Raw genomic sequence first — 144,179 nt, 5'->3', positions numbered from 1 at the left:
GTTTGGGGTTTATACACCATGGTGTTATAATAGTAGGGAAAGGGTAACATAGGGGAATTATATAATAGAAGTTAGTGATTAATGTGGATGAAAGGGTGGATGAGGGGTGATATTACTAAGTTTATTTGAAAATCACTTAGCTTAGGGAGTAGACCAAAATAAAAAGATTTTTAGACAAGAAATGTGGCTTTTGAAGGAATAAGAACCACCATAAAACCACAAATTCTTCCATGAATCTCAACTGATGAGGGGATGTTAGTAATGAATGGGAAAAGGGGAAAATTGGGAAGTTAGACATGCTTCTTTGCTTTGCTACAAGCTGATGGAGAAGAAGACCTTCTCAATCCAATGATTTTCCTTTGTAAATAGGTTATCACACATTCAATTGTAAGGAATGACATTTCTGCAACCCCTATCTGCCTACCCATCTACTTGCCTAGCATTTTTTATTTCTTCATGGAGGGTGCACTTAGACTTGCAGACCCTTATTTGCCTTTTCTTTTCTTTGGCTTTTTCCTTTTGATTTTCTATCTAATGCTACCCTTATTGCCTCCAAGGTCCCAGATTAAGCAGTTGGGAACCTTACTTCTCTACCTAAGCTACTGGTCTGCCAAGATTAAACAGTTTGGACAGACTTCTTTCTCTATTCTACAACAGAAAATTGAAACATGGCATGACCCAGATTAGACTGTTGGACCATCCATCAAAATTGAGTCAACATAAAGCTATATACACACATTGTTTTCCCATGGAAATATGGGATCTTTGTATCACCAAAGCAAAGCATATTTGGAACTTTCTTTGCCAATCATGAAATATGAAACCTATTGATATAGGTAGCTAACATGACACATATATGTAGGTTGAGGAAAGCTCTCTATGGGTTGAAGCAAGCCCCTAGAGCTTGGTATGAGAGGATTGAAAATTATCTCGTGAAGATGGAATTTACAAGGAGCTATGCTGATCCAAACCTATACTTCAAGGTTGAAAAGAACATGCCTCTCATTTTGGTCCTTTATGTTGATGCTCTCTTTTTGACTGGTGCAGATCCTCTCATTTATCAATGCAAGAGGGAGTTGATTTCTGAGTTCGATATGAAGGACCTAGGACAGATGCACTACTTCCTAGCACTGGAGGTCTGGAAAAATCCGGGTGAGATTTTCCTTCCTCAAGGAAAATACATTGTGAAAATGCTAGAGAGATGTGGGATGGTGGATTGCAAGTCTATGTCTACCTCGATGGAACTCAACTTCAAGAAGCTATGTGGAAGTGCTGCTGGAACCAAATTGGCAAACCCTTCCAAGTATCGACAACTAATGGGGGCCACAATGTTCTTGGTAAACTCCTGACCGGACATATGCTTCACTCTGAATACTTTGAGTCAATTTATGTTTGAGCCTCATCACATACATTGGATTGCTGCTAAGAATCTCTTGAGATATCTCTGTGGCACAATCAACTATGGTCTGAGATACACTAACGAGAATTTGAGGCTACATGGATATATTTGGATGAGTGGTCTCAGGAATTGAATTAGCAAGAGTTTCCTGTCCCTGCTGCTTCCTAATGATCTTAGGGATTATATTAGGATTTTCAAAAACAGCTGGTGGATTTGGGTCAGGGTTTGACCTAGTGTGCCTGGTTTCCCTTTTAGGAGCCAGCTTCTGAACTTCTTTTGGTATTTTTAAGATATTTTTTAGGACTGTTTTTAAGGGACTGCTCAAGCTTTTAAAACCACTGCCTTGGCAGACAATAGTTGAAAAACAATATGCTCAGCTCCCCAGTGGAGTCGCCAATAATGTTATCACCCAGGTTGTTCCCTATGACTCCCAAGGGAATACGGCCGGGGTAACCACTAACCAACCTTTGGATTACAGTTTCTAGCCAAACTGTAATCAGAGAGGGCTCTCTCTTTAAGATTTATCTCTGTTTTGTGAGGATTTTAGGCTAGTTATGAAGTGAGGGTTTGGTTTGAATTTTGGTTGAATGATGTCTTTCAAAACCTAAGATGTAGTGTTCAGACAGTTATAATTCATTGGGTGATGGAGTCTAGAGCTGTGAACTGTTTGAAATGCTTAAGTGTGAATGTTCAGAGTGCAGGGCCTATTGGGTATTCCAACAATTAAACTTAAAACTGTGGTGATGATGTATGATTAGCCAATGGAAAGAAATTAAGAATTTTCCACTAAGCTAGTGGTAAGAAAGTGAAGTATATTGCACAGGAGCAAACTTGAATTCCTGAAACAAGGGTCACTATGAAAGATATCTTCTGAAAGTGCAGCAATTAAGAATTACACTTATCAAGATTATAACTGAAGAAAACATTCATTAACAACATAGATTGAACTCAGGGTATTTCATGAATAAATCCTGAAGCTATTCTTTTTCTTTGCTGCTAAATACTAGGACATAGAAACATGTATGGATTGTAAAAGACTGAAACACATAACGAAGAGAGTTACAGAATACTTATTGTATTGTGAAATGCACAGGGATCCTGCAACTTTTGACAAACACCATGAGCGCATTCAAACAGCTCAGAACTTGAGAAATTCCATCACTTTTTCATTAAACTTTGAATAAATTACAGCATAGGATCTTTTCAAGAGGAAATCAACAACCCCTGCAAGCTTATGCGAGGGGGAATTTATACAATCGGTTCCAAATATCTGAACCGCTGAGTTATCTGATAATTAAATACGCTACCAACTTTTACAAAATATCAGAAAAGCAGTTACTGCTGCTATTAATAAAAAATGAATGCCCTTTATATCTGTCACGAGCTACTTTGACCCTTGGAGGCCACTTAGTCAGTCTGAAGGATCTGCTTTAATGCTGGAAAATGCGCCTTTGTGGCTGCTCTGCTGTAACCTCTCGGCTTTGTCACCTGTAGCTGTCCATCTTGACTTGTTGGCCGAATATGATCTGTTGAGTTGGCTCAGCCCATCCCTCTCTCATCCACTGTGTATGCATCACTTTTTCTGAAGGTGATGACTTATGTTCTTTGCTGAGAACTGCGCTGGAAGCCTTTAGATTTACAGTATCTTCTGTATCATGCTAGTCCACCATTCCTGTGTGGGCAGTTGATGTCTAAGAATTGCATCCAAAGTCTCATCTGCCTCTGTGTATTTATAGAAATTGGGAGGCACTTCAAACAGGTGTTTAATTTCATTCATTATAAAGAATAGATTCTCTACCCTGTTGCAGAGACATTGCCCTGTAGCTGGCCCTGTTTCTTCTGAGGTGCTGGGCCTCTCAGTGATCTGATTTGTGGTGAATGTGTTGACCCTTTTGGCATACTGCTCATGTGTAAGTAGTCTTCCTGCGCTGTTCAGTAAGCCAGGGAGACCTCTGTTTTGTAATACCACAAATTTGTCCATGAATCTGTTGACCTCTGTCTGCATGTCCTGGGTCCTTCTCTCTAATGTCTGCACCAGGTTTCTTAGTGTCAGGACCCTCTTTACTAACAAAATAGTCTCAGTCCTGTTGGGAATTCCCATAGTTGCTAACTGAGCACTTGTTCTATTATTGAGCACATTGATCATCCTGTTGGCAACTTCAGGCATATTGCCTAGAGAGGCCCTTGATCTCTGAATTTCCTTCTGTGCTTTTGCAATGAGCTCCAACTGCTCATGAATTGTCTCAATATACTGCCATTGGTCAGTGATGGATTGGCCAATATTGGCCCATAGCACTGTCTTGAGCTCAGCCACTACTTTATCCAGTTTGAGCTCCTTCTCCAGCTCCTTTATCCTGTCTTTGAGGGCTTTTATTTCCCTGCCCTTTTCTGCCACAGTCTGTTTTGATTTATCATATCTTTCATTGAGTTTAGCCAAATTCTCTTTGGCTTGATTCAGCTCTGCCATTTGGGCTTCCAAGGCCTGAATTTCATTCTTGAGTTTCTGCATATCAAGACTTTGAGCCTGCTCTATTGTTGGTGTTGGTGCTGATGTAGATGGTGCTGTTTGTTCAGCGGGAGGAGCAGTAGTCTGAGGAGGCTCTTCTAGATTGATTATTTCTGGAGGAGGCTGAGAAGTTTGACCTCCCTCCTTTTGCTGCAATGATGCTTGCAATGCTGCCTGTGCAGCCTCTGATTCACCCATCTTTTCTTGAGTCTGGATTAGCTGCTTATATAGAGACACCAACAAAGCTGTGGCATCTTGATCATGTCTTGGCTGGGCAACTTCATCTGTTTGAGGGTGAATTGTTGCTGGGATTTTGATTTTTCTCCTCAAAGCTGCCATGTCTGCATCCTCAACTTCAATATTTCTTGTATGCCCCTGATATCCTTGGGATCATGCCCAATCTCTATGATTATATCTTCTAAGGACCTGATTCTGTTGTCCTTTGCTTGAGAGGATGCTCTCTCCAACTCAAGTTGGGCAGCTGTATTATTAAGGCTATTCTCTAGCCTATAATTATCCAATGTCTTGTCTGCCAAGGAGGCATACACCATCTCACCCGTTTGCTTATGTAATTCGATTTTGTCCATTGGGTGGATGTCCTTGGCAAGGACCTCCAGATTGGTCCTCAAGTAGTCTGAAGGTGACTGTGGTTGCAATGTAGTTGGCATGAAGTGACTCATGATCATTTTGCCTTCACTAACATCATACGCAGACATTAGTCTTTGTTGGTTAGTGGGAGCCATTTTCAACAAATGATTGTATAGTTGTATCTTTATTGGCTCATTCCTCCTCTTTATGTCAATGAACTGCTGTTTGATGCTCAGTTCACCTTCTTTCTGCTGGCTTGAGGAGCTGACTTCTCCTCCCACTGTTCTGTCCTGTTCCTGTTGAAAGGAACTTGCAGATGCTTCCCTGCTATGTGGGCCCATGCCCAAAGACTGTCCCATTGGCCTTTCCTCCTCTGAGAAAGGATTCATTCTCTGTCTTTTCTCCCCATAAGTTGTCGATGTTGTAAGGGGAGTCTCTCTGTCCCTTTTCCTGCTTGTATCCTCCTTTTGTGGATTTTGGAGGATTGATGCTTCAGCTGATGTTTCTTGCCTTGGAGGCACAGTTTGTTGTGGCTGCTGCTCAGTGGATTTTGGGGCTTCCATTGTTTGCTCTTGCTGCACAGGCTGCTCCTGTCTTTGTTCTTCTTGCTGTTGGTGTTGTGGTTGTTGATGTACTTACTGCTGCAACACTTCTTGCTGTTCCACCTCCTTTTCTGTTTGCTCTTCAGTCATGGGAGGTGGCTGCTCCTGCTCCACCTGCTTTTCTTTGCCTTTGCTGGATGTCTGTTGAGTGTCCATGGCAGCTTGCTGATGTGTTGTTGAAGATGAGGCAGCTACTCCAAGTTGCCTTTGATATGAGAAGGAAACCTGTCCACAAGTTTCCAAGTCAGCCTCTTTTTGAATATTCCTAGCCTCTCTTTCTAGCATCTGCTCTCTAGTAATTGGCTCTTCTAGAGTGCCCTCTTTCCAGCTCAAAGAATTGGCATACTTTTCAACATGAGGCAGCCTTACATGTGCATAGTTACCCAATTTGTATTTTATCCTTCCAGGGAGATAAAATGATTAGGGTCATAAGGTGTCCATTTGAAACTGGTTTGCAATTTGAAGCCCTCTAGGATCATATCTGCCTCCTTCCATCCCTCCTCTCTTTTGTTGTATAGAAAAGGGCCTAGCTGGTTCCTTACCTTCAGCTGCACCTTCTTATTCCTACTTTGGAAATGGAAGCAGTCTGCATTTCCAAACTGCCTGCAGTATTCTAAGGCAAAAAGTCTCATAGGGACATATCTTGGCAGCCTATAAGGGTTCAACTCACAGCCATATATGGTAGAAGTACCAATCACCAATGCTGTAGGCCTTGGAGAGATGGAGAACTCTTTGCATGTCATCAGTCAACCTTGGAGGAGGAACACCATACAGCAATGTCATAGCTGGGTGAATGAACAGGTCTATGAATTCACAGTATGTGTATGGTGATTCAGAAGTATAATGAAAAACTGAAGTCCAAAACACAACTGACCTTGGATTTCCTTGGGCATTAAGTTTCTTGAGGGGAATGGAGAAACTGTCTGGTTGATAAAATAAGAACAGATGGTAGATGTATGAGGTGTATCTGAACACCCTTTCCCTTTGTAGATTCAGTAGCTGTTCATGGATCTTTTCTGCAATATATGTGGCATAGTCATAGTGTACAACTGGAGGCTTTCCAGGAGAAAATATGGACAGTATTGCCATTATAGTGTCATCAACATCCTCAACTCCCCTGTACCCCAGGACGTAGCTGATCAAATCCACCAGCATTTTGCCCAAGTCATTCAGGTACTGATATCCAATAGGAGGAGTTCTGGTAGTTTCAGAGCTTGGCTGTATGAATAACTGATTGATTTTGATGATCTGGGCACTTGACAAATTACTCCCCTTCTTTACTAAGTCCAACATGGAGAGAGGGGTCAATGGTCTTGCAGTGTGAAAATGCAGCATCTCATTTATGGTTTCTGGGGTGATATGGAACAAGACTGAGCCTGTAGGACTGAGAATAGCTCTCTGGCATGGATCATAGCATTCCTGGCATTTATGGATCAAGTCTGGAAGGGCATTAACTTGAGGGAGGTTATAAATGGGAAAATTTGAGTCCCAAATCCCTAAAATATCAGCTCCACTAAGGTGTTGGGCTTTCAATTCATTTAGCATATGAATATTAAATTTAGAATTCATTTGGAACCAGTCTATCATCTGATAATCTAAATCTCCCAGGGCTTTCCATTCTAACTCCCTTTGAGGGGCATTCAGAGGCTGAATATTCAGGGCTATTGGTGTTTCCATGGTTAATAAGGCTTCTGACTTGTATATAAACTGGTTTGAATGAGCAAAGCAGCACAAAGGGGTCTCTTTGCAATGGAAATGTGAATTGTAAGGAACGGAGGGCGAATTGTGCAAACAGCAATTGAAATACCGTTTGGAGGACTGATGAAGCCAGTACCAGGACTGACAAGAGTGTTTCTATGGTGAGTTTATGTAGTTGAGGTTCTAGTTCACGACTACGCGAACTACCTGTGAATTCAGGTCAATTTCGTCAAATGCAGGCTCTGCAGAAAGTTTATTGCCTCGCCAGTTGGAAATGGGTACAGGTCACTGGATGCTTAATGGTCAATTCAGTGCTTTACACTCTCTTTGACCAATTTGCTTGTAGAAATATGGATAAAACCAGGTGCAGGGAATGATTTTGAGAAATACCTCGTGAATTGCCGATAACAGTTGCCAATGCAGGTGCGACGGATGCGCCCACGGTTTCTGAGTCGAATTCTGCGGGTTGGCGCTGGTTTGGTTGTGAAATGCATGCAGGAATAACAATAGTTGCTTTGGCAAAAGTGGGAAAAACATGAATTTTTTGCTATAATATGGATTTTTGGCATATTGGCGCGTTTTTTGGATGACGTCAGCATGACGTCATCAGGTGGGGTCAAGGTCGGATGACGTCAGCATGACGTCACCGGGTGATGTGGCAAGCTGTGATGGGTCCACGGGGATAATGAGGTGGCAGGCATATCAGCGCAGGGGCGGACAAGGGTGTTGACGCGGCGGCGAGGCAGTACTGACGTGGGCCTGACGCGGTGATGACGTAGGCGCAATAGGACCGGCAGTAAACCAGAAGCGGTAATGGTTTTTCTCGGACCGCCTCAGATACGGTCGCGGTTTTGTCAGAGGGTGACCCGAGAAATTGTGAGGGCGACGCGTGGCAGAGGCCTGACGTCACCCTCTGACAGTTTCTCGGGTGCTAAACTTCGGACGTCGGGCCCAACCCGATATGCATATTGGCCGTCCGATCAAAGGCGCCCGATCGGACGGTTGACGGGTCGCTGAATAGTGCGGATGATACGGCAGCGGGGAAGTAATAAAATATTATTTTCTTTTGAAAGGCGTGCCCAGCGGGACTTTGGGTTTCGGCGGAATTATATGGTTTTCTTTGTATTTTCAAATGAAAATAATATCGCGCCCATACTTTGGATAAGTTGGAAAAAGTGGGTATTTGTGTGCTTTTTGCAAATGAAGCGGGTTATGGGTAAAAGGGGTTATTCATAAGGTTTTCTTAGAAAATAAAGGCTTTAATGGGTCAAATGGATTCAGAAGGGGGAAGGGGGTAAGGCTTAGGTTTCTCAAACTGACCAGATGTCAATTTGATCCCTGGCAGAGGACATATGGCTATAATGCCAAGGGGAGGGATATTTATACAATGTTTGGGGTTTATACACCATGGTGTTATAATAGTAGGGAAATGGTAACATAGGGGATTCATATAATAGAAGTTAGGGATTAATGTGGATGAAAGGGTGGATGAGGGGTGATATTACTAAGTTTATTTGAAAATCACTTAGCTTAGGGAGTAGACCAAAATAAAAAGATTTTTAGACAAGAAATGTGGCTTTTGAAGGAATAAGAACCACCATAAAACCACAAATTCTTCCATGAATCTCAACTGATGAGGGGATGTTAGTAATGAATGGGAAAAGGGGAAAATTGGGAAGTTAGACATGCTTCTTTGCTTTGCTGCAAGCTGATGGAGAAGAAGACCTTCTCAATCCATTGATTTTCCTTTGTAAATAGGTTATCACACATTCAATTGTAAGGAATGACATTTCTGCAACCCCTATCTGCCTACCCATCTACTTGCCTAGCATTTTTTATTTCTTCATGGAGGGTGCACTTAGACTTGCAGACCCTTATTTGCCTTTTCTTTTCTTTGGCTTTTTCCTTTTGATTTTCTATCTAATGCTACCCTTATTACCTCCAAGGTCCCAGATTAAGCAGTTGGGAACCTTACTTCTCTACCTAAGCTACTGGTCTGCCAAGATTAAACAGTTTGGACAGACTTCTTTCTCTATTCTACAACAGAAAATTGAAACATGGGATGACCCAGATTAGACTGTTGGACCATCCATCAAAATTGAGTCAACATAAAGCTATATTCACACATTGTTTTCCCATGGAAATATGGGATCTTTGTATCACCAAAGCAAAGAATATTTAGAACTTTCTTTGCCAATCATGAAATATGAAACCTATTGATATAGGTAGCTAACAGTGGCTCCACATGGAGATGGCTTTTCCATTTGAAAGGCCAAGAACAGCAGGTCAGAATGCCTTGGGCCCTTGAATGCTTTTACCAAAGTTTGAAGTATGCTGCTTTGAAATGCCAAACTTGTGCTCTTCCCATCTTGGTGAATCTCTGAACTTATTTGCCTTATGCTGATACCTTATAAACTTGAGAAACTGCATTTTTACATCCTACAGAGAGTAATATATACACTTGAATATGTACAATGGAAACTCAGGTTGCACTTATGGGTAGTAGTCAAAATAGTGCTTCAACATCCTGCCATTTACAGGACCTTCATTTAAATCAGTTTCATCAAGACTTTTGAGGAAATAAGTATTGTTTCCTTGCACTGCTTGAACAGCAAATGGTCCTCTCCAAAGGAAATCAAATTTTCCATGTTTTCCTTTATCTTCCCTTCTTGAATCCCACTTGAGGACCTTGTCACCAACGTTGAAATCTTCTGCCTTGGTCCTTCTGTCAAAGGCCTTCTTTAATTTTTCTTGTAAAACTTGAACTCTGCTGTAGACTTGATCTCTAGTTTGCTGCAAACATATTATTTGATTGATCCTTCTTTGCATATCATTTGGTTCAGCTTGACTTTCTTGTAGTAGTTTCATAACAGGAACCCCTAGTGATAAAGGGAATTTGGCCTCTAGTCCATAGACTAACTCATATGGGCTGACCCCAATTGATCTCTTGGTTGTTAGTCTATCTGCCCATAAGGCATTCACAAGCTTTTTGTGCCAGTTCTTTTTATTTTCTTTCAGCACCTTTTTTATGATGTTCACCAGGCTTTTATTTGATGATTCAGCAAGGCCATTTCCTTGGGGATAGTATGCAGTAGAATGGCCCAAGGTAATGTGAAACTTGTGGCAGAAATTCACCATCTTCTTAGATCTGAAAGCAGCAGCATTGTCTGTTATTATTTTATCAGGACAGCCAAATCTAGAAAGGATATTGGTCTCAAAGAACTGAATAATAGTGGAATCATTTGCTTGTCTGCATGGAACAGCTTCAATCCATTTAGTAAAGTAGTCTGTAGCTGTCAGAATCCATCTATGTTGTCCTGAAGATGAGGGATGAATTTCCCCAATGAAATCCAAGCCCCATTGTTGAAAAGGTCTCTCTGTTGCAATAGGTCTCAAGGGAAGTGGCAGTAACTGTCTCTTTCCCTCAAACACTTGACATTTATGACATGAGGTAGTAAATTTCTTGACATCAGAGGAAACAGTGGGCCAATAGTAACCAGCCCTCAAAATCTTATCCACAGTGGACTTCCAATACAAGTGTCCACCGCAGTCACCTGCATGAAATTCTTTGGTGATATTGTTAGCTTCATTTTCAATTAGGCAGTTTAACAGTATACCTTCATGGTTTTTCCAAAGCAAATTTCCTTCCATGACACAAAATCTTGAAGCTTTCATTTTTAGGAACCTACACTTAGTTCTGGACAATCCTGGTGGAGCACACAGGTTTTGTAACACATAGCATATATCAGAGTACCAAGGGGATTGTTCAAAGGCTACATTGATCTTTGGAGTCGCCAGCTCCGGTTCATTGTCCAGCTGGTTTATGTCTAGGGCTTGGAAGTTTGTTTCTGTCATTAGTTTGGCCAAGCCTTTCCCTTTTATTAGTTTTGTTGGTTTTATGTCAATATCAAATTCCAAGATGTTGGCAATCCATTTTCCTCTTCTACCTTCCAAGTTCTCTTGAGTGAGAATGTCTTTAAAAATGGGACTTGGCACATAAGCTATAACATGGGAATAAAGGATGTATATCCTAAAGTCTTTAATTGCCTTGACCAAAGCATAAGCTTGTTTCTCCATGATTTGATATTTCAGAGGTGCATCTCTAAGAGCTCTGCTAAAGAAAGCAATGGGTTTCTCATTTCCTTGGTCATCTTTTTGTAATAAAATAGCAGCAATTGTGTGTTGGGAAGCAAAGGAAAATATGATAAATTCCCTGTCAAATTGAGGATTTGTTAGGACTGGGGTTTGGGTAAGGGCCAATTTTATACCTTCAAAAGCTTGATTTGCTTCTACTGTCCATTTTACTTTTGAATCCTTTTTTAGCATGTTATTGAGTAATCTGCTTAATTCAGCCAAATTTGGGATAAATCTCCTTAGGAAGTTGATTTTACCCAGAAAGGTTTGTAATTCCTTTACATTTCTTGGATGAGGCATTTGTAAGATGGCTTGGATTCTGTCTGGGTCGATCCTAATGCCATCCTTTGAAATGATGTGACCCAACAGTTTACCTTCTTCCAATCCAAACAGGGATTTCTTGGGATTTAAGGAAATTCCATATTTCCTACAAGTTATGAATATTTGCCTTAGATGTTTCAAATGTTCAGGGTCAGATTTTGAAAATGGTGTAAGGTCATCTAAGTAGACCACAAGGAAATCATGGATCTCTTTGGCAAAAGCAATATCCATTGCTCTTTGAAAAGTTGCCCCTGCATTCTTCAATCCAAAAGGCATTTTTACATATTTGAAAGTTCCCCATGGGGTTGTGAATGCAGTTTTGTCCTGATCATCAGGGTGTACTAGGATCTGATTAAAGCCTGAGAATCCATCAAGTAATGAAATCCTTGAGGCCCCTACCACTCTTTGGAGAATGTGATCCATCTTGGGCAAGGGATAATTGTCCTTGAGGGATACTTGATTTAAGTTTCTAAGATCAACACAGAGCCTTATTTCATCGGTTTTCTTTCTTGTAGGGACTAAGTTTGAAATTCAATCAGAGAATCTGATTGGTGCTATGATGCCTGCCTTAAACATTTTCTGTACCTCTTGTTCCATTGCTGGGAGAAGCATATGATTGATTCTCCTCAATTTTTGTTTAAAGGGTTTTTGATCTGGCTTGAGAGGGATAGTGTGTTGAATTACAGAGGTGTCATAGGATTTTAAATCCTCATAACTCCATGCAAAGACATCCTGGAACTCTTTGAAAAGGTCAATGTATTTAGGCTTTTGGTCAGGAGGTAAGGAAGCAGATAATTTTATTATTTTGGGTTGTTCAGCAGTCCCAATGTTGCATTCTTCTATGGCAGAGTTAAGGGGCTGCATTTTTGGTTTTCTAGGGACATCATTTGAATCAAAAATATCCTCTAGTGGAGTTAGGCCTGTTGGAAGAAAATTATCTTTCAATTGTATCACTTCAGCTTCATCATCAGCCACTTCTTCACAACCGATTTGTTGAATTTCTAGTATGTTTTCTTTGTTGAAAATTGTTGGATGTAGGATTTGGTGAGCTGTCTTAGGTGACACTGGCTTGTTATTCTGTTTACTCTGTATTTGTGATTGACTTGCTCTTTCAATGTCAATATTTAGTCCTGCGAATTCTTGCTCTAAAGTCAAGAAATTGTTTATTTGTGTATCATCATCAAATACTTGCCAATCCTTGACATTATTTGGGACAGATGGTCTGTGTTTTATCTCGGCTGTAAAACAGTGGTTGGGTTCACATGGAAGTTTACAGGTGCTTGCAAATGTGGCCAAACTATGAGCATGAAGATTATGTGTTCTCGGAATTTTGGTTATTTGAAATTCAGTGAAGGAGTTTAGTAGTTCAGCAGCAACAGACCTATAAGCCCTTAGTCTTTTGTCATTAGTGACAAAATTTCCTTTTACTTGTTGGATAATTAGGTCTGAATCTCCTAGGACTGAGACTTTTATGGCTTCTAAGGATTTTACTAGCTTTAGGCCTAGTAAGAGGGCTTCATATTCAGCCATATTGTTGGTGCACCTGAAGTTTAACCTATAGGCTCGGCCCTCTGCATGACTGTTTTGTTTGTTATGTATCCAAACCCCTGCTCCTGCCCCTAACTTGTTGACTGACCCATCAAATTCAAGAAACCAGAGGACTTCCTGGTTAAGGGAAGGTTTGTCAACTGTTATGGGAGTTGGCATCAATAACTTGAGATCTTGGTTTACCCTTGATTTTTCTTTTGGAAAATTTTTGTTAATTGATTTCTCAACCTTCATTTCTTGAACAACAGTCTCTTCATTTGTCTGCTGGTCCTTTTTGAGTGTGTGGAATTCCTCATCACCTGTGAGGTTTGTTTTGTCATTGAAGAGGATGTAGGAATCAATGTCAGAATGGACAGCATATATGGGGAAGTTTTGAGGTTTTTCTTCACTGCTGACCATGTATTTTATAAGTGACTCTCTATATAGTCTCTTGGGTTGACCAAAGACTGTGATTGTGGCATACGACATGTCTAATTGTAAGGACCCTTGAAGTTTAGCCCCCCATGATCTTGATAACAACATTCCATATTTGGGTGGGATATCAGCAACTACAACATCCATCAAGATTGTTTTATTTGGATATTGGACAAGGGATACACATAAGTCTTTTATCAAGCCTAAACACTTAACTTGGCTGGAGTCAAATGAGAATAGGTCCTTATATGGTCTTGTAATATCTAAATTCAACCTTTCCATGACTGATTTCGACATCAGGTTATGAGAGGCACCTGAGTCAAACATTGCATTGTGTAGTATCTTATCATGAACATGTAAACTGACATAAAAAGGTAAGATCCCTGTGACTGCTGTCTTTCCATCAACCTCTGGACCGAACAACAATTCTGGGGTATCATCCAACACATTGACATTGTCTTTATTACGAGTTAGTTGGAGGGACTTCTTGATTTGTTGTTTGAAGATGTCATGCTTGGCTAGTTCTGAGAGAGGGATGGCTACCTTTAGTTTGCCAATTTCAGCTTCCAAGTCAAAGGGTCTTTCAGATTGAACCTTAGTGTTGTGGGAGACAACCTTTTCTTTGTTTAGTAAGTTTTCTTCTTGATCCTTGTCTTGATCTTGGGGCTTGTGCCTTTCATTCATTTTTTGAGGAAGGTCACTTGGATTAGGCTGCAAAGATGATGCAGCCAGTGGCTGTTCTGTTGAGGGAAGCTGTTCAGTAACTTCTTCAACGGTTACCTCCTTTGTAAGTGAATCAGTTGTGTTAATTGGTTCTGTGACTATGGCTCTTTTAGGCTGCAGCCTGTCCTTTGTTTTTTTAGGCTGTGTTATATTTACAGTTCTACTTCTTAGCTTATACTGTTTATGAACTTCATAAACAGCTGTGTCATAGCCTTGTTTGAAGTCAAATGACTCACCTGAATTGATTTGGAATTGTTTAATGTCATCATCTTTGTGATCTTCTTGACTCAGAAAAACTTGATGCTCATCATTGAGGCCCATTAGGTTGATGTGGGTGTCATCTACTTGCTCGTTTGAAGTGGATGTTTCAGCATAGTTTTCCTGGAACGGAGGTCTTATCTCTGGGTCAGAATTGGCCTTGCCAACGTTTGGGTTTTGATTTCTCCTAAAATTGGGATTCCTTATAGGGTTGTTTTGCAGTGGTTCCCATGATGCCTTTCTCTCAACCGATTCCACTCTATCACCCAATATTTTCATGCCATTGAGTATTGCATCCAGTTTCTGATCAAAGGCAGAAGGTTCTTCTTTGAAGGTGGTTCTCTTTTCCAATCTTGCCCTATTTCTTTTGGCAATCAGGTTAGCCTCTACTGTGACAGCAACCTTCTGGGCTTCTTCAAGGGTTTCAGGTGCCCTTTCTTTTAATTGATATGCCATATCAGGGTCAAAACCATCAGGAAATTTGTACAAGGCTAAATCAGGGGGAGGTCTTAAATTTTGTGGTATTGCATTATACACATTATTAAATCTTGCACAATACTCCAACACGGTCTCTTGAGGACCTCTTTTTATTGTGTCATATTCACCAAGTATGTGCAGGGGATCCTTCTTCTTCTCCCATCTATTAGTAAAGGCTTGATAAAGGTCATCAGGAGTTGTGATGGTATTTGCAGCTAGTGATCTAAACCAAGTTCTCACATCTCCCGTGAGGCTCTGCACAAAGATTCTCATTCTCACACTGTCATCATCAATTTCATAGTTCTCAAAGTGGTCTTGCATCCTTCTGGCATGCTGAATTGCTGTGAAAGGGCCAGTGGAGTCAAAATATGAGATCTTGGATTGATAGTCCTGAGGTAAAGCTGGAGCATTGGCAGGTAACTGCAGGGGTGCATACCTATTGGCCATATTTGCAGGATTTATAGGGTTAACAGGTATAACTGGGATAGCATGAATAACTGGTACAACAAGGGTTGTGGGAAAGGTGGAAACTAGAGTGTTGGTCAAGGGAATATGTGCAGTGGATGAAGGTGTGAAAGGAGGGCTTTGAGATGTGGATGGTGAACTGGGGGAATCAAGGCTAGACCGAAATAGAACCTTGATTGGAGTTGGAACAGGGTTTGGATGAGTGGTCTCAGGACTTGAATTAGCAAGAGTTTCCTGTCCCTGCTGCTTCCTAATGATCTTAGGGATTGTATTAGGATTTTCAAAAACAGCTGGTGGATTTGGGTCAGGGTTTGACCTAGTGTGCCTGGTTTCCCTTTTAGGAGCCAGCTTCTGAAATTCTTTTGGTATTTTTAAGATTGTTAAACTCACATGGACAGCACAAAATATATGAAAGATAAATCAATGAGTTCACTTTTTATTAACAATAGATATACATTTATAGTACACATATGTGACTCTTGGGATTCAGATCCCAAGGTCTCTTGGACTGCTTTGTCCATTCAACTTCCACGCTAACCCATTAGGATTAGGTGTCCAACATTCCCCCCCTTAATCCGAAGGGTTATGTATGAGTCCAAGAAAAGAGCTGTAATACAAAATGTGCAAAAAATGCATGGCAGCACTAGGCTGAATGTGCTCTATGAAATGTTGGTATAAAAAGGGCGGTGGTTTAAGGATGACCACCAACACTGGAACGCTTAGTGCAGTTCCCGGAACTCTTCCAAAACTGGCAAGAAACTGAAGTTTTCTGCTAGAGGAAGTGTTCTCAATCTGTGATGGTTTAAGGATGACCAACAACTCTGGAATGCTTAATGCAATTCCTGGAACTCTTCCAAAACTGGCAAGAAGCTGGAGTCTTCTGCTAGAGGAAGTGTTCTTAATCTGTGATGGTTTAAGGATGACCAACAACTCTGGAATTCCTGGAATTCTTCCAAAACTGGCAAGAAGCTGGAGTCTTCTGCTAGAGGAAGTGTCCCAGATTGCCAACTGATGGCATGTTCATGCATCTTGTCTCTGGCTACAACTCTGAAACTGGTGTGGCAGGTTGTGGCTCAGGCTCGCTTGATTCAGGCATCTTGTCTCTGGCTACAACTCTGAAACTGGTGTGGCAGGTTGTGGCTCAGGCTCGCTTGATGTGGCTCAGGCTCGCTTGATGTAGCTTGTAGATGACCATCATTTCCCCCCCTGTCAGGTACAAGGTGAGAAGATGGAGAAAACTCAACTGCAAGACTGTTCAATATTCTGGAACAAGTTCTGACATGTGTTTGGAATATCTTCTTGGCTGTTGATGCCCATTGCCAAGAAGCGATCCATCCAAGATGAATCTTTGTTCTTGCAGGACGTTTGTTTCTGAAGCATCTGTGTGAAGAATGGCTGGTTTTATGACAGTGCTCACATGGATGAAGATCAAAACAGTGATCTTTCAGATGGCCAACTCGGTCACAGTGTTGGCATTTCACGATCTGTTGTTTTTGTTGTTGTTGTTGCTGTGGAAGAGGGACAGAATCTGGAACAGCTGAAGCTGAACTGTCATGAAGAGCAGGTGAACTGTCAAGAATGAATCCAGCACTCTGAAACTGGATGGGCTTGGCATAGTCTGGAATTTGAAAGGACAAGTCCTTGTCATATCCAAGACCAGTTTTGTGCTTGTTGTGGACAAGTTGTTCCCAAGGTCTGATGATGGGCTTGGGAAGTGCAGACTGAGTTTCTGCATCTGCATGTACAACTGCTGCTTTATTGGGATGAACAATAACATTAATGACTTGTTGTTTATGGGAGTCTGTTTCAATCCTCTGAACAGAAACAGGTTCAGAATGATGACTCCACTGCTGTAATTCTTCCTGCTGTAGCTTTGTCTCAAGCTGCAAAAACTCAATATTCTCTTGTATATTATACAAACAGGTTCTAATATCAACCAAAGAAGCTTTGCTTATTCTCACTGTATCATGATCTGAGGAATGTATGAGAGTTTTTAAGAACTCTAATATTTCACTGATTCTGGCCATCTGTCTTAATGCAGAAAAATAATATCTACTCACAGCAATATCCTTATAAGTGTGCAGCAAATGATCAGTGTGCGACCAACAAGCACCAATTACAATCCATATAAAAAATAAGATGATGAAGCTACGTTACTGTTGAAGACCTTAAATTTGATGCTATGATGATATCACTTCTGCTCCAACATATTGTTGCGGTACTAATGATAGACCTTCAAAAAAAACTTTTGTAATGAATGATTTGAAAGCACAGTCAACAGGTTTGTTTTTAGAATTGCAGGTCTTTATGTAATTAGAGTAATCTGGTGCAGCCAAACAGGTCTTTGAACCTCTGAATACACTGCATTCTGTTGCATTATGTTTTACATATATTTCACCAACTTCTTTCAGCACAACCTTCTGTGACCATAGTGAAAAAAGGGCAATGCCTTTCACTGATTTCTGAAAACTTTCTAATTGAATGAAACCAAAGTTACCAGACTTGGCTTTAAAGCAATCAACTGAGCGTGGCAAGACAGTCAACAGTTGACTCCGTACTTAGCAAGCCTATGCAGTCAGAAGGTTGAGAGCAAGGGCCGGACCACATATAATGAGGTTGCAGATGAACTTGTAGCTAAATATGCAAATCTGGACAGCACTCTTGTTTCACCAGACCGGCAACAATATGATGAAAAGAACATTCGGCGAAGGGTTTATGATGCACTGAATGTACTTATGGCAATGGAGATAATTTCAAAGGAGAAAAAAGAAATCCATTGGAAGGGGTTGCCTAAGACAAGTATAAATGATGTCGAACAGCTTAAGGCTGAGAAATTGCTCTTTGAAAAGTAGGATTGAGAAGAAAGCATCTTATTTTCACGAACTCGAAGAACGGATTATAGGCCTTCAAAATCTGGTGAAATGAAATGAGCATAGATATAGTTCAGGGAATACTCCATTTGGGGGTGTATGTCGTTGGCAAGGACCTCCAGATTGCCAATTTTAAGGGACTGCTCAAGCTTTTAAAACCACTGCCTTGGCAGACAATAGTTGAAAAACAATATGCTCAGCTCCCCAGTGGAGTTGCCAATAATGTTATCACCCAGGTTGTTCCCTATGACTCCCAAGGGAATACAGCCGGGGTAACCACTAACCAACCTTTGGATTACAGTTTCTAGCCAAACTGTAATCAGAGAGGGTTCTCTCTTTAAGATTTATCTCTGTTTTGTGAGGATTTTAGGCTAGTTATGAAGTGAGGGTTTGGTTTGAATTTTGGTTGAATGATGTCTTTCAATACCTAAGATGTAGTGTTCAGACAGTTATAATTCATTGTGCTGGAGTCTAGAGCTGTGAACTGTTTGAAATGCTTAAGTGTGAATGTTCAGAGTGCAGGGCCTATTGGGTATTCCAACAATCAAACTTAAAACTGTGGTGATGATGTATGATTAGCCAATGGAAAGCAATTAAGAATTTTCCACTAAGCTAGTGGTAAGAAAGTGAAGTATATTGCACAGGAGCAAACTTGAATTCCTGAAACAAGGGTCACTATGAAAGATATCTTCTGAAAGTGCAGCAATTAAGAATTACACTTATCAAGATTATAACTGAAGAAAACATTCATTAACAACATAGATTGAACTCAGGGTATTTCATGAATAAATCTTGAAGCTATTCTTTTTCTTTGCTGCTAAATACTAGGACTTAGAAACATGTATGGATTGTAAAAGACTGAAAAACATAACGAAGAGAGTTACAGAAGACTTATTGTATTGTGAAATGCACAGGGATCCTGCAACTTTTGACAAACACCATGAACGCATTCAAACAGCTCAGAACTTGAGAAATTCCATCACTTTTTCATTAAACTCTGAATAAATTACAGCATAGGATCTCTTCAAGAGGAAATCAACAACCCCTGCAAGCTTATGCGAGGGGGAATTTATACAATTGGTTCCAAATATCTGAACCGCTGAGTTATCTGATAATTAAATACGCTACCAACTTTTACAAAATATCAGAAAAGTAGTTACTGCTGCTATTAATACAAAATGAATGCCCTTTATATCTGTCAGGAGCTACTTTGACCCTTGGAGGCCACTTAGTCGGTCTGAAGGTTCTGCTTTAATGCTGGAAAATGCGCCTTTGTGGCTGCTCTGCTGTAACTTCTCGGCTTTGTCACCTGTAGCTGTCCATCTTGACTTGCTGGCCGAATATGATCTGCTGAGTTGGCTCAGCCCATTCCTCTCTCATCCACTGTGTATGCATCACTTTTTCTGAAGGTGATGACTTATGTTCTTTGCTGAGAACTGCGCTGGAAGCCTTTAGATTTACAGTATCTTCTGTATCATGCTAGTCCACCATTCCTGTGTGGGCAGTTGATGTCTAAGAATTGCATCCAAAGTCTCATCTGCCTCTGTGTATTTATAGAAATTGGGAGGCACTTCAAACATGTGTTTAATTTCATTCATTATAAAGAATAGATTCTCTACCTTGTTGTAGAGACTTTGTCCTGTAGCTGGCCCTGTTTCTTCTGAGGTGCTGGGCCTCTCAGTGATCTGATTTGTGGCGAATGTGTTGACCCTTTTGGCATACTGCTCATGTGTAAGTAGTCTTCCTGCGCTGTTCAGTAAGCCAGGGAGACCTTTGTTTTGTAATACCACAAATTTGTCCATGAATCTGTTGACCTCTGTCTGCATGTCCTGGGTCCTTCTCTCTAATGTCTGCACCAGGTTTCTTAGTGTCAGGACCCTCTTTACTAACAAAATAGTCTCAGTCCTGTGGGGAATTCCCATAGTTGCTAACTGAGCACTTGTTCTATTATTGAGCACATTGATCATTCTGTTGGCAACTTCAGGCATATTGCCTAGAGAGGCCCTTGTTCTCTGAATTTCCTTCTGTGCTTTTGCAATGAGCTCCAACTGCTCATGAATTGTCTCAATATACTGCCATTGGTCAGTGATGGATTGGCCAATATTGGCCCATAGCACTGTCTTGAGCTCAGCCACTACTTTATCTAGTTTGAGCTCCTTCTCCAGCTCCTTTATCCTGTCTTTGAGGGCTTTTATTTCCCTGCCCTTTTCTGCCACAGTCTGTTTTGATTTATCATATATTTCCTTGAGTTTAGCCAAATTCTCTTTGGCTTGATTCAGCTCTGTCATTTGGGCTTCCAAGGCCTGAATTTCATTCTTGAGTTTCTGCATATCAAGACTTTGAGCCTGCTCTGTTGTTGGTGCTGGTGCTGATGTAGATGGTGCTGTTTGTTCAGCAGGAGGAGCAGTAGTCTGAGGAGGCTCTTCTATATTGATTATTTCTGGAGGAGGCTGAGAAGTTTGACCTCCCTCCTTTTGCTGCAATGATGCTTGCAATGCTGCCTGTGCAGCCTCTGATTCACCCAGCTTTTCTTGAGTCTGGATTAGCTGCTTATATAGAGACACCAACAAAGCTATGGCATCTTGATCATGTCTTAGCTGGGCAACTTCATCTGTTTGAGGGTGAATTGTTGCTGGGATTTTGATTTTTCTCCTCAAAACTGCCATGTATGCATCCCTCAACTTCAATATTTCTTGTATGCCCCTGATATCCTTGGGATCATGCCCAATCTCTATGATTATATCTTCTAAGGACCTGATTCTGTTGTTCTTTGCTTGAGAGGATGCTCTCTCCAACTCAAGTTGGGCAGCTGTATTATTAAGGCTATTCTCTAGCCTATAATTATCCAATGTCTTGTCTGCCAAGGAGGCATACACCATCTCACCCGTTTGCTTATGTAATTCGATTTTGTCCATTGGGTGGATGTCCTTGGCAAGGACCTCCAGATTGGTCCTCAAGTAGTCTGAAGGTGACTGTGGTTGCAATGTAGTTGGCATGAAGTGACTCATGATCATTTTGCCTTCACTAACATCATACGCAGACATCAGTCTTTGTTGGTTAGTGGGAGCCATTTTCAACAAATGATTGTATAGTTGTATCTTTATTGGCTCATTCCTCCTCTTTATGTCAATGAACTGCTGTTTGATGCTCAGTTCACCTTCTTTCTGCTGGCTTGAGGAGCTGACTTCTCCTCCCACTGTTCTGTCCTGTTCCTGTTGAAAGGAACTTGCGGATGCTTCCCTGCTATGTGGGCCCATGCCCAAAGACTATCCCATTGGCCTTTCCTCCTCTGAGAAAGGATTCATTCTCTGTCTTTTCTCCCCATAAGTTGTCGATGTTGTAAGGGGAGTCTCTCTGTCCCTTTTCCTGCTTGTATCCTCCTTTTGTGGAGTTTGGAGGATTGATGCTTCAGCTGATGTTTCTTGCCTTGGAGGCACAGTTTGTTGTGGCTGCTGCTCAGTGGATTTTGGGTCTTCCATTGTTTGCTCTTGCTGCACAGGCTGCTCCTGTCTTTGTTCTTCTTGTTGTTGGTGTTGTGGTTGTTGATGTACTTCCTGCTGCAACACTTCTTGCTGTTCCACCTCCTTTTCTGTTTGCTCTTCAGTCATGGGAGGTGGCTGCTCCTACTCCACCTGCTTTTCTTTGCCTTTGCTGGATGTCTGTTGAGTGTCCATGGCAGCTTGCTGATGTGTTGTTGAAGATGAGGTAGCTACTCCAAGTTGCCTTTGATATGAGAAGGAAACCTGTCCACAAGTTTCCAAGTCAGCCTCTTTTTGAATATTCCTAGCCTCTCTTTCTAGCATCTGCTCTCTAGTAATTGGCTCTTCTAGAGTGCCCTCTTTCCAGCTCAAAGAATTGGCATACTTTTCAACATGAGGCAGCCTTACATGTGCATAGTTACCCAATTTGTATTTTATCCTTCTGAGGGAGATAAAATGATTAGGGTCATAAGGTGTCCATTTGAAACTGGTTTGCAATTTGAAGCCCTCTAGGATCATATCTGCCTCCTTCCATCCCTCCTCTCTTTTGTTGTATAGAAAAGGGCCTAGCTGGTTCCTTACCTTCAGCTGCACCTTCTTATTCCTACTTTGGAAATGGAAGCAGTCTGCATTTCCAAACTGCCTGAAGTATTCTAAGGCAAAAAGTCTCATAGGGACATATCTTGGCAGCCTATAAGGGTTCAACTCACAACCATATATGGTAGAAGTACCAATCACCAATGCTGTAGGCCTTGGAGAGATGGAGAACTCTTTGCATGTCATCGGTCAACCTTGGAGGAGGAACACCATACAGCAATGTCATAGCTGGGTGAATGAACAGGTCTATGAATTCACAGTATGTGTATGGTGATTCAGAAGTATAATGAAAAACTGAAGTCCAAAACACAACTGACCTTGGATTTCCCTGGGCATTAAGTTTCTTGAGGGGAATGGAGAAACTGTCTGGTTGATAAAATAAGAACAGATGGTAGATGTATGAGGTGTATCTGAACACCCTTTCCCTTTGTAGATTCAGTAGCTGTTCATGGATCTTTTCTGCAATATATGTGGCATAGTCATAGTGTACAACTGGAGGCTTTCCAGGAGAAAATATGGACAGTATTGCCATTATAGTGTCATCAATATCCTCAACTCCCCTGTACCCCAGGACGTAGCTGATCAAATCCACCAGCATTTTGCCCAAGTCATTCAGGTACTGATATCCAATAGGAGGAGTTCTGGTAGTTTCAGAGCTTGGCTGTATGAATAACTGATTGATTTTGATGATCTGGGCACTTGACAAATTACTCCCCTTCTTTACTAAGTCCAACATGGAGAGAGGGGTCAATGGTCTTGCAGTGTGAAAATGCAGCATCTCATTTATGGTTTCTGGGGTGATATGGAACAAGACTGAGCCTGTAGGACTGAGAATAGCTCTCTGGCATGGATCATAGCATTCCTGGAATTTATGGATCAAGTCTGGAAGGGCATTAACTTGAGGGAGGTTATAAATGGGCAAATTTGAGTCCCAAATCCCTAAAATATCAGCTCCACTAAGGTGTTGGGCTTTCAATTCATTTAGCATATGAATATTAAATTTAGAATTCATTGGGAACTAGTCTATCATCTGATAATCTAAATCTCCCAGGGCTTTCCATTCTAACTCCCTTTGAGGGGCATTCAGAGGCTGAATATTCAGGGCTATTGGTGTTTCCATGGTTAATAAGGCTTCTGACTTGTATATAAACTGGTTTGAATGAGCAAAGCAGCACAGAGGGGTCTCTTTGCAATGGAAATGTGAATTGTAAGGAACAGAGGGCGAATTGTGCAAACAGCAATTGAAATACCGTTTGGAGGACTGATGAAGCCAGTACCAGGACTGACAAGAGTGTTTCTATGGTGAGTTTATGTAGTTGAGGTTCTAGTTCACGACTACGCGAACTACCTGTGAATTCAGGTCAATTTCGTCAAATGCAGGCTCTGCAGAAAGTTTATTGCCTCGCCAGTTGGAAATGGGTACTGGTCACTGGATGCTTAATGGTCAATTCAGTGCTTTACACTCTCTTTGACCAGTTTGCTTGTAGAAATATGGATAAAACCAGGTGCAGGGAATGATTTTGAGAAATACCTTGTGAATTGCCGATAACAGTTGCCAATGCAGGTGCGACGGATGCGCCCACGGTTTCTGAGTCGAATTCTGCGGGTTGGCGCTGGTTTGGTCGTGAAATGCATGCAGGAATAACAATAGTTGCTTTGGAAAAAGTGGGAAAAACATGAATTTTTTGCTATAATATGGATTTTTGGCATATTGGCGCGTTTTTTGGATGACGTCAGCATGACGTCATCAGGTGGGGTCAAGGTCAGATGACGTCAGCATGACGTCACCAGGTGATGTGGCAAGCTGTAATGGGTCGACGGGGATAATGAGGTGGCAGGCATATCAGCGCAGGGGCGGACAAGGGTGTTGACGCGGCGGCGAGGCAGTACTGACGTGGGCCTGACGCGGTGATGACGTAGGCGCAATAGGACCGGCAGTAAACCAGAAGCGGTAATGGTTTTTCTCGGACTGCCTCAGATACGGTCGCGGTTTTGTCAGAGGGTGACCCGAGAAATTGTGAGGGCGACGCGTGGCAGAGGCCTGACGTCACCCTCTGACAGTTTTTCGGGCGCTAAACTTCGGACGTCGGGCCCAACCCGATATGCATATTGGCTGTCCGATCAAAGGCGCCCGATTGGACGGTTGACGGGTCGCTGAATAGTGCGGATGATACGACAGCGGGGAAGTAATAAAATATTATTTTCTTTTGAAAGGCGTGCCCAGCGGGACTTTGGGTTTCAGCGGAATTATATGGTTTTCTTTGTGTTTTCAAATGAAAATAATATCGCGCCCATACTTTGGATAAGTTGGAAAAAGTGGGTATTTGTGTGCTTTTTGCAAATGAAGCGGGTTATGGGTAAAAGGGGTTATTCATAAGGTTTTCTTAGAAAATAAAGGCTTTAATGGGTCAAATGGATTCAGAAGGGGGAAGGGGGTAAGGCTTAGGTTTCTCAAACTGACCAGATGTCAATTTGATCACTGGCAGAGGACATATGGCTATAATGCCAAGGGGAGGGATATTTATACAATGTTTGGGGTTTATACACCATGGTGTTATAATAGTAGGGAAATGGTAACATAGGGGAATTATATAATAGAAGTTAGGGATTAATGTGGATGAACGGGTGGATGAGGGGTGATATTACTAAGTTTATTTGAAAATCACTTAGCTTAGGGAGTAGACCAAAATAAAAAGATTTTTAGACAAGAAATGTGGCCTTTGAAGGAATAAGAACCACCATAAAACCAAAAATTCTTCCATGAATCTCAACTGATGAGGGGATGTTAGTAATGAATGGGAAAAGGGGAAAATTGGGAATTTAGACATGCTTCTTTGCTTTGCTACAAGCTGATGGAGAAGAAGACCTTCTCAATCCATTGATTTTCCTTTGTAAATAGGTTATCACACATTCAATTGTAAGGAATGACATTTCTGCAACCCCTATCTGCCTACCCATCTACTTGCCTAGCATTTTTTATTTCTTCATGGAGGGTGCACTTAGACTTGCAGACCCTTATTTGCCTTTTCTTTTCTTTGGCTTTTTCCTTTTGATTTTCTATCTAATGATACCCTTATTGCCTCCAAGGTCCCAGATTAAGCAGTTGGGAACCTTACTTCTCTACCTAAGCTACTGGTCTGCCAAGATTAAACAGTTTGGACAGACTTCTTTCTCTATTCTACAACAGAAAATTGAAACATGGCATGACCCAGATTAGACTATTGGACCATCCATCAAAATTGAGTCAACATAAAGCTATATACACACATTGTTTTCCCATGGAAATATGGGATCTTTGTATCACCAAAGCAAAGCATATTTGGAACTTTCTTTGCCAATCATGAAATATGAAACCTATTGATATAGGTAGCTAACAGGACACATATATGTAGGTTGAGGAAAGCTCTCTATGGGTTGAAGCAAGCCCCTAGAGCTTGGTATGAGAGGATTGAAAATTATCTCGTGAAGATGGGATTTACAAGGAGCTATGCTGATCCAAACCTATACTTCAAGGTTGAAAAGAACATGCCTCTCATTTTGGTCCTTTATGTTGATGCTCTCTTTTTGACTGGTGCAGATCCTCTCATTTATCAATGCAAGAGGGAGTTGATTTCTGAGTTCGATATGAAGGACCTAGGACAGATGCACTACTTCCTAGCACTGGAGGTCTGGAAAAATCCGGGTGAGGTTTTCCTTCCTCAAGGAAAATACATTGTGAAAATGCTAGAGAGATGTGGGATGGTGGATTGCAAGTCTATGTCTACCTCGATGGAACTCAACTTCAAGAAGCTATGTGGAAGTGCTGCTGGAACCAAATTGGCAAACCCTTCCAAGTATCGACAACTAATGGGGGCCACAATGTTCTTGGTAAACTCCTGACCGGACATATGCTTCACTCTGAATACTTTGAGTCAATTTATGTTTGAGCCTCATCACATACATTGGATTGCTGCTAAGAATCTCTTGAGATATCTCTGTGGCACAATCAACTATGGTCTGAGATACACTAACGAGAATTTGAGGCTACATGGATATATTGATGCTAATTGGGCTGGTAGTGTGGTGGATCGAAAGAGCATGTCTGGATGTTGCTTCTCATTAGGGTATGCTTCAATTTATTGGATGAGAAGGAAGCAGAAATTAGTTTCTCTAACCACCACCGAGCCTAATATATTGTAGCTAGTATGGCCTATTGTGAAGCTATATGGTTGAGGAAGCTCTTCAGTGACCTGTCTGAGCACGTGTTGGATACCACCATGAACTATTGCGACAACTAGAGTGGGATTTCCCTTTCAGATAATCCCATGTTCCATGACCGCTCCAAGCACATTGATATCAAGTACCACTTTATATGGGATATGGTACAACGAGGGGTAATATGGCTCGAACACATCAGGACTAATGAGCAAGTTGATGAAATTATCACTAAGCCCTTGGGAGGGTCAAATTCTTAGCCTTCCGAGAGAGACTTGGAGTCGTGGAAGGACCCTCTCATGAGGGCCCCGCTTGAGTTGGACACTGAGCACTGGGAGCTCTTGGGGCTTGGGGTACTTCTTGGAGCTATGAGCGACCATAGGGTGAGTGGTTCACCTTCCCCTATAGGTGCGTTGTGTACAGGGTGAGTGGTTCACCTTCCCCTGTGATACCCGATGATGGTTGACATGTGTGTAGGGTGAGTGGTTCACCTTCCCCTACGATTGATGACACAGGTGTAGGCTGAGTGGTTCACCTTCCCTTACGATTGATGGCACATGTGTAGGGTGAGTGGTTCACCTTCTTCTATGGCATATGAGCAGGATGAGTGGTTCACCTTTTCCTATGGATGCCCCAACATACATCCTACCTATGTAGTCCGGGACTCATGGGAAGTACCTCTCACCTAGCTAATGAGTTGGGAAAAGTGGATAGGGAACATAACACTACAAATGGACGCATCGTGTACTGCCATACTCCCTATGTCTAGGATGCATGGTGTTCAACAACTTGATCTGGGATCAAGTCGAATTAGGGTTCTACCCCTGGAATGACTTCGGTCAGTGGAGAGTGGCAAGGTCTTATGCCTCACCCTTGATTGATTCTTCTTCATTATTACATAAATGTTCAACAAAGTTGAGATGAGATGCAAAGACGATACATGATGACATGATGACATGATGATGGATGTATTGGCAGGTGGAATTCTCCCTAGTTGAGAGGGAGTGTTAAAATTGGCAACTAGCGCCAAATTCCACTTTGGAAAACTCATTTGATGGAGATGATTATTGCATTGATTTCCTCTTTTGAGAGGACCAAAATTGACCTAAATATCATCGAATTTGGACAAGGAAAAATATATTTTTGATGTCAAGCCCACACATGTGCAAATTGTCAAGGTCGACCACATCATCATGTAGGCTCATGAAGCCCAATGGAGATGTCACTTGAGCCCCAACGACTTGTATAAATATGATAGACCTCAAACCTCATTTGGCATCATCTCATCACACACATTCTTCTCTCTCCTCTTCTATTTGGTTTGTACAACTTATTGAGAAACTATTTTCTCTCACACTTGTGGCAAGAAGAAAGATTAATTTCAGGACAGATTACAAGGCTGAATTTTGGGAACTATTGCAGGTTTGACCAGCGTTGACCACTGCCATATTGACCTCCTTTGAGTGTGATTTTTGGTCAAAATTTCATTTTTGGAAGGCCACATTGATTTGCATAGGAATTGAGGTATTCTGGGCACATTGACCGAGGATGACCGCATACTTAAAGTGTAGAGTTTGATCGCTATTTTCAGGACTGTTTTAGGTTGAATTTGACCACCTTATCAGGCCAAGATTGAATGGGTATGACTGAGCTGCATAGAGTATGATTTGTTGCTACGTTGAGCTACATTGACTTTCTGGTTAGGGCAAAATTTGAGTGTTGTTGACTGCATATTTGACAGGGCTATTTTGACTGTGACTTGGCATGAAAATTTTGTCTTTTGTACTCTCTCTCTCTCTGTTGAACATTTGATATCATAATAAAAAGAATTGATCAAAGGGTTTTCCCCATCTTGGGGTTTTTCTTGGCATTCGCCAAATCTGGTGTCCTCTTGTCTTGGTTTGTCTTCTGCATTTTATTGTTTCTGTTCTCTCTACAGTTACTGTCAATGTGATTTATGGTTAATGTGATTTCTATTGGAAAACTAAATTGGAAATTGTCATTGGGTTGCTAAAAGAACATTGAAGTAATTTTGCTAAGAATATAACATACCATTGTTAACTAAAATTAACATCTCCAACCTCAAAAATCAATGATCTTGCTACTATTGAGGAGTATATTTCCAAGATCATGAATATGAAAGCAAACATTCTTACAAGCATTGGTAAAGGTAAAACAAACCTTGAATAAATCAATACTGTTCTCAATAATCTCTTCCTGCATTCAAAAATTTTGATATCATTTTCTATAGCATTCTTGTTTTTATTCAAAACCCGATTTTCCCTACTTTGGAAGACGTATTTTGTAATTTATCTAGTGTCAAGTCACCTTGAGAAACTTGGTTGAACAGTTTTCTTGGGAGCATGCCCACACTAAATCTACTCTTTCCTCATGTGGACTTATTATTGACCCTTGTCCAGGCATTCCTTTGCACATTTCTTTATGATTGTCATACAGACATTTTTTTGTAGGTGATTGGTAACAAGGATATCATAATTTGGTCTGTTGGGATCTTCGTTGTTTTACTTTGCTTGATATTCTCAGTTTTTTAGTTTATTCATCATGACTCTAAATGTTGTTTCAGTTCCTAAATTGATTTACACTGACTATTATATTCCATCGAAGAGAAAGCTGATAAATATTCTTACGAGAAAGAACATCTAACGCATAGTCAATGGTGCTAGCAAGAAACCAACATATGTCAAGGATTTAGCAATATGGGAAGAACAATGTAAACATGCACAAAGTCTCATTGGGAAAACTATCTCAGACAATCTACAAGAACATATAGCAACTGAAGATAACTCGATTGTGGTATGGAAAACTTTAGCTTCTCTGTATAAGACTGATATTGTTACTACCTATTCCCTAGAGATGAAGGTTGTTGATCTTCTTCATCTAGAATTCCTTACGTTGTAGTCTGTTGTTGCTCATTTGCAAACATAACAAGCAGGATTGTAAAATTAGTATCAAATTTTGAAGGAAGATCGTGTCTCCTTGTTGATGCAGCCGACTGAAAAGCATAAACTATTCAAAACCTATAGGATTACAAACATAACCTCAAGTTGGAAGTTAGTCATCTACAAAATTCTAAGAAGAAGACTAATGATGTTGAGTAGTTAGACTCATCTATTGATGACATTGCTTGTATTCCAGTTGATTATAAGACCGCTAATGTTAATGCTTTTGTTTCATCCCATGGTTTATTGGCCACTCATCATGTTGTTTCTTCCAGCTCTAAAAAGCACACTACATGTATTGGGTCCCAATTGTTGAACAATATGGGCTATATTGGAGGTGGACTTGTGTTAAAATTGGAAACTAGTGCCAAATTCCACTTTGAGCAAGTCTTTTGAAGAAGATACTTATGGCATTGAATTCCTCTTTTCGAGAGGACCAAAATTGACTTAAAGATCACTAAATTTGGACAACGAAAAATATTTATTTATTCAAAAGAAATTTTATAAGGCATGACCTTATCAAAGCGAGAAAATTGAAAATTTGAAATTTAAATTTGCCTCCACAAAGTGTCAAGGTCGGCTTGACCTCGATAAGGACAAATCATCATGTCTATTTGTTATATGTGTGTCCTCCAACCTAATTTGGGGACATCCTATGAACATCAAATATATGAAATAGGGCAGCGGATATGAGGCTAGGTCAAGGAGGCAGTTAGCACGAGTTTATGGTAAAGGTGGTCTCCCTCTTAGGTGAAAATGTCTTGCAGAGAGAGGCCACAGATGTCTAGGCTTGGAACAATTGGCAAGGATGTGTGTTGACAAGGTTAATCATCTCTGCAGATAGAGACGATCCCTCTAGCCCAATGAGTGCGTCTAGCAACTGAAGGGACAATCAACTAGACATCTTCCTAGATTATAATTGAAAAATAGAACAAGTGAGAAGGCATACCTTGCTCTGATGCTAATTCGATTTCCTTTGTTGTGATCCTTGAACCACTTGCGTCACGAACTTGTTCCTGCTTCTTCCAGCTCTTATGTACCTGCACAAGTGACCAAGAGAGAACAAAGCATACCCAAACCAATAGCAAATCCAATAATAACCTATTTAGCTGATCAAGGAATTCCAAACCAATACATACATGAACATATATATTTTGGGAAGATGAACCAGCAGTTGTATTATTATTTAAAGAATAAAGGGGAAGCTTACAACCATAACCTTGATGTTGAAAGGCTCTCCTTGAGTGGTAATCCAAGTCCAAGCCAAAAAACTCTCCAACATTCCTTCTCGAAGTCTAATGAATAACCTCTAAGCACAAGCTCAACATAGGGGTGCAAATGGACATAGATCAACCATTTGGGAATGGGAGAGGAGGAATTTATAGGCTGGGAGAGGGAGTTAGGACTCCTCCAAAGATAGGATTAGGCCCACATCTCAAGGAGGTAGCTCATAGGGATAAGACAAAGATGTCAAGTTAGGAGGATTTGACCTCATCTATACGAAACCACCTCCAGCTCACCGCTCTGAAAGCTTCTAGATCACGAAGCTTCTCATCTTCTTTGGGAAAATTACCCTTTTGGGATCATCGTGGGTATGGAAGGGAACAAAGTGATGCCATCGTGGGTCAAACATGGTGCAACAGGAGACCATCACGGTTTTGAGCTTCATAAGGGCGATGACCTTGATTTTAGGGTTTTAGGAGCTATTTCTTTAGGGAAAACTCTAGACATTTTCCAAGCAAAGTTAAAGGAGGGATCTGAGATGTATACATGGATGAGTATGCTATATAATGGTCATGTTTCGAGCACTTCAGGGTATGTCACAGGGAAGTGCAGGAGGTGTGAAAAAATACTGTGTAATAGATGCCCCCTAAAACATGAAGTCAGAACAATGAGTGATGGATGAGATGCTTTACGATTTTTTGGCAAGGACGAGGACATGCACTGTCAGGAGACCTGAAAATCAAGGATGCATATACACATACATATTTGAGATTAAGACATGAATCCACAACATGGACGCAACCATCCGGATGATAAAGACTATATGAAAGGATCCATGGCATGGCCGTAGCCATCCAATACAAAATGATCATCTATAATCTAGGATCCAAGGCATGGATGCAGCCATTCGATATAAAAGGATCACCATAAATGTAAAGCCCCACCGTATGGTCATAGCCATCCATATAGAAGAAACATGTGTACAATCATGAATAACATATAGCTCCACGTAGCCTGAGTCATATCAGACAAGACTTAGGGTCTTGCGCTCCATCCTGACCCGATCAATGTACGAATTCTAACATGCGAATAAACGTGTTGAAGTCGAACATGATAGAAAACCACCTGATTACCAAGCAATGATGTGGACAGTTAACAAGTACGAGAGAAACCACCAATAATGACAATGGCTCTCAAGGTACAACAATACAATCTGTGAATGTGATAATGAAGTTGAGGTCGAAAACTTGTGGAATCACCCAATTGAAAGCCAATAATGAAGACTTGTCATCGGATGTGAGGAACTGACCATTAGGGCATGCCAGCTCTAAGGTACTGAAAGGGAGTTTCCAAGTCCTCTTCCTGGATAATGAGCTGAAGTCGACAGGAAGTGACTCGTTGAAGGAGAGCCATAATGAATCCCACATCATCGACGCGAAACAAGGAATAAAGTGGAATAAGTTTCAAGATTGTAACAATGACTCAAATGGTGTATAGGTAAATAACTGCAGATTGGACTTCTCTTGAACATATTGGCGACAAGACTCCGGAGTGTGGCAACATTAGACTCAACATAGGACCAAGGGTCATAATGACTATGTGGAATAGTCAAATGAGAGGCAAAATGGATCACCCAAACTTGGAAGGACAAGTGAGTAGGTGAGGATATCCCAAACCCGACACGAGAAACATATGGGTGTCATGTTCAAGAGCGACATGTTGCCTATACAAAGGATGTTTCATCTTCACTATTCCCCGCTATTTCTAGCGAGTACCTCTTTATTTTTACTCAAGATTGAAGAGGATACCATATGATTTTCGTATAAGTTCACCATTCGAATGAATCCATCCTAGTAAGTTTTATGGGCCCTAGGAAGAAGAAGCTCGGTCTCATCATGGTGAAGAGTCTTTTGTCGTAAAAATTTAATGAGTCCGACGTAAGAATAAATCGGTATCTTTTTCATATTTAGAGAGTTTGAAAAAGAGACAAAAAAGAAAACTCCACTAGGTCCCTTTTTGTAATTTGTCTCTTGAATCCGAATAGGTAGAAAACAATATTCGAGAGAACCTCCTAACCATGTGTTGATTAAGGTGTACCTTTTTCGTAAATAGTCAATCTTAGCCCAAAAAAGGGGTAAACATATACCAAGGTGATGCCGATTCATTTACTTTAACGAGTTAGAAAAGACAAGTACTTGACAATCTTTTCATATTTTTGGAGTCTGAAAAGCACTGAAAGGAGACTCCACCTGGAGGAACGAGTGGTATAAAAGGATAGCAACTAGTTCTGGTAACAATGGAACTGCTCAAAACATGTAATGGTCAAGAGTCTAGCTAATAAGACCACTCATTGCAGATGTTCCTTAGGCAAGGTAAAGCCACCAAGTGAAAGCGTACGATCGGCTAAAGAGATGGTGACAATGGAATGAAAGAACCAAGGTTCATCTTAACAAAAAGGGCTGATAAAAACGACAATCACGAGATGTAAAAAGGAAATGGTTTCATTTTTACATAAGCTTGAAACATCAGAAACTTTGCTTGAGTATACTTGAAGATGGTTTCATTTTTACACAAGATTGAAACAGAAAAAAACTATGCTTGGATTTGGTTTCATTTTTACACAAGCTTGAAACATCAGAAACTATGCTTGAGTATACTTGAAGATGGTTTCATTTTTACACAAGCTTGAAACGGAAACAAACTATGCTTGGATTTGGTTTCATTTTTACACAAGCTTGAAACAAAGATAAACTATGCTTGAGATAAGTTTGTATGCCCCCAGCATAATGACGCAATTCGAGGTACATGCCCCCCCAAGCTTCATTTCATTCACCTAAGTGAATGGAAAGAAGGTTCACTTACGAGACCAAGTGAAAGACTCGACTGGGATTTTACGAGATCTAATCGAAGACTCGAAATGGAAGGGAGTTTGTTTCATTTTTTAATGAGGTTGACACAGAAAAGGAACCATGCTCATGACACTTATTTCATTTTTTAACGAGGTTGACATAGCAAAAAAGCTATCCTCATGAGGACCTATTTCATTTTTTAACAAAGTTGACATAGTAAAAGAACTATCCTCGTATCCCTTGTTTCATTTTTTTAAGGAGCTTGACACAAGACAAGGAACTCTGCTCCATATCCTTTGTTTCATTTTTTAAGGAGCTTGGCACAAGACAAGGAACTCTGCTCCATAGCCCTTGTTTCATTTTTTAAGGAGCTTGACACAAAACAAGGAACTCTGCTCCATATCCCTTTGATCATAAACCAAAAGAGGCCATGGCTTCCAAGAGGTTTTGATCAGATGGGAGAACAACACTCTAGAAGGGAGTAATGTCTAGGGAACCAAATGAAAAATCGGCTCCAATGCCCCTAGTACGTGGTGTACTACATCACCTACTAGATCATCAGTAGATGTTGGCATGGAACAGGTGGCCATGTAATTAACCTATGGTGGGGCGATACTGCTTGCACATAAGAACCATTTACGAATGATGGTTGAGTGGGAGCTGATTCACGACCAATGAATGTAAGTTGATCAATGATCATAATGTTTCCTTCATGCGGGAAACACATCACTCGAAAGAGGAAAGAAACAAGAGCTCCCATGACATAAACATAGTCATGGCCAAGGAGTATATTAAATTCAAAAGGGCCTTGGACAACCATCACATCTATATAGACATTCTTTCCTCCCAAAGTAGTATGCAACATAGGAAGGATCCCTAACGGTTGACTAGTTCCTTTGTTAAAAGCTAATAGATTCTGGGTGATGGGGACAAGCTGAGGAGAACCTAAAGCTTGCAAAGAAGTTGAGGACAAGATACTAACAGATGCACCCTCATCTATGACTACTAGGTACGACCATATGGTAAGCCTGGACTGTAATATGGAAAGGCACATAAGACAGAAGGCGATATCCTGCCAGTTGACTCCAATCAAAAGAAGTGACTCAACTACTTGGAGGGGGTATCGTAGGAACGTGAAAGCTTCTCTCTTGCTCGATGGGAACAAAAGAAATTCTCTCATGCACCTCAGGATCAAGAGGATTTCCCTCTAGTTCATTCGAAATTGAAGAAACCAGAAGAACCTGAGCAGTATGAGGTTCACTCTCTACTAGAAAGGTACGGTTAACCTCACTTTCAGAGAGAGTGGGGTTGACCAAAGATGACTTTTGATCAATCACTAGATCAACTAGTGAAGGATCAGGGGAAAGCTTTCGATAACCAACCAGAAGACGAGGTTGAGAAGCTGTAAGGTTTTCCAACTCTTTGGAAGCTTCATCCATAAGAGGACAAAGGTGAATGTGATGATTACCTTCACACAACTTACAAGGAAATTTAATTATTCCCTTTTTCCCATGAGCTTTACTGTTACTAGCTGAGGGTTTGTCACTAGCATGATCACCAGAGGCTGAAGAAAAAGGTCGATGTGAACATGTGGACCACACTTCTAAGACCTTGGGAATACCAGGAAAATTCTGAAGAAGGTGGTCACCCTTACATAACATGCAAGGGAATTTTACTTTCCACGGCTAATTGGAAGATTTTTCTACATCAGTTGCATTCGTAGCAATGGCTGCTTGGTTGCCCCCTTTTTTATTTTGCTTCTTCTTCTTCTTAGCTTCCTGGTTATTAGAATCCATACTTTCACCATGCGAAGAGGAAGAACGGGGTGAAGAAACAGGCAAAGAAGGCGAGGGTTCAACTTTAGGATCAATATGAGGTTGATGTTGTTCAGGTGGAGGAGAACTCAGTTGAAAAGAAGTTTGGACACTCGAAACCACTGAGGTCGAAAAAAACCAAATTGGCAGACCAATGGTCAACCCAGGAAGGGACAACGCCGCCATATAGGGAGCACCAATATTTCCAAAAGAAGGAAAATGACTAGGATTCCCATCAAAGGGGTTTCCTTGACTGATAGACTCAGGAAATGTTACCATTGGTATCAACCTAAGATCTACTGAGGAGTACTTCCACAGGAAGGATGTTGTTCCGCGGTCAATTAATTTTAGAATTTCAAACAAAAATTTGGCCTTTTCATGTTTCAAGAGTCGAGAAAAGGTCAAAAAGGTGACTCTAGTTGCTTTCGTTGGTTTAGCGAGCTTGAAAGGACAAGTTTCTCGATGATATTTTCAAATTTAAAGAGTCAAAAAAGGTCGAAATGACCACTCAGGAAACTCTAGGCAAAAGGAGTACCAAGTTACCATGAACTGCAATATACACCTCAACAAATAAATTTACCAAGGACTTGACTACGTGCAGGCAATCTCCCTGAATGCTATGTTCGGTGTATCACGTTTATAGGGCGGCAGACTCGACTTCCCATAGATAAAGGTTTGCAACCTATGGGGGTCTCCCTTTATATACGCGACGGTACGAAGAGCACAAGTTCGTACTAGCACTGTCTAATGTCGAAGCGAATGACAACTGCAAAGTTTTAAAGACACCAGAACATGTCTCTAGCCTAGACCACTAAGTATTAACATTAATGTTTCAAATACTAAGATTAATTGATAGATTTTAGAGTTTATCTTCAATTATGTTTCAGTTTTAAGGCTCAAAACGATGTCACCTGAACACCTATGATGCAACTATATGAGAAAAGAAAACTTTTCATTTCTATGAAAGCTAGATTAATAAAGGGAAGAAAATTCAATCAATAATGCATCAAACAAAATGCATCATGCAAAATTCCTTCCACTAACTTTCACTTTCGTCTTCCAAATGCAAAATGTGAAAACGAAATCTAATCTTTCATTTCACTAAATGCAATGCCAAAAGTAAAAAATATTTTCACTTTTCACTATCCTAAATGCAACTTTTCGAAAGCAAAATGATTTTGACTTTACAAAGATTCACTTGTATGAATTATGCTTTCTTTTCGTTTTGAACAATTTGATGCACCTAATACAATTTTTAGCTTTCAGTCATCGAAAAATGTGATCTATTATCAATGATGAATCTCAAAAAATAATTTCTCAATGCAACTAATCTAATGTATTTTCACAAAAAGTAAATTTCGAAATACAAGCTAAAACAAATGCAAAATGATGTTTTCAATGATTTCCACAGAAAACAAGACTCAACCAATCAGCAAAACAAGCATCTCAATGACACCAGCAAGAAACAAGTGATGATCGATTGACTAAAAACCCTAGAATTCAGTCAGATTTCACTTTGAAGCCAACAAGACAAACTTTGCAAATTAATCCAGGCAATCAATCAAAACATTGACAAATCCAAGCATACAGGATGGGAAAATAACTTAGGGGCCAAGACACACTGGATTCTAAGGAAGAAATCATAAAAATTCTCATATTCAAGGATCATCGCTACTTTACATACCCAAACTCGCGATTATCGCCACTTTGCATAGGCAAACCTATGATGGCATCACTACTTTGTATAGAAAAAGTAGTGATGATTTCAGCACGACCAAAAAATGAAGAATTTTTTTTTCATCGCGACTTTAATGGTAAAATCGCGATCATCGCGACTGTAAAGGTAAAAACCGTGATGCCATCACGACTGTAAAGGGTAAACCTGTGATGGGCGAGGAATATGGGAAAAAGCTAAAAAGATTCCAAGAAACAATCCAGACTTAGCACTCTAAGGCAGTAATCAATGATGGTATAAACCCAGACTGATGCAGACAAGCCGAAAAATCGACAGTTGGTCAAACTAGACAAAAGATCAGGGTGAAAGATTGGATGGAAAGGGTCATAGGCTCCCTAGCGGAGTCGCCATTTTGTTGACAAGGTTAATCCTCTCTGCAAACAGAGACGATCCCTCTAGCCCAATGAGTGGGTCCAGAAACTGAAGGGACAATCAACTAGACATCTTCCTAGATTATAATTGAAAAATAGAACAAGAGAGAAGGCTTACCTTGCTTTGATGCTAATCCGCTTTTCTTTGTTGTGATCCTCGAACCACTTGTGTCACGGACTTGTTCCTACTTCTTCTAGCTCTTATGTACCTGCAGAAGTGACCAAGAGACAACAAAGCATACCAAAACCAATAGCGAATCCAATAATAACCTATTTAGCTAATCAAGGAATGCCAAACCAATACATACATGAACATATATATATTTTGGGAAGATGAACCAACAATTGTATTATTATTTAAAGAATAAAGGGGAAGCTTACAACCATAGCCTTGATGTTGAAAGGCTCTCCTTGAGTGGTAATCCAAGTCCAAGCCAATCAACTCTCCAACACTCCTTCTCCAAGTCTAATGAATAACCTCTAAGCACAAGCTTAGCATAGGGGTGAAATAGATCAACCATTTGGGAATGGGAGAGGAGGAATTTATAGGCTAGGAGAGGGAGTTAGGACTCCTCCAAAGATAGGATTAGGCCCACATCTCAAGGAGGTAGCTCATAGAGATAAGACAGAGGTCAAGTTAGGAGGATTCAACCTCATCTATACGAAACCATCTCCAGCTCGCCGCTCTAGAAGCTTCTAGATCACAAAGCTTCTCATCTTCTTTGGGAAAATTACCCTTTTGGGATCATCATGGGTATGGAAGGGAACAGAGCGATGCCATCGCGGGTCAAACATGGTGCAATAGGCGACCATTGCAGTTTTGAGCTTCATAAGGGCGATGACCTTCATTTTAGGGTTTTAAGAGCTATTTCTTTAGGGAAAGCTCCAAACATTTTCCAAGCAAATTTAGAGGAGGGATTTGAGTTGTATACATGGATGATTATACTGTAATGGTCATGTTTCAGGCACTTCAGGGTATGTCACAGAGAAGTGCAGTAGGCGTGACAAAACACTGTCTAACAATTTATCTTAGGGCTGATTCAAGATGGTATAAGGCAACAAACTTCTGATCAGATCAAGACGCAAGATTAGAGGTGAGTTAAGTGTATTTGTGGGCTTGTTTTTGTTGAATAATGTGTAACTAGGTTCGATCTTCATAAATATGAAATGTACTTTTGATTCTTGTAAAGTGTAAAATGAAAGAAAATTATTATTATTATTATTATTATTATTGGAGCATGGGTTTCATGCTCAAGGTATTTTATTTTATAGGACAAGCACCCATTGAGTGCTTCTAGGGTTTGTCCTAGGTCAAGAAGTCAAAAGAGTCATTGTCATAAGTTGAAGACCCCATCAGGCACGTTGTAACTTGTAAAGAAAATTATTTGTCTTAGAAAGTGTCCATATACCCTCCAAGATCAAGTTGGCATGGAAGTTGGCAAGTTGGCTTTAAAGGAAGAGCCACGCCCACCTCGAGGAGCCTATATACGGGAGGGAACTTGTCCTCCTTGAGACACATTCACTCATCTCTCATTATAGCGAAGATGAAGGAAGAGGAAGGCAGCCAAGAAGGAATAGGACGAAGAATATTTTTGTTTGGGCTATTTCTCTCACACACGTGCTAAGGATAACTAGGGTTTATGTAGTAGATCTAGGCTTTCTATCTACAAGTTCGATCTTGGAGAAAAGAAGGCAAGTAGGTCAAGCAAAGGTCACCAAGGGTAATTCTCAAGCTCCAGAAGTGAGGGAAAGGCAAGCGACGGTCAAAGTAAGGTTCAGGAGGCAGATCGAAGCTCACACGTCTAGCAACAACAACTGCTAGGGGGGCTGAAATTTCAGATCTGTAGTGGAGGTCGAAATTCTGCAGCTAGAGGTCGAAGAAATGCTACTGGAAGAGATTTGACTAGGTTTTACTAGATCAAGGATAACACATCATTTAGAGAGATTGGTCTTGATATTGAAGGGTTTTCAAGTCAATCTTAAGGTCTTGGAATTCGTCAATTCAAGAATCTATAAGGAAGAGAAGAGATTTGCGAGTTTTCCTCTCAAGTGGAGAGGTTTTGGCCCTGGATTGCAACTTATATTCTGTGTTGTTGTTCTTCTTGTTTTGGTAATTGTTTGATGATACACACATATAATAATAAGTAACAAAGTTAATAAGTAAAAAGACATCACAAGCAGTTATCAAGTAGAGAGAAATCACTATAATCATTGCCCTATAGATTTCTCAACATGGAATCAAAGCTAAGGTTGGATAAGGGCATTATGAAGATCTCTACTAGATTGAGGAAGCTCTTCAAGAAGTGTTCAAAGGTAGCAAGCCATCTTAAGAAAGGCATCAAAGAATCATGGAATCTTCTATTCACTACAAAGGACAAAACCAAGCTAAAGGATGAAGGACTCTTCTCAACACTTATTGACACATTCCAAGATGAGCATGTTTGGGTAATCGATAGTGGTGCATCTAGACACATGCCTGGTCATCACAAACAACTGAAGACAGTATCAAAAGAAAATAATTTTGCTCAGTGGAACTTGGAGATAATAAGAGCTATCCTGTAAGACGAACTGGATCTTCCTCCATAGAGCTAGAAAATGGAAGCAACATTCATCTCAACAACATCCTATTTGTTCCAGGTTTGCATAAGAACTTACTTCCTATTTCAAGTTTAGAATATAAGGGTGATAGAGTAGCTTTCATTGATGGAAGAGTTGTAGTATGGACTAAGAACTCAAGCATAGAAAATGTTAGAGTAATTGGTATTTGTGAAGGAAGGCTTTATAGGTTGATATATCCTCTTGCACAAGATTTTGTTCACATTGAAATCGACCCATGTGAAATATGGCATAGAAGATTTGGCCACCTTCATTTCAAAATCCTTCCAAATCTAAGTTCTATAGTAGAAGGAATCCCTGAATTGAACGAAGATCACAAAGGAGTATGCAAAGGATGTGCATTGGGTAAGAATACCAAGAGACCATTTGGAAGTAGTGATTCACGGTCAAAAGAAATCTTGGATCTTATTCATTCCGATGTCTGTGGTCCTATGACCCCTAAATCACTTGGAGGTCATCTATGTTATGTCACATCTATAGATGACCATTCAAGGAAAACTTGGGTTTACTTGATGAAATCCAAGGACGAAGTATTTACAAAATCTCACAAATTAAAAGCTGAAGTGGAAAACCTTATAGAAAGGAAAATCAAGATAGTAATGGAGGAGAGTATACATCCAAGGAAATTATAGCTTTCTGTAAGGAGTTTAGGATTAAGAGGGAGCTAATAGTCCCATATAATCCGGAACACAATGGAGTTGCAGAGCGAAAGAACCGATCCATTGAAGAAAGTGTAAAAGTAATGTTGCATGACCAAGATCTATTGAAATTTTTGTGGGGAGAAGCCACAAAGACAACTCTATATATTCAAAATCGAAGTCCCCATAGGTCATTGGATAACCGAACTCTCGAAGAAGTATTCACCGGGAAGAAACAAACTGTAGATCATCTTTGATTCTTTCGTTGTCCTTTATATATTCATATACTGAAGGACAAAAGAAGGAAGCTAGATCCATCAGGCACGAGAGGAACATTTGTTGGCTACAACAACTCCTCTAAGGCTTATAGAATATACATAAAAGGACATCGAGTTGAGATATCATATTTGATGAAAGTATTGCATTCAATAAATCAAAGGAACTTTCCATGGACTCTGATGATGAAGAACTTCCAGTATTTGAAGAAGAAGTTGAGAGGGAAGAAGAAGAATCTCACCATGAAGATGAAGGTCCTAGTGAAACTATTCAACATGTAGTCATCCCTGAATCAAGAAAGAGACCTAATTGGTTGAAGTCAACACTACTTGATGCAAAATGTGATGGAGCAACTCAAGGCACATTAAGGGAAATCAAGAAGCCCAAACAATATTATGGGTATGCAACCTACATGAAAAAAATAATAGAAGTAGAGCCACCCACTTATGAAGAAGATGTCAATCATCAAGAATGGAAGGATAGCATGAATGAAGAATATCAATCTATAATGAAGAATGGAGTTCGGGAGATCGCGCCTAGGCTCGATGACAAATCTATGGTAACTTCCAAATGGATATATAAGATCAAACATGCAGCAGATGGAAGTATTGACAAGTATAAGGCAAGATTTGTGGCTAGGGTTTTCTCTCAACTTGAAGGCATCAACTATGAAGAGACATTTTCTTTGACAATAAGGTATACAACTATACGTTCGTTGGTCTCTTTGGCAGCACCGATGGGATGGAACATCCACCAAATGGATGTCAAGACTGCATTTCTGAATGACACAATTAATGAGGAAGTCTATATAGAACAATCATTGGGATTTGAAGTTAAATACAAAAAGGCATATGTTTGAAGATTGAAGAAGGCATTATATGGCCTTAAACAAGCACCAAGGGCATGGTATGCTAGGATGGATGCATACCTTCAGAGATTAGGTTTCACAAAGAGTTTTTCTTATCCGAACGTTTATATTAAGGTTGTAAAGGGTGAACCAGTAATCATTCTTCTGTATGTAGATTATCATCTCTTGACAAGTGTAGATGGTCGAATTGAAGAATGTAAGAAGCAATTAGCATCATAATTTGACATGAAGGATCTAGGGCTGATGTATTACTATTTAGGACTAGAAGTCCGGCAAGGAACTAATGAGATTTATCTAGGTCAAGGGAAGTATGTGATCAAGATGTTGAAGAGGTTTGACATGATGGATTACAAATCAATGACAACTCCGATGATCACAAACTTGAAAAGTCTAAGGAGTTCTGAATTGAGCCTGGTAGATCCTTCCAAGTATAGACAACTGATTGGCTCACTAATGTACTTGGTGAATACTCGACCAAAAATATTCTTTGCAGTAAATGTTCTCAATCAATTCCAAGTGGAGCCAAAGCATGATCATTGGATAGTAGCAAAACATATTCTGAAATATATGTGAGGAACCATCCACTATGGCCTAAAGTACAATAGAAGGAATGATGTCCACCTAATTGGATATACAAATTCCGACTTGGGAGGCAGTGAGCAAGATGGAAGGAGCACTACAGGAGGATGTTTCAGTTTGGGATCTTCCATAGTCTCATGGATGAGCAAAAAGAAAGATAAAATTTCTTTGAGTAGTGTTGAGGATGAGTATATTGTAGTATGTGAAGTAAGCAAAGAAGTAGTCTGGTTAAGGAAACTACTATCCGACCTATCTGTAGGACCTATGGACCCTACATTGATACATTGTGATAACACCAGTTGTATACGTTTGTCTGAAGACCCAATATTATGGAAAGACAAAGCATATCAACAAGTATCACTATATTCAAAAGTTAGTATGAGATGGTGTATTACAGCTATAGTATATCTCCATTGATAAGAAGGTAGCTGACATATTGACAAAATATCTTCCTTATAAGAAGCTTGTGTATTTGAGAGACAAGCTTGGTTTGGTTGATATATCCTCCCTAGTTGAGAGGGAGAGATAGGAACATCATTCATGTCTTCACTTGGGAAGACATAATGGAGGATTGGGTAAGCATCTGACATCCGCTACTCTCTGAGGATCTGGTAGGGCATCCAAGATGAGAGTAGTTGTGGACCGATATTCTTTGAGGATTGGTTATCCAAGATAAGAATAGTCCAAAGAAGGTCATAATCCGTGAACACCCGGGTGGAGTATATACCTTGAGAGACAATGATGATGGTGTCTATAAATTATTGGTCTCACCAGCATTGTGCTCTGAACTTGTGGAGAGATAGAGTTATTAGTCAAGGCCTTGCTATGTGACAATGTTGTTTGGTATGATGTTAAAATATATGGGTTACCAATCCGACTCTTCTTATGAGATCTCTGCATATGGAGAATGTCCATGTGCCATACATGAATACCTCCCTAATTAAGAGGGAGTGTTGAAAAATGTGTAACTAGGTTCGGTCTTCATAAAGATGAAATGTACATTTGATTACTGTAAAGTGTAAAATGAAAGAAAATTATTATTATTATTTTGGAGCATGGGTTCCATGCTCAAGGTATTTTATTTTATAGCTCAAGCACCCATTGAGTGCTTCTAGGGTTTGTCCTAGGTCAAGAAGTCAAAAGAGTCATTGTCATAAGTTGAAGACCCCATCAGGCACATTGTAACTTGTAAAGAAAATTATTTTTGTCTTAAAAAGTGTCCAGATACCCTCCAAGACCAAGTCGGCTTAGCATTTGGCAAGTCAGCCTAAAAGGAGGAGCCACGTCCACCTTGAAGAGCTTATATATAGGAGGGAACTCGTCCTCCTTGAGACACATTCACGCATCTCTCATTCTAGTGAAGAAGAAGGAAGAGGAAGAAGATCTTTGTTTGGGTTATTTATCTCTCACAATTGCTATGGAGAACTAGGATTTCCGCAACAAATCTAGGGTTTCTATCTACAAGTTTGATCTTGGAGAAAAGAAGGCAAGTAGGTCAAGAAAAGGTCACCAAGGGTAATCCTCAAGCTCCAGATGTGAGGGAAAGGAAAGTTGAGGTCAAAGGAAGGCTCAAGAGGCAGATCGAAGCTCACACATGTGAAAACGACAACTGTTGGGGGGGCCAAAATTTCAGATCTATAGTGGACACCAAAATTTTGTAGCTGGAGGTCGAAGAAGTGCTACTGGAAGAGATTTGATTGGGTTTGACTGGATCAAGGATAACACATCATCCAAAGAGTTTGGTCTTGGTATTGGAGGGTTTTGAAGCCAATCTTAAGGTCTTGCAATCTGTCAATTGAAGAATCTATAAGGAAGAGAAGAGCTTTGTGGGTTTTCCTCTCAAGTCGAGAGGTTTTGGCCCTGACTTGCAACCTATATTATGTGTTCTTGTCCTTCTTGTTTTGGTAGTTGTTTGATGATACACTCATATAATAATGAGTAACAAAGTTAATAAGTGAAAATACGTCACAAGTAGTTATCAAGTAGAGAGAAATCACTATAATCATTTCCCTATAGATTTCTCAACAATTTTATGGATCATTATCTCTGTTCAGTGGGCCGCAAGATAGTAGCACGTTTAAGGACTGTTGTGAGAGTCGATAGATCTAGTCTAGGGGTGTTTTCCCTGGCCGTAGTAAACATACAACAAGGAACAAATATACAGAGGTAGTAGAGGCTTAACCAAGGTGTTTTTCATGTCCTAGGAAGGTCACATATAGTGTTGTATCCAATCTGTCTATTGTTGGGTGCCCTGTGAAGGTTCCAAAGCCTACAATAGTGAAAGAAGGTAGTGTTGAATGGAAGTAAGTATACCTGTGTCTTGAAGAAGGATTAGGGTCATTGTGATACCCTAATGGAAGATCAATACTTTTCTCAAAACCTTTGAGCAACCACATTGTATGTCACCAGCTTTAGAAGACATCATTTGACTACTTCAGAGTTGCAACTCTAATAGGGTCATTTATTTATCTAAAGACAAAGATTGGAAAGTCAATTTTTACCTTGAATTAATGTATTCTCTCTCTCTCTCTCTCTCTCTCTCTCTCTCTCTCTCTCTCTCTGTGTGCTGAACATTTGATTCTAATAATAAGTAGAATTGATCAAGGGTTTTCCCCATCTTGGGCTTTTTTCCCTAGCTTGAGCCATATTCTTGTGTCCTCTTGTCTTGGATTGTCTTCTGCATTTATTATTGATGTTATTTCTTCATTTATTGTCAATGATTTATGTGATTACTAATGGAAGTGAAATAGATTGATAAATGGGCTAATATGGATAATTTAAGTAACCATCCTAAGTAAAGAACATGTTTACTTAAAATTAACAACTTCAGAAAAATGGACAAGGCATTTCTAATCATATTTCCTTTGAGATACACACATTTAGAGTAGATCTAGGTTATAATACTACTACTCCTACTACTCCTTCCTCAGTGCTTATATCCAGTCATGATGAATCCTGACAGGTGTTATTTGGTGCAGGAGGAGTTCAAACTTGGTTGTTGGAAAAGTTGCCCTCTACTCACTGTGTTGAGTAGACAGTTGAAAATTGACAATCGAGGGAGAAATTCCCTCCTTGGAGAAGCCCAACGCACCTTAAGGAGACCCCACTGGTCCTTGGAAAAATTAAATTTGCACATGGGAAAATATTATTTTTGTTGCTAGACCAAGTCAACACAAAATGTTCAAGTCAGCCTAAAGGAGAAATTCGACCTCCTCAGCCACATATAAATACACCACAGTTGGCATCACTCGGAGACATCACATTGCACATCATTCCTTGTTTGATTGTTTTGATTTAGTCTGAAATTGCAAGGTTTGAGTTCACATGTGCAAAGGAGGGAGAGGCAATCTGATTTGACTACGTTGACCTTTTGTTTTGGATATCTTTGACCAACGTTGACTTGGGGAGACTTTTTCTTGGTTTGAATGATTTTGGATGTGTTCTTGGAGGCCAAATTCAAGGAGAAGAAGGACAAAACTTTTTGGGTATCTTGACCACCATTGACCACAGGTCTGAGGCAGCTTTGATCACATATTGACTTTGTCTTTGACCAACTTTTGAAGACAAATTGAAGGGTTTTTTTGACTGAGTTTGACTAAAGGAAGGAGGCCACATTCTTTCACTGGTGGACCAAACTTTTTGGAGCTGATTTGACCATTGAGAAAGGACTAGTTATGGCTACATTGATTGCTGCTGACTTTGATTGAAATTGTAGAATTGAAGTTTGACTAGATTTGACCTTTATGCTCAAGATTGATTGTATATTCTATCATTGATTGGGATAGTCAAGGCTTTGACCTTTGACTAATTGTGAATGTAGTTGGACTATGTATCTCTTTGCTAAACATTTGATGACATTCTAATAGAAGAAGAAATTGGTTAGGGTTTTCCCCTGGTCTTTGACCAAAATCTTTGTGTCTCTATTGTTCTTGGCTATCTTCTATTGTGCATATGGTTTACTGTTCTATCTACAATTTCTTACTATTATTGGGTGATAGAAAATAATTGGATAAAGTGATTGCTATCGAAAGAAGAAATTGTCTAAGTGATTGTTACAACATAGAACATTGAAAAATTAACATGGTATCAGAGTTGAGGTGATGCCAAGCCCAGGGAGACAAGAACAATTACCCTTTGAAGATACCTTATTTGTTGTTGAAGTTCATTTGACTTGGTCAAGATGAATACCTCATACTTCAAGAATAAAGTGAAGCTGAATGACTCATCTAACTATGTTTTTTAGAGAGCCAAGGTTTATTTGACTTTGGAGGAGAATGATGTTATGGAATATGTTGAAGGCAATGTACCCAAGCCTCTGGAGAATGCAACTATTGCTGCGAAGTCCAAGTACAAGAAAGGTGAGGTCAAAGTGAAGAAAACATTATTGATTATTTGAGAGATCATTTAATCACTTATGTTTCAAATTTGAAGAAGTCTAAGGAAATGTATGATAAATTGGTTGGGATGTATGAAGTCAACAACTTGAGCCATATTCTTTCTTTGAAGAATCAACTCAAGGACATCAAGATGAACAAGGGGGAGACTGTTCAATCATACTTCATGAGGATATCTCAACTCAAGGATCAACTTTTGTCTGCTAGAGAGATTACATCTGATAGAGAGCTAGTGATGATCTCACTTGGTGGTCTTCCTCCAATATGGGAGACATTCATTACAACTATTAACAACGATAACAAGTTTCCCACATTTGATGAAATCTTTGGAAAGTGTACTCAAGAGGAGACCAAGATGATCTTTAGAGGGAGAATTCAAAATCATGAAGAAGGGGAACCCACTACATTTTATGCTCAAGCCAAGAAGAGGAAATAAAGAGGAGGACCATCTAACTCGAGAAATTCTGCTCTAGCATCCAAGGATTCCCATAGAAGATTTAAAAGGGATAAAGTTAAATGCTACAATTGCCACAAATATGGTCATTATGCTCGAGATTGCCGAGAGAACAATAATGCTCCTAGTTCCAGTAACACCAATCATGGCTACGACAAAAACATGTCTGACTATAGAAGAAGAAGAGAAGCTCCCGCTGCTCATGAAGAGGGTCATCGTCCTCCCAAGAGATCAAGGAACTCAAGGTATGTAAATAATGTATCTGAAAATCAATCTGAATACTTTCTTATTTCTACTCTTTCTAGTTCCTCTCCTCCGGATTCATTTGATAGTTGGTTGGAAAATAGTTGGGCTTCTAGACACTTCACTGGTTATTTTAAAGTCCTCTCAAACCTGGTTGAGAGGGAGACTAATTTGAAGATTATTCTTGGGGAAAATTCTACTTATCCTATAAAGGGGTTTGGTTCTGTTTCATTTCATTTGGATTATGGTCAAACTATACAGCTACAAGATGCTCTGTATGTGCCGGGATTGGAAAAGAATCTTGTATCTATATATGCCTTGGAGGACAAGGGATTTAAATTTTCTTTTATAAATGGAGAGGTTCTTATTTGGCCAAGGAGGGCTAGATTGAGGGATGCCTTCACTTTGGGATATCGAATTGATGGTCTTTACAAAGTTAATGGAAGACTGATCTGAGCATTGGTTCATGATAACAATCATCAATGTGAACCATGGCACCGAAGGTTTGCACACCTTCAATACAAAGCCTTGCCTCATGTAATAAAGATGATTTTTGGAATGCCTGGGATTCGAGTTGATCATGATGGAGTTTTTCAAGGTTGTGCTTGTGGCAAGCATGTGAGGGTAGCATTCCCTTCAAGAAAAAGTAGGACCAATGTAATACTTCAACTCATTCATTCTGTGTGGACCTATGCCGATGACCTCTCTCGGTGGCTACTTGTACTACATAATCTTTGGGGATGACTTCTCCTGCAAGACATGGATTTTCTTCTTGAAGAACAAGCACCAAGCATTTGACATGTTCAAGGACTTCAATTCCATGGTGGAAAATCAAACAGGAAAGAAGATCAAAGTTTTTAGGTTTGACAATGGAGGAGAATTCATTTCAAATGAGTTCATTGAATTTTGTAAGAAAGCAAGAATCAAGAAGAAGACCATCGTACCTTATAACCCCGACCAAAATGGTGTAGCTGAAAGGAAGAACATGACTATTATGGAAGCATCCAAAGCTATGTCGCATGATCAAAAGTTGTCGAGGTTTCTATGGGGAGAAGATGCTAACATTGTTGTCTACGTTCAAAATAGAACTCCTCATCAAGCTTTGGGTGACAAGACTCTCGATAAATTCTTCACAGGTGTAAAGCCCGATGTTGGACATTTGAGGATCTTTGGCTGCCCCGTCTATTTTCATGTGCCAAAGGACAAGAGGATCAACTTGTAAGCTTCGGGAAAGAAAGCTACGTTTGTTTCTTATTGTGAAAACTCTAAAGCTTATAGAATATATCTACCTTGTCAAAGGAGTATAGAGTTTAGCATGGATGTGACATTTGATGAAGATGCTCCCCTTAGGAAAGCAAGGGACACTCCTCCTCTTGCCAATGTTGAGAGGAAGGATGATGCCATGGATATTCAAGAAGAACCTCCCTTGCCTGAGCTAGAGCCTGATCTAATGGATGATCCTTTGGAACCCATGGATCCCTTGGATCCTTCTCCGTGTGATCCTCCTACTAGGAAGATACCACTATGGTTCTGTGACACTTCACAAGATGATGAGAGAAATGCTACTGCAAAAGGAACCTTCAGGTAAAGCAAGAAGCCATGCCAGTGTCAGGGATATGTTGTAGCAATGAGTAACATTATATAAGATGAACCACACTCTTTGGAAGAGGCAATGAAAGAATAAGTATGTAAGGATGCTATGACTGATGAATATGAATCCATCATGAATAATGGTGTGTGGGAAGTGGTTTCGAGAGCTGAAGGGAAATCTGTTGTGACTTTTAAATGACTGTACAAGATTAGGCATGGTGTAGATGGAAGTATCGAGAAATATAAGGTGATATTTGTGGCTAGAGTTTTGTCCCAGAAAGAGGGAGAGGACTATGATGACATTTTTGCATCGGTTGCCCGTTACACTACCATTCGATCTATCATTTCTCTTACTACTATCCAAGATTGGACACTTCCTGAGAAGGTTGTGAAGACCACATTTCTACATGACTTTCTCCAAGAAGAAGTATATGTGGAACAACCACTAGGCTTTGAGGAGAATGATAGGAAGGCTCATGTGTGCAAGCTGAAGAAAGCACTTTATGGATTGAAGAAACCCCCTAGGGCTTGGTATGCCTGCATTGATAGCTACCTGGTGAAGCTTGGATTTACAAGAAGCAATGCTAACTTGAATCTCTACTTCAAAGTTGTCCAAGGTATGCCACTTGATTTTGGTATTATATGTTGATGATTTATTCTTGATAGGTGGAAAGCCTCTTATTCTCCAGTGTAAGAGGGAGTTGGACTCCGATTTTGAGATGAAAGACCTTGGTTTGATGCATTAATTCCTGGGCTTAGAGGTGTGGTAGACCTGGTGAATTTTTCCTTTCTCAAGGGAAATATGTTGTCAAGCTGCTGGAAAGATTTGGAATGATAGAATATAAGTCCATGACCATGCCAATGGAGATGAATTTCAAGAAGTTATGTGGTGAAGCCATAGGACCTGATTTAGAAAATCCCTTTGAGTGCCAACCAAGGTTGTTTGGTAGAAAGAACGAAAGTGGGGAGCGACATTTTGAAAAGCTCTCAATTTGGGAGTGAATTGAGAGTGAATTTTTAAATAATATATATTTTTATATATTTTGATGCATTTATGTCAACAAAAGCATGTAGAATGATGAATTAGATATAAAAATCATACAAACATGGATTTAACCATATAACATAAATCATATAGAAGTTATAATCTTCATGAACCAAGTCCACAAGTTAGTAACATACAACATATCGAGTCTCATGATTCATCGATCTTAAAGTTTCAAGCTTTCAATATTCGATATATAACATTTATCATCATTAATAACTAAAGTTGTAACTTGTACTTGTAACCATTACCATTACCAAGTAACCAAACAATAACAAAGAATATCGAACATGAAATGAAATGTTTCAACTTTCACGAAGCATCATATTCATAATTCATTACCAATGAGTTATAATTGCCAACTTCAAACTTAAAACTTAAATTGTCATATATTGTTTAAAAAAATATCATAATAAATATGAAAGAGTAAACAATTATAAAAAATACTAGAAAATAGAAAAGACAAGTAAATATATTATCTATTGCTAATGCTTGGGCTTCTTGCTGCCATGAGAAATGTCAAATTTCTGAGAAAGCATGTAGAATGATGAATTAGTTATAAAAAGCATAAAAGCATGTATTAAACTATATAACATCAATCATTTAGTGGTTACAATCTTTATCAGCCACAAGTCCACAAGTTACAAGTGTTGATTTATATAACATGTAAGGGTGCAAACCAAAATAACATCGACTGCGATCCATCTATGAACCAAAAATACATCAACAAACATACTCTAGATGACCTTTAACATCCAATAAAATCATGCTACAATAAATACCTATATATCATCAAAAATATTGTATCTCTTGCGATCTTTGTCATTAATATAACCCTCTAAGCATTAACATAAGATAGAAAAAACGTAGCATGTCAAGTCAAGATTTTGTTTGAGGGATGGGTACATTTTTAGTAGAGTCTTGATAGAGGAGTTCGACAACCAATGTCACTAACATCAAGGTATGTATAGGTATTAGTGCTACTGATTAAATACAAGTTGCATACCCTAGTACATGGCAAAATCTAATGGAAACATTCCAATCCCACCAATTTTGAAATTCTGAAAAACTGATAAGTCTGTTGGATTTTGAGTGAGATATAAATTCTACTTTCTCCATATGAAATCCAATGAGGCCAGAACCACTCTCAAACATCCTGATTCATTTCATGGTAATACTAAAAATTTAAGTAAAATGATGAAAATGAAAGATAAAGGAGAATGCCACTTTTACTTTAAGAATTTTACATTACCATGAATTGCATATCAATACTAGGGCCATAGGCTTGATCATTAGGCTGCCTGACTAAAAAATTCTTGTTTCTTTGAAAAACTTTTGTGTTTGGAATGTGTTTGCAATAAAAAACTTGTGAAAAAACCTAGGGAGTGGTTTTTTTTGGGGAGGACGCTTCAGGAGAGGAATTTTTTTTTTTTTTGGGGGGGGGGGGGGGGGGGGGGGTGGGGGGTGCTCCCCGACAACTGTGGTACCAACAACTGATTGGGGAACATATACTCTTAGTGAACACGAGACTGTACACATGTTTTTATGTCAATATCTGAGTCAGTGTATGACTGAGACACTACATCCACATTGGGTTGTTGCTAAGCATGTGTTGAGATACCTGCATGCCATTATCAATCTTGGATTGAGATATACTGTCAGAGACATGAGACTACATGGATACACTGAGCTGGCTAGGCCATAAATGTTATTGACGTGAAGAGCACATCACGGTGCTATTTTAGCCAGGGGTGTGCAATGATATCTTGGATGAGCAAGAAGAAAAAATCTTTTGCCCTTAGTGAGACCGAAATTGAGTACATTGCTACTAGCATGGCTAGCTGTGAGGATATATGGTTGAGGAAACTCTTTGGAGAACTGCTTGAGTAGGTACTTGATACACTTGTGATATACTGCGACAATAATAGTAGGATCGAAATTTCAGAAAACCCTGTGTACCACAACATGTTGGTCAAAGTTGTTATTGATGTCAATATGGCATTGCTGGAGATGGAAAATATTATTGTGATACATGAATAACCCTTTTGTAATGCTTCCCTAACCTCATGCAAAACCTAGGTGGGAAACCCTAATAAGGTGTGAAACCCTAACTATATGATACCCTAAAGATATCCTAAGAATACCTATATGTTGTCCTTGCTCCTAATGAAAAAGTCTTAAAAACCCTAACCCTAATCTATGAAACCCTAACCCTAAAATGCATATATATATATATATATATATATATATATATATATATATATATATATATATGCACCTTGCTCTAAAATCCTATCCTAGACAATAAAACCCCAAGTATAATGGATGAAATTCTATATGCATTACTAAATCCCTTGATGCAACACTATACCGTAATGCCATATATGTCCTAAAAATCCAAAAGAATAATAAATTATTATTAAGAAGGATCCTCAAAACACTTTTTCCATTTCATAAATACATTGATAAAATATTTATAAAATTACCTCCATGACATGAAAATATATCATATTCAAAAGAAACACTATATAAAATAATATTCTCATCTCCACGCACTATATGACTCCACCGGTTCGTGGTCGGATTGCCTCAACCTTTTGTTGGCTTCTCCTTCATTGGTGACAGTTCCACTCAACAAAGTCATATTAATAAAAAAAGTCTCGAGCTCGTTTGGAAAGAGCTCTTGGTCAACAATTAAAAAAGGAGAAGTCTACAACTTGCAAACTTAGAACAGAGATACAGAGGAAAAAGAAAGAATGCAGAGCCAAGAACATTCGGTTGTGGGTAGGGTGATATGCATTGGAAAAGAGATGAAGTAACCATTAGGTGAGGAAGTAACAGTTCGATGAAGAAGTAACAGTTTCGGTGAAGAAATAAAAGACCCCGACCCTATTGCAGAGAAAGAACACTTGTAGATTGCACTGTGACCACATTCGATCTGAAGATTGTGTGGGAGAAGGTTACCTGGACAATGTTTGTGGATTGAAGCAAGTGTGGCAGTAACATTCATGCCAAGAGCTCTTGCTACAATTTCTTAAGGCCTCATTGAGATCTCCCTGCCACAAATTACAAGAGATATTTACGGATGAGAAAGGGCATACCCATGTAGTACCCTAATCAGTACTCACAAAAATAAAAAGAGAACATTCGTCACAAGAAGGAAATTTGGTCAAATAGAACTAGCGCAAGAGGCTACTCCATCGTAGACCAAAAGTAAAGTGGAGACAAGCATTGTTTATGGGTTGCATATAACAAAGAAGCTCAAGGTTTGGATCTGTGTGAAACTTAAACCAATGTGTGGACAACAACTCATATATGCCTAGTCTGGGAGGAAATCTTGTAAAAGACTAAGAGTATACTTTGAAGAATAAATAAGGCTAGCAGATCATGAACTGGTGTAGACATCTTTTGGAGCAGGAAAACTTGAAGAACCTTGTGACATTTTGACACCCAAGCTCTTGAGTATTTCTGGAGCACAATTGATCATCCTTGAAGCATACTTGAAATAGATAGATCTTGTTGTTGGAGAAAAACCTTGAAGACTATTTTGGAGCCTTGGAACCTTGTAGATCTTGAAGAGTTCCTTGGGGCTGTATTTGAAGAATCGTGGAGATCTTTGGAGACCATGATGTATTATTCATCATGATATGACCTTAGAGATTGAGCTGTAGTGACACCTTCATGAGAAGACAAAGTTGTCATTGATGAGCTAAGTGCCTTGGAGATCGGTTGAGGGAATTGTTGAAGGTGAATATATTGTTAGGGCTTGTTGTAGAAGATATTGGGAGCCATGAAGAATCATCAAACTTATTTTGACGATTTGATGCTATGGGTTGAAGCCCTAGAGGATAGGAGTCCTCAAGAAGACTAGTTTGGAGTCTATACCGGAGATAGGGTTGGAGCCCTAGAGGTTGGTGCCTCATAGAGACAAGGTTGGAGCCTTGGGAAGATAAGGTTGGAGCCTCGTGAAGTCCGATTCGGTGCTTAGAAAAGTACAGGTTGGAGCCTGGGTGATTGAATATTGGTGTCTTCATCTAAGGTTGGATCCCTAATTATTATTGTAATTTATTGATTGTAAAGAGGATTGGAGTCCTTGTCATTGATTAATAAAATTACTATTCTATCATTGTTCATTTAGTGTTCTAATTATAAGTGATCTTAATCGGTAAAAATAACAATTGAAAAGAAATATTGATTCACCCCCCCTCTTAGTATTTCCAACAGGTTTTGAGGGGGTGCTCCCCAACAACCCTGGTACTAACAACTGATTGGGGCACATATGTTCTTAGTGAACACGAGACCATACATAAGTTTTTTTGTGAACACTCTGAGTAAATTTATGACTGAGACACTACATCCACACTGGGTTGATGCTAAGCATGTTCTGAGATACCTGCATGCGACTATCAATATTGGATTGAGATATACTTCCAGAAACATGAGACTACATGGATACACTGAGTTGATTGGGCCATAAGTTTTATTGACAGGAAGAGCACATCAGGGTGATTTTTTAGCCTTGGGTGTGCAATGATATCTTGGATGAGCAGGAAGCAAAAGTCCGTTTCCCTTAGTGCGACTAAAACTGAGTACATTGCTACTAGCATGGCTAGCTGTGATGCTGTATGGTTGAGGAAGCTCTTTGGAGAGTTGTTTGAGTAGGTATAGGATACAATTCTGATATACTGCGACAACAATAGTGGGATCCGACTTTTAGAAAAGCACATGTACTACGACATGTCCAAGCATATTGAGATTAGATATCACTATATCCGGGATATGGTGTAGAGAGGAGTCGTGAGACTCCATCACATTTCGATTGATGAGAAAATAACTAACATTCTTACCAAGCCTTTTTTCGAAAGGGAAGTTCTTGGTCTTAAGAGAGTAGCTTGGACTGATGGAGGTGACCATTTTGGGAAGTGATCACAATTTATCGAGGACACTGAGCTATGCTCTTTTCTCCTATTTGAGCTCCGAGGGTGGGAATGGAGTCAGAGAGCTCCTGGGGTTGATGGAATTCATTGATAATAGGACAAACTGTGATCCTTACCTCCCATGGTAAGTAATATCTCTCTTATTGTCACTATAGGGTGTGTGTGATCCTTGTCCCTTGTGGCAAGTTGGGTATCCTCCCCTACCATCAAGTCTAGGACTTTACTGAGTATACCCCAGTATGCATCCTACCCACAAGCTAGAATTGTTGGGATTGCCACCCATCTGGCCAATGGGTGAGGAGATACTTGGGTGTGTGTGATCCTTACCTCTGGTAAGCTGGGTAGCCACCCCAAGTTAGTGGATGAAGGTTTTCTACCACTTGACTCTTGAGGGTCAAGGTGGGAAGATCATCGGACAATAGGACAAACTGTGATCCTAACCTCTCATGGTAAGTGGAATTATGCCTATTGTAATTGGATATAGATTGGTAGATTAATCTCCCCTATGATCATTCTTCTTCTTTAGATTGAGAGTGTGCAACAAATGAGTAGAGACAAGATGTCATATGATACAACAATGATGATGTCGAGACATCCAAGATGAGACCTGTTGTCACCTCGCTTGTACACCTAGTTATTGTGGGAAAAATCCTCAACTCCACAAGGTGTGACTTGGTGGAAAACTAATAGATGGGGCTTTCACCTATTCCCAACTCTCTCTGTTATAGCAATCTCCTAGTTAAAGCTAAGGGGGGTGGTCCCTAATGGAAAACTAATAGATGGGGCTTTCACCTATTCCCAACTCTCTCTGTTATAGCTCTCTCCTAGTTAAAACTAAGGGGGGTGGTCCCTAATGAAGGTTAGTGAATGAAATGTGAGTTTCTAGGAGATTAATTTAAATGGAAATCTTATCAACAATAGTAAATTGATCCCACAATATGAACAAGTTAAGGATATATATGAGCAACTTTCAATAATTCATTCAAGAACAATATGCCATCATAGACCAGTGCTTAAACAATTAATTGCTCAAAGTAAATAACATGTACTTGCTCAAATGAAAATGATGACAAGCAATCCTGCAAAGAGACAATGTTAGATCAAAAATGAAATATCACTTGCAAGATGGAAATATTGGAATGTTGTACTTGTAAAGAAATGCTCAAATGACAAGATATTATCATCCAATAATTATGATCTAAACAAGTATAGCGATTTGACAGGTGAAGTAAAGCTTGCAAATGAAAGATCCACACTACTTGCAAAATGCTACTTTGAAAGAAAGATAACTTGCAAATGAGATTCAATAGATCCAAAAAGTATTACTTGCAAAATGTAAATAGATATTGCACTTTCTAACAAGAGATGATTACATCAAGAAAAATGAATCCATCCATGATGACAAATACATAAAACAAATAAATTTGTAAGTAAATTTAAAAGTTCTCTAAAGTGAGTAAATTAACATGAAATTCAATCTATTTAATGTGGAGTGCAATTATCTTGGTAAATTTTAAGTTAAATGCCTATCTAGATGTAGCATTTCTCTCAACTATTTTGAAACAAGTCTCTAGTGTGAGTTGTGGAGGGATACCCAGGAAAAGACAGTTGAGGCTATATTAATGATACCTCCCTTGGAATATCTAGCCACCCGATGCCTCTAGCACTGTAGAGACTATGACTCTGACAACTGCAAGGTCATCATGTTAACCAAAAAAGAGGGTCTATGTTCCTCAAGTTGGGCGAGAGAGAGGGGATCCTAAAAAGTCTTTCAACCAAGCTTATGCTTGGAGGTAAATTAATTAGAAATGCAAATTAACACTAAGGATGCCTAAATGAGATGCATGTGAACATTAGTGTTTCCAAAGAAAGTGTAATGAGAGAAAATACTCAAGTAAATGTCACCAATGTATTTCAATGGAAATAAAATGTGGAACACTTAGCTTGGTGTAAAGATGTAAAATCACAAGTCCAAGATGGAATAACACAAGAAAATGTTTCAAGAAATCACCATCAACGACTAAAATTCCATATGAACATGAAATGATAAAGATATTAAAGCAATATTTATGAGCTTGTAAAACAAAGTGAAATAGTTTAAATCTGTCAAAGTAAAATACTTGTTTACTCAAATAATGTTAAAATTGGAAACTAGGGCCAAACTCCATGTGGGTCATCTTATTTATGGCAGCTGATATTTTTATTGGATCTCTCTCATTGAGAGTTGTAGGATTGATCTAAAGATCATCTGATTCCAATAAGTATTTATGGAGGTATGAATTTATTTTGATTATGGAATTATTATCAAACCGACCAGCAACTTGAGTGGGCTCAGAAGCCCAATAGACGTGTCTATTCATCATCCACGTTGTAGTATAAATAGAAGAGGATTTGAAGTCATTTTCACACACTCTTCATGTGATCTCCTCCTCTCCACGTCTTGGGTTTTTGGTGAAGGAGAGACACTAATGAAGATGCATTGGGCAAGTATAATGCCCTAGCTACAAATGAAGCCCTAGTCACAGTCAACGTGGTGCCCTAATTCGTGTCTATGGATACATCTATACGCAGACATAAAACGTTGAAATGGAGATACATACATGCAACAATGGAAATATATATTCACAGCAATAGAGATATATACATGCTGTAATGGAGTCACCTTATCCGCAGTAAATGGAACATTCTTACGCTAATCATAAAGACCTATATACAGGTCATGAAGAGAAAATACACGTTGTTCATCATGAGGATATTCCGCTGTAAATGGAGACATATACACAGGTATATGTAGACACCTATTCCGTTGTAAATGGAGACATATATGCAGGTATATGTAGACACCTATTCCACTGTAAATGGAGACATATGCGCAGGTAAATGTAGACACCTTATTCACAGTAAATGGAGACATATACGCTGGTAAATGAAGATACCTTATACACAGGAAAAGAAGACGTATTAGGTACAGTCATATTCAATAGGATAAGGACACAGTTGTGATCTATGAATTAGGTCAATACGTGAAGCTGCATTCAATGCATAGAGCCGCAGTAAAGGCATGAAACCGCAGTCAAGCAAAGTCACAGTCAAATGGATTACTGACTTGCTATAACTTGATGATGAGATAAGGATTCGATGAGGAGATCCTTGGCTTATGTATCATCAACGTATTCCTGTGGCAAAGAAGATCTATGAAATCCTTCAGCAACATTATCATGATCTGGGCAACATGATGCATAGGTAGCATGATGTATGAGATCATGGGCAGCATGATGTATGAGATCATGGGCAACATGATGAATGGGAAGCATGATAGATGAGATCATGGGCAGCATGATGCATGGGTAGCATGAAGCATAATGATCATGAGCAGCATGATAGATGAGATCATGGGCTACATGATGCATGGGTAGCATGAAGCATAATGATCATGGGCAGCATGATAGATGAGATCATGGGCAACATGATGTATGAGATCATGGACAACATGATGTATGGGCAGCATAATGATCATGAGCAGCATGATGATGCATGATGTAGCATGATGGTGCTACATGGTAAGGTGCAGCAAATGGACGAGATGTAGCACTATGATAGGTGAAGAAGTCACATGTCTTCAATTGATCTCATGCAGATATCAAAAGTCAAAGTGTTGACTTCTATTGTAAATGTACTATCTCTCTCTCTCTCTTTCTCTGTTGAACTTTGAAGAACATAAATGAAGAATTGATCAAGGGTTTCCTCACATTGTGGGGTTTTTCCCTGGCTAGCACCACATCTTGTGTCCTCTTGTCTTGGCTTGTCTTCTGCGATTTATGTTTATGTTCTATCTGCAGTTTACTTTAATGCTGATGTGCTTTCTAATCTGGAAAAGGTATTGAGCTAAATGTGAAAATTGAAATAAATTGCTCTGAGCATAGAACATACCTAAAATTAACAAATTTGTATGCGTTGTAAGTGAATTGCACGCAAAATGTAAACTAACATCAAACATGTGCTAGAAATGGAAGAATGTAAATGTTATGTTAATGATGCATGAAATGAAATTAGTAAGTGCAAAAATTTAGAGTAACTATCTAAAAGATTAGTCATTCCACAAACCAAGTTTCTCCCTCTAAATGGAGAGAAGGGATACCATGGAAAGTATTCCCAAGCTCACACACAAGAAATCAACCTTTTTATTAGATTCGTTACAAGGAGATGAGAACCCCCTAAAGGCCTCAAATAAGATCAAGGAAGTCTTTACAATGAAAACTTTTGACCATAGACTTTCCTTGATGAAAAATTGATACAAATGAGGCCAAAGGGAGGCCTTTGAAATCTGAAAATTAAGAGGCTTGCTTTGCATACAAAAATCATATTTTGGAAAGAAGAGAAATGTGCATAAGGTAAGAGAGGCTAAGCCTCCCTAAAGCCCAAGGCCTAGAGGGAAAAAATGTAGCCCTCAAAAAGAACTCTGCCTAGCCAATAATGAGGTCTCAAAGGGCTCACAACCTTGTTGGAAATCTACCCAAAGAGTGCGAGAGGTCCTGCACAAGATGTGTTAGTAGTTTTAGAGGGATCCTCCCTCAAACTTGCTGCAAAAGTGGATTTATATTTATGCTCAATAGATTGTAAAAAACAAACTTGAAAATAAGTGGAGAGAAAGATGCAAGAATAAAAACAATGTTTCACAACTAATGTACAAGAGCTAGATCAAGTTATGGGAGTAGAACTCCATACTTGTCTAGTTTAAAATCATGCTCTAAGTAGCTCATAAAATCATTGAAAACTCTAAATTTTGATCAAGAGAAATATGAAATTTAAATTTTATATGATTCTAGTAGAGTAAAGGAAAATGAAACTCCCCTCTTTGATTTTTTGTTGGATGAGATCCTTGGAGCCAAAATTGATGGGTCTTTCAATTCTTGAATTTGAGAGTGAGTTGATCTATTGAATATTTCTCCCACGCCCAAATAATCCTTCACAAAAACTTGAAAAAAAATTCTACATACTTGGAAATAGATATTAACATTCATAAAGGAATTAAATAAATACAAAGGGTGAGAGAACTAGAGATCCCTACTAAAATTGCCTAGTACTTTTCATTTCTAGAATATTTCTCTAAATAAAAAATACACACAAGATAACTTGCACATATTAATCCACAATGAATGGCAAAATCATGCTAATATAATGCAAATTGCATAAAAATTGAAGCACATAAATTAGAAATATATCACATTTAGAAAGAAGGAGAACACTATCCATGATACCCCAAATTCTTTTGTATTATTATCAAAGCAAGTATACAATCCAAGAGAGTCTCCTCAAACCCACTAGCTCATTACAAGAATATAAAGTGAGAGCACAAAGTTCATATAAATATGAGTGCGGGAGAAAATATCAAGGCAAAGTGGCGAGAATCCCAAGGAAAATGGGCAACAATCCCAATGCATATCCATGCAATTCAATTCTTCCAATAGAGCTCCACACAATCCCCTGAGGCTTCGCACAATCCAAGATGAGGGAGTTTGAATTAAGGGAGGAGGAACAAGTGTGGAGGACTAAAGTGGTAGGAGCCCACATCTCCACTCCATCTCAATGAAATCAAACCCAATCTCAAGTCAACTCATGGTATCTCCTTGAAGCTCGAGTTAACTTCCTCAAATCGTGGGTCTTGCCACTTGAAACTTGTTGTCTTCTCCACAAGAAATTCCATTTGCTTGATTTGTGGCTTATGTGGAGTCCACATCACTTGGTAACTTAACTTTGACCTTTAGATGAATTTCACCTCATTTCCACATCATTTTAGCATGTGTGGATATTTATTTTTCTCAATTTATTTAATTGTTGGGCTAATTTATTTCCAAATTTTCCACCGAACTTAGAAAAAAGTGGGTTTTGAGGGTCTAGAACTTATTTTTTTCCCCTCATAGTGTAAATTAGTAGAAATTTGAGGGTGAGAGGTGTAATTTTGAGCACACATACCCCATACAACTTCTCTAGACCTAAATTATTACATTTTACATTCATAATTCATTAAAATTTTCGTCCAAGTTTTATAATTTAAAAAACTGACCCCTAGACTTAATTAAATTATGTGAAATTTTGCAGGTGATCTAGTATGGTAATATACAATGACTCTAGACACTAGGACTCACACAAAACCTTTCCATCAAGTCGCACTTCGGCTTTGGGGTTATGCTTGGAGGTAAAAACTCATTTAATTATTAATTTCCTGAAAGTGCCTAGTAATTAACCAAGTGAAAAAGAACCTCCCAGAGTAAACTCAATTGATGAAAATGTCCCAAGTTACCTATAAATATTACATGATTCAATTCATAACACTAGCATCACTTTACATCATCCATGTAGGGCTTGCGGAATCTGAGTACTATATAGAAGAAGATGAGAAGAAGAAGTTAGATTTAAAAAAATCTAATGATATATGAACTTTGACGACACATGAAGCCTTTGACATGTCCTCGTGCATAGAGTCTTCAAAAAATTTTATGTGCAACTTTAGTGGTCAAGATTCAACTCCGCATGGGGATGTGTGCTAGATAGTAAGTGATAGCATGCAAAGACCTAGAATCTGCATCCAAAAAAATGCATATATTAGTAGCGTCCATTCAAAATTTCATCATATAAAATCAAATACTTAAATTAAACTAACATGATGAAATAAAGAACTACTCTAATAACATAAAATTGAAATTTATTCTAATCGCATAAAATGAAACCACTCTAACAACAGAAATGACAAAGAGTTTGGTTAGAAATACAATATGGAGATGCCCCATGGCATCAGATTTCTTCAGTGAAATCCATATTGACAACCTGTCTACTCACAGAGATATCCATAGGTTCTTTCTCTGATGTGCCATGTCCAATTATGACTATCTTGGGACTTTGACTTGCCATCATATTAACTTGTTTGTGGCCATCAGATATACCAAGCATCTTCCTTTTCCTTTTTCGAATATTGATTTGTTGAGGCTTGATCTTGCTCAAAACTAGTGATCCATTTTTCATGTATTTTTTTTTTTTCATGGTTAGTTGTGATGGTGATGATGATACAACTACTATCAATCCTATTACCTTATCTTGAGAATGTTCTGATGAAAGATTGGAAGTACCCAATATTTTTATGTTATGCCTAAACTTTTCATTATGAATCTACTCTATCAAGGGTGGTAGAAAATTCGTCAATACTTCATCACTTTCCGACTTGTATGATCTATAGATAATTTCATTTTTGAGTTTCCTTGGATCCTCAACATGATATCTTTGCTCTAACTCTCGATCAATCCTGGCAAAGGTATTATTGGGCATGGGGATGGTGGCATATGATAAGTCCATATGAAGGCTATTACCTAAATCTTATGCCCATTTCCTTGATAGGATCATTCCGCATGAATTAGGCACATCTATCACTACAATATCCATAGTCATTATTTTGTATGTGTATGCTACTAGGAAAATATGAAAATCTTTAATTATCCCACACACTTCAATTCTTTTTGAATCCATTGAATATATGTTTTGATAGAGCCTAGATACCCTTAATTTCAGTTGCTCCATGGTTTTTTTGGTCATGGCATTTGATGAAGCTCCTGAATATAGCATGCAGTTGTGTAAAAGACGATTATTCACTATCAATGAAACAAAAAATGGTTGATGATCTTCATTCCGCACATAACAATTCATACTTTTCAATACAATTTCTTCATCTCCTGGTTCATCACTAGGATTTTCTTCCCTTTGAGTAATTTCAATAGCACTTAGTAACGTTTCCTTTTGAGATGGTACCTGTTGAAAATAGCAACAAGAAATGCTAAATATAGAAGTGCTAAAAATAGCACTGCCATAAATAGCATTTCGGGATACCTTCCTATTTTAGTTAGTCCCTGAACTAAAATTGAGAAGTAAAATTCGAATTTGTTCTTAGCAGTTGTTTGATTAATAATTAATTAATTCATCTTGAGTTAATTAGTTGGAGAAAATCAAACATGAAGTCTATGTGAGAACATGCAACAGTTATCCCATTGATTGAGGAATTTAACCCTTATTTAAAGAGATAAGGATGAGTTGTAATTAGTTAGCTCAGTTAACTGAGTTAATTCTAGTTAGATTAGTTCAAATAGTTTTTTGAACTAATTGTGAGTTCAGTTAGTTAATGCATGCATGCATGCAACTACTGCACTTCAGATAACTGAATATTCTCTCATAAATAACTCATGCAGGTCAGTTCAGACAGAGACCCAGTTGAGATCATATGATGGGACAGTGTACTATCAGTTGCAGGAATATTCCATGGAGGATATCTCTTACATGCAGAAGGAATTCATTCCTTGGAGATTGCACAGTTACTTTTGGTTTTGGTGAGTGTGTAATGAGGCCAATTCACACAGGTGGCACCGTTGGACCCCAAGGAAAACTGTACAAGGAAATAGGAGGCTTGGAGGGCTGAGGGAAGGCATATCTTGTGTCTATTCAGTCTGTGCGTTGTATTGTTCGATTGTATTGAGAGCAGGATAGCTTGTGAGCTGATTCTTTGTGTAATCTGAACATATTTCCACTTGTATGATAATACAGAGATCGAGGTTTTTAGCTGAGGCTTTCGCCAGAGTATTCTTTTGTTTTCATGTGTGATTGATTTTTCATTCTCAGTTATATGTGTTCTGTTTGATCTTGCTCATATTCGATTAAGCTTCCGCAAGTTTGTTGTAGAAGTAGATCTTGTATTTTGCTTTAGTATATTGCATAATCTGTTGATCTACAGTGGGAATTTCTACATGGTATCGGAGCAGAAGAACAATATACAAGAAGGGAGAAGTTCGAAGTTTGAGGTTCCTGAATATAGAAATCGATTTCTTATCACATCTCAATTTCACCAATGGCGTTTAACGGTTTAATACTCGAGTATGCCCTTGATGGCAACTCAAATTATATAACCTGGAAGGATCGCATGGAAGCAATATTAGAGGATAACGGTCTAAAGGACTTCATTGATCAAGAAGTCCCCAAGCTGGCAGTGGCTAATGCTACAGATTTGGCGGAATGGAAGAAATGTGTGGCTAGAGCAAGGAGAATCCTTTTGGAGGGAGTTCGAGACCACATAGTCTCGAGTCTCCATGGGAAGGAGACACCGTTTTTGATGTGGAAAACATTGAAATATCTATATCAGAACAACAATGATCAGAGGAAGCTGGCACTGAAAGACAAGCTTCGGAAAATCAAGTGTGAAAAGGGCGACACGATCTCTATATATCTGAACAAGCTCACCACCTGGAGGGATGAGCTTGGAAGTGTAGGGATCACAATAGTCGATGATGACATGGTGAGTCTTGCGCTCCTCGGTCTTCCTAAGAGCTGGCATAGCTACCAAGACTCGGTCAATGGAAGAGAAAAACTACCAGATTGGGAACAACTTTGGTTGAATCTGATGCAGGAGGAGATAAGAAGAAGCACCAGAGATGGATCCTCATCAAAGCAAGATGATGAGGAAAATCTAGCCTTAGCGAGTAAGGTGAGGAAGGGGAAAGGGAAGGTGTCCCATTCCAAATCCAGTTCTTCCCATGGTGGGAAGAAGTTTGACAAATTGAAAGTGCGATGCTTTCATTGTCATGAAGTGGGCCATTATGCTACGAATTGTCCATAGAAGAAATCCAAGAAGGGATCCTCGAAGGGATCTGATGGTGAGGCACTGGCCTCACAGTTTGAGTTGGATTTCTCTATTATCGCATGCATGGTTTCATCCATGGTGGGATGTGTTTGGTACCTGGACAGTGGAGCCTCTTTTCACATGTCTGGCGACAAGAATATTTTTAGTACCTTGGAGGAGAAGGATCTCCAGATGCGGATCGAGATGGGCGATGATGGAAAGTACCGTGTTTCAGGTGAAGGTACGGTTGTGTTTCATAGGGAGCATGGAGCTCCTCTCACCTTGACTGATGTAGCCTTTAGTAAAGGAAAGGTATTCCTGAGGCATATCGGCAATGGACAGACCAAGCAAATCGAGATTCGAGTAAAGAATCTCTATAAGCTAGAGGTAGACGACTGTGATGCATTGAGTTCCAAAGCTGAGATGGTGTAGACACAAGATGTTGGTGAGCTATGGCATAGAAGATTGGGCCACTTGCACCATGGAGCCCTGAAGATCATGCAACAGATTTCTATCAGACTTCCCAAGGGAAAACTGGAGCATACGAATACATGCAAAGGTTGTACCTTAGGTAAGTATGCAAAATATTCCTTTCTGGATTGAGACAGTAGAGCTGGAGCAATCCTAGAGAGAGTTCACACAGATGTTTGTGGACCATTCTCTATAGCCTCCACCGCTAAACAAAGGTACTATGTTATTTTTATTGATGATTTTTCTTGTAGATGTTGGACCTACTTTATGCAAAAGAAGGATCAGACCTTCTTGAGGTTTTGTGAGTTTAAAGCCTTGGCAGAGAAAGAATCTGGAAAGAAAATAAAAGCCTTGCGTAGCGACAATGGTGGAGAGTATGTCTCCCAACAGTTTAAGGACTTCTGCGCTGCAGAATGAATTAAACGAGAGTTGACAACACCCCATAACCCACAACAAAATGGGGTGGCCAAAAGGAAGAACAGATCAATTGTGGGAGCAGCTCGACCAATGTTGCATGACCAAATCCTACCACTGCATTTGTGGGATGAGGCATGTAATACAGTAGTATACTTGCAGAACAGAAGCCCACACCGTATACTGGGAATGAAGACACCTATGGAGGCTTTTTCCGGGAAGCGACCAGATGTGAGTCACTTCTGAATCTTTGGATCATTGGTTTATTGCAATGTGACTAAGGATACCCAGAAGAAGCTAGATCTAACAGCTGAGTTAGGGATACTTGTGGGGTACACTGATACACCCCACAACTATCTGGTGTTCCTGCCTACCAGTTAGAGGACAGTGGTATGCAGAGATATGAAGTTCGACGAGCAGAAAGCCACACGAGTATCACTTGAGAGGGAGCTCAAGTTGCATGCAAAGGAGGAAATTTCAGTTCCTAAGGAGGAGGAGCCTCAGATTGATGCGGAGCAGAGGATCTAGGAGTGGATACATCCACTCATGCTGAGTCTTCCAGAGATGGGCGAAAACGATCAAGGGATCAAGGCTGGCCGAAGGTTCAAGGATCAAGGCTGGCCGAAGGTTCAAGGCTGGCCGAAGGATCACTCACTTAGCCGAGGGCTCAATCACTTGGCCAGTTGATGTTGGATGCATGGGAGAATGTGGGACAACCATCTTCTATAGCGCAGACAGAGGAGGTTGCCCGAGCGGTACACTGGTTACATGGCCCTAGTTGGGGAGTGTGTAGAGTTTGAGCCTTCTTCATTCGAGGAGGCAGTGCAACAACCAGTCTATGTTGATGCAATGGTGGAGGAGTATGACTCCATCATTCGGAACTATGTTTGGGATGTTGTCCCAAGACCTCAGGAAAAGTTAGTGGTGAGTTCTAGATGGCTTTACAAGGTAAAGCAAGCAGCTGATGGCAGTGTTGAGAAAAATAAGGCAAGGTTTGTTGCCCGTGCTTTCTCACAAGTCGAGGGGATCGACTACGATGAGACATTTGCTCCTGTATCAAAGTACTCATCTATCAGATCGATGTTGGAACTATCAACTTAGATGGGTTGGAATATCCATCAGATGGATGTGAAGACAACATTCCTCAATGGGAAGATTTAGGAGGAGGTGTACATTGAGTAGCTAGAAGGTTTCGAGACCTTCGATTGTGAGTTGCATGTGTGCTAACTCATGAGGGCTTTGTATGGGTTGAAGCAAGCATCCCGTGGTTGGTACACCACGATCAACAACTATTTCATCGGGTTGGGCTTCACCAAGAGTGAAGCAGATGTGAGCCTTTACCACATCATGGTAGAAGGTAAGCCATTGATCATTGTTCTTTATGTCGATGATCTAATTTTGACAGGTGATGATCAGCTGATCCAGTCTTGCAAGGAGGACCTTGCAAGAGAGTTCAAAATGAAAGACATGGGTCTTATGCACTACTTTCTAGGCATGGAGGTGTGGCAGAAATATGGGGAAGTTTTTGTGTCTCAAGGCAAGTATGCCAATGAGATACTCAGGTGGTTCCACATGGAGAAGTGCAAGCCCATGCAGACTCCTCTAGCTGGGAACTGGAGGAAGGAGGATGCTACTTCAGGTGAGGTAGTAGTTGCTACTGTTTATCGGCAGCTTGTGGGTTCACTTATGTATCTGATGAACACATGACCAGACTTATGCTTTGCGGTGAACTAGTTGAGTCAAGCTATGGTTCAACCTACCAAGATGTTTTGGAAGGCAGCGAAGCATGTGCTGAGATACCTTAGAGGCACATCTCAGTGTGGATTGTGGTACAGACGGACAAAGGGAGTGAATCTTCAGGGCTTCACAGATGCAGATTGGGCAAGGAGTCCATCAGACCGGAAGAGCACTTCTGGAGGAATCTTCAACCTTGGTTCAGCTGCAGTTTCCTAGTACAGTAGGAAACAGAAGTCAGTTGCACTTCGATCAGCAGAGGCTGAATACATGGCTGCCAATCAGGTAGCATGCGAGGCCATTTGGATGCGTAAGATATTAGTGGGATTGTTTGGTCAGAGGATGGATCCAACTGTGATCTACTGCGATAATCAGAGTTGTATCAAACTCTCTGAGAATCCAGTTTTTCATGACAGGTCCAAGCACATCGATATCCGGTATCACCATCTTCGAGACTGTGTGGTCAAGAGGATCATGTTGTTGCTATATGTTTCGATCGAGGAACAGGATGTAGATATTTTGAAAAAGGCATTGTCAAAATGCAAGTTTGAGTTCCATAGAGACAGGATTGGGGTTATTGATAATCCCTTTCTTTTTGAGAGGGAGTGTTAAAAATAGCAACAAGAAATGCTAAATATAGAAGTGCTAAAAATAACACTGCCATAAATATCATTTCGGGATACCTCCCTATTTTAGTTAGTCCCTGAACTAAAATTGAGAAGTAAAATTCGAATTTGTTCTTAGCAGCTGTTTGATTAACAAGTAATTAATTCATCTTGAGTTAATTAGTTGGAGAAAATCAAACATGAAGTCTATGTGAGGACATGCAACAGTTATCCCATTGATTGAGGAATTTATCCCTTAGTTAAAGAGATAAGGATGAGTTGTAATTAGTTAGCCCAATTAACTGAGTTAAGTCCAATTAGATTAGTTCAAATAGTTTGTTGAACTAATTGTGAGTTCAATTAGTTAATGCATACATGCATGTAACTGCTGCACTTCAGATAATTGAATATTCTCTCATAAACAACTCATGCATGTCAGTTCAGACAGAGACCCAGTTGAGATCAGATGATGGGAAAATATACCATCAGTTGTAGGAATATTCCATGGAGGATATCTCTTGGATGCAGAAGGAATTCATTCCTTGGAGATTGCACAGTTACTTTTGGGTTTGGTGAGTGTGTGATGATGCCAATTCACACAGGTGGCAACATTGGACCCCAAGGAAAATTGCGTAAGGAAATAGGAGGCTTGGAGTGCTGAGGGAAGGCATATCTTGTGTCTATTAATTCTGTGAGCTGTATTGTTCGATTGTACTGAGAGTAGGATAGCTTGTGAGCTGATTCTTTGTGTAATCTGAACATATTTCCACTTGTATGATAATACAGAGATCAGGGTTTTTAGCTGAGGCTTTCCCCAAAGTATTCTTCTGTGTTCATGTGTGATTGATTTCTCATTCTCAATTATATGTGCTATATTTGATCTTGCTCATGTTCGATTAAGCTTCCGCAAGTTTGTTGTAGAAGTAGATCTTGTATTTTGCTTTATTATATTGCATAATATGTTGATCTACAGTGGGAATTTCTACAATACCTTCGCCAGGATAGAAACCTTTTTGTTATTCACCCAATTTCCCAAGTCAAAATTTACTTCTGAAGTAGGAGGAGAATTTTTTTTGTAATTACTCTGATTTTGAATATCCCTTCTCTAAAAAGTCATAGCAAGAATATGTCTAGATGTAGGTTTTTCCCCATAAATCTTATTGACATTATAAAAAATTTCTCCCATATACACTACCCACAGGTGGTGGGTAATGTTACCAATTTGCAAAGATTGGATTGGATGTTTCCTCAGGTGTGGAAGGTTCACAATCCCTATATTTTCCTCTCATCACTTTTTCACATGATATGGATATTCATGTTCTTAAGGACATTGCTTTCACATTTGCCACATCTTTATATTCTTGTTGTTGGAAAGATGCTTGAATGCTCACTCTGCCAGGACTTTTAGCTCATGAATGAACAAACTACATTTTAAATTTGAAACTTGCAGGGATAATTTTGTCCCCAAAGGTGGACAAATTACATTGGAATGGAGGTTTTCATAAAGGTTAGGTCATAGTTAGTGAGGTATATTCCATCATTAAACAACTTATGGCATCAGGTCCATAATTCATATGGCTCAACAGGTCGTGGAGATGGCAAGTGCCCCAGAAACTCAAATGCTTCATTTGGTTGGTGGCTCACAACCAAATTTTAACACAGGACAATCTTATCAAGAGAGGCTTTTAGGGTTTGGTTCGATGCGGTCTTTGCAAGGATCATGGAGAAGACATTTCTCACCTTTTTCTACATCGGACTTTCTCGATATTGGTTTAGACTTGTGTGCAAAACTTGCTTGTTTTCAATGTCAATTTGGTAAGGTCTGACATAGATGTATGTGCCTCCAGTAGTTGATTATGGAATACAAGCATCACATATCACTTCCTTTCTTTTTCCTATGGGGTTTTTGGAGGGCTCGAAATGCACTCATATTCGATTCGGCTTAGCTAGATATCTTCGAGTCTAGCACAATGATCATGGCTTACTACAAGGAATTTGCAACAACGGTCTTCAAGGCCTCTAGATCTACTTGATATTCTAAGGACCCATAGACTAACTTTCCCTTGGGTTTTTTCGATGGAGCCAATTCATTTGGTTTCTGTTGTAGTGGTATGGTGTTTCATCTAGATCCTGTTCATTATTTCCAGTTTCACTGGCATAGTGGTAAACGATCAAACACTAGGGCATAACTTCTAGCTTTATGGGGCATCCTTTTTTGCACTAAATGGCTTAATTTGGAGGAAATAGTTGTTCATGGTGACTCCAAGACTGTTGTTGAGTGGACAAATGATAGATTCAAATTAGAGACTTCCGCTCTTTCCAATTGGCAACACAGGATTAGGGTGTTAATTTTGAACTTCAAGTGGATTTCAATTTCACATGTCTTCTATGAACAAAATAGTGAGGTTGACAGATTGGCTAAAGAGGGTTGCAATTCGGTTCTAGGTTCGATTAGCTTCGAGTAATATGGCAACTTTGGATTGCTAATATTTGGCCATATCATTATATGATGGACATAATATGGTTCAATTCTAATTGCAATAGTTTTGCTCTTTTGAATGGTTATCTTTTATTGAATAAACGTATAATAACTAATATAAACATGAACCTGTAAAAAGTCTACATAATTATCTTTTGTATATAACACTTTTGGATATAATAAATAAAATATACCTATGTATTTTTTTATTTTTAATAAAAAACTTTCAAAAAACACACATACAAAAGAACAAAGAAGACCATTTTGACTCACCTCAATGCTGCTCTGGGTGAGGGAGAAAAAATCAAGAGAGAACTTTACCTAAGCAGAGCCAAAAAGAAAATCCAATCCTTTCTTTTAGGTTTCTCCCCTCAATATAGCTGTGGGGCTCTTTGGGCAGGCATTTTTTTAATTGAGAATGGTCACTTACGCCTGATCGTAATTTACCAAAATTAATAAAGGCTAAACAAAATAACCCCGTGACGCCGGGGAGACCAGTCATCGTAGAGACTAACTAGGAGTATTATTTTTCTCCCAAATCTCAATGTCATATTAAAACCACATTATGGTATTTTCACAAACACCCGTATTTTTTTTCCTCTTAACTTGAAGTCGCGTTAGGTTTGCCATCATTTACAAACAACGTGTTTGTAGTGATTTTATAGATTTCATGGTGACGGAATTTGGCTTCTCATCCATTACAAACAATGTGTTTGTAGTGATTTTATAGGTTTCGGGGTAACGGAATTTGACAATGTGTTTGTAATGATTTTATAGGTTTTATGGTGATGGAATTTGTTGGAAAAATTTAAAGTGAAATTTTAATGTGTTATTTATTTAAAATAGTTTTTTATCATATATAAATTTAATATTTTAAAAAATCAATTAAATTTATGATTTTAATAAATTCTTACGAGATTAAAAAAAAAAAAAACTCAAAATTTCGGAAAAATCTCACCGAAAATAACTCGATATTGATTTTTTTTTACAGACTTGCTTTATGATGTATCAACTTCCAACGGCCATTTTTGATTTAATTTCCATGCTCTTATGTATATATTCTTTTTCAGATTTTGGAAGGCCTGATGACATTGTGGAATCGTTCTTCAATCCCTGAATGGTGTATGGGTTGGATATACCGAATGAAAGTAAACTCTGGGGAGCGCAGGGCACGGCCGGGCCAGGTGCAGTTTAGATTATAATTAAAGAGTTACTAATTTAGGAAGGGAATTTTGATGGCATAAAAATAGTATTGAAAAAGTTGTCTTTCAGAGATATTTAAGGAACATGGATATATACATGTATAATTTGAGTAATTTAAATAAATTTTATGTTTAAAAATATTTATTTTATGTAAAAATTATAAATTTAAATTTAGATTAAAATAAAATATTTATATTTTAATAAATTTTAATAATGAAATCATTATATATAATTTTTTTATAAAATAAATAATATAAACCAATTGAATTTTAAAAGGTGTTATTTATTAATATTACATATTAGTTAGAATGGCAGAGTTTTTGTTAAAATCTGATAATAAAAAAATTAAAAATCAAAATGTTGAAATGTTTATATGGTTTTTGTTTTTATGGTGGAAATGGATTGGCCAGAATCTTGACAAAAATATTTCAAGACATCTTGCACTAATAGTTTTTGAATCATGTTTTTGACGGTGAAATGGATTCAACACCATCAAAATCTTCTGGGCACCCAAAATCTTGAAGTTTGACAAAAATCCCTGCCGGATTTTATCAAAATATTGCCGGAATTTCTGTAATTTTCAAGAAAAAATCTGGTTAGACTATGACATCAAGAACCTTTAAGACACCTAAAATCCTAAAATTTCACAGCTGTAACTTAAAATTTAAAAAATTTATACTGGATTTTATCATAATCTTTTGAAAACTTTCTACTTTAATTTATATTTTATTTTAATTTATATTTTATCATAACCTTACTTAAATTTCTATTGGATTCTTTAGAATACGCTATTTTGAAAATGACAACGTTTGAATTGGCCTTGATTCTCTTTGTTTTTTAATATATAGTTGACTTCCTTTCTGCAGCTTCTTCACGAGTTTTTAAGTTCCTTGTTACTTTATGTTGAGATATGAACAGCCTGTATAGGTTGTTGAACACGTTTCCACGATGGCTGTTTGGGAACCAAAATTTTGGTCCCGATCGATCATCTGTGTGACGCAGGAGCTTTGGAGGCATCGAGTGGGCAGCAGATTAGAGATCACATGTTTCCCAAAATGGGTTGTTTAGAAAGTTTTGAAAATTCCGATTATATTTATAAAAATTTGGTAAGAATTTTTGTAAATTCAAGTTATAATTGTTAATAAAATGTTTTTGATGGTGCTATCAAAAACACGATTCAAACATTGCTTCTACAAAATTTTTTGAATTTTTTTGAATAGATTCCGATCACTTTTAACCATTCGGACAATTCCTCCGCTTAAACGACTCTTTTCATAAAAAAAAGAGTAATTGGCAGAGTTACATCACCCATTCTGACATCTGAATCCCCGTCCCCCAATCCAACTGCCCTGCTCGAATTCGGAGGCCGGTAGGGCCTGGATGATGTCACTCTCCCTTACCTTCTTGGGAATATCACGAGCTCTCGATGATGTGGATGTGTTGCAAAAGCTGACATGATATTATTTTAAAATTAGGTGAAGCTCACTTAATGTGTGACACACAACCTGATATGATATGAGGTTATTTAAAAAATTCCAAAAAGTCCTACCAAAGATAATTTCATTAAAATACTATTTTAAATGATTGGAAAAATAGGTGCGGAAACTCAAAGCTACATTCACAAATAACTTTTTAAATAGAGTTTTGTAAGATTAAGTACCTTATTTTTAAAATAGAATTATGCAAGATTAAAATGTAAATTTAAGAAAAGCATATTAAAATGAGCAAAAACTTTTAAGATTTAAGAAGATAAATAAATTTTACAAATTAAAACAATAAGATTACTCATTCAAAAAGATTACTCATTTTGGAGAGGGATTTTGACGTAAGAGATTTATCTATGAAATATAGAAATTTCAAAATATATTTATTTTAATTTAAGAATTTTATTGGAAAAATATGAAAGATAATGTAATTGTTTTTAATTAAATAATAATTAAAAATTAACTTTTTTATTAAAATTTATTTATTTATTTTTTCTTCAATACGAAAAGAACAAAATTTGTATATTAATATCAAATATTGAAAATAACAAATGCCTTCAAATGTTTCACAATGTAAAAGAAACCTCTTGTGATATAAATCCTATGTCGGCAAAGAGTTGGCACTTACAAAAATACGTAAAAAGAAATAAATTGTCCATAGCCCATATGCATAACCAGAAAATGTAAAGTAAATGTTATAAAATAGATGTCATTAGAAGCTAATCTATACCATCAAGCTGTCTGTACAATGTAGATTAGGAGCATTCATCTCCCTAGATGGTTAAAAGAAAAAAAAAAGAAAATTGTTTACTTAAACAGTGAACATAACCAAATAACAAGGCACAAAAAGTCCACCAAAAAATATCATAGGGAGGACAAGATACAACCCAAGCAATGGGAAGCCAAACAATACCCCAACAAAAATCTAAAAGAAAAAGAAGGGTGCAAGGCCCATACATAGACCTAAATGGGTCGCAGACATTACAGGGCACAAATCCAAAGGGCCTAGACAATGTCTGAAAATGCTTTGTCCGGAAAGAAGAAATGCATCGAAGGATATTCTTACTATGACCGATAAGTAAGTGCCTAGAGATGCTTCAACAGGTCTCATTGAAAACCTAAGACGCCTTAGCAGCACCCAAAGACACTGTGATCGATCACTCAAGGGATGTCACAAACTAGGGGCAGGTGCGACTAGGGTTCCAACTGATCCCACTTCATCTTTGTGTATGTTTCATATGCATAGCCATGATCCAACCCTTAGGGGCCTCTTCAACACCGAACCACATACTAGCTTTGGTCTAGTGTTTCTTGGAACACTGCGAGTAGAACGCCATGACCCACCTCAAATTTGCACTGCTGCGTACAACAAAACACACTTCCCAACATGGATTTGCTTACGGCAAGTGCAAAATAGACCAACAACACAAGGTTGTGACTCCACAAGAAGAATCTAGCCAGATCACAAACAAGCCTAACCACACCCCAGGAAAATGCTAACAAGCTCAGAGGCACATGACCTCCCTCATCCAACCTTGTCACACACTTGAGGCACACGGTCCCCCCTGTGACCCTTTTTAGGGACACGGCGCATTGTAACTCCTACAACATCCCAAGAAGACCTAAAAGAAATGCAACAACAGGCACCTCTAGATATGTAGTGATGTAACGCGCCAAAGACATGGAGGGTTGAGATGAACCCTATGAAGCAGAGGCACATGACCAAAATGGTCATCGACAAAACCAAGCACATTGTCTTAGAAACCAGAGCATGTAGCATCCACCACTATTGCCGCTAAACCCTCCTCCCCCATAACCTTTGCCATCGTCTGTCGATATTCTATGACACAAACCCACCGAGGCAACAAAGTTGCCGCAAAGCTACATGCTCTCCACCACTGCTACCGTTGAACCCTCCTCCCCCACAACCTTTGCCATCGCCTGTGGATCTTCTATGACACAAACCCACTGAGGCAACAAAGTTGCCGCAAAGCCTCAACCAAAAACCCTATTCCCTCAGTGTTGCTTTTAATTAGTAGTAGAATTAATTGATCTTAGATTTTAGATTATATCAATTTTTTGTAAACAAAGTTATTTATTATTATTATTATTTTAGTAATTAAAAAATATATAAATTAATTGGTTTTAAAATTTCTGTCCATTTTCTTATTTTGGTTTAATATTTGCAAATAATATGTTAAACTCGTATAATCTCAACCAACTTCTAGCCTTGTTGTTAAAAGACTTTTAATCCTAAACAATATCTTACAGTAGCCTTAAACCTTACAGACTATCTTACCTTTACCTATTGTTTAATTGCCTAAAAAACAAGTTACTTAAAAAATATTATAACTTTATAATAATATTTATATAATTAATTTTTTTTTAATTTTCAAAAATTATAATTTTTATATTTAAAACTAGTTACAAATAAATAGATAAACATATGTATATATGTAAAATTAAACTTATATTACTAATATGTATTTTATTTTTGATACTTTGTAAAATAATTCTTTATTTTTTTCTTTTTTCATTTTAAATTTATGTCACTCCACATCATCCACAATGAGACATTATAATTTTTAGAAGGAGCTAGTCTTTTATTTCAATCTGATGTATTAATTCATCATGTTCTTTTCCACCTACCATAATTTCTTTGAGTTCTCCAAACAAAATGAGTGGATTCTTCAATAAAAACTTGTTGGTCTTACAATTAGTTTTTAAATTCCTATTTTCATAATCCAAAACTTAGTAAGTGAAATCCTACTACCTCAAAAACAGGGTACTTGAAAAATATTATAACTTTATAATAATATTTATATAGTTAATTTTTTTTTTTTTTTTTTTTTTTTTTTTTTAACTTGAAAAATTATAATTTTTATTTTATTATAAAAAATACAATTTTATATTTAAAATTGGCTACAAATATTATTAATATGTATTTTATTTTTTATCCTTTCGAAAATAGTTCTTTATTTTCTTTTTCTTTTTTCTTTTTAACTTTATGTCACTCCACGTCATCCATATTGGGACATCATAATTCTTAGAAGGAGTTTGTCCTTTATCTCAATTTGATGTATTAATTCTTCATGTTCTTTTCCACCTACATCAATTTCATTTTAGTCCTCCAAATAAATGAGTGGATTCTTCAATAAAAACTTGTTGGTCTCAATTTATCTCATTTTGGTTAAAGTTAGTTTTTATATTTCTATTTTTATAATCCAAGAATCAGTTAGTGAAATCCTACTACCTGGAAAATCGGGTACTTGAAAAATATTATAACTTTTTAATAATATTTATATATTTAAATCTTTTGAAAAATTATAATTTTTATTTTATTATAAAAAAATTACAATTTTTATATTTAAAACGAGCTACAAATAAACATACAAACATATGTATATATCTAAAATTAAACTTATATTATTAATATGCATTTTATTTTTGATCTTTTGCAAAATAGTTCTTTATTTTCTTTTTTCATTTTAACTTTATGTCACTCCACATCATCCACAGTGAGACATCATAATTATTTGAAAGAGCAATCCTTTATCTCAATCTGATGTATTAATTCATCATGTTCTTTTCCATACAACAATTTATTTTGAGTCCTCCAAAATAATAAGTGGATTCCTTGATAAAAATTTGTTGGCCTCAATTTATCTCATTTTGGTTGACGTTAATTTTTAAATTCCTATTTTCATAATCCAAAACTTAGTAAAAGAGATCCTAATACCTCAAAAATAGGGCACTTGAAAAATATTATATCTTTATAATAATATTTATATAATTAAATCTTTTTTAACTAGAAAATTAATAATTTTTATTTTATTATAAAAAATTACAATTTTTATATTTGAAATGGACTACAAATAAATAAACAAACATAGGTATATATCTAAAATTGAACTCGTATTATTAATATATATTTTATTTTTAACCATTTGTAAAATAGTTCTTTATATCTTTATCTTTTTTTTTTCATTTTAACTTTATCTCGCTCTACGTCATCCACAGTGAGACATCATAATTCTTAGAAGGAGCTAGTCGTTGATCTCAATCTGATGTATTAATTCATCATATTCTTCTCCACCTATTGCAATTCTTTGGAATCCTCTAAAAAAATGAGTGGATTCTTCAATAAAAAACTTGTTGATCTCAATTTATCTCATTTTGGTTAAGGTTAGTTTTAAATTCCTATTTTCATAATCCAAGACTTAGTAAGTGAAATCCTACTACCTCAAAAAGGGGGCACTTAAAAAATATTATAACTTTATAATAATATTTATATAATTTTTTTTTAAACTTGGAAATTTATAATTTTTATTTTATTATAAGAAAATACAATTTTTATATTTAAAAATGGCTACAAATAAACAGACAAACATAAGTATATATCTAAAATTAAACTTATATTATTAATATGTATTTTATTTTTTATCCTTTGTAAAATAGTTTTTTATTTTATTTTTTCATTTTAACTTTATGTCACTCCACATCATCCACAGTGAGATATCATAATTCTTAAAAGGAGCTAGTCCTTTATCTCAATCTGATGTATTAATTCATCATGTTTTTTCCACCTACAACAATTTCAAAAAATGAGTGGATTCTTCAATAAAAACTTGTTGGCCTCAATTTATCTCATTTTAGTTAAGATTAGTTTTTAAATTCATATATTCATAATCTAAGACTTAGTAAGTAAAATGATACTACTTCAAAAATATTATAACTTTATAATAATATTTATATAATTAAATCTTTTTTAACTTGAAAAATTATAATTTTTATTTTATTATAAAAAACTACAATTTTTATATTTAAAATTGGATACAAATAAAGAGACAAACATATATATAAAATTAAACTTATATTATTAATATGTATTTTATTTTTGATAAATAGTTTTTTATTTTTATTTTTTTCATTTTAACTTATGTCACTCCACATCATCTATAACGAGACATCATAATTCTTAGAAGGAGTTAGTCCTTTATCTCAATATGATGTATTAATTCATCAGTTTCTTTTCCACGTACCACAATTTCTTTTGAGTTCTCCCAAAAAAAAATGAGTAGATTCTTCAATAAAAACTTTTTGGTCCCAATTTATCTCATTTTGGCTAAGGTTAATTTTTATATTCCTATTTTCATAATCCAATACTTAATAAATGAAATCCTACTACCTAAAAAAAAAGGTACTTGAAAAATATTATAATTTTATAATAATATTTATATAATTAAATCTTTTTTAACTTGAAAAATTATAATTTTTATTTTATTATAAAAACTTACAATTTTATATATAAAAGTGGCTACAAATAAACGGGCAAACATATGTATATATCTAAAATTAAACTTATAATATTGATATGAATTTTATTTTTGATCCTTTGTAAAATAGTCTTTATTTTCCTTTTTCATTTTAGCTTTATGTCACTCCACAACATCCACAGTGAGACATCATAATTCTTAAAAGGAGCTAGTCCTTTATCTCAATCTGATGTATTAATTCATCATGTTTTTTCCACCTACAACAAAATTTCTTTTGGGTCCTCCAAAAAAAATGAGTGAATTCTTCAATAAAAACTTGTTGGTCTCAATTTATCTCATTTTGGTTAAGATTAGTTTTTAAATTCGTATTTTCATAATCCAAGAATTAGGAAATGAAATCCTCCTACTTCAAAAATATTATAATTTTATAATAATATTTATATAATTAAACCTTTTTTAACTTGAAAAATTATAATTTTTATTTTATTATAAAAAATACAATTTTTATATTTAAAACTGGATACAAATAAAGAGACAAACATACGTATATATCTAAAATTATTAATATGTATTTTATTTTTGATAAATAGTTTATTTTTTTTTCTTTTTCTTTTCTTCATTTTAACTTTATGTCACTCCACATCATGGACAATGAGACATCATAATTCTTAGAAGGAGCTAGTCCTTTATCTCAAGATAATGTATTAATTCATCATGTTCTTTTCCACCTCAATTTCTTTTGAATCCTCCAAAAAAAAATGAGTAGGTTCTTCAATAAAAATTTGTTTGTCTCAATTTATCTCATTTTGGTTAAGATTAGTTTTTAAATTGATCCAAGACTTAATAAGTGAAACCCTACTACCTTGAAAGTAGAGTGCTTAAAAAATATTATAACTTTATAACAATATTTATATAATTAAATCTTTTTTCACTTGAAAAACTATAAAATTTATTTTATTATAAAAATTACAATTTTTATATTTAAAAGTGGCTACAAATAAATATACAAACACATGTATATATCTAAAATTAAACTTATATTATTAATATGTATTTTATTTTTTATCATTGGTAAAATAATTCTTTATTTTTTTTTTCATTTTAATTTTATGTCACTCCACATCATCTACATCTACAGTGAAACATCATAATTCTTAGAAGAAACTAGTCCTTTATCTCAATTTTATGTATTAATTAATCATGCTCTTTTCCACCTACCTCAAGATCTTTTTGGTCCTCCAAAAAAATAGTGGATTCTTCGATAAAAAACTTGGTCTCAATTTATCTCATTTTGATTAAGGTTAGTTTTTAAATTCCTATTTTCATAATCCAAGACTTAGTAAGTGAAATCCTACTCCCTAAAAAACAAGGTACTTGAAAAATATTACAACTTTATAATAATATTTATATAATTAAATCTTTTTTAACTTGAAAAAATATAATTTTTATTTTATTATAAAAAATTACAATTTTTACATTTAAAACTCCCCACACACACAATTAAACTTATATTATTAATATGTATTTTATTTTTGATCCTTTGTAAAATAGTTCTTTATTTTATTTTATTTTTTTCATTTTAACTTTATGTCACTCCACATCATGTGCAGTGATAAATTATAATTCTAGGAAAGAGCTAGTCCTTTATCTCAATCTGATGTATTAATCCATCATACTCTTTTCTACCTATCACAATTGTTTTTGAGTCCTCCAAAAAAAATAAATATATTCTTCAATAAAAACTTGTTGATCTAGATTTATCATTTTAATTAAAATTAAATTTTAAATTCCTTTTTTTATAATCCAAAACTTAATAAGTAAAATCCTTTCATAGAAATATTATTTTGTTTTAAAATTCCTTACTAAAATATATATCAACATAAATATAAATACATACCTATATATAACTATAACATTTTCAATATACTCAAAAACTAATAAATACCACAAATATAATAATAAATTAAGAAAATAAATCCAAACTAAAAATCAAATTCAAACTAAAACAATGTTTTTCCTTGAAATGCATAACTTAACAAATTTAAATGATTGTTAGTGTGTTTCCACACAACTTTACACCTTACCATCCAATCCATTCTCATTGGATGAAAGTGTGTATACACCATAACTTTATTATAAACTTTCCTTGTGAAAGATTTATTTAAATTATTGTGAAGATGTCTCTCACACACCTGTATACCTCATCACCCATTCTTATAAGGTGAAATACCTTTACACGTCACAACCTATTCTCATAAGGTGGAAGTGTGTCTATTCCATAAATTTATAATATACTTAGGATTGAAATAATGTACATTTATTTATTTATATTTTTTTTGGTTTCTATTCTCATAAGGTGGAAGTGTCTCTATACCAAAAATTTATAATAGGAATGAAATAATGTACATCTATTTATAGTTTTTTCCAAGAGTTTTTAATGTATTTTTTTGTTTTTTTTTTCTTTTTTTACTAAAAGAATGAATAATTGGCATGAAACTACATGTGTTTCAATGCACTATTAATGAGTTAAATTAGAATATTTACACTTTGAATTATATACTTTATATACTTTACATAATATAGTAATGGCTAATTAAATTGCATCAATAAATATATTAATCTATAAGTTAATTAATACTAATTATCTAAATTTAATTTCATGAATAATAAATAAATAATTTATATTAATAAAGTTAAATTTTAATAGCAAATATAAACAAATATTATAAAATCAAACATTCTAACTAATTAGTGCAATCATATAAATTAAATAGATGATAAATTCAATTCATAATATGCATCAAACCACTTACCTCATACTTCATGATATATTTTAGATTGCTAAAAAAAATAAAAAAAAATCATAAGATTTAACCAAATTATAATTTTATTTGCAACAATTATTAATAATAAAAAGAATATATATATATATATATATATATATATATATATATATATATATATATATATATATATATATATGTTAACTATGGAGATTCACCCCACTTTATTTGGAAATTCTTAATATATAAATAGACTTTGTTACAATATTATGGGTGAATACCATGTCTTATCAATACCACATGACCAAAAAACCATAACTCATTTCATTTGACACTTGTTCGTATGACAATAATTTTTAATTAAAAGGAACAAAAATAACTACTATCAAAATAAAGGTCAATTTTTTATTTGTATATATTATTAATAATATTATTTAGAGGTTAAATCCATACCATCCACCTAATAATTATTGTTAATTAAATTAAAATTATGAAGCCTTGTTCCCCAATAGACATGCCAATGTTTATTAGCATAATTAGGTAGATTCAATAATAAGACTACCAGCCTTTAATATAAATGAATAAAATTTTAAATAATGAAACACTTTATTGTTGGATTTTTTTTTTTTAATATTATATATTGCTTATGTGTCATTCAAAGTACTCAATCATTATAATTTATTTAGTTAACAAAAAAACCTCATATATTTTTATAAATTTCCAATAATAAATAATGGGTGCAACTATATAAATTAAAGCACCTTTACGTGTCAATAAATGATAAAAATTGAAACACTTAAGTTTTTATACATTTAACATTGCCTAGATTAAAAAAATCGTAAAAATTAACTAAATTATAACTTTATTTTAAATTATTATTATTATTATTATTAATTATAAAAAGAATGAATATATGAAGTAAAGATATATACATTTTAGAAAACATGTAACAATATTTTTAACCATGGAGTTTAACCCCATTTTATTATGGAAATTCTTAACTTGTAAATAATTTTTGTTACAATACCATGGGATGATACCATGGTTTATCAATACCACATGACCAATTTGACATGTGTTGATATGACTTTTTTTAATTAATTAATTTAAGATAAATTAAATAAAAGAGTATAACTAATTTGGAGATAAATCTTAACCATTGATGTGTAAATATTACCATGAATATTTAGACATATCCCAATGAGGCTAGTCTTTATCATCCACCTAATAATTATTGACAATTAAATTAAAATTGTGAAAGACCTATTCTAAAATAAGCACACCTATGATATAATACATTTGATTCTTTCACTTGATAAAAATGCTATCATCTTTTAAATCTAACTTAATAATTTATTTTAAATACTTTAAACTTTATTATTAGATATCTTTATTAGATGTTTTTTGATATGTCATTCAAAGTACAATACAGTGAATTTATTGCTCTAGCCTCCTTAGGATAGAGATGTAATGTAATGACATGTTTAACATTTTGACTAAGTCAAATTATATACAAACACAAATAGAGTAAAAATATTAATGTAAACATTTTAACTATATATATATATATATATATATATATAAGAATAATAAAAAAAATGACCCATGGTATTGAGAATCCATCTTGATCCATCTTAATTCGGGATCTACTTGAAAGGGATCAAAACTCTTTTCACTCTAAAAAATGTTTGCATTTCAAAAAATTTGATCTCTCTCAACACTTCCTAAAACCAGAATTAAGATGGATCTATACTAATTAATATATCACTTTATTATTCATTTATTTTCCTAATAAAAAGTTATGTCTTTAATTGCTTTGGCTAAGAGCTGACTGTCCTAGGATGTTATTAATGACCCAAGACCTAGAGCCATCTTGCAAGAGTGAAAACTTGTCATCATTACCAGTTTAACCACTAAATTGTGATAAGTTTCCTGACCTTGGAAAAAATATTCAATCAATTTATTTAACAAATACTCAATTTAACAAAAATTTAACAATTTTTATAAATTTACACTAAATAAATCAATTTAATAAAAATGCTATCATCCATTGAATCTAATGAATAATTAAAAAAAAAATAACCTGTCACTCTATTCTTGGATTTTTTTTTATTCCACTGATGTGAAAATCGAGTTTTATTTTATTGTACATTCCACGAGACTTTAGTGCCAAACCCATAAACACTACGCAATCCAACCATATGAAATAATTTGTTTTCATGAAAATCTGGGGACTTGTGCTTATTTAGCCCTTTTCCAATTCGCCGCACGTCATGTTATAAAACTGTTTCTATACTCACCCACTGTAATCCACCTGTAATACACTCGCCGACAGTAAAGCCATTAAAACCTATGAGAGCGTACCGCCAAGGTGTCACATGCAAACTTATGATGGCTCTGTTACAAAAACAGACCTGTAATTAAAAATAGCATGCGGAAAGCCGCATTTGCACAGAATCAGTAATCTAATCGATTGCTTCAGCTTTTCAGAGTGGAGGACGGCCTACATAGGTGAATATGGCTGTTACACGACAGCCGGTCCCCAGTTTTTTTATAATATATATCATATGAACTTTGGAGTTGTCTATAATGCGACTTTTTGAAGATTTCGGTGACGGAATCCGGTGAAGAAATTGAGGTCAAATCTTGATTTCTTGCAGTTAAAATGGTTTTTTAACTGCATATTTGGATTCAGCACCCTGAAAAACCCCTGGGATGCTTTCATTATGCAGAAACTAGCTATCAAACTTGCGATTCCAATAATTCTTGCCGGATTTCGATCGGAAAAATCCGCCGGAAAAACTTTCAAAAAGTCGCGTTAGAACTTTATGCTCTCACACCAAACAATGTGCGAATCCCATGCTTTGAATTTACCGAGAAACACAGAGTTCCAAGAAATCCGAAGACAGAATCATTGAGCCCGGGCCCTCAAATGCGGAAACAAAGAGACGGAGTTGTATACGCACTGCCCTACCAAAATCCAATAGTAGAAATACGCGTAGTCTAAAATCCAATAGTAGAAATACGCGTAGTCTAACGAGGTTGAGGATTTGTCTCGAAAGTTATGGAAATTCATTCAGGTTATATTTAGACAAAAAGAGGATTTTTGTAAATTCAAGTTATAGTTGTTAAACTTCAAAATTTTATGTATTTTAGACGTTTTTGATGGTTCTGAATCTGTTTCCACCATCAAAAACACTATTCAAACATTACATCTACAAGATTTTTTGAAATTTTTTTACTTGAATTCTAGCCACTTTCCTTAAGACAATTCCTCTGCTCTAAAAATATACGTTCTACAATTCCTCTGCTCCTTAAACTACTCCGTAGAAATATACCGTCTCCGTACATTTATGTCCGATTGACAAACTGATTTTCATGGCCGGTGCCCAACAGTTTTGGATAAAAATAAAGTCCAAGCACACAGTTATGCATAAAGGAGGTTATAATGTGGCTGTCATCCACCCATGCATACGCTGAACTTTTCTGCTTTTTTCTCTCCATTACATTAAAATAGACTACGTTTCTTTCCGGTCTCTGTAGATTTTCTCCAATTATATGTGGAACGAAAGTGTAGCTAATACAAGTCAGGTCAGGTCAGGTTTTATTGTAAATTTTCATTTTTAATATACTGCTTTTGTCTTTCTCTGATGAACTTGTTGGTGTACCACATCTGTATATGTCATAAATAGACTAGTAACATATTTATAAAAATGGACCCAAAAAAGAAGGTATCTTTTAAATGACCTGCCATTTCCAATTTCAAGATAAACCAAGACTATCAGCGGACATGTCTTTACATTAGAATAATAATTACAAATATAACTGATATTTTAAAGTTAACTGTATTATTTTATGTATTTTAAGAATAGTTCTAATATGTGAATAACAGTTTCAAGTATATTATATTATATTGTAATTCATCTTAAGACGGCAATGCTTTTTCACTGTATTACATTAGAGTTTAGCTCTATGAAGACGTTAATTTTATGCTTTGTTAATATTCGGTCGTCAAATTCAACAGCAATTTAAATTCAAAAACGTGTACACTAGCCCCACATTATGGCATTAAATGCTGCCTAGCGTGGTTGACAGGCAGGGCCCTAATATCATTTTTGCTTTTATACTTTTCAAATTATTTTTATAGTTATTTGTTATATTTTAAAGATTTTTGGTATATTTTCTGGTTTAATTTATTTAGAATTTAATAAAAATTTATTGGAATTATAAATTTAAGTTGTGAATCTTTCACAATCTTAATGTTTCAACCAAATTCAAAGAACAAATTAAGATTCAACACAAACAAATTTAATCAAAATTCAATAAAAAATAATATTTAGACAATTTCATTTTTTTATACAGATGAATTTACTTGTTTTCATTATTAGGCTCAAAGGCAGCGCCTTTTTTGTCAACTGGAACAGTATTTCTGACTACTCTGTTTATGGCCTCTCATATATACAGCTTATTATATTTTCTTAATATAATTTACATCGTGATTTTCTCTCTGGAAGAAAAAATTTACTTGTTTTCTGTTAATGAATGTAAATTTACTTGTTTTCAGTTAATGAAAGGAAACATTGTTATTAAGAATCCATTAATGATGGGACGCTTTGTGAGTATAAATGGAGACAGTGAAGCAGAGTGAACTGTTGGAACAGATAGCATGTTATACAACACCGGAGGGAGGCAGGATTCCCAGGGAGGCAGAGTGAATTGTTGAAAAGCCATAGAAAAACAAAGGTCGATGACAATGCCGTGTATTATCTACCCGGAAAAGGGTAGTGTTTTTATTTTAGCCATATTATTTGATTTGATTTGTTAGGGCGTTTGGATTTTTTTGTTCGGATTTGTTTAGAATTTCATAATAATTTGTTGATATAATAAGTTTGAATTGCGACTTTTCTTTATAATTTTAACATTCTAAAAGATTTTTGAAGTATGGAATATAGGACAAAATAATTTTAAATAATAATAAAATTATTATTTAATTAAAAAATTACCATTTTTTAATTACAAACCTTAAAATTTATAATAATTAAACAATATCTTAAATGGTAAAATAAAGTTAAACAATTTCGTACTGAAAAAAAATAAAATAAAGTTAAACAATATAATAAAATGTATTTTTATATTTTTTATAACATGAATTTTATATTTTATATATATACCAAAGCTATATGGTAATTATTACTGGTAACATAGTTTAATTAATTAATATTTTATTAATTTATAATAATTAATAGTCAATGGTAATAATTTAATTACTATATATCTTAGTTTTATTTCACGAGACATTACATTATAAAATATAGTTTTCGTTCTAAATTATAAATTATAAATGAATATTAAATACAAATATAAACAATTTTAATTGATAAAATGATATCTATCTTAATATTTTTAAGTCTTTTAAGCAAATTTGTTATTGTTTTACAAGTGAGTTTGTTATTAACTTGCATTTGTTTTATATGTAACGATCACATGAGTTTAGTTGAATACTTTACAAGTGAAAGCTAAAGATGTTCGATGAAATGCCACGTGTACTAATGAGCTTATCCAACCCTGAATATTTTATGGTGTCTTATTAAGCATGTACTGCTGGAAACTTTGTTATTTCCAGAAAACAGTATTAAAATTGAAATTTTTATGTAACGAAGATAAAAAAAAAATAAAAAAATATTGTTATATATTAGAAAAATTTCATATCTTAATTTGAAAGCATTTTACTTTTTAGCCATATAAGTTATATATGGTAAACATTTAAACCACATATATTTTGATTGAATAACAGGCATATATATATATATATATATATATATTATTTCAACACGTAAATCAATCTATATATAAAAAATAAATGCAGAGGCCAATGTTTATGGGTAGCGCACCCACAACACATAAATAGACAAAAGCACAGGGATATGCCAGCCTGTATGTTTGGCAACCCATACATTTGAACTCTTTAAATTATTAGTTTAGTACTCACACGTGTCAACTACAATTGATTTGCAAAATTTGACATACGGTTTGAGTTACGAGGTTTAAAATCATAACCGGTAACATTATACATAAATGTTAAACAAAATTTACAATTATAAAATTGAAACTTATTTAATAAATTTAACCAAAATAATAAGAGTAATACCTGTAAGTAACATAAAAATTGTAATGTTCTAACTTTTCTAATTACGCGGTAAAGTGTTTTTCTTTGAATTTCCCTCTCAAAACAACTTCCTGAATTGTCATTTTGCACTAATTTGCAGCATCAGATTGAGTGTTAGACGAGTTTTCATCCGTTTGATTTCACAGTTGGTAGTTTAACTCCCTTATTTAGGTAGGTGGGGTGGTTTAACTGACAGCTTTATTTACGTTTACGTGACTTAACTGACCGCTGGGCAGTGGGTAGATTACGCCGTAAAGTGTTTTTCTTTGAATTTCTCTCTGAAAGCAACTTCCTCAATTGTCATTTTGCACTAATTTGTAGCATCAGATTGAGTGTTAGACGATTGAAAAGTTTTCATCCGCTTGATCTCACTCACAGTTTTAGCCGTGGGTAGTTTAACTCCCTTATTTAGGTGATTTAACTGACAACTTTATTTACCTGGCTTAACTGACCGCTGGGCAGTTGTTAGATTACACCGTAAAGTGTGTTTCTTTGAATTTCCCTCTGAAAACAACTTCCTGAATTGTCATTTTGCACTAATTTGCAGCCTCAGATTGAGTGATTGAGTGTTAGACGATTGAAAAGTTTTCATCAGTTTGATCTCATAGTTTTAGTGGTTGGTAGTTTAACTCCATCATTTAGGTGGTTTAACTGACAGCTTTATGGCTTAACTGACCGCTGGGCAGTTGGTAGTTCGACTACCGCTTAACTGACAACTTCAACGGTTCATAGTTTTCATTTATATTAAATGGGCCTCGTTAGAGGCGGAGGAATTGCCTGGACGATCTAACCTGAATTTTAGTAATTTTTTTTGGGCAACTCCTCCGCCTTTCTGGGCAACTCTTTGGCCTGGTTAGACTACGTCATGTTTTGCTGCGGAACAAGATTGAAAAAAGCAGATGTGCATTTGAATTGCTTCTTGCTGATCATGCAAAAGGATTTTTGCTCCCTAACAAGATTGAAAAAGGCAGATGTGCATTTGAACTGCTTCTTGCTGACCATGGAAAAGGATTTTGCTCCCGAACAAGATTGAAAAAGGCAGATGTGCATTTGAACTGCTTCTTGCTGATCATGGAAAAGGATTTGCAGACTGGTAGGCGGTGGCCAGGCCATCCCTGCCGCGTTCGTCGGTGGAAAATTCTTGAGAGGAATAGACCGCGTAATTGCCCCCATATCAATGGTACGCTGATCCCTCTTGTGAAGGAAGCGTGAGCTTTGTGGCTCTGAACAACTTCCGCAGCAGATTCTTCAACAACCTATGGCCTTCAAGGTATGCGCGCTTATGTAAAGAATTATCCGTGCGATGGACTCTTCATGCTTCCCTCCCAACGTTTTTCTCTTTCAGTGGAACTGAGTACCATCTGCACTTGTATTCTCAATGGTTCGTAAGGAACTATTTGACATAAATTTTCTTTGTCGATGATGATCCCCAGTGATTTCACAAGTCAAAGATATAACGTCAAAGATATAACGTTTCAGCGAATTAGGACTATTCTGAGTATTTCTAGCTGTCAAGAATTTACAACTTAGGTTATATTCAGCTTAGATGTACTCCAAGGAACCAGAATCCTTACGATATGCTTTGAACTACAAGTATACTCAAGTATACTCACTTAAGATCACCATTACAACAAAGGCATTATAAATCTTCAATCTCTTAGTTTGTACCATTTTACATCACTTTGATCACCAATTGAGTTATACCATTTCACATCACCAAGCCAACTTAGAAGTATACTCAAGTAAAATCACCATTACAAAGGCCCACTTTGAGTCGGTTCTTGTGATATGCGTTGAACCAAGCCAACCTACAAGTATACTCACTTAAGATCACCATTACAACAAAGGCATTATAGATCTAAGCCATTGGGCGAGAGTGAAGCCAACCTACAAGTATACTCATCACCATTATAACAAAGGCATTATAGAGATAAACCATTGGGTTAGAGTGACATTATTGGTACCAAACTAGCTAAGTCATTGTTGACATTGTTATAGCTCATAACATCACTAGCCAACCTACAAGTATACTCACTTAAGATCACCATTACAACAAAGACATTATAGATCTAAGCCAAGGGCAAGTATACTCACTTAAGCATTACAACAAAGACATTATAGATCTAAGCCACTGGGCTAGAGTAACATTGTTGACATTGTTGACATTGTAACATTGTTGACATTGTTGACATTGTAGGTCTTTCTCTCAGCTTGAAGGCAAGAGAGATGTTGCCTTGAAGGCAAGAGAGATGTTGCCTTGAAGGCAAGAGAGATGTTGCCTTAAGGCAAGAGAGATGTTGCCTTGAAGGCAAGAGAGATGTTGCTAGTACTAGGCCTGGGCATAGACTCACTTAAAAGTGCAACAAAGTTATTCTATTCTAGAGAGTCAACATATCAACTTACAAGACTTAAGTGTAGAGTAAGGATAATAACAGCTATTCCACCCAACCACCTAAACTAAACTCAACTAACTACTAAATTTTATTTATTAATATAAATATTATTTTATTATCTTTAAACATTATTTTAAGAAATAACATCTTCCTATATCACATTCCACACTTTCTTACAATTTTTACATGCCACACTTTCTAATATTTTTTTTCAAACTATTTGGAATAACAACAAAATGTTTTAAGTTTAATTAAACAAAATCTTTTAATAGAAATCACATAAAATAAATTTATCATCCGGAAAGTAAACTTTAAGAACTTTGACATGCATTACTACCACAGTTATCATATAATAATAAATTTAGAAATTAAATGCTTTACAATCAACCAAATAATAATAAATTTAGAAATTAAGTGCTTTACAATCCACCAAATATCACTAAGTACATTTCATTCATACACCTTAGGTATTTTTATGTGAGTATTTCTAGAGTAGATATCTATAATGTGGTTTATATAATTTGAGTTTTCGGAGGTTTATATAATTTGGTTTCCGCTTTCGTTCTTTTCAAGAGGTGTTAAAAAATATTATAAATATTAAGAAATTAAAAATATATTAATAAAAATTGAAAATACGTAAAATAAAAGTTAAAAATATATTAACCAATTAAATTTAATAATTATTTTTAATATAAAAATAATATAATAATATTTTATTTTTTATTAATTTTGTAGGTGTTAAAAAATATTATAAATATTAATAAAAAATGAAAAATAAGTAAAATAAAAATTAAAAATATATTAACCAATTAAATTTAATAATTATTTTTTAATATAAAAATAATATAATAATATTTTATTTTTTATTAATTTTATATAATCAAAATGGTATAGCTATTTTATTGTAAAAATTAATTAAAATTATAGTATTATGAAACAAATAAATTATAAGATATTAGTGATCTAATTCTGTTATCTTTTATTATTTAATTATTATATATATATTTAATTATTTTTATTACTTAATTATGAAATATAAGTATTACAATAGAAATGGAACCTAATTTTTTTATATGATGGTAATTAAGTGTTCACTTTTAAAAGTAATGTTTCCATGTGTTGTTATTGTGAGTTTATACGGTGGTAATTAAGTGTTAACTTTTAAAAGTAATGTTTTCTTGTGTTGTTGTGAGTTGTTATTGTGAGTTTCTAAGGGTCACTTCTTGTTTCCTATGCATGAGTTGTAGTCGTGATCTAGATGTGTCTAATTCAATGTTTTATGTCCTATATATTTGTAACTATTGTCATCAATAAAGATAAGGGAGTGTGGTTTTGTGTTCTGTGTAATTGCTCTTTGATCTCTCTCTATTTTCTAAGTGTGAGATCAAACTAATTTAGTGTGAAATTTCAGTGTTCTGTATGCTGGTGTGTTGTGTGTGTTTTGTTTTGCATATATGTTTGTTTGTTTTTGGTGAATCTGTATACAACAATTTTTTCCTATCCTCACCCTAGAAAAATTAATAAATTGATGCAAAGTTGATTTATGAAAATCCAAAGTGGGTGGATTTTAGCTATAACATTGGAATCAATTTGTTGCAAACTAAAGAAAGGATCCAATCTCGTAGAGGTTTCCTTGGTCAATTCCATATTCCTGGGCTAGTGGGAAGATTTTCTTTGAAGATGGCAAAGTTGTTATATTATTAAAAAAAAAGGTTGTTGGCAATGGTGCAATTTTAGTATGCTATTATATTGTTCAAGAATTAAATGACGCAAAACCACAAAGAACAAGCCAACTATTTAATAGACTGATGTGACTCGTTGTGCTCCAGGAGCATTAGTCATAGGTAGTTCTTAATAAGGTGAAGCTGGTGTGAGTCATGGTGGTCCAAGAGCGTCAGTACAGGTTATTTATACAAGGTCATTTGTATAATTGTAGTTCTTAATAAGGTCAAGCTGGTGTGAGTCGTGGTGGTCCAAGAGCATCAGTACAGGTTATTTATACAAGGTCAAGTTGTATAATTGTCTATTGAAGACATTCTGTACCCAAAATGTTATCCTAGGTAACTAATGAAGGATCTAGATGGTTGTGGACAAATGGTGACAGTTCCAGAGGATGGTTCCATATCAAGACTGGATTTTTTCACTCTAGGAGGTTGATAAGCGCCGATTATGCAAAGTACATCAATGATAGTCTGAGGCGATTATGTCTTAAATAGATCAAGTGGGAAGCTCAAATGTGTGGTGAAGAAAAGAGCGAAAATCGTGAGATTTCAGAGTGGATATGAGTGCTAGTAATGACCATATCACAAAAATATGACAAAGATTCATTTATTATTGTAATGTGTTTTCTACATTTGTTACATGTAATCACTAAGGGAGTGTGTTGGAAGTAATGCTTCCATGTGTTACTGTGAGTTCCCAAGCGCCAATCTAGAAGTTGTTGTTTCATATGCATGAGTTGTAGTCGTGAATGAGATGTGTCTAAGTCAGTATTTTTATGTCATATATATTTGTAAATGTTGTGATCAATAAAGATAAGGGAGTGCGGTTTTGTGTTATGTGTAATCGCTCTTTGATCTCTCTCTATTTTATAACATCCACTACCTCCTCAAAGTTGTTAAAGTTAAGATACAAGTTTTTTTAGCGTTCAGGTCAACATTTGATTAAGGATAGTTTTGGACACTTTACAGTCTTCTTAAATACCATAAATAAGTATTTCTACATGTGTATGAGAGACAACATGGTTTTCACTAGGCTCTATAGTGCTAAAAAAAATGAACTTTGACATAATTTTATGATAAAAACTTCATTTTTTAATGTCCTTTAATTGAGTGGGAAGCTCATAATAATCTTTTACATTATTGTTTGGATACTTCTATGGTTGATTTTTAAAGAGTGATGTCTCGGAGATAAATCCATAGTTGACATTTTAGATCAATGTTTCAAGTCACAAACAAGACCCATAATCAAGAGAGAAAGAAAAAGTGAAGACAAATAAATAAATAAAAGAAAAGAAGAAGGGGGGGGAGGTGAGAGAAGGTCATACCAATAAGAAAAATAATAAAATAGGATAAAAATAAATAATAAAATAAGGTAGAATAATAATAATAATAAAAGAAGGTAGAATAATAATAATAACAAAAAATGGAAGAGAGGAAAGAACCCTAAAGGCAAAAGCATAAAGGTGGGAAATAAAGATACCAAGCCAAGGAAGGAAAAAGAGAAACAAAAGAAGAATTAAGGAAAACAATAAAACAATGAATGGAATAAAGGAAGAAAGGAAAAACCTAAAAATTAAAAACAATAATATAAATATACAAGGGAATGAGAAGAAAGAATAAGGGAAGGGGAAGAGGGACAAAAAGGAGAAACAAATAAAAAGAAGAAGAAAGAAGAGAGGGAATAAGAAGAGGGAAATGGAGAAAAGAAAAGAAAAAAGGAGAAATAAAGGAGGAAGGAAAAAAATGAAGTGGGGGTTAGTTGTGAGATATTAAAGGAATCCAGCTACTACTGGCCCTAGCACCCCCATCCCTATTTATATTGTTGGGATGTTTGATGATCTCCAATGCTTCTCTAAACTCGTGTTTGAAATAATGAGCCTCCTTATTGATAGTCCCAATGTATTCAAGGCATAGGTCGTGTTTAGTCTTGGATGAATGTTCTGCAAGAGCGGAGGAGCGTATTCTTTCACTCTTTATTTCGGCCCCATGTTCCTTGAGACTTATTTTAAATGACAGACCAGTCTCCACAATGTAGCTCATTTCGCGGAGCATTTAATCTTATAAACCCCTTTGAATTGAAATTGGTCAATCTTATCTTTAACAGATCTCAGTTTGTGCTGGATGGTCTTAAGGGGTTTAAATTATGTAATAATACCATTTATTTTAAGGACGTTTTCAATCTTGTTGGTGGTACCATGGATGTATGGGAGGAATTATTTCCCATTAGGGGCTGGAGAATCTCAAGAAGGTGAACTCCTTTTGTCTCTTTTGATAGCCTTGTAAATGTCTTTGTAATTGTATCCAATACCAAGAAAAACCTTAGTAAGGTGGTCAATTTCTTTTTGGAAATTCTCCTTGTCAGATAATCTTGAGGCTCTAGTGATAAGTGTATTAAGTATCCCCATTTTATGTGTTGGATGATGGTGAGAATCGACATGGAGATAACAACCAATGTTTATCTTCTTTCTATATACTTGATGCCCAATTCTTCCATCCACTTTCGTACTGATAGAACATCTAGAAAGGAAATATTATTATTATTTTCAAGTTCCATGGTAAATTTAATGTCATCATAAATTCCATTTAGAGATAAGAGATAAATGGATAAGAGATAACCCCTCAATATGCCAACCTCTAAAAATGTTATTGTTTAAGACTAAAAGTGCTCAATTCTAAATTACCAAATCATGATTAGGTTCACAATGAAATACTCTATTAAAAATATTAATTATATATACATTACTTAGCCATAATTGACATATCAGTATCTCAACACGGTGGCCCCAAAACATATCTAGATAACTACATGGACATGCAAGCCTCATAATATAATGTTTGGCTTACCATCCTAATATCAAGAGTACATGTAGTTACATCATAAAAAACATGCAGGGGTATTACATTCCTCCCCCCCTTATTTTATGCACTATCCTCAATGCATCGTATATACAACATATTAGTAAAAAAGATGAGGGTATTCTACCCTCATGAATTCTTCCTGCTCCTAAGTCACATCCTCAGGACTTAGCATAGTCCATTACACCTTTACCATACCTATGGCTTGATTTTGGATCACTTTGACCTTCCTATCCAAAATTCCCACCAAATAGGCTTGAAAGTCTCCCTTGGGCTCCACCTAGATCATACGTCAATCAATTAAATGATTAATACCAGGAGCACATTTTTTAAGGAAACATGAAACACATCATGAATATGCATAGATGTAGGAAATGAAAACTCATATAAAACTAGGTCGATCCTCTCTAGGATCTCAAATGATCCCCAATACCTAGCTTCCAGCTTGGCACAACTACCCAATTTTACTGACCTCTTCCTTGCCTTTACTTTCAAAAATACATGTTCTTCGAAATAGAATTCTTTGCTTTTCCTATTCCTCTTTGCATACTCATAATATAATGTTTGGCTTACCATCCTAATATCAAAATTACATGTAGTTACATCATAAAAAACATGTAGGGGTATTACATTCCTTCCCCCCTTATTTTATGCACTATCCTAAGTGCATCGTATATACAAGTATATACAAAATATTAGTAAAAAAGATGAAGGTATTCTACCCTCATGAATTCTTCCTGCTCCTAAGTCACATCCTCAGAACTTAGCACAGTCCATTACACCTTTACCATACCTATGGCTTGATTTTGAATCACTTTGACCTTCCTATCCAAAATTCCCACTAACTAGACTTGAAAGTCTCCCTCAGGCTCCACCTAGATCATACGTCAATCAATTAAATGATTAATACCAGGAACACATTTTTTAAGGAAACATAAAATGCGTCATGAATATACATAGATGTAGGAAATGCAAACTCATATGAGACTAGGTCGATCCTCTCTAGGATCTCAAATGATCCCCAATACTTAGCTTCCAGCTTAGCACAACTACCCAATTTTACCGAGCTCTTCTTTGCCTTTACTTTAAAAAATACATGTTCTTCGAATTAAAATTCTCTACTTTTCCTATTCCTCTTTGCATAATTTTTCTGCCTATCCCAAGTAGATTTCAAATTATGTTTAATTTTTACCACATTTGCTTCTGTATCCTTGAGTAATTATGGACCAACCATGATTATGTTCATTGGATTACTCCAACTCATAGGATTATTACATTTCCTACCATACAAGGTTTGAAACGGGCTCATCTTCAATGATGCTCGATACCCATTGTTGTATGAAAATTCCACCAAATGTAGGTGGTCCTCCCATTTGGATGGTTTATCCATCATGTACACCCATAACATGTCTTCAATAATATGATTTACCCATTACGTTTTCCCATCAGACTCCAGGTGGTATGTTGTGCTGAAATTCAAAATGGTACCTAGTCCTTTAAATAAACCCAACCAAAAATTGGATGTGAATTTTTTTATCTCTATATGAAACTATTGCCTTAGGAACTCTGTGAATATTGACAATTTCTCCCATGTAAATGTCTGCTATATTAATTGCTTTATGTACTGAATTTACCAGAATAAAATGGACTACTTTGGTGAGTTTTTCCACTACTACCATTAAAGAGTCATGCCCTCTTGTTGTTATAGGAAAAATGGTAATAAAATCAATTGATTCCACCTCCAACTTCTACTCAGGAATGGAAATTGGTTGTAGCAACCCAGTTGGGTGGTTGTGTTCATCCTTAGCCCTCTGGCATTCTAAAAATCCAGCTATATAATTAGCCACTTCCTTCTTTAAAACAAGCCAATAATATTGCTATTTTATTGTTGCAAGAGTTTTTTGGTACCATGAGTGACCAACATATGGTGCCCTATGCATTTCCAATAGAATGAATTCCTTTACTATTAGTGCATTTGGCACATAGACTTGGCATTTATACAAAATAATTTCATCTTGGCCCATCCCGAAATCATGGTATTTTTGTTGTACTTTGTTGTAGGTTTATTTTAATTTCCTAGTATTGTTGGTTTGAATTTCTAGCTTGTAAAATTATTCTTATTAAATTTGCCTTACAACTACTAATTGTTGTGGCATGCATAATGTGCACTCTTTGGGTAAGTGCATCAACCACCCAATTTTATTTCCCTTGGATATATTTAATTTCAAAGGCATATTCAACCACCAATTCAAGCCACCTAATTTGTTGGGAATTTAAGTTTAGTTGTTCAAATAAATGTTGTAGCCTATAATGATCAGTTTGCAGTTCAAATATTCAACCCATGAGATACTGTCTCCACATTTTGAGTGCGTGAATTATAACCGCGAGTTCCAAATCATGAGAAACATAATTCTTCTCATGTTCTTTTAATTTTTTGGACTTGTAACAAATTACTTCCCCATTTTGCATGAGCACTCCACCCACCCAATCCTTCTTTATCTGCATCAATTCATACCAAACTATCCACATTTGGATCAACAATTTTTAATATTGGATCTTTGGTCAATAAAGATTTTAAATGTTGATAGTTTCCTCACACTCAGTTGACTATTCAAATTTTATACCCTTTTTCTGCATTGACATAATGGGATGGACTATCCTAGAAAATCCTGCAATAAATCTCCTTAGTAATCAACCAAGCCCATAAAAGGCCTAACTTCTACAACATTATTTGGTGTTGGCCATTCCCTGATAGCCTTAATTTTCTCTAGGTCCACAACTATTTTGTAGATTTTAAACCTGTACATAAATTACCTATAAACGAATTCTTAAAATAGAAAAATATACTATGGCGAGAACATAAAATAAATATACACAAATATTTTCCCCTAGATCCAAAAACTGGGACCACCAGATTGATTTTTCATTATATTCCTTTCAAGGTTACAATACATATTTATACATGTCGAAGCATTCATAAACCCCAATCTACTAACCCTATATTAAAACATAACCGTAGTTCCCTTAACCAGATCTACAAAATACCATGGGTAGAAAACCATCATGCCAAAAACCATGTGCAAACCCCATGTACAAAACCATGGGTAGGTACACTCACCATCTTTGGGTTTTCCCAACCATTATTGGGTACGTATAAATTTTTTTTACTGGGGCGCTACCCCGGATCCCATGCAGGGGGGCTACCACCCCCCTACAAATCCCCTGACAGGGGAGGTTTCCACCCCCCTGGTGCGCCTGAAGCAACGTACAAGAACGTGGTTCTAATTGTGGAAAGAGCATAGCACATACCTAACATATTGCATCTGCTAAAATAACATGACCCAATTAATGGATTTGCCTATGGTAAAATGAGCATTTACTTAGGTTAGCATGCAACTGAAGCTTCCTAACTACTTACAAAACCATTCTCAAATGATTTTGATACTCCTCTTCATATTTAGAAAATATCAATATATCATAAAGAAAAACAATGACATATCTATCTAAATATTCCTTGAAGACTCCATTCATTAAACACATAAAAAACACTCGATGCATTAGATAATTTAAAAGGAACTAGTACAAACTAATTGTATCCATAACGAGTTCAAAATGTTGTTTTACTTATATCTTCTTCTTTAATTAGCAGTTGATGGTATCCCTATCTCAAATAAGTTTTAGAAAACATTTTAGCCCCATGGAGTTGATCGAATAGATCATCAATTCTTGCCAATGGGTATTTATTTTTAGTAGTGACTTGATTTAATTTCCAGAAATCAACACACAATCACAATGTGCCATCTTTCTTTTTAACAAAGAGAACTAGAGCTCCCCACGGTGATACATTGTATCTTATATATCCTTTCTTCAATAATGTCTCCAACGGCATTTGCTATTCTTTAAGTTCTGGAGTCCTCATTATTTATGGTTTCTTGGATATTGGAACTGCTTCTGGTACCAAAACTATAGAAAAATCAATATCCCTTCTTGGATGTAATCTAGGTATTTCAACAAATACATCTACAAACTCCTATAGCACTGGGAAAATTTCCAAATTAAATTATTGATCCATATTTTCCTCCTCCAAGTAAGTTGTAAGGATTTGGCATCCTTTCATAAAATTCTTCTTTAGTTACATGGTTGATATCTCTCTGATAGATATCAGACTTGAAATTCCTTGGACATACCCTACTATCCCTCATCATCTATACAAGTAAAAGTAGTGTTGTATCAATCAAGAAATGCATGGTGCTTTTTGAGCTAATCCATTCCAAGTAAACAATCATAAGATCCCAGTTAAATGACATTTAGTTCAACTTTTGTACTCATCCCATTCATCTGAATTGGACATTACTTAACTAGCTCTGTATTTTTTCTCTTTACCCTTGTAGCTAGTTGTACTAACAATGATTTAGAATGTTTATTTTTATGTAAATTAAATTTTTCAACCAATTTTAGGTCAATATAACTATGACTAGCTCCTGAGTCAATTAAAATAATGATGGATTAATTATTAAGCTTACTTTCGACCTCAATCATATGTGCCTAATGCTCTACTTTCCTATTACCTAACGTTGCATAAAGTATGGGCATGCCCCTGCACACATCTTCAACAATAATTGTTGTTTGTATATGGTGCACATTCCTCATCTTTTCTGCCTTATGAGGGAAATATCTATACTTGTGATCCCCTTTACAGCCCCAACATTTAATGGGTGGAAATTGAATCTTTTTTCTTAGATTATCACACCATTCTTGTTGGTTAAGAGTTAGTGTTGTCTATTGATATTCCTAAGAATTAATATTGAATGGAGAGGGTTTAAACCCCTTTTTCCGTTGCTCCATGAAATTATTCTTCTTGTTTCCCAAAGCGCTCTGCATAATTGATCTATTCTTATTTTTCTCATACAATTGTTCTCCATTTCTCATGGCTACCTCTATATTTTTAAGTTCATCATATTTCAGCTTATCTACATAAAAGGATGGTATCCCACCAATATACCTCTATATTTTAACATTTTCATGCTTAATAAAGAAGACATACCTCAATAACTTGGTAGATTTTTGACCATACACTTTCATGATCATGTTTCCCAGCTGAAGCTTGAAGAATTCCTACATTTTTTGCTCATAACAGTGTTCTAATAAATATTCCTTTGGTAACATTCTTTGAATTTCTTCCATGTGATCCACCTTTCATGTAAGTGATTCACTACCTTGAGTTGTTCCCACCATATATTAGCCTTTCCCTTCAAGTGGTAGATAACAATTCTAGCCTACAAATATTAAGAGTAATTGTACAGTTGAAGGTATTACTTCATTCCTAACAACTAGGCATAAGACTCTTCTCCTTTCTTATGCTCCCCACTAAATGTGGGAGGTTTGATTTTCCTCAACTCCCCTTGCATATTTTCTCCATCAATTCCTCTTATTGTCTTTTGATTGGTGAAACACTAGGGTTTATACCATATTCTGAGGTAGTATAAGACCTTTTGCTTGACTTCTTTGTTGAGTAATAATGTTGCTAAGTAACCCTCCTAGAATTCCTCGAGCTTCCAACACCTCTTTCCTTAACCTAGGCACTATATTGATGTGCTTGCATGGATTTAGTTTGCTGGTTCAATTCCATCTGAATTTTGTTCATACTTTGCAAACATGGGTGTTAATTAGTTGTTGCTCCCTCATCAACTTCTCATTATCAGTATTGTAGTTGAGTACTTCCATTTTGATACTCTTCATGGTATCCTCAAGGTATCTTTCTTCTAGTTTTCCTTCTCTATGGCCATTAGATTTGGTTTCAACATTACCCATGTTGATATTTTCAACCTTGTTAATTACGTATAGATTTTCCTATGGATTTTCTCCCAAGATTCTTATTGAATTCCACATCATGAGTTTTCCAAAATATTCTTCTTGTCACTAGCTTTCTATTGACTATTTGTTTGTGACATTCTGAGACCTGATTGAAAAGTTATGCCCTATAGAATTCTACAACCTGTTAAGCCAATTATGCTCCATTAAATATTTGGTATCTTTCCTTTGAGTTTTACCAAAATTTTTAGTCCCAATTCAAAATTCTGGGTGGATGGTTGTAATTGTTCAAAATTACCTTTCTTTTGACTAACCACTCACCCAATTCCAACCTTTTGGCTAAAATTTATGGCCCTTTGAAGCTCGACCTGTTTTTCCCAATTTATCTATAGCTAGACAATGCAATTTTTGTTGCCTGTAATAGTCCTGTCACTGTATCCACACACAATTCAATTCTAATATCCTTTGTTGGTAACTGACTGTACTTTTCGACAAACTCTTTTCACCTTTGTTTCTAGCATTCTCTCTTAGTCATGGTTCCAACACCAGGTTCCACTCCCTTTGGGACAATCTAACAGTTCAAATTGAAACGAGGCCCCCCTCCCCCATGTTGACGCCACAGGGGGGACGGGGGGCCCAGTCATGGTTTTAGCCTCCCTGTCCAAGTTCCAACTACCAAAGTTGACCCGTACTGCCCTTGTGGCATGTGGCCCACCTCCATGTCAACATCAACACCACAATAGGTTCCAGGTCTAAGAAACTTCCTCCTCCACATCTGATGCCTTAACTTAACACCCCGTCTCAAGGTGTGGCTCTGACAGTGCCTCCCATCTATCGATCCTTAACAAATTCATATCACTGCATGTTTAATATGCTCGAAACCTTCTTCATTCATCAACCTCGACCACAATTCGTAGGAGTATGCAATGCACTCGACAAGGGTTCATATATATATATATATATATATATATATATATATATATATATATATATATATAACAAAAATTAAACCCCCTTTTCATGGAAGCAAGGCATGTGCAAAAATTTTAGCCCTCCAAAGCTAAATGAATCAATTTCCTCAAATTTATCCTGTAATTAAACCAATTTAATTCTTTTTGAGCATTTCATGACACCTATACTCCATTTCTAAGGTGAATTTTCACTATTTCCACCATTGGTACTTTTGTCAAACAATTGGTGGAAAATCTCTAATTCTTTATTTAGTCCAAGATCTGGACCAGTTAAGCCTAGAAACCATCAAATTTTGATCTATCACTCCCTTTAATTCTACAAACATCCTTATGTGGCATATTCTCTCAAATTTAGAGAAATTTCTACTATTCTCACCATTTTCACTTTCATCAAACAAATGGTGGTTAACCTATAAATTTGGCCCAATTCAGACCCAATGTTGTAATTGGGCTCTGATACCGCCTTGTAATGTCCCTGACCCCTAGCTTGGAAATGCTACGTAAATGTTGTTGGTGTTGAACCTGCCAACGTTCAAGGGATCTCCCTGATATGAAGTTCGAATTAGACCTCACATAGTTTGGTGTAGGAGTCCCATCCGTAATACAACCCAATTGCTGATGCAGTGGGTTTTAATGATGTGCCTTGGCTGCTATAATGCATGGAGTAGTGTATGGTGACTTTGGTGGGACCAAGTGTGTGACTCTGTGGAAAGGAAAGTGAAATGCATGAAGGTTCTAACACATGAAGGGAAAGTGAGTGATTCCCTTAGAAGCCTATAATAGTACACAACTTGGAAGGAACACACGAGCATAAAGACATCACAAGTTAGCTTGCAAAATAGTTCACAAGTTAACTGTGATGGAAAAATACAACAACATGCATTCAACAAGATTTGTACCAATGCAAATGAAATAGTTCATAAGCATAAGCGTAAGTGAAATAACATACATTGAAAACATAACAAGAATAGTCCTACTATATTCACAACATATGCATGAAAACATGTTGGCTCTGTGCTTTTATTAAGTGAAAGTTCCAATTGTACATATACCATTAATAGACCACTAACCCCAATAGTGTAACATGAGGTTAGAACCTGCTCCTCCAAAGAAAAATACTCCCTCTATGCTACGGAGAAGTCAAGGCTCTCACAAACTCCCAAGCTCTTGATTCTAAGCCTAAGCCTAGACAAAATCTTGGCTCCCCAAAAAACCCTTTACATGAGTTATGAGGGTATATTTATAATAGGAGGGGTGGTTATTCACTTCCCCTTGTGATTCTTGGACTTCCCTCATGACTCTTCAACTTCTTTACAATATGTCTCTTCAACTTATTTACAACATGACTCTTCACATTCCACAATTCACACTTGGAATTCCACTTATAAATTAATTACAAATAATATTACAATATACTCATACCCATATAGGAAAAAATTGGGTAGAGACAACTAGAAAGCCTAATAAGACAAAACAATTAAGCTTGATTTTGGAGAAACTCCAGCTCAGGAACTTCCACTTTGTGTTTCACAATCATGTAATGGTGCCAAGCTTTGTACCGCTCGATGAAATCCCAAAACTATGCGATGGTGTTAGGGTGGAAGTGAAATCTAGCCTCCATGGCATTCGGGTACATTGATTTGGAAATGGTTTGTGTTTCCTTCTTAAGCAGGAGAAACATCGTATTGATTTGGACAGGGTGACCAATGTAGTTGTGCATATTATATTTGTTTACTTCAAGATCTTCCTTGATGGCTACCTAAATCAAATGTTCCAAGTATTATTCAATCTCCTTCCTAACATGATTCCCACGTTTGGTCTCTGTGAGTGAGCCAACTAATGGGATTCCATGCGATTTCACTAGGAAGTCCAGGCTGTTGTATAATCATGCATATGAGGCCTGAGTGTTGGCAATGAACAAGGTGATTTGTTTGTTATTCTGGATGAGAATTCAAACCTTTGCTTTCTCCAACTCTTCCTCTTGCCTTGTATTCTTTCCCAATTCAAGCAGTGCCCCTTTGTATTACATTGACCATTCATGCACATCAACAATAGTTGATTGCAAAAGCTTGAGAGTTTTGAAATAATCTTTACACTTTTGTTGCAACCCATGTAAGTGGAAACTGCCTTATGCATGGTAACAAGCTCCTCATAAAGACTTTGCATGGTTTCTCCTAGAATCAATACTTCACCGAGTATCACTTCCTTTAGTTATTCCAGATAGACCTATGTGGGAGTTGTGTTCTATAACTCTGCTTGAAGATGTTCAACCTCTTGACTAGTAGCTTGCAAATTATTTTCCAACTATTTTTTCTCGACCATCAAACACTTTGTGTTTTACTTGCGTTTTACTTTGCTGCACCTGTGAAGGCCAAGTTGGCTGAGGCAATGGCATTTGGATTCTTCTTGTTGTTTGTCATGATCACCCTTTCTATGGTGAATGAAAGAGATGTGAGGTAGTCCAGAAAATGTTTCTTCCGTGCTCGTACAATCTTTTTTTGAAGCTCCTCATAAGTCAGATTGTACGTGTCCATAACAGGACCCTCATTGAGAGGAACAATTTCCTCTCCCTCGTTTGGAGCTTGCTTGGCTATTGGAGGATGTGGAAACTGAATGGTGACATGTTGTGTACTTGGCATCATATCAACATCTTGATTATGCGGCTCCATTTCCTCCTCCATGTCTTGGATCTCAATCAACTCTTCAATCTCTTGAGCAAGCTCCTTGTCCTACATTTATTTTCTCTCCTCATCTAGCTGTCGGTTCTTCCCTTGTTCTTCAGCTTGTGTTTGTGTGGTTTCTTTTGCTATTACTTTTCACCTTTCTTCCTCTACTTGCCTTTTCCTTTCTTCCTCCAATATATCCTACTCTCGTTCTTCCCTTTGTGTCTTTTCTGTTTCTTGCACCCTCTATTTACTCTTCTTCTCTGTTGTTATGGCCGCTTTAAGTATGAATGGATTTGCTTTCATCTTACGGCTTCGCTCTCCCCGTCGACTGTGCACAACTTTCCTCTTTCCCCTCTCATGCACTGGGTTGCACCCTTCCACTAGTACTGTCCGTGGAGTGATTTTTTCTATGAAGTAGCCTGTGAAGTTCCTGCAAAATTAACTAACTCATGGGACTTGGATGCGTTGTAACAATTCTTCCATGCTTCCTCCTCTGGCCAGTGAAGGGTCATGTTTAGCCACTGGAATTGAATCCTCACACAATGGTCTCTACAAACATTCTGGGATCGTACAAATTGAATTCCAGAGTACCAAATGCAAACTTTTCTATCACCTTTCCTTCGGTATCCACGGCTTTCAGATTCTTGATCTCGTACAACCCAATTTGCATAGGAAGAGTTGGCCAAGGGATTTCTTCTTCCTGTGAAAATTTGCTAACAACCATGTGGAGAGATGATACTCAACTTCTTGCATGACTAACTTATTGGTGGCATACCTTGATAAAATATGCGGAGACTTCTATTCGCCAAACACCCTGAGGAAAGTTCCATCTGGTGAGGCAAACCAATCTGCCATCTCCGACGCTACTTCCATTTCCCCACGTGACATGAAAGGTGGCTCTTCCTCAAAGATCAACTTAAACAATGGAATGAGGAATTGATCAGTTAGCTTCTCCATTACTCCTTTGTGGTTGCACTCTGAAAGACACTTGCAATAAACATACACGGTAGGCTCCTGTGGTGTCCAAGTCTAATTCATGCCATGGAATGAATTATTTGTGTAGATTGCACACGGTAGGATCCTGTGGTGTCCAAGTCTAATTCATGCCATGGAATGAATTATTTGTGTAGATTGCATCCAATAGATAGGAAAACATGTAAAATTTGGCTTGCCCGCCCTTGGGAGGATTCAGGGCATTGGCTACATGGATCTTCATTTGTTGAGCCAACAAGTCTGAACAGTTGAATGGTTTACCTTCGTTCATAACTTGGTTCAGTAATAATGGCCACTCTTCAGGGAAGGTTTCATTGCTCTGCTGACCATAAATTCTATAACATAGAACTATCAAGAGCTAATATGCCCTCCTGTGAGATTCTTTCTTGTAGTTATTGGTGGGTGTCTGACGGAACTTTGTTGGCTTCTTCACCTAGCCTTTAACAATATCATTGGTTCTCAAGTAGCTGGTGGCAACATAAAATTAGGAATCCATGAGCGATTCTGGCTCGGGAAAATGGTACATGAGATGGTAATCTACTGCTAGAAAAGAAGCAACCCTCGGTCGCCTGAAATTGTTCAAAGTCATAGTCTTTGGATCTATATGAGAAACTATCCAGTTGACAATGTCCACACATGGGAATGTCAGATAACTACATGAAACCCTATGTAACCTTGAATTCTGGACATTCACATACACCTACCGGTCTTGAAGGTTCACTTTGAAACTTCTTGCTAAGAATGATTCATTCACTTTCTGCCCTGTGATATCTGATTCCTTTTCTATAAACAATTGAGTATCTACGTAAACTGGAAAGTTCATTGGCATACTCTCAACTGCCTCCCCGGTGCTACTATCTGTGGTATCCTTTGGAGAAAATATCTTTGGTGCCATGATGCTAGTGATTGATGAAGATAATTGCTCAACAACTACAATACTTGTGGGAGGAAAATCCACTCATGGAAAAGACAAATTAGCTTCAAAAAATAAACTTACAGAGAAATATCACAACAACAACTAGTGGACTGGCTAGGAAAATTGCGCAATCCTTGAGGTGAAGGAGGGAGACTAGCTTCTTGAACATTGCATTACGCAGTCTCAATAGCCAGTGGTGCATACTGAGGCTAGAGACTGCACAATGTGCAGTTCAACCTGGGCAGACTGAGGTGGAGACTACGCATTGCATAGTCTCAGTGGCCAAGAGATGGACTTGAGCCCTGGAACAAAACAATGCGCAGTTGGTCCAGCCAGGTACTGCACATTGCACAAACCTAGAGGCCAAGCAAACAACTTGAGCCTTAGACTTGTGCAATTCCCAGCTACACAAGGCAAACATTGGCCAAGGAATGAACAAATCTGCCTGGAAAGAGTGTGGGAAACAAGAAAATCCGAGTGACGGTGGAATTTGAAGTGCATATCTAAATAAGTATGGATAGATCAGTGTAAAGCAAGTGTGGAAGATCAACATGCAAAAAGAAAAAAAAAACATGCATGGAAAGTCGCTAAAACAACGACCACTACTGGGAAAAAGAAAGAAAACTAATGTGACACTTGTAAAAGGCGAATGATGGAATGAGCCAAAACTTGTACAAAATAATATACATTAAAAAAAAAAAAAGGAAAGAAACAAGAAAAACAACACTCAAAGAGGCCCAACGACAAAAAGTGACAAAAAAAGCAACAAAAGACGACAAAAAAAAAACTCACCCGGAAAAGCGCCACAGACTCCACCGAAGTCTCCTTGATCTCCTCGAGAATGTTAGAGATGCAAGATTGAATGTACAAATGATCTCTAGGGGTGTCGATTATATAGATCTAGACTGATTAGGATTTGATCTGCATGCCTAAAATCAAGAAAAAAGCGACAGTTGGCAGAAAGTTTAAAAAATAGTAAGTGCCACCTTCAAGAAACTAATTAGTGAATCACTATTTTATAGGGATGATTTTTTTATCTTTTGCTATTTTTTTTTTTTTTTGTGAAACTAATTAGTGAATACCTATTTTTTAGGGATGTTTTTTTCTTTTTTATTTTGTCGGGAAACTTGCATGCACACTGCCAAGAAGGATTTCACAATTCCAAAGACTGGGAAACTTCTTGACTCTGTGCATTGCGTAGTTTATGATATGATGAGATTATTTGTGTAGTTTCCATCATTAAGACCGGGCTTCCATATTGCACATTTTTCATGCTCAAGGCTAGCCTGCCAAGAATTATTGTGCAATTTCTAGGGGCAAGGCTAGGCTACCTTCTAAGATTGCGTAGTTTCTGGAGGCAAGCCCAACAATGTTGCAAGGTCAACTCAAGATCTAGCTTGTGCTTGAAAGATATCAAGCTGATATTAGTACATCACAAGCAAAGCATGAGAAGATAATTTTTTTTATCATAGCATGAATACTTAACGACAATAAAAGATAAGCTCCTGTGGATAAAGAAGGAAGGCTCTGAAATCAAAGCATGGGAAAATTTTTGGAGGGTGATTGTAGTAGTTACAACGGTTAGCGACACACTTGTAGAACTCTAGATATCTGAATGCATCTTGTCTCATGCAAAATAGGTCTAACTCTTTAGGAAGTATTGTTCGGTTTATTGATCGTCGTATCTTCTTCACTTAGGTTTAGTTAAAGATATAGTCCCTACCATTCTCTTCATCGACGAAACACTTAACCACGCCAAGTCAAACTTAGTTGTTTTGATTGGGGATGAGGATTATATAGATATACAAGTGAGAGTATTGTTATAATCTTAGTTTTCATCTCTCGTGTTGCTTCGCTGCCAGTTAGCCTGAACAATACCCGACAAAGTCACTTTAGGGACATAAACATTGTTTGCTTCCAGCAAACCTTGATAGTACCCCGATGGAGTTTCATGCTTCACCTCTTTACGTAGGAAGCCCTTCTCTTATTTCTTCTTTTATTATTTTTTTCAATTTTTTTTTTTTTTTTTTTTTTTTTTTTTTTTTTTTTTTTAAATTTGTTCAAATAACTGTGCATAGGAACCTCTTGATTTAATGGGGTGGAAGTGGGATCTTGACTTATTGAGAGTAGAAGAGGTTGTACCTTCAGAGAAGGATATTTATATACCTCTTACATACTTGTTGAAGTTTCCTCCCCTCCTTACTCTACTCGACTTAGTTGAAAAGGAACCAAAAATTATAAAAGACTGATTAGAGTAGGTGGTACTAGTTATAGATTCAAGCATCGTGAGTCCACTATGGTCTTCTATGAAAAATAAGTATTTTCCATCTGATATCATCAATAGAAAAATGCAAGATTCATGCAAAGAGAGGGAATAAATAGATAACCAAACATTGACAGTAGCACAACTTCCTCTTAAACTTCACCATGGCCGCTTCGGAAACCAAACACTGTCTCATGCGGAAGATACCCTACAACTGAAAAGAAAAGAAAAAGCAGGGCAGAACGTAAATCAAACAAAAAGCACGAAATAAAACAAACAAACTACCCATACTCCTAGACTAACAGATAATAGGCTAGACCTATGTAAAATGAAACTTCCGATGTAACCATCGACACATTGGCTAGCCTATATGAACGAGGGAATGTATAACATGAAAGATGTTAAAAAATAACAACAAACAAGAAAGATAAAGCGATACATACCATAACATTCAAATTTTGAAACTGCACGTAGAGAAATACAAAAGAAATGCACATGCACAACACTCTGCGAAAGCATTATGGTGTTCAAAGACACTACGACAATATGACATGAAATAACAATCTTTCGAAATTCCAAACTAGGTGAACATAATGTCAGGCCAGGCAGTAACTCCACAAAGCAAAAACTGATTCGTATCTTATTCCACAAGGTAGGTATTCATTATATACATGAGGGAGAGACTGTTCAGTTCATCTCCCAATGACTGTTCATATTTCTAACTTATTTATTTACATAAATTCAGCCAATCACAAGGATTAGGTGTCAACATTCCCCCCCTTAATCTGAAGGGATGTTGGTGAGTCCAAGCATCATTTTGAATCGTTCAAGCTTTTCTCTTCCAAGCGCTTTGGTGAAGATGTCTGCAATTTGCTCATTTGTGGAACAATGATGGAGATGGATTGTTTTGGCCTCAACATGATGTCGAATTAGATGATATTTAGTATTGATGTGCTTCATTCGATCATGGAACTTTGGGTTCTTGGCAAACTTTATTGCAGAGGTATTGTCAATCATGAGTGGAGTTGATTGTACTTGTTTTACCTGCAAATCTTCAAGAATTTTCCTGAGCCACACAATTTCTTTTGTTGCTTCAGCTGCTGCCACGTATTCTGCTTCTGTTGTGGAATCTGCTGGAACTAATTATTTGCATGATCTCCAGGAGACAGCTCCTGATCCAAGACTCATAGCATATCCTGAAGTAGATACCCCAGTTTCTTTGTCTCGATCGAAGTCTGAACCAGAGTATCCAATCAAGCTGAAGTCGTCCACCTATGTATACTTGATTCCAAAGTCTTGAGTTCCCTTCAAGTACCTTAGAACTCTTTTTGCAGTAGACCAATGTCTCTCACAAGGCTTTTGCATAAACCTGGAGAGGATTCCAACAACAAACGAAATGTATGGTTTGGTAGTAGTTAGGTAGTTGAGACTTCCTACAAGCTGTCTATACTTTGTTGCATCCTCAAATTGTTTTCCTTCAATAGATGTGAGCTTTAAGTTTTGTTCCATTGGAGTAGTAAGAGGATTGCACTCTGTCATGCCAAACCTGTTCAACAGATCTCCAATGTATTTCTTTTGAGAAAGAAATATGGACTTTGGGTGTTGGTTTACTTCAATGCCAAGATAGTAATGAACATAGCCCAAATCAGTCATTTCAAAACTTTTCCCCAATTCCTTCTTTATGGATGCAATGTAGCTTTCATTGTTCCTTGTCATCAAAAGATCATCTACATATACCACAAGATATACAACTGTTTTGCTAACTTCCTTGACAAATAAAGTTGCATCATCAAGATCATAATGTTTGAAATTGAGTTTCAGAAGATGCTCAGTTAATTTTTCATACCAGTCTCGCGGTGCTTGTTTGAGGCTATACAAGGACTTCACCAGTTTGCATACTTTATGTTCATGTCCTTTCACAGCAAATCCTTCAGGCTGGGACATAAAAACATTCTCTTTTAGATCTCCATTCAAGAAAACAGTTTTTACATCCATTTGATGGACTTTCCAACCATTCTAAGCTGCTAGTGCAAAGAGTGTCCGAATGGTAGCCCATTTTGCTGTGGGGGAAAAAGTCTCCTCATAATAAACCCCTTCCTTCTGTGCAAAACCTTTTGCCACAAGCCTAGCTTTGTGCTTGTCAAGTGAGCCATCAGCTTTATACTTGTTCTTGTAGACCCACTTGCAGCCAATTGGTTTGGTTCCTAATGGGGGATCAACCAGCTTCCAAGTGCCGTTCTTTATGAGGGCATCATACTCCTTTTGCATCGCTTCTTTCCATTCATCATGAGAAGCAACTTCTTTGAAGGAAGTTGGTTCAAAATTTGTAGACAAGTTCAATTCACAATCATAAGAAACATCCATATCAATAGGTGAATTAGAGTCATCTACATCACCTCCATTTTGCCGGTTTGAATTTATGGTTCCTGTCTTTCCAACTTCATCAGGATGAACACTTTCAAGTGTCTTTTTCACCCATTTTGGGGGACCTTTTTTAGATGGTCCAGGCTGCTCCGTTGATTGAGTTGGGACTGAATCAAGATTGAGTCTCCCAATTCTATCAATTACATCACTTAAAGAATCATCCATTGTTGGAGTTTCATGCGGGGGAGAGTGTTCTTCAAAAGAAGATTCCACATGTTGATCTAGTATAGGAATCCCCCGTTCAAGATGTGGAATCTGATTATCAAATTCTTGAAATGATTTTGCTTTTGCGAATCTATCCAAGCGATCAAGCTGCCGCTCAACAAAAATGTTACTTTTGGATGATTCAAGAAAAATTACATCTCTAGATACAACAAACTTTTTATTTACTTCATCATAGAGATGGTATGCTTTGGAGGTATTTGAATACCCCAGAAAGATACACTTACGACTTCTAGCACCAAGTTTGTTTCTATGTACCTTTGGTATCAAGGCATAATAGGTGGAACCAAAGACCCTGAGATGCTTTACCGAAGGAGCATGTCCATACCACATTTCATATGGAGTCTTGTTTATTATAGCATTAGATGGACATCTATTCTTTATATATGCAATACATAGAACAGCATCAACCCAAAACATTATCTTTACATTTTTGAAGAAGAGCATGGATCGTACCATATTTAATATTGTCCTATTCATTCTTTCAGCTACACCATTTTGTTGGGGATTATAAGGCACAGTTGTTTGATGTTTGATCCCATGTTGGCGAAGATAGTTTTCAAATTCATATGATGTGTATTATTTTCCATTATCAGCGCGAATAGACCCAATATGAGATTATGCATAATTTTCAATCCATTTATGAAAATTATTGAATGTTTGAAAAGCATCAGATTTGCTCTTCAATAAATAAACCCAACACATTCTGGTGTAGTCATCAATAAATGTCATGATATATTTATTTCCATTTGCAGAAGGAATAGGCATTGGACCACATAAATCTGAATGAATGAGTTCAAGTTTCCTATGTGCTCTTGAATGTGAATCATGAAAAGACAGTTTGCTATGCTTTCCTAGAATGCAAGCATCACATTGCTTAAGTTTCCTAGGAATTGTAGGCAAACCAGCAACACCATTTTTCTTCAACAAGCGGAGACTGTCATAGTCCAAATGTCCAAATCTAGCATGCCATAATAAACTTGATGGAAGTGTACCTTCTTCATGATGAGAATTGTATGAGAAATGTTGTGCATGAGCAGAGGTTCCTTGCAGCTTGATAAGCCTTTCTTCTTCTATTCCCCTCATGAAAAGTGAGTGGTCATATGCTTTTCTTACCTCAAGCTTGACATCAAACATATGAATGGAGTGACCTTGCTGGCGGATGTGGACCAAGGACAACAAGTTTCTCTTGAGCTGTGGGAGATATAGAACATGATCCAGAAGAAAGTTTGGAAGACCAGGCAGTTTAAGCCTGATTGTGCCAAGCCCTAATGGCTTAATTTTTGATTGATCTGCAAAATTACACTGCTCCATCAACATTGTCAGTGAAATCTTCAAAAAAATATTTTCTATGAGTCATGTGGCAGGTTGTTCCTGAATCAAGCAACCAATCATTTTTCCAAGAAGCAAGTGAAGCATTAAATAAATCTTCATTTACTCCAATGTTACATTGTGCCACAACATAGTGAGCGGATTCAGGTGCTTTACCTTTGTCTATATCATCAGTTTTACCTTTCTATTGGTTTCTTTTCTGCTCAATTTTGTCCCATGGTAGCTTGCATGTAGAGGCATCATGTGATCCATTTCTTTTGCAGCATATGCAGTGAAAATTTTCCTTTTCTCCTTGAGAATGTCTGCCCCCCTGCCTCTGAAATATCTTCCTCTTCCTCTTCGTCCACCTCTTCCTCTTGTAGAATCTTGAGCAAGATGCTTTTCTTTATGAGCAAGGCACACAACCTCTTCAGAAGATTCAGGGGCTGTCTTCTTTCCAAAAGCTTTCTCTCTTTCAGCAAACTTTTCACAAGAGAGTCAAAGGTTATATCTTTGAGATTTCCATTTGCTTGCAATGACTCAAGATAAGTGGAGTAAGTAGGATAAAGTGCCTTGAGAAAAGTGATAAGAGGAATATCCAATTCAACCTTAGTGGATTTGATATCATGCATTATATATTTTACTTCAAATGCAAGAGCAAGAGGATCATGATTTTGCAGTTCAAGAGTGAAGAGTTTAATCATGAGTTGAACAACATCAAGTGCAGAATGTGAGTCATAGAGTTCTTTCAGCTTTTGTAAGGTTTCAAAGGCAGTTGAATATGACGAAATATGGCGACTCACCTCTTCATTTACAGATGCCGCGATTAATGCATAAGCTTTGTTGTTCTTGTTTTCCTAAATGACGAGCTCTTTGTCTGAGGTAGGCTGATACCAGAAAGAATAAAACTTGTGTTTCACAATAAAGCTCGCCAGGTGTGACTCCTCCAATGATTGAGCGATGGGATCGTGCAAAATAGATGGAGGACGTGAAAATTAAGATATGAAGTGATTTTAAATTTGTGCAGGGGAGTGATGAGGAGCCTTGAAAGGTACAGTGCTATTCTGATCGGGAATGGAACTGGTCTCAAGACTGTGAGAACTTGACATAACCATTAACTCGGGTTGAAGTTCCTCAACAACTTATGGAAGTTCCAAAATATCAAAAGCTTGATCATCAACAACCGGTGGCTTAGAAAGATCAATAGTGGAAAGATAAAAGTTGTGACCAGATGAATCAATAAAAAGATCACAACAACCATGATTAGAAATTTCAAGATAAAAAACATATGCATTCTCATGATTTCATGAATCGTAAATAGGGGCATATTGAAAACAAGAAATTTCACCCTTTAACTCTTCATAATGATCAAATGATGGTGTTGACATTGCTGGACCCGCCAACATGTCAGGGGATCTCCTCAGTAAGAAGTCCCAATTAGATCTTTGACCGTTTTGTGTAGGAGTCCACCAGTCGGTCGTACAGTAATGCCTTGACTGCGGTTTTGCACAGAGGAAAGTAAGATGTCCCTGTTGGTAGCAAGGGTGTGACAACTGCGGTAAGTCAAGGAAGGTTCATGAGAGGTTCTAACACAATAAGGGTGAGGTGAGTGTGCCCCTTGGAAACCTGTAATAGTACGCAGCTTGGAAGGGAACACACGAGAGAAGATGCATCACAACATGGAAGGCAAGTTAGCAAGCAATCCAAAGTGATGGTTAAACCAGCAACACATTTAAGAAAGATTCATACATACTTATATAGAATAGTCCATACATGCATGTGTAAGCAAACAAATACATATATCATTTAGAGTAAACAAGATAATTGGAATACAATACAACATATGCATGAAACGTGTTGGCTCTGTTATATTAAGAAGTGTAAGTTCCAATCATACAATACATCAATGTCCAACCACTAGTTCCAATAGCGGAATGCTACAGCAATAGCCGCCTGCTCCTCCAAAGAGATATACTAGCTCTGTGCAGTGGAGAAGCCAAGGCGCATTACAGTACTATCCAAGTTTTTTCTAAGACACTCCTATCGAAGCTTGGCTGACCAAAATCCTCTACAATGAGTTATGAGGGACTATTTATAGCAAAGGGTGGGGTGGCCTTTGACATTCCCCTTTGTGACAATTCATCTACCCTCATGACTCTTCATCTACTCTATGACTGTTACATCCAATTATCGACACTTGAACTTACACTTAACAAGACGTTACATTACAATGCACATGTACCCATGTGAGACAAAATGGATTGAGCAAGCCATGCAAGACATCACTAGCACTCAGACCATTGTGGTGAGACCAACTCTTTGACATCCTTGTGATGGTCGATGGTGGCAAACTAATGCCAAGCTTGGTCGTCTACGATGATGTCCATGTGCTCAATGGTGACATCTTGCTGAAGCGAACTCTTGCCTTTGTTTCATCCGGGTACACTGATATGGCTCCTCCGTCAAAATCATCTGATAGCATGTGCATGGTCGTCCTGGGTGCGACCGGACCAACAACATGTTGATGCATATTGTCTGCACTGATATCCAAGCATGTGCTGGTGGACATGCACATCAACTTGTCAAAATACATGTTCAACTCCATTTGGACTTGCTTCTTATCTTTGCCTAGGTGAGTGTGCCAAATGGGGGAATCGCATGCATGCGCAAAATGAAATGCATGCTGCTGAATTCCCTTGTATGAAATCAACAAAACTGCTCTCCTTGTCTGCTCTATGCCAGATGCTGGGATGGATCCATAACTTGTACGAGCACAATTTCATCTGTTTGTGCATGTTGTGCCCCCTGCTATACTTGTTCCTGCTGCAACTCATTCTCTCGTCTCTGCAGCTCCTGTTCTCCCTCGAGCTACTGCTTTAGTACATGCAAATCCTTCTCTATTCTGTTCTCTTCCTTCACGTGATCTGCATGTCGCGTCGTCACCTCATAGCCTCAATCTTCAAATTTGCTGGCAATGTGCATCAACTTGTCAAAATACATGTTCAACTCCAATTGGACTTTCTTCTTGTCTTTTCTTAGGTGAGTGTGCCAAATGGAGGGATTGCATGTGTGCGCACAATCACATGCATGCTGCTGAATTCCCTTACATTTGATCAACAACACTGCTCTCCTTGTCTTCTTTGTGCCAGCTGCTCGGATGGATCCATAACTTGTATGGGCACAATTTCATTCGTATGTGCATGTTGCGCCCCCTGCTATACTTCCTCCTGCTACAACTCATTCTCTCGTCTCTACAGCTCATGTTCTTCCTTGAGTTACTGCTTCAGTACATGCAACTCCTTCTCTATTCCATTCTCTTCCTTCACGTGATCTTCATGTCGCGCCGTCACCTCATAGCCTCAATCTTCAAATCTTCTTTCATCATGAATGGATCTGCTTTGAACTTGCAGATTTTCTCTACCTCTATGTTGACAACAACCTTCCTCTTGCATTCATCGCGTGCAGGTGTGCTACCTTCTGCTGCTACTGATGGTGCTTCTAGCTATGATGTTGTTGCTATTGATCATGATATCCTCATCCATGAACAACTTGATGTCTTCATGGATAGGCAAGTTCATAGACACTTGACCGACTGCATCCCCTGTTGCACTCTTAACAATGTCTTTAACTCTGCTCTCCTAGAAGCCGTTGTACTTGTGCTGTTGAGAGACAGACAAACACCTCTGATTCCTGGATACATAGCAACACTCATGGCAAGAAATCTATTAGTTAAAAACCAAAACAAACTTGAGGACTGACTTGCAACATACCTATGTGACTGATTGTGAAGGTTGCACAATTTATGCTGGGAGGTCGGGATATTGACTATCAAAACTACGCAAGCCATAGTTCGGGTTGTCAGAAGGCTGACTGGCTGTTGGAACTATGCAATGCATAGTCTAGCCTAGCTTGCTGAGGACTGAAACTGTAATGTGCAATTTCAGTCAGCAGTGACATGCAACTAGCAAACTGCATTGCACAGTTTCTGGGGCCCACAGGACACTGCCTCCGAGAATTGCGCAATGCAAGCCTAGAGGTCAGTGCTTGGCCATATTGGCGCAATATATGGAGGGATGGAATAGCCTTCACTTCCATAAATTCCCAGTGCTAGCTAGGCAAAGCACGGTCCGAGCCAAGGCAGCCTAGACAGATTGACGGGTGACTGAAAACATGAGAATTTTGAATGCATGATGAGATGAGTGCGAACAAGAGTGAATGATCATACATGAAAACAACTAGTGTAGGATTTAGAAAATGGGAAAGCATGCATGTGTGTGAAGCAAATTTCCGCAACGACGACCGTCCATGCAAAAACAGTGTCATGCATGCGACAATAGTGAGATGAAAACAAAAACTGAAACGAAGCTTCTACAAGCTAACATACATCAAAACGAAAACAAGCACTCATTGAAATGAAGCAGAAAGCATTCACACAAAGCAAAACACAAAAAGTGACAGAAACGCAGCGTGAGACATGAAAAATGGGCTTACCCCAAAACAACTGAGTTGAATGTGCCGATGACTCCTAGATGTAATGTGGGATGTTAGAGCTGCAAGGTCGATGTGAGGAATGAGCTTTGCAGCATTTGGTTGATGAGTTTTGATAAAATTGAGGTTGTGACATGCATGCCACAAATCTAGGAGAAGTGACACCTGGTGGGAGGTTTCCGAAATGATCCTTGCATGTAACCTCAAGCTGCTAAAAATAGATTCCTAAATCAAGGGATTCCTTTGCATGTTCCCTTGGGAGAATTAGTCCATGCACACAAATCAGTTTTGCTCGGTCCTAGAGGGAACCAGTCAATGCAACTGCACATGCAATAGTCTGCTCAGCGAGGGGGAAAAGTGTGCATTTATGGGAGGGAGTTGGGCTGGCTGCCTAGAGGAATTGCGTAATTTATGAGTAGAGCAGCTGAATGCTGCCTAGAAGTGCGCAATTTCTAGGCTAAGCAGTCCTGCTGGGAGGAATTCCACAATTTTTCTAGTGAACAGTGACAGGTAGATTTGCGCAATTCTGGAGCCGAGAAGGCTGCCAAACAAAATTGCACAATTTCTAGAGGGAATGTTGGTTCCCATCCAGAATTGTACAATTTATTGAGGGAGCTTCTCAGCGTGCAGCTGGAACAAGTCTGGAGAAACAACATATGAGGGGAATGCAACAAGCTCTAATTTATAGGTTGGCATTCTGCAAGAAAATCACTGAAGCTTGTGTACTTAAAAAGGCAAGACATGCTGCTATGAAAGGTTGGTAGGGAGGCTCCAAAACAAAGCTAAGGCAGAATTTTGAAGGGTGGTTGTAGCCGCTACAACACTTGGTGACACATGGTAGAACTTCAGCGCTCTGAATGGACCTTGTTCATGAAAAGAAAGTCTAACACCTTCGGAAGTATTGTTTATTTCTCAGTTCGTCTTGGTTTTCACACTTGCTTGATTGTAAGATATAACATCTTCCAAGCTCTTGGTCGATTGACACACATTCCAAGCCAAGGAAACACAGGGTTGGGTTGTGTTATATTCTTTCCATGACTAGATCCCCTAGTTAACTGGGGTGTTAGAAGGGGGGCGGAGCCCCCCCTCATTTGCGTTGATTGTGCAGCGGGGGGGTCACAGGGGGCCAGGGCAGCACCCCGGGGAAATTTTTTTGGGACCCTATATTATGTGGGATGAACCTACCTATGGTTTTGTTCATGGTTTTTGCACATGGTTTTGGGTGCGATGGTTTTTTAGTCCATGGTATTGGTTGCTTCAACATGTATATATATGTATTGTAACATATGAAATGAACATAATGAAAAATCAAGCTGGTAGTCGTGGTTTTGGGATCCATGGGAAAAATCTTTGTGTATATGTATTTTATGTCTTATGCTCTCGCATTGTTTATTTTCTATTCTTAGAATTCGTATGCAGGTAATTTCTATATGGGGTTAAAACCTACATTTGGTATTAGAGTTGTTTTGGCCTCAAGGGGATGCCTTTTTTGTTGAGGGGTTTCGCTCGGGCCTATGGTAGACCCTGTTCAGTGGGAGATCTGCGGGATTGATTCTGGTGGTGAAAGAAGATGGTGAGCAGTGGAAAGATAGAGATCAAAACATTTAATGGTAAGAGTTTTGAGTTGTGGAAAATCAAGATGGAGGATCTGTTGGTGGTCAAAGATTAGTGGATCGTGGTGGTTCCGGGCACTAAACCAATGGGAGTGTCTGATGAAGAATGGAAGAATTTGGATGAGAAGGCAAAGATAAAAATACGATTGTGTGTCTCAGATTCAATATTATTGAATGTATTAGGGGAAGCTACGATGAAGGCTTTGTGGGTCAAGTTAGGGACTTTGTACCAATCTAAGTCTCTAGTGTATAAACTGTTCCTACGAAAAAAACTGTATAACCTGAGGATGAAAGATGGAGACTCGGTGACAGAGCATCTGAATGCATTTAATAATGTGGTAAGTCAGTTATTGTCTATTGACATTAAAATTTCAGATGAAGATAAGTGCATCAATTTGTTGTGTTCTCTACCACATTCGTGGGATAGTCTGGTTATTGCAATAGGTAGCAATGCAACCTTGTAGTTTGATGAAATAGTCTCATTCTTACTGATGGAGGATATGAGACAGAAAAATATGGAGAGCCAGAATGGTTATGCCTTGTCTGTACGAGGATGGTCCCAGAATAAAAACAAAAATAAGTCATCGAGTGGGAGATCTAAATCTAGAGGGAGATCTAAATCTCCAAGAAAACCTGTAAAGGTGGTGTGCTAGAAATGCGGAAAGGAAGGGCACTACAAAAGGGATTGTAAATCTAAAGCTCCTGATAAAGGAAAGGGATCTGATGATTCTCCTTCTGCAGAGGTGAAAACCACCTCAGATGAAGGTGGGGATGTGTACTTGGCTTATTCAAGTACACATGTAGATCATAAGGTATGGTTGATTGACTCAAGTGCATCCTTTCACTTCACTCCCCATAGAGAGTGGTTCTGCAAGTATTAGAAATATGATGACAGTGATGTCTTCTTAGGAGATGATAGGAAGGATAGAATTGTTGGTCGCGGAAAACTAAAGTTGAAGTTGAAAGGTGGAAGGGTTAGAACACTTTTGGGTGTTCTGCATATTCCTGCATTGGCCAGAAATTTGATTTCTATAAGCAAGCTAGATGATGCAGGTGTAAAAATAGTGTTCGAGAAAGATACCTACAAGATGGTTCAGGGAGCACTGGTATTGATGTGGGGAGTTCGGATTGGAACTCTGTACAAGCTGTAAGGTAGCACTGTTATTGATGGGTGCAACAATTCTGTGGTTCCTGAAAGTGGAGCAGAAAATCCAGTGGTCTCTAGAGAAAATACCATGCTATGGCATCAAAGGCTTGGACATATTGGAGAGAAGTGCCTTTGAATACTTCTGGTAAAGGTATGGTAGAAGGTATGACTAATAGCTCTTTGGATTTTGTTTTCTGTGAAAATTGTGTATATGGGAAGCATAATCGGGTGAGTTTCCCCTCTAGTGGTAAGAGGGCGAAACATATATTAGAGCTTGTGCACAGTGATGTGTTTGGACCTATGAAGGTTCCATCACTGGGTAAGTATGTGTACTATGTATCATTTATAGATGACTTCTCAAGGAATACATGGATATATTTCCTTAAGAAGAAATCTAAAGTCTTTGACAGGTTTAAAAAATTTAAGGCTCTAGTGGAAAACCAAACAGAGAAGAAGACAAAGGTGCCAAGGACAGATAACAATGGAGAGTTTTGCAGCAAGGAATTTGAAGAATTCTGTAAGAAGTGTGGTATAGCACGACATAAGACTACTCCATACACACCTGAGACAAATGGAGTTGTAGAAAGAATGAACAAGACATTGATGGAAAGGGCAAAAAGCATGCTCAGTGGTGTCGGGTTAGGACAAGAATTATGGGCAGAGGTGGTGGAGACAACATGTTACCTGGTCAAAAGATCACCTTCATCAGCGTTGGAGGATAAGACTCCACAATAGGTATGGACTGGTAAGAAACCCTCTCTTCCACATATGAGGGTATTTGGATGTGATGCATATGTACATGTTCCAAAGGAGAAAAGAACAAAGTTGAATAGTAAATCTGAAAAGTGCACCTTTATTGGGTATAAGGATGGTTTAAAGGGTTATAAGCTTTGGAACCCAGTAAGAAGGAAGGTTGTGTACAACCGAGATGTGGTGTTTAGAGAGGTAATAAATGTTATTAAACATGACATCCCATCAAAGGAACCTGAGAAGATAGAGTTTGAGCTAAAGGAGGAAGAATCAGACTCTACAGCAGAAGAGGAATCAAAAGATAAAGAGCCACAAAATCCGGTTGTGAGAAGATTAGTTCGAGAAAGAAGGAAACCAGAAAGGTATAGTTCATCTGCTTTCTGTTCAAATTTTTCTTTATCTATTACTGATGATGATCCCATAACTGTGAAGGAAGTAGTACATTCAAAGGATGGAAAACTCTGGAAAGAGGCCATGGTTGATGAAATGGCACCTTTTCACAAAAATGAGGCTTGGGATTTGGCGGAGTTGCTGGCTAGAAGGAAACCCCATTGGCAACAAATGGGTGTTCAAGAAGAAGACAAATGTAGAAGGAAAGGTGGAGAAATACAAAGCTTGGTTGGTAGCAAAAGGTTATTCCTAGGTGCCAGGAATTGTTTTTGGTGATATTTTTTCTCTTGTTGCCAAGGTAGCTTCTATTAGATTACTTTTATCTGTTGTTGTTGCTTTTTATTTTGAGGTAGAACAAATGGATGTAAAGACAACATTTCTCCACGAGGACCTGGACGAGGAGATCTACATGAAGCAACCCGAAGGCTTTGCGGTGAAGGGTAGGAAAGAACTGGTATGCAAGTTAAAGAAGTCTTTGTATCGGCTAAAATAGTCACCAAGGACGTGGTATTAGAAATTTGATACATTTATATGCAGACTTGGCTTCACGAGAACCAAAGCAAATCACTGTGTGTATTTTAAATTAATTGGTGACCGTGTCATTTATCTGGTCTTGTATGTTGATGACATGTTGCTAGTAGGAAATGATAAAGAAATAATCCTAGATTTGAAGACCCAATTGTCCTCCAAATTCAACATGAAAGATCTTGGTGCTGCAAACTATATTTTTGGCATGGAAATTAAAAGAGATCGAGCAAAGAGGAAGCTCTGGTTAAACCAGAGGAAGGATGTCAAGACAATACTGCAGAGGTTTAATATGCAGGATAGTAAATCAGTGAAGGTTCGTATTCCTGTAGGTGTGAAGTTATCTGCTGAACAGTGTGCCAAGACACAAGAAGAGGAAGAGGACATGTCCCACGTTCCATATGCAAGTGCAGTCAGTATCCTAATGTATGAAATGGTCTGTACTAGACTAGACATTGCACATGTAGTGGGAGTATTGAGCAGGTTTATGTCAAAACCAAGGAAGGAGCACTAGACATCAGTGAAGTGGGTATTAAGGTATTTGCGTGGCACTAGTGATTATGGTTTGTGCTACCAAGGAAGACTAGGATTGGATAGAGTGTTGGATATTCGTGGCTTTGTTGATGCAAACTGGGTTGGAGATCTGAAGATCTACAAGTGGGTATGTGTTTAACCTATTTGGAGGTGCAGTCAGTTGGATGAGTAAGAAACAATCTGTAGTGGCAGTATCAACTACAGAGGCAGAATACATAGGAGCCACTCATGCAAGCAAGGAAGCAGTTTGGTTGTAGATATTTTGTTCAAGTATGGGGTTAGTACAAGGAGCTATAAGGATAGACTGTGACAACCAAAGTGCAATTTTCTTGGCAAAGAACCCTGCTTATCATTCAAAGAAAAAGCACATTGATGTTCAATATCACTTTGTGAGAGATATGATATAAGACAAAAAGGAGGACACTTTGAAGGATACTGCAGATGAATTAACAAAATCTACGAGCTCTAAGAAGTTCTCTTGGTGTAGAGAAACAATGGGCATTGCAGGGCTGGATAAATGAATAAGCTCTTATATGGAAAGAAAACAACAAGTGGGAGAATGTTGGGTTGTGTTATATTCTTTCCACGACTAGCTCCCCAAGTCCAGGGGGTTTCAAGGGGGGTGGGCAGCGCCCCAGGGATTTTTTTTTGGGACCCTATATTAGATGGGACGAACCTACCTATGGTTTTGTGCATGGTTTTAGCACATGGTTTTTGACGCGATGGTTTTTTGATCCATGGTATTGGATGCTTCGGCATGTATATATATGTATTGTAACATATGAAATAAACATAATGAAAAATCAAGCCGGTAGTCCCGGTTTTGGGATCCAGGGGAAATCTCTGTGTATATGTGTTTTATGTGTTATGCTCTCACATTGTTTATTTTATGTTCTTAGAATTCGTATGCAGGTAATTTTTGTACGGGGTTAAAACCTACACACAGTTGTTTTGATTGGGGTTGAGGGGTATATTGGTGCACAAGCAGTATAGTCGTTAGAGTCTTAGTTTCATCTCTGGTGTTGCTTTGCTACTAGCAGGCCTTGGCAGTACCCTAGCGAAGTCACGCAGGAGCATAAGTATCGCTTTGCTGCCAGCGAGCCTGGTCAATACCCCGACAAAGTTACTTGCATCACCTCTCTGCACATGAAGCCTTTCTCTTCTTTCACCTTATTCATTTTTCATTTTTTGAAAATTTTCACTTTTCATTTTTTCATTTTCGTTTTCATAACTATGCATAACACTTATTCATTTTAGAGGCGAAAGAGGGATCCCGACTTATTGAGAGAAGAAGAGGTTGTTCCTTCAGAGAAGTAGTTTATGTATACCTTTGACGTGCTTGTTAAGGTTTTCCCCCTCACCTTACTCTAGTTGACTGACCTACCAAGGGTTAACCCAAAAAAACCGAGTAGAGTAGGTGAGACTAGTTAGCGCACTAGCGTTGTGTTTTCACCAAGGTTCACTTTGAACAGTACGTATTTTCCATAGACGTATCATGGAATAAAATTAACAAGTTCTTCATACAGAGGCAGGATGACAGATAACCAAGTAGTGATAGCTACACAAGGCCTCCTGTACTTTACCCAGCTTGTTTCAATAGTCATGCATGGTTTCATGCGAAACTAACCTATGAACAAAATCAAGAAAACAAACAACAAAAGAAAGCAGAGGCATAAGTAAATGCAAAAGCAAGTGATTAAGCAAACAAGAAAGTAGGCAAACAAACATGCAAAGAAAGAAAGAAAACAAGCATGCAAGCAAGCAAACTAAAAACAAACACTACTGCTACTCCTAAGCTAACGGTGCATGGGCTTGATCACGTGAAGTGATATTTCCAATGTAGCCAATAATGGATTGGTTGACCCATGTTGGTGAAGGCTTGGTTAATGAGCAACCTAGTCATGCGAACCAACAAATGTGAAAGATACAACAGTGAAATTAGACACACTCCGAGCTTACAAGCGTCAACAGAACAAAAATGAGTGAAAGCGCATGACATGCACTCTATGGAATTGCCATGGTGCTATGCTACACTGCATCCATATGTTGAGTGTATGCATTTCCTTGACCATGACGTGCAAGAAAATGTGAGAAAGGTAGACCACTTACGTTGTGCAAGTGTGCTTTCTATGTAAGATTCCTCCAACGCATGAGCGATGTGATCATGTAGTTCAAGTGGAGGAAGTGAAATTTGAGTGTTGGATTGTTCTTCAGTGAATACAAATGAGTGATGAAGAGACTCAGGTGTTTGAAAAATTTCCTGATCGGAAGTGAGACCAACCTCAAGACAACAAGGGCTTGACATAACCATCAGCTTGGGCTGAAGTGCCTTAACAGTCTGTGGGGTTTCGACTTCGTTGATAGATAGATCATCGTAGGCCAGTAGCTTAGACAGATTAACAATGAATGAATCAACATCGTGATCAGATGATGAGGTAAAGAGATCATGACAACCAAGATCAGAAAACTCAGGATTTTGGTCGGCATCCTCATGATTTGATGAATCACACAGAGGGGTAGATGAGAAGAAAGGATGTTCACCCTCTGCATTTCTGGAAAAAGCAAATGAAAGATCAAGTAGATTTTCAATGAATTATTGGTCCTCTCCATTGTCAAGTGATGGACTGATATCCAGTGTGTCCTGTGAATGATGCACATGAAAAATCAGGGATGGAAGGATCATCAAGGAAGTCAAGAAAAAATAGAGGAGGTATGGACATACATGGATGGTCCCCTGTTTCTGATGGATGTTCAAGCTCCCCATCATGCTCCTCATGAATGCCAGTGCATGTTGGTTGTGAAACACCAACTCCATCGATAGATCGATCCTTGTTCAAAACATGTGAAGAGGCAGGAATGGAAGAACACAAAACAGTGTCATCCGGAGGATGATCAGAATACGAAGACAGAGGCCGAGGTAAAAAATACATGTGACGAGGTATGGGACTCACAACCAAGTCTACGTGAAAATCAAAAGGAGCGATGTTAGAGGTCATGACGGTTCAAAAAATGTGTGTTCATGCTCTCCCATATCACTTTGCGATGGTGGAGCTGTTTGATGAGGGGACAACAGACAATCACTTGTGACATCGACCATATCCGTCTGTGATTGTACACCTCCATCACCGAAGTATGCTGAGTGGGGTTTGAGCTTGAACTTATTCTTGGGATGGATTGACTTGTTAATACAGTACTTGAATCTATCCCAAAGGTAAGGAAATTTCATTTGGCTCTTTGGAGCTTGAAACTGAAAATCACGGAAGCATTGCCAAAAATCCATAGGTGATTCATGCAGAGCCTTCCGTTGTTGTAACAGTTTTGGGTCAAGATATTCTGGATCAAAATGATATGAAGTATCTTCAATGAGATCATAGAAGTGTTAAAGTGAGTGCACGCTGTCAGCCGGTAGGTTGCACAGCCACTGATGTGGAGATTCGCAAAGTGTGTATGAAAGCAACAGACTAGACTGTTTTTCAGAACATCCATCATCCTCGTGAAGCAAGGCAAGGAAGTCATGTAAGAACTCAGGCCAGGCCACTTCACGTTTACCATCATACGTGTATGTGGACAAGAGATCAAAGCAATCCCTCTTGATGGTGACAAATTCGGCATGCGAAAAACATCGTGGAAGGAGTAGAGTCTAAGACTCCATGATAGATATGCAAAGGTTCAAAACAGAATGAGAAGATAGAACTTGTCATCTTACTCTCCTTCTAGCACCAGAAATGTTGATGGTGCTGGACCTGTCAACATATCAGGGGATCTCCCTAGTAAGAAGTCCTAATTAGACCTCAGACTGTTTGGTGTAGGAGTCCCACCAGTGGGTCGTACGATAATGCCTTGACCGCATTTTCACATATAGGCAAGTAAGATGTCCCTATTGGTAGCAAGGGTGTGACAGCTACGGTAAGTCAAGGAGGGTGCATGAGAGGTTCTAACACATTGAGGGTGAGGTGAGTGCGCCCCTTGGAAACTTGTAATAGTACGCGGCTTGGAAGGGAACAAATGAGTGAATATGCATCACAACATGGAAGGAAATTTAGAAAGCAATCCAAAGTGATGGTTAAACCAAAAACAAATTTCAGAAATATTCATACATACTTATATAGAATAGTCCATACATGCATTCATAAGCAAACAAATACATATATCATTTATAGTAAATAAGATAGCTAGAATACAATACAACATATGCATGAAATGTGCTAGATCTTTTATATTAAGAAGTGTAAGTTCCAGTCATAAAATACATCCATGTCCAACCACTAGTTCCGATAGTGGAACGTTACAAACACAAACACCTGCTCCTCCAAAGAGATATACTAGCTCTGTGCAACGGAGAAGCCAAGGCGCGTTACAATACTGTCCAAGCTTTCTCTAAGATACTCCTATCAAAGCTTGGCTGATCAAAAGCCTCTACAATGAGTTATGAGGGAGTATTTATAGAAAAGGGTGGGTTGGCCCTTGAAATTCCCCTTTGTGACAGTTCATATGCCCTCATGACTCTTCATCTACTCTATGACTGTTAAATCCAACTATCGACACTTGAACTTACACTTAACAAGACGTTACATTACAATGCACATGTACCCATGTGAGATAAAATGGCTTGAGCAAGCAATGCAAGACATCACTAACACTCAGACCATTGTGGTGACACCAAATATTTGACATCCTTGTGATGGTTGATGGTGGCGAACTGATGCCAAGCTTGGTCGTCTGTGATGGTGTCCATGCGCTCAATGGTGACATCTTTTCAAAGCAAACTCTTGCCTCTGTTGCATCTGGGTACACAAATATGGCTCCTCTGTCCAACTCGCCTGATAGCATGTACATGGTCATCCTGGGTGCGACTGGAACGACAACATGTTGATGCATAGTGTCTTCTCTAATCTCCAAGAATACTTGTCAAAATACTTCTTGTCTTTGCCTAGGTGAGTGTGACAAATGGGGGGATCACATGCATGCACACAATGACATGCATGTTGCTGAATTCCCTTGCATGCGATCAACAAGACTGCTCACCTTGTCTACTTCGTGCCAGCTGGTGGGATGGATCCATAACTTGTACAGGCGAAATTTCATCCATCTGTGCATGTTGCGCCCCCTGTTGTACCTATTCCTGCTGCAACTCATTCTCTTGTCTGTGCATCTCCTATTCTTCATTGAGTTGCTGCGTCAGCACATGCAACTCTTTCTCTGTTCTGTTCTCTACCTTTGTGTGATCTTCATGTCGTGCTATGACCTCATAGCCTCAATATTCAAAGCTTCTTTTGTCATGAGTGGATCTACTTTGAACTTGCATATTTTCTCTTCCTCTATGCTGTCAACAACCTTCCTCTTCCATTTGTTGTGTGCAAGTGTGCTGCCTTCTGTTGTTGCTGATGGTGTTGCTCACTGTGATGTCATTGCCATTGATCTTGATATCCTCATCCATGAACAACTTTATGTCTTCGTGGATAGGAAATTTCATAGACACTTGACTGACTGCATCCCTAGTTGTGCTCTTAACAATGTCTTTGACTCTTCTCTCCTGGAAGCCATCGTACTTGTGCTTCTGAGAGACAGATGAACACCTGTGATGCCTAGAGACATAACAACACTCATGGCAAGCAATCTGTCAGTCAAAAACCAAAACAAACTTGAGGAATGACTTGCAACATACCTGTGTGATTGATCGTGAAGGTTGTGCAATTTCCGCCGGGAGGTTGGGAGACTGACTGTCAAAATTGTGAAAGGCCTAGTCTGGGATGTCAGGAGCCTGATTGATTGTTGGAACTATGCAATGCATAGTCCAGCCTGGCCTGATGAGCACTGAAACTACGTAATGTGCAATTTCAGTCAGCAGTGACATGTAACCAGCAAACTACATTGCAGAGTTTCTGGGGCCAGCAGGACACTCATTCCAAGAATTGCGCAATGCAGGACTAGAGGTCAGTGTTGGTCTAGACTTGCACAATTTCTAGTGGGAGGGCACAACCTTCACTTCTGGAAATGCGTAGTGCTAGCCCGGCAAGGCATGGTCCGGGCCAAGGCAACCCAGACCGGCTGACGGGTGACTGAAAACATGAGAAGTCTGAATGCATAATGAGATGAGTGCGAACAAGAGTGAATGATCATACATGAAAACAACGAGTGCAGGATTCATAAAATGGGAAAGCATGTATGTGTGTGAAGCAAGTCGCTGTAATGGCGATCATCCATGCAAAAATAGTGTCATGCATGCGACATCAGTAAGATGTGAACAAAAATTGAAACGATGCTTCTACAAGCTAACATACATCAAAACGATAACATGTGCTCACTGAAATCAACCAGACATCACTCACACAAAGCAAAACACAAAAAGAGACAGAAACGCAGCGCGAGACATGAAAAGCGGTATTACCCCAAAACAACTGAGTTGAATGTGCCGATGAATCCTAGATATAATGTGGGATGTCAGAGGTACAAGGTCAATGTGAGGAATGAGCTCTGAAGCATATAGTTGATGAGTTTTGATAAAATCGAGGTCGTGAAGCGCATGCCACAAATCTAGGAAAAACGACACTTGGCGGGAGGTTTATGAAATGATCCTTGCATGTAACCTCTAGATGCTAAAAATAGATCCCTGAATCAAGGGATGCCTTTTCATGATGCCTTGGGATAAGTAGTCCATGTATGCAAATAATTTTTTCTCGGTCCCAAAGGGAACCGGTTAACCCAATTGCACATGCAATAGTCTGGTCAGCTGAGGGGGAAAAATGCGCATTTCTGGGAGTGAGTTGGGCTGGCTTCCCAGAGGGATTGCCCAATTTCTAGGTAGATCACCTTACTGCTACCCATAATTACGCAATTTTTGGGTTGAGCAGTCCTGCTAGGAGGAATTGTGCAATTTTTCCAATGAATAATGACAGGTAGATTTGTGCAATTCCGGAGCCTAGCAGGACTGCTTAGCCCAGAAATTGCGCAATTTCTAGAGGGAAGGTTGGTTCCCCTCCAGAATTGCGCAATTTCTTGAGGGAGTTGCTCAGCTTGCAACTAGAACAAATCCAGAGAAAAAACCTGTGAGGGGAATGCAACAAGCTTTGATGCACAGGATGACATTCTGTAAGAAAATCACTGAAGCTTGTGTACTTGACCAGGCAAGACATGTTGCTATGAAAGGTTGGTAGGGAGGCTCCAAAACAAAGCTAAGGAAAATTTTTGGAGGGTGGTTGTAGCTGCTACAATAGCTGGATTGGAGAGATCAAGTAGAGAATATTTTTCCTCTCCACCTTCAAAGTGTAAAACTAAAATTCCACGAGTTCTAAGTGTGATTAGAAATAACATCATTAGAAACTCATTATTTGAAGACCTAATAGGAATGAAAGAATCGTGGAATATGCCAGGATAATGAGGGATATGTATAGAAGGAGAAAAATCAACCTTCATTGCAGATTCTTGTTTAGAAATAGACTCCCACACATAGTCATCGTAAATGGTATCGTAGGTTTGCTACTTAACACTAACTCCATCCTGAAATTGATCCTCGTGAACATCAAAAGAGATAATTAAAATAGGTGAGCCAAAAACCTCACAACCAGGAGGACCAAATGAATCAACGGATGGAAGGTGAGGAGATAAGACATCATCACAAACATCATATTTTCAATCCAAAACTGCACTAAAATTCTGACTATGTGGGGTGGGAGAAGATGGTGGTAAATCAACAGATGGATTCTCAAGTTCTCCCAACTCAACATGTGGAGATGTAGTAGTTTGATAAGGGGAAGACGAAGGGTCACTTGGAACAACAACTTCCTTTGTCACAAATTTAGGAGTTGCATAACTGAGTTATGTTGGGAGACTTTTGAAATACTCATATTCTTGTGGATTCATCGAAATATATGTAAAAAATTTGAATTTCTCTTTAATTAAATTCCAACCAATATCATCTTCAAAAATTAAAAAAAAAATGAATGAAATGATTGTGGAAATCATTAAGAGATTCATCAGGTGTTTTTCACAATCACATGCTTTTCTTGAAAAAGGATTTATAATCATACCTGTCAAAGGCGTGATAAAGCTCCTTGACAAGATTTTCTAAAGAGTTTATGGAAGTGACGGAAAATGTGTAACAAAAATTTATTTACACACACTTCGAATGTGAGGATGAAAAACTTGCACACAATATCCTCAGTGAATATTATGTTTATAGCAAAATTCGAAACAACAAGTGGTGTGATCGAGAATGGTTGTTCCACCCTCGCCATTGAATTTCAGATTTGACAATGTTGGAAATAATACTGAGAGGGGGGGTGAATCAGTATTATTAAAACTTTTCAACATACCATCCAAATTTATACTTCAACTTATTGATGATTAACTTATGAACAAGAACATGAAAAAAAAATAGTCACACCATAGAACACCAGATATAAGGTGGAAACCCAATGTGGGTGAAAACCACCTGCTGCAATATGTCTCTATCTTCTTTCAATTAGAAACTTCTTTTACAATGATTTTGTACTGGTGCAGTCCTTTACCAGTACGCAGGCTACAACCTGCAGAGAGCTACAACTCTCTCTTGTTTTCTAGTCTCTCCTGGAAGGGAGCTACAGCCCCCTACTTCTTTTCTTTCAAGGACCACTTTTCATAAATTTTCAAACTGGATCCAAGAATATCAAATAATCATCAAGTACATGCAAATTACCCAAACTCCTTATACAATCAACCAAGAATCATCCAACTTCTCAGAATGGTGTAAACAGAAAGATAGTACCAGAAATATAAACCCAGAACTCTGCAACAAGAGATAAAAGATAACCAACAAATGTTTTTGAGACAGATCCGCAGTTTTTCTTTATCTGGACTGCGAGGCTTCGCACTTCACCTTCTGCGTCTCTGCGTATCCGCGCAGAGAGCCTTCCGCTTCGCCGCGTACCCACATACTGTGTCTTCAATCGCACCGTGTACTTTTACTGTGCCCCCGGACCTCGGCTTCTATCGCGCCACATAGCTACGCACCTGCTGCTTTTGTAGCGCCGCGTTCTTTTACTGTGCCTCCACAACTGACCCTGTATCGCCCCGCGTACCTCTACTGTGCTTCCGCACCTGAACCTCTATCACGCCGCGTACCTCCGCACTGGCACTTTTGCTTCGCTGCGTACCCTCGCACTTTCTCTGTGTATCACCCGCATTCCTCCGCACTGGAACTTCCACTCTGCTGTGTACGCCCGCACTTTCACAGTGAATGGTCTGCGTACCTCTGATTAGAACCCAATTAAATAGTCCTCCTATGTGCCACTGACAGTCAGATTCTCAGATCTGATCTTGTGCCCGATAGATCACGCTTTATAGATTCAATTTCAACTTCACTTTTATATAGATCAAGATTTTAAAGCGATAACCCAATATTTCAGATCTTAAGATATTCAATTGCAAAGATACATTAGCCAAGTGATCTCCTTCCCTATTTATAGTCAAACCCTTATTCACACCATGGGACAAAACCATCAATAACCAATACAAGGGATCCAAACCGGGGCTAAATTAGATCCTATACCACGGGCCAAAACCATAGAATCAAGAGCGGCGGGCTAAATACCACGGGCCAAACATAAGAAACCCCACGTGAGCACGCTTCTCTGCCTTGAAGTGAGTGAACTGGGGGTCCGCACCTCATGAACGGGTAACCTGCGGGTATGAACGCACTTCCTGGCTGGCGCACCTGCGGGTCCGCACCTTTTAAACCATTCATCTGCGTACCTTTTAATTTCCAACATTTTGAGAGCCTGAACAGAGCATTGCCACTTGAGTGAGTTGCCATCAAGTACAACACCTGTAACATAGAGCCATACCAGAATCATAATGCCAACAATCTCCCCCTTTGGACTTGATGGCAACCTCAAGATCCTCAACGTCATTCTCCCCCTTTGACATCAAGGGCAAAGGGTTATGCTCCCCCTAAGAACATGCTCCCCCTGACTATAAACCAGATCTGCAAAGAAGCACCATAATCCACCAAACACCATAAATGACCATGAAAGAGATAGAGACATATTGCAACAATATTCAGACCAGCATCCATGATCTCCTTCTGTACTTACTCCATAATGCCAACAATGCATTATATGCTCCCCCTGAACCTGTGCAATTCGATCTTCGACCACTCTGCAACCCAGCATATGTACGCATATACCCCAGATGAACCTTGTGTACAACCAACAATCAGAAGAGATTCAATCAACAAGATGATGCATCAACAACCCCCAGCTTTTTCTTGAGGTATTCAAAGGTCTCCCTGGGCAATGGTTTGGTGAGTATATCAGCAACTTGTTCCTTAGAAGGAACATACTCCAACTTGACCTTTTGTTCAAGTACTTGTTCCTGGAGAAAATGATACTTGATCGGTATGTTCTTGGTCTTTGAATGCATGACTGGGTTCTTTGAAATGCTGATTGCACTTGTATTGTCACATAAGATGGAGATGGGTGGTATACAAGTGATTTGAAAATCCTGCAAGGTCTGCATCATCCAAAGGAGTTGAGTGCAGCAAGATGCAGCAGCAACATATTCCGCTTCAGCTGTAGACAAGGCAATCGAACTCTGTTTCTTGCTGAACCAAGATACTAATCTGGAACCCATAAAGAATGCACCACCACTTGTGCTCTTCTTGTCATCCACACTTCTGGCCCAATCTGCATCTGTATAAGCATGAAGTGTGAGATCTGTATCTCTAGGATACCATAAGCCATAATTTTGAGTCCCTTGAAGATATTTGAAGATTCTCTTCACTGCCTGAAGATGAGTTTCCTTTGGATTTGCCTGAAATCTTCCAACTATTCCCACTGCATGCATGATGTCTGGTCGGGTACCTGTCAAATAAAGTAGACTTCAAATCATAGACCTGTAGGTTGGTTGATTCACTGTTGCTGATTCATCATTTGCACTGAGGCTACATCCTGCGACCATGGGTGTACATACTAGTTTTGCATCTTCCATGCCATATTTCTTCAAAATCTGCTTGAGATACCTCGTTTGCGACAAGAAGATCCCTCCTTCCTTTTGTTGGATTTGCAAGCCAAGAAAATATGTCAATTCTCCAAGCAAGGACATTTCGAATTCTTTCTGCATCACCAAAGCAAAGCTTTGACTCATCAATTCTTCATTGCTACCAAAGATAATGTCATCTACATACACAACAAGTATTAGCAATTTGTCATTTTCAATTTTTATATAAATATTGCTATCTGCTGATCCTTTTGAAAAACCTTGTTGATGGAGATATTTGTCCAAACGATAGTACCAAGTCCTTGGAGCTTGTTTAAGACCATAGAGAGCCTTTTTCAGTCTGCATACAAGATTTGGATCATTTCCAAGAATGAAACCATCTGGCTGCTCAATGTATACTTCTTCTTCTAAGTCTCCATTTAGAAAGGCTGATTTCACGTCCATTTGAAATACTTTGAACTTTTGAAAGCTTGAGAGAGCAAGGAACATTCGGATGACCTTGAGTCTTGCAACAGGAGCAAAAGTTTCTTCGAAATCTATTCCTTCTTGCTGCGCATACCCTTTACAAACAAGTCTGGCCTTGTTTCTAATTACTTCCCCATTTTCATTCAACTTATTTTTGAAGACCCATTTTGTCCCTATAACATTCTTATCCTTTGGTCTAGGAACCAACTCCCACGTGTTTTTCTTTTCAATCTGCTCAAGTTCTTCATCCATTTCTTTGACCCAACATTCATCTTTGCATGCTTCTTTCACATTTTGTGGTTCAGTGGAAGAGAGTAATGCCAAATAGCTTGAAGCTTCTGCAATTGTTCTTCTTGTTTGTACACCTGCTTCTTTCTGCCCCAAAATCTGAGATTCTGGATGATTCTTCTGAACATACCTGGATGGAGTCTTTTCTTTTATCCTTATCTGTTCCTCTGGTGCTTCTTGAGATTCTTCTTCTTCATCATTCTGTCTTTGAGGGTAGTCTTCATCTTCTTCGATATTTTCATGATTTACTTGCCTAGGAATGTATCCCTTTTCATCAACCACTACATCAATGCTGTCAACAATTCTTCCAAGTCTTTTATTGTAGCACTTATATGCTTTGCTGTGTGGAGAATAACCAAGAAGAATGCCTTCATCTGCTCTAGGTTCAATTTTGCCAAGTTGCTCATCAGTATTCTTAATATAACATTTGCTCCCAAAGATTTTGAAGTGCTTTACCAAAGGAGTCTCACCATACCAGAGCTCATGAGGATTTTGAGTGCTGTTCACTCGGACATTTGTTTTGTTGAGAATAACAACCGCAGCATATGCAGCTTCACCCCAGAAAGTTGCGGGAGTTCCAGACTCATCAAGCATAGCACGAGCCATTTGTTGGACTGTTCTGTTCATCCTTTCCACCACTCCATTTTGCTGAGGAGTTCTAGCTGTATAGAATTCTCTTCTTATCCCATGTTCTTCACAGAAATCGAAAAGTTCATTTGATGTAAACTCCCCACCTCTGTCAACCTGAGGCACTTAATTTTGTAACCTGATTCATTTTCAACCAAGGCTTTGAAGGATTTGAATTTTTCGAATGCTTCGTCTTTGTGCTTCATAAGTCCTAACCAAACAAACCTGGAGAAATCATCAATGAATAATATCAAGTATTCTTCTCCTCGAGGTGTCCTTTTCCTAAATGGGCCACATACATCTGTATGGACTAGCTCAAGAGGCATGCTAGCTGATCCTTCCTTCTCCGGAAAGTTAGTTCTGGTTTGCTTTCCAAACTGACAAGATTTACATATGGTGTTGTCTGGAATTTTGATATCTGGAAGACCACGAACAGCCTGATATTTGCATGCTTTCCTTATTTGTGAAAAGCTTAGATGCCCCAACCTCCGGTGCCATAACCAATGTTCATCATTCTTGCTCCAATAGCATTTTTGTTGTCCTTCTTCAAATATGTATAGATTATTTGGAGTTCTTCTACCCTTGATCACTGTTTCACCTGTATTAAGATCACGAACACGACATCCATTTGATCTAAATATTATCTCGGTTCCTTGATCACACATCTGGCTGACACTCAGAAGATTATGCTTCAATCCATCAACATACAAAACATTTCCAGCTTTGACCTTTTCTTTTAACTGAGCAATGCCTTTTCCTTTTATAGCTGCAGGAGTATCATTTCCAAAAGAAACTTTCTTTCCCTTTTCTAAAGCAGAATATGATTCAAGTTTTTCTTTATCATCTGTCATATGCTTCGAACATCCACTGTCGATGTACCATAGATTTTCTTGTCCCTCTGCATAAAATGCTATCCCACATCTTTCTGTTTGTGGTTCCTTTATTCTCCATGTTCTGGTGCTTGAGGCTTGTTCCTTTGTCTGCTAAAACCTGCTCCTGCATTCAGAATCTTCATGACCAAATTTATTGCAAACAGAACATTCAACTTCATTTTCAAGAGCCGAGATGTTGTTATAGGTCCCTTTTGTAAACCCGGTCATAGTTCTTTGTTTTTGCGCTTCTCTAGTCATGATTGTTTTATATGCAACACATTGATCTACTTTATGACCAAATTTATGGCAAGAGAAACATTGTCCATTGAAGAAACTTCTGCGATTATCAAGTCTACCGTCCAAATGATTGTAATTTCTATTGTTATCCATTTTTGAAGCAAATTGAGAAGATTTTACTTGTGGCTGGTTGTAGCTTTTGTTCACCCTTAAGATGAATTGCCCCTCGTTTACCTGATAGTCTTTGTTTGTTCTCGAAATAATTCATCCCTACTTTGCCTGGTGATCTCCATTGTGCTTTTGCTCATTCCTTCTTGCTGCATCAAGATAACTCTTTGAGGTGGATGCTTGAGATGTTTCTCCATTATATCCCAGACCTGTCTTGTTTAGTAGAGAACGCTGTACATTGATGATGTCATCCAGAGTTTCAGATCCTTTGACAAACTTAAGATTAATAGCCTTTTTTTTCTCAATTTCTTTTCTAAGGCCAACAATTTCACATTCTAACTTTTCAAGAAGTTTTTCTTTTTCATCAATTTGAAATTGTAGGGTATCAATTATCACATTCTTTTCTTCTATACATGTCTTGAGTCTAGAAATCTCTTCATAAAAGATATCCACATCTATAGCATCCATGTAATCATCATCTTCAAATTCCATTAAAATTTTATAGTCATTACTTCGTTCATCTTCATCACTATTTGACAGAGCATCACTGTCTTCATGAGTGTAGTAGCTTTTCTTATTTGCATTCTGTTTCTTGTTCCATCTAGCAGGTTCCTTTCCTTTATCAATCTTATCCTTATGAGGACATTTGGCAGCATAATGACCTACTCTTCCACAAGCAAAACATTTAAAAGGTAACTTACCTCTGAACCTTCCAGTACCCCGTTGAAGATTTCTGACAAAATTTGATTCTTCTTCTTCTTCTGGAACGTGACTTGATTCATAGTAGTCTCCTTTGCCTGAAGCCTTAAAAGAAGCTTCTCTCTTGTCTGATGGACCTCCTTTTCTCATTTCATAAGCAGTTAGAATTCCGTGTAGCTGAGACATAGTAAGAGTTCGTAGATTTTCCTTTTCTTCTATTGCAGACACTTTAGATTCAAACTTGGGGGACAATGATCTTAGAACTTTTTCAACCACAATAGCCTCTTTTATTTCTTCACCCAAGTTTTTCATGAAATTAACAATCTCGTCTACCCGAAGGAAATAGTTAGCCACACTTTCATCATTATACATTCTGAGATTCTCATACTTAATCCTGAGGGTTTGAAGTTTAGCACGCTTTACCTGTTCATCTCCTTCGTAGCTCAAGACAATCTTGTCCCATATTTCTTTTGCGGATTTATATTGCATAACCTTCACGAATTCTGTTTGAGATAAGCATCCCAGCAGAGTATTGACTGCTTTAGCATTTGTTTCATATTTCTTCTTCTCGGCCGGATCTGTAGGAGTAGCTGAAGGAAAAGTGTAGCCTGTATCTATGATATCCCAAACTTCTGTACCAAGAGATTGAAGATAGGCAGTAACTCTTACCTTCCAATAATTGAAGTTTGTCCCATCAAAAATTGGTGGCCTGATTGATGCTTCCCTCTCGTAGTTGCTCATGATGAATGATCTTCCTTCAAGCGATCAAGCTTCTCTGAAGGACCTGCTCTGATACCAATTGTTGGAAATAATACTGAGAGGGGGGGTGAATCAGTATTATTAAAACTTTTCAATATACCATCCAAATTTATACTTCAACTTATTCTTCAGATATTGATGATTAACTTATGAACAAGAACATGAAAAACAAATAGTCACACCATAGAACACCAGATATAAGGTGGAAACCCAATGTGGGTGAAAACCACCTGCTGCAATATGTCTCTATCTTCTTTCAATTAGAAACTTCTTTTACAATGATTTTGTACTGGTGCAGTCCTTTACCAGTACGCAGGCTACAACCTGCAGAGAGCTACAACTTTCTCTTGTTTTCCAGTCTCTCCTGGTGTTAGCGCTTGAAATTTCACCTCAGGCTGAGAAAGGTAAACCTCAAGGCTACATCAAACCATTCAGCCTCGTAGCTAGCCCTACGGGGGAGGAGAAGGCTCTCTCTGGTCAATCTCGGTAGATATTCAATGGGATGAGATGACCAACAAAGGTAACACTGATATTAGGCTAGTAAACTGATTATAAAGGTTGATTTGGGGTTTTTGGGGTTTTTGGTGGCAAATTGAGGGAGTGCAATTCAGGGTGCGGGGATTGAGCTCAGGTTTTGCAGGTGGGTCTTTGGGGCAAGGTAGGAGTTTGTGCTGATGCCTTTAGCTGAGATGGATGATCAAGGAAGAAAAAAGAGGAGCTAAAGAGGGCAAACAATGACTTTGAATCCTCTCTAGACAGTGGAAAACATAAACATTAAACAAATTTGAAAGCTGAGCATGGCAAGCATGAATTCAAACTTTATCACTTCATTTGTTTAATAAGCTGCAGTAAAGAAAGAGATGGAACACATAAACACACTTAAAATTACAATAAGAGAACAAACCATCAACACAAGAGTCCACAAGAATCCCAATGATGTCTGCAAAACCCTGGTCTTCCTTTTCCTCAAATTGCAGAGATACAAGTAAAATATACAATAGAAGCTTCTCCCTCAAGAGTCCAACCATGAAAATGAGCAAAAGAAGGCATAATATAGATGATCTAACTCCTTTCCCCATCTCTAGGGGTCGTGCTCAGCTTCCTAGGAGCTGTTTTAACTAATTCTAAACTGAGCACTAGATAATAGGCAGTCAAAACAACTTGCCTCTAAAACTTAGGAAACCTATCCATGCATTAAATATTTACCATTTACATCAAAGAATCTTCTAGAAGTGATGAAGGAGAGTAAAAGTATCTAAGTGCCATGAAAATTACACAAAAATCCATCATTTACATGCCTCAAAAGTCAACCAAGATGAAAACAGTGTTTTGCTGGCCGAACTGGTCAAAACAGGCAAATTTCCCTGACAGGTCGCGCACATCACTCTGACAGGTCGCGCACATTCACAGCTCTATTTGAGGGCCTTCCCGGTGTCCAAATCAGGTGCAAGATAGCTCGTTGGAAAGGTCTACGAGTCTACTTTCCAACCCCACTAGAATTGTTGAATTTGGAGTTGATTTGACCCCTAAAAAGTCATTTCTCCCAAGACAGCTTTCTGCAACTCAAAATAGGGGCAGAAAGTCAAAATTTGCATGTATTTTGAGCTTTTGGAAACCCAAATCTCCATAAAATCTGAAACCCATCCATAGGCAAGTGTATTTTTGCATGAAAATTCCAAAAATGCAAAGTTTTCCCTGTTCTGAGTTGCCCCCATGTAGGGTTGCGCGCGGGGTGAGACCCGTCAAATGGCCAAAACCTGTAAAATTTCCAAAAATGCCAAAAATGCTTCAAAACTCTCAAAATTTCTTGGGTTTGCTGCTAGGAGGATGCTAATGAGTATCATGGTGAGTGAGAGAGGCCTCAGCCAAGATACGGAGCGGGTTGGTCTTCTTCTTCCTCTTGCGGGCCTCGGACAACCTCCTCTGGAATATCTTCATCTTTGCTTTGCAAACATGCATCCTAGCCCAGTAATGATTCTTCATGTTCCGTAGCAGTCTCTTGTCCTGGTTGGCCTTCTCCAACAGCCTCTCCAAGTGTGCATTCACACGGATAAGCATGGATTCCCTCTCCTTGGGCAGCAAGTCACTGGGCCTCCTACGGTTGATGACTCGGTCACTTCGAATCCTCCACAGCTCATCCAACTCTTTCTCATCCTCAAGTTGCTTGTTGCGCTGCTCAAGATAGTTTATTGTCCATTGGGCCATGTCGAGCTTCTGCTGTAACAAGTGGTTTTCCGCCTCTCTCTGTCGGATGATCTCATGCAAATCTGAAGTGGGGGAGCGAGCATCAAGATCAATGATGTCAACCTGTGTGTCACCGGCTCTCTCCTCCTCTGTCATGGGTTGTTTGCCCTCCCGTACTTCTGATGGAGAACGCGAGGCCCCTTCCACCTGGTGTGGAGATAACACTCGCTGACCTGTAGATGATGATGGCGATACCCCTTCCACCTGCTGTGGAGATAGTACTCACCGAGCTGCTGCAAACAAGGCCCTCGGGCCTTTCTGATAAGTGAGCTGAGGTGAGGAAGCAACATGTCTCGGAACAATGATCTCAGGCTGGTGTGACGGACCTCCCTCCTCATAAATGGCCTCTGGCTCTGGCTCTGGCTGTGGTGGCACTGTAAAGAACTCATGAGAAATGAAGTCTGCCCATGGAATGTCCTGCTGACTCAACTGATGGGAAACAATGAGCTGGATGAGACCATGATGGCACAAACTCCTATACTGCTGAGCTGGGGACCGCCTCTGAAACACGGACACCATCCTCTGAATGTCCTGGAAGAAGAAAACTGGGATGTTCATCATCCTCACTTGGGTAAAGTGCATCAACAGGTGAATGTGATAAGAGAAGACCTGTGAAAATCTCCCCTCACATGTGAAGTAATGCATGATAAGCCGCATGATCGGAGCATACTCCCCCCGGAGGAATCTGAAAGGAAAGACCCCCGACAAGTGGCTCATGAATGCTGGCCTGACATATGGCTCAAAATAAACATAATCCAGCATTTTACGCTTGGGCCACACCTCACCCACATTTGGTATCCCGGTAGCCTCTGAAATCACCTCTGGAGATAGCACAAAATTCACCCCTGCAAGAGTGACCTGCCCATCCTGAAGGTGCAAAACAAATAAGCGGGCCAACTCCCTGTGGTGCTGAATCTGGGCAAGCCTCTCACAGAACTGAAAACATGACATATAACGGAAACAATTCACTGCCATACGACAGGCCTGCAACTCTGCCAAAGAGGTGGGCTCCTCTCTTTTATGATGACCACCTTTGCCACCCCTACGAGGCCTCCGCTGTACCTCAACCTCTGTGGAAGAAGACCGGTCATCACCTTGCTCATAGGTTTCAGTGGTTGACATGGTGCTTTTGAGCAAAGTGGAGAAAATAGATAAAGTAGACTGCTGCCCTTGCCTGCAAAAATGCTGAGTTGTATGCTCGATTGACTTGGCAAGCACGAGGGCGATTGAGCAAATTTTGAAGTGGTTTTGTGAGTGACAGGTTGACGGGTCGCGCACAGGCTTTGACAGGTCACGCACGGGCTGACAGGTCGCGCCCGTTATGTTTTTGCACTGCGGAGAGGCGCCTGACAGGTCGCGCACCGCCCAACAGGTCGCGCACAGTCCCTGACAGGTCGCGCACCTGAAAAACGACCAATTTCTCTGCACTTCGCCTTCGTTCGCCTCTTTGCCCTATCTCTTTGCCTTGCAAGCTCTTAGATGCACAATGAGGGTGTTTTAGAGGGAATTTGACTCTTTATAGGCCCAATTTGAAAAAATTTACTTACCAAACCCACTTTCTAATGTTTTGTTTTGGCATTCACTTTTAACACTGATTTGAGTTTTCTTTGTCCTGAATTTGGCTCTTTGAGTGCTTTAACTCCGTTCTTTTTGCAGGTAGACCATCTGATGGACTCTGGCGAGAAGACCAGGGCTATTGCCGACATTTTGAAGAATTTTTGAAATTTCCTTATTTTTTGCAAAATTGACATGACCTTGGCTTTAAAAACAGGGTTTTTAAATCCAAGGTATAAATGAGTTGTACCTGATGAAAATATCAATGAAACATATTTACATACCTCCTTCTGGCTTGCTGGGGACTCATGGACTTTTGACTCATGACATTGCAAAGACTTTTGACCGAAACCCTAGACCTAAGACTTTGGACTTCAAGACAAAGCAAAACAAATGTGACACAAGCTCATTAACTGATATGACCTGATCCAGCAAAGCCAAGAAGGGAACAAGGACCAACTCCTCCATCAGTTTTATGGCATGCCTAATGGGATGCAAAACTGACATTGATGAGACACCTACTTATGCATATGCAAAGAGTTTTTTGATCACTGATGGAGGGCATCATGACTGACACTGACACCTGGAAGGGAGCTACAACCCCCTACTTCTTTTCTTTCAAGGACCACTTTTCATAAATTTTCAAACTGGATCCAAGAATATCAAATAATCATCAAGTACATGCAAATTACCCAAACTCCTTATACAATCAACCAAGAATCATCCAACTTCTCAGAATGCTGTAAAAAGAAAGATAGTACCAGAAATATAAACCCAGAACTCTGCAGCAAGAGATAAAAGATAACCAACAAATGTTTTTGAGACAGATCCGCAGTTTTTCTTTATCTGGACTGCGAGGCTTCGCACTTCACCTTCTGCGTCTCTGCGTATCCCCGCAGAGAGCCTTCCACTTCGCCGCGTACCCACGCACTGTGTCTTCAATCGCACCGCGTACTTTTACTGTGCCCCCGCACCTCGGCTTCTATCGCGCCGCGTAGCTACGCACCTACTGCTTCTGTAGCGCCGCGTTCTTTTACTGTGCCTCCACAACTGACCCTGTATCGCCCCGCGTACCTTTACTGTGCTTCCGCACCTAAACCCCTATCACGCCGCGTACCTCCGCACTGGCACTTTTGCTTCGCTGCGTACCCTCACACTTTCTCTGTGTATCACCTGCGTTCCTCCGCACCTGAACTTCCGCTCTGTTGCGTATGCTCGCACTTTCACAGTGAATGGTCTGCGTACCTCTGATTAGAACCCAATTAAATAGTCCTCCTATGTGCCACTGACAGTCAGATTCTCATATCTGATCTTGTGCCCGATAGATCACGCTTTATAGATTCACTTTCAACTTCACTTTTATATAGATCAAGCTTTTAAACCGATAACCCAATACTTCAGATCTTAAGATATTCAATTGCAAAGATACATTAGCCAAGTGATCTCCTTCCCTATTTATAGTCAAACCCTTATTCACACCATGGGACAAAACCATCAATAACCAATACAAGGGATCCAAACCGGGGCTAAATTAGATCCTATACCACGGGCCAAAACCACAGAATCAAGAACGACGGGCTAAATACCACGGGCCAAACATAAGAAACCCCACGTGAGCACGCTTCTCTGCCTTGAAGTGAGTGAACTGGGGGTCCGCACCTCATGAATGGGTAACCTGCGGGTATGAACGCACTTCCTGGCCGGCGTACCTGCGGGTCTGCACCTTTTAAACCATTCACCTGCGTACCTCTTAATTTCCAACATTTTGAGAGCCTGAACAGAGCATTGCCACTTGAGTGAGTTGCCATCAAGTACAACACCTGTAACATAGAGCCATACCAGAATCATAATGCCAAAAGACAAGTCATTGATTAATCCCACAAGCACTTTCAGATTTGTGGTTCTCGAAAAACATGTCGGGGTTAATAGTTCGAAAGAATCCATTAAAGATATAGAAAGTTCAAACATAATTCATGGGCTCAGCTTGTCATCTATCCCTCCTTCTAGTGCCAGAAATGTTGATGGTGTTGGACCCGCCAACATTCAGGGGATCTCCTCGATATGAATTTGCAATTAGACTTCATAATGTTTGCTGTATGAGTCCCATTCAGAATATGGCATGATTACTGATACAATGGGTTTTCATTATGTTCCTTGGCCCCTATAACACATAAAGTGGTGTATGGTGACTTTGGTGGGAACAAGTGTGTGGCTCTGCGGAAATTCAAGTGAAATGCATGAAATTTCTAACACATGAAGGGAAAGTGAGTGAGTCCCTTAGCAGCCTGTAATAATATGCATCTTGGAAGGAACACACGAGCATAAAGACAACACATATAACATGAAAAATAGTTCACAAGTTAATCGTGATGGAAAAATACAACAATATGAATTCAACAAGATGTGTACCGTTGAAAACGAAATAGTTCATAAGCATAAGCGTAAGTGAAATAAAATAAATCACAAACATAACAAGAATAGTCCTACTATATTCACAACATATGCATGAAAACTTGTTGGCTCTGAGCTTTTATTAAGTGAAAGTTCCAATAATACATATGCCATTGACGGACCACTAGCCCCAATAGTGGAACATGAATTCAACACCTGCTCCTCCAAAGAACAATACTCCCTCTATGCTACGGAGAAGCCAAGGCTCTCATAAAATCCCAAGTTCCTAATTCCAAGTCTAGCCAAAATCATGGCTCCCCAAAAATTCCTTTATATGAGTTATGAGGGTATATTTATAACAAGAGGGTTGGTTATTCATTTCCACTTGTGAATCTTGGAATTCTCTCATGACTCTTCAAATTCTTTACAAGATGAATCTTCAACTTCTTTACAACATAAATCTTCACATTCCACAATTGACACTTGGAATTCCACTTACAAATTAATTACAAAGAATATTACAATATACTCATACCCATATAGGACAAAATTATGTAGAGCCAACTAGACAACCTAATAAGAAAAAATAGTTAAGCTTGAGTTTGGGGAAACCCTATCTTAGCAACTTCCACTTGACGTTTCTTGGTCATGTAACGATGCCAGGCTTTGTATAGTGCGATTACATCCCCAAACTGTGTGATGTTGTCAGGATGGAAGTGAACTCTAGCCTCCATGGCATCTCGGTACACTGATTTGGAACCGGTTTGTGTTTCCTTCTTGAGTAGGAGCAACATTGTATTAATTTGGATAGGGCCACCATTGTACTTATGAATATTATGTATGTTTACTCCAAGATCTTCCATGATGACTACCTATCTCAAATGTTCCAAGTATTCTTCAATCTCCTGCCTGACCTAATTCCCGCATTTGGTCTTTGTGAATGAGCCAATTGATGGGATTCCATAAGATTTCACAAGGAATTCCAAGTTGTTGTACAATCGTTCATATGAGGCCCGAGTGTTGGCAATTAACGAGGCAAGTTGTTTTTTTATTATGGATGAGCATCCAAAAAATTTCTTACTCCAACTTTGTCTCTTTCCTCATCTTCTTTCCTAATTCGAGCAGTGCCCCTTTGTATTGCATTGACCATTCATGCACAACAACAATAATTGATTTCACAACATTGAGAGTTTTGACATAACATTTAAACTTCTGCTACAACCCATGCAAGTGGAAAATTGCCTTATTCATGGTAAAAAAATCCTCATAAAGACTTTGCATGGTCTCTCTCAGTGTTGATACTTCACTGCATGTCATTGCCTTTATTTATTCTAGATAGAACTGAGCGAGAGTTGCGTTCTGTAACTCTGCCATATTTGTTCAACCTCTTACCTGGTAGCCTACAAGTTCTTTTCCAGTTGTTTGTTCTCATGCATCACATACTCCGTGTTTGACTTTGTTGCACATGTGAAGTACAAGTTCACTGCAAAAATAACATTTGGATTCTTCCTGATGTCTGTCACAATCATCCTTTCTCTGATGAATGCAGGATATTCAAGGTGATTCGGAAAATGATTCTTCCCTGTTTGTGTAATATTTTTCTGAATCTCTTCATAAATCATATTGTACGTGTCCATAACTGGACTCTCATTAAGAGGAACAATTTCTTATCCCTCATATGGGGCTTTCTCAACTACTAGAGGATGGGGACACTGAATGGTTACCTGTTGTGTACTTGGAATCATATCAACATCTTGATTTTGTGACTCCATTT

The sequence above is a fragment of the Pinus tabuliformis genome, chromosome 9 (genome assembly GCF_031772625.1).
Source record: "Pinus tabuliformis cultivar Carrire ecotype Pingquan chromosome 9, CPIR1, whole genome shotgun sequence".
NCBI classification, from domain to species: domain Eukaryota; kingdom Viridiplantae; phylum Streptophyta; class Pinopsida; order Pinales; family Pinaceae; genus Pinus; species Pinus tabuliformis.
The sequence above is the reverse complement of the archived record's forward strand: the minus strand, read 5'-3'. Positions refer to the sequence as shown.